This window comes from Cavia porcellus, unplaced genomic scaffold (assembly GCF_034190915.1).
Source record: "Cavia porcellus strain 051 isolate PalLab524CR breed Dunkin Hartley unplaced genomic scaffold, mCavPor4.1 scaffold_2, whole genome shotgun sequence".
Lineage (NCBI taxonomy): Eukaryota > Metazoa > Chordata > Mammalia > Rodentia > Caviidae > Cavia > Cavia porcellus.
This window is the reverse complement of record NW_026947485.1, coordinates 146,314,077-146,458,255: the sequence shown is the minus strand read 5'-3', so window position 1 is coordinate 146,458,255 and position 144,179 is coordinate 146,314,077. Positions and strand designations below refer to the sequence as shown.

Below are 144,179 nucleotides of genomic sequence, written 5' to 3'. Positions count from 1 at the left end.
GATAGTTACCACAGGGATTAATGTTCTGCATCACTCCATTTCCACCTTAGATTACAGTGAGATTATTGAGAACTTTGTTTGCAGGCCTTTAAATGTGGTAGCATAAACTGCACTTCAAAAAGGGGTAGGAAGCAGATCTCTGCTGTCATCATTCATAAAACCAAGGAATCTGCTCGAGCGTATTTGCTCTGCCAAGTACTGTAAATAATGGCATTGAGTTCATAGAATCAATCACTGCAAGTTTTGGACAACTGCTACCTCAGCAATGACTAACACGAGTGACAGGTCAGTGGCAATTACAGAGACAGCAAAGAAATACCTTGGCCTCCCTCAAGGGACACATATTAACTTATGCTTTATTTGATTGGTGTATATGGCTGTTTTCACATTACAGTGGCAGAACTCAGTCATTCCAGTAGAGACCAGACAGCCCACAAAGCTGAAAATATTTACTAAATGCTGTAGTCAGGGTCTATAAGGGAAAGGTTTTAACACAGGACACATAATTTATATGATCATTGAATAATATTCACCCAGAGTCAAATGCAAAAGTGCGAGAGATCTGTCCAAACACTAGAGAGCCCAAAAATCCAAGCTGAGGGCTTGGACCTGTGGCAGTGTCCTGCATGAGTCCAGCTGAAGACCTAGAACCCATGGCCATGTCCCCAACAAGTCCAGCTGGAGACCTAGAGCCTGTGAGCATGTTTCATGCAAGTCTGTATCAGGGATCTGCACCAGGCAGGCCCAAAAGTCAATGGTGGAAGCAAAAAGTCTGTGCCAGCAGGCTGAGGGGTCTGCAGGATCTGCACTGGAGCCAGGAAGCAATGCTAAAGTAAGGACCAGAGCTGCCCCAAAAGAACCACAGCCATCCTCACGACAGCGAGGACCCGAGCACTCTGATGATAACAGCCAAGTTCATGTCAGGAAAGCTAGCATGACAAGCTTCTCCAGGAGAATCAGCAGCACACCATCGTCCCCTCCAGTTCTGCTTTCATGCTGTTGGCAACAATCCTCAGTGGGTCCTCCACACCCAGGACCACGCTCATTCAGCTGGGCATTGCAAGGTGCTCATTAGCTAAACCAGCATACCAAATATTTAGTTCTTTGAAGAAAATGTCTACCAAAAAGGTGATTCTATAATTTCTCTTGGTTAATCTCTTCCTATAGTTTTTGCTGCTTATTCCCAATTTGTCCAGCCAACATTTCCTCCTCTGTCGTTTCCTCCTTGATCTTTACTGCCTACATACTTCAAGCACCTTACTCTGGTTTCCAAAGGAGTCAGCAAGAGATGGGAGGGAGGTGGAAACTCTATTGATCATGGTTCTGATGATATTATCACAGTCCTAAGTTGTTAAGGTTCTGGCATGGTGGCTTGGCATTGTGGTGCACATCTATAAACTTAACTACTCAGGAGGCTGAGACATGAGGGTCGCAAGTTGGAGCCCAGCATGGACAATGTGGCAAAATCCTGTGTCAAAATAAAGTTTCAGAAAGCTCAGTGACAGAGTGCTGGTCTAGCATATGTGAGGCATGAAGTGCCCCCCTCTTCCAGTCCTAGCACACACACACACACACACACACACACACACACACACACACAAGCTGGCATTGGTAAACTTCTCCCATAAGTCATAAATTCTTCTCTCACTAGAGATTTCTTCTCTTTACCCCGTGGTCCTGGAGGTCTCTGGCTATTGTTGGTCACCAATGTCTCTTACAATTCTCCTTGAACATCTTCTATGGGTTCTTTTTGAACAATTCCTTAAATTCTCCTCTATAAACACCATTGGATATGCTCGTTCTCTATCTTAAACCAGTTTTCTTAAAACATATGGTCATTAATTTTATTAACAACCTTACCAATATTTTCCAGTCTAGCATTTTGAGGATTGTGTAGTCAGCTTTTGTTCTGGAAATAACAACTGAAAGGATAAAACGTTTATTTTGACTCATGACTTCAGATTTCAGCTCACGGTTGGCTGGCTCCCATGCTGTGGGCTGTGGCAGGGCAGAACAGCAGAAGAGACTTCTGATTTCCCAGCAGACAGGAGGGAAGCCTGGAAAGCAGGCTGTACCCTACAAGGGTAATCTCCCAGTGACCCACTTCCCCAGCTAGGTCCCAACCTCCAAAAGTTCACTCAGCAAATAACTTTATCAGTGGATTAATCCATTTGATGACTTTAGAGCTCCATGATCCATTAATAAGCCAAAAGCCCATCAACTGAAAATCAAGTCTTCAGTACAAAGATCATTTGGGGGAACATTTTTGGATCCTGAGCATACCAAGGATGCACTAAATTTGCACTGTTATTCTGTTTGTATTTGTCTTCACAAGAAAAAGGCCATTTTTCTTTTTCATTCTGTCCTTTCTATAGGTTGACTCTACTAGACACCATGGTCATGTTGTGAGTTACAGAGTATTTATTCTGTTTATGCTCTATCAATAATTTGTGCAAGACTAAAATTGTGTATTTGTGGTAGATGGTAACCTAACTTATTAACTTTAAAACTATTTTAGTAGGATAATTGTTTTTATATAATTTATCCATTTCATTAAGGCTTATTAGAATAAACTTGCAATATCCTCTGTCCTTTGAGTATCAATAGGTGGTTACAATTTTATAGCATAATAATATTTACTTAACAGTTCTTCAGTTTTTGTTCATTCTTTTGTTTTAGACTTGCCAGGTTTTCTCAGTTTATTAGTGTGTTTTGTTTTATGTTGTACTGGGGATTGAACTCAGGACCTTATAGTTGCCAGGCAGGTGCTAAAGCCACTGAGCTAAATCCCTGGCCTCATATTAGTGTTTTCAAAAACTGACCATTAGTTTCACTTCATCCTACATTTTTATTTTCTATTCCATTACTTTTTATGGCCTTCATGATTTTACATTTTTTACATTCTTTCAGCTTATTCATTTGTCTCTTTATACCATATTAAATTGAAAGCTTAGCTCATTTTTAACCTTCTTTTTCTTTCAATATAAGCATGTCAGAAATTTTCCTTTAAGAATCTTAGCAGCATCTTGAAAAAAAAGTTAAAACAGCTTCATTTAGACCCAATTCATATAATACTGTATATCATTCTTCTATTTAAAGCATATAATTCAATGCTGGGGCATACTATGCATTTTAAGAATTTATAGTGAAAATACATATGATAAAGTTACTATTTTAGTGATTTAAAATGTGTAATTCTGTGGAAATAATTACATGTATAACCAGGAGTGGTGGCCTATGCTTGTAATCCCTTCCTTTGGGAGGCTGAGGCAGGAGGATCATGTAAGTTTGAGGACAGCTTGGGCTACCTACTGAGTTCAAGCCCAGCCTAAACTACTTAGTAATATCCTGTCTCAAAAACAAACCAAAACAATCAAACAAATAAACAAAAACACCCAAAATAATTGATTCATAATATTATGAAACTATTACCATTTACTTCCAAACCTTCCATTTTGGCAAACAGATACTGTCCAACTGTGAGGTAATAAATCTCCATTTCCCTTTTCTCATCCCTGAAAATGGATAATGTGTTTCCATGATTTTGCCTATTCTATTTCACTGTTTTTCTCCATTTTCTTCTACATCCTGGCTTCAAATATTCATAAAAAATACCACCAGATGGCACTCAAAACCTCATAAAAACTTTTCTGTGGTTTTGGGGGGGCTTTTTAAAAAAGATAATCATAGAAAAGTTCCCTTAAATCCAGGAAAAATGGAGCTTTTGCTTGAGATCTGCTCTAGCTTATGTTCCTCTCTCTGCAAGGGTAAGATCCCCAGGCCCAGGGCCACATTCCTCTTGACCAGGAGGATTTCTTTTTTTTTTTTTTTTTTTTTTTTTTATTTAAGGAGAAAAGAAAAGAAAGAAAAAAAAAAAAAAACAGTGAAGGGGTACAAGTTATACAGATTTACAGGACCAGGAGGATTTCTTCTAGGCCTTTCCTGGTCCGCAGGACGTTCATTCCAAGGCCTTTAGCATTCCTTTAGATACTAGGGTCAGTTGTCCTTGGGAGCGACAGGACAAACTTGGAACAAAGAGGGCCCTCTGAGACCAACTCTTTCTGTCTTACTGCTAACTGGATAGATTTCTAAAACACCCAAGAATTCTAAGTACTTTCAGGTGTCTTTGCTTGGGTGGAAATAATTTGTTATCTTGATTCATCCCATAAACCTAGATGTATGGTAGGTAGAACTCCATTTAATTTGGCCTTGCAACTATTACAGACAACACTGTGTGCACTAAACATATGGGTACTATATTTTATGTGTATTTGTTTACTTAAAATTTGTATTTGAAATCTCTGCATTAAAATTGTAAAATTCCAGTAATGAAATTGGCGTTTTATTTATAAGTAGCCACTTGTATTGGCTACTTATCAGGGAGCAAAAGTAACTGATTATACATTTCCTATAATACAACTCGTAAAAAATAATATGACAGGCAGAAGAGGAGCTGGGCAGATCTGGGGTGCCCTCACCGGCCTCTCTGCGTGTCTGGAGGACTCTGGATATCTCCGCCCAGACTGCTGGAGTTCCCCCAGGCTTCCAGGTGCAGTGAAGGAGAGAGGTGGGTTTGAGGCTTCCATATCAGCCTCCCCATTCCGGCTCCACTTGGAGACCTGCTGAGCTGCGGACAGATGGGCGGGCCCACACTATCAGCCTAGCCCAGCCTGTTTAGCTGCCGTGCCTGGCCATAGGTCTGCAGAGGAGGAGCTGGGCAGATCTGGGGTGCCCTCACCGGCCTCTCTGCGTGTCTGGAGGACTCTGGATATCTCCGCCCAGACTGCTGGAGTTCCCCCAGGCTTCCAAGTGCAGTGAAGGAGAGAGGTGGGTTTGAGGCTTCCATATCAGCCTCCCCATTCTGGCTTCACTTGGAGACCTGCTGAGCTCCCGATAGGTGGGCTGGCCCACACTACCAGCCTAGCCCAGCCTGTTTAGCTGCCGCGCCTGGCCATAGGTCTGCAGAGGAGGAGCTGGGAAGATCTGGGGTGCCCTCACCGGCCTCTCTGCGTGTCTGGAGGACTCTGGATATCTCTGCAACCAGGGAGGGTCCACAGGTTCCTGAACCACTGCGGCCTGTGGTGAGTACCCTAACCCGGCTGCGATTGAAGAACTGTGGAGCTTCCAAGGGGCAGGTGGGCGCACAGTGTCCCTGAGGCCCAGCTTGTCTGGAACTGTGGAGTTCTGAGCAGGCAGAGGAGGGCCACTGGTTCTGTAGGCCCAATGGCTTGGGGTAGCGCGGTGCCAGAGTCTCAGTAGCTCCAAACATAGAAGGGGATTTTCAACAGATCCTGAGGAAGCTTTCAAATAACACTTGAAACACAGAAATATAGGAAAATGACAAAACGAAAGACCAAATTACAACCTCAAACCTCCAGCCCATCTCAAGAAACCCTAGGAGCGATGTATATAGAAGAAAATATATCCCATCCACCTCATATATCGGACACAATAGCCACTGAAATTGACAAGCAACTCCAGGAAGCTTTAAAGAAATTCAAACTCGAAATAATCTCCCAGATAAAAGAAGAAATGATAAAAGAAATGAAAGAGATTCTAAATATATCTAAAGAAAACACAGATAAAAAATTGGAGGAACTAAACAAAAAGATAGAATCCCTAGACGAGCAATATAAGAAACAAACAGAATACATAATGCAGATGCACAGAGATATACAGGAAATAAAAAACTCCACTGAAAGTTGTAAAAACCGCCTTAATGAAAGTGAAGATAGAATTTCAGACCTTGAAGACAGGATTGCAGCTAGTGAACAGGAAAGGAAAGTTCTTTTGAAAATAACAAGGAATCAGGAAACAACAATTCAACAACTGCAAGATGATGCAAAGAAGAATAACATAAGAATGATAGGGATTAATGAAAGAGAGGGAGACAACATGAAGGATGTCAGGAGGATATTTAGAGAAGTAATAGCTGAAAATTTCCCAAGCATGAGATCAGAAACTGACATCAGGATCAGTGAAGCATATAGAACTCCAAACAGTCATAACCAAAATAAAACTACACCCAGACATATAATAATCACCATCCCAGAAATCCAACACAAGAATAGATTATTAAAAGCTGTCAGAGAGAAAAGACAGATCACTTATAAAGGAAAACCTATCAGAATCACAGCAGACTTCTCAGCACAAACGATAAAGTCAAGAAGAGCATGGAGTGAAGTATTCCAGATCCTAAAGCAAAATGATTTCCAACCGAGACTGATATATCCTGCAAAACTATCATTCAAAATAGATGGTGCAATACGATACTTCCATGACAAAGAACAGCTGAAGAACTTCATGAACACCAAACCAACCCTGCAAAAAATATTGAAAGACAGTTTAGATACACAAAGGAAAAAAGCACTAAGCAAAGCAAATAATTAAACAGAACAGAAAGATAAAGATGCAACAGCAGAGAGATAACATTCCTACAATTAACCAGCATTTAACAGTAATAACCATTAATGTAAATGGTCTCAATGCACCAATCAAAAGAAACAGACTAGCAGAATGGATCAAGAAACAAAATCCAACCATATGCTGTTTACAGGAAATCCATCTAACCCAGAAGGATACTCACAGACTGAAAGTCAAAGGATGGAAAACAATTCTCCATGCAGCAGGAATCCAAAAAAAGGCAGGAGTAGCCATTCTGTTTGCAGACAACGTGAACTTTAAACCAACAATGACCATAAAGGACAAAGAAGGTCACTACATACTCATAAGGGGAAAACTCCAAGAGGAAGAGATAACTATCTTAAATATATATGCACCAAACTCCAGAGCACCCAGTTATATAAAACAATTATTAACAGAAATGAAAACTCAAATTATCAGTAACACAATTGTAACAGGAGACCTTAATACACCACTGACACCAAGGGACAGATCAACCAGACAGAAAATGAGCAAAGAAATAACAGAACTGAATCACACCTGTGAACAAATGGGTTTGATAGACATATACAGAATGTTCCACCCAACAACATCAGAATACACATTCTTCTCAGCAGTACATGGATCATTTTCTAAAATAGACCATATATTAGCTCACAGAACATATTTAAGCAAATGCAAAAAAGTTGAAATCATCCCTTGCATATTATCGGATCATAGCGCTCTGAAATTAGAAATTAATGACAAAAGATACTGCAAAAATTCCACAAACACATGGAAACTAAATAACACACTCTTGAGTAATCAGTGGGTCACAGAAGAAATTAAAGTAGAAATTAAACAATACCTAAAAGAAAATGAAAATGCAGATACAACTTACCGGAATCTGTGGGATGCAATGAAAGCCGTTCTGAGAGGAAAATTTATTGCACTGAGTTCCCACATCAGGAAAACAGAACGAATACAAATAAATAACTTGATGCTACACCTCAAACAGCTAGAAAAAGAAGAGCAAGTCAAGCCCAAAGCCAAAAGAAGAGAGGAAATTATAAAAATCAGAGCAGAAATCAATGCAATAGAGACTAAGAAAACAATCCAAAGAATCAACGAATCAAAGAGTTGGTTCTTTGAAAGAATAAATAAAATCGATAAGCCCCTAGCCAACCTTATTTTAAAAAGGGAAGAAAAAGCTCAAATTCATGCAATAAGAAATGAAAAAGGAGAAATCACTACAGACCCAATAGAAATACAGAGGATCGTCAACACCTATTTCGAAAACCTCTACTCTCAAAAGTTTGATAACACAGAAGAAATAGACAGATTCTTAGAAGCATATGAAGTACCAAAGCTAGATCAAGAGGATATAAAACTGTTGAATAACCCAATCTCTGCTAATGAACTTGAAAATGTAATTAAGGCCTTACCCACCAAGAAGACCCCAGGCCCAGATGGATTCACTGCAGAATTCTACAAGAAATATAAAGAAGACCTAATGCCGACACTCCTCAAACTATTCAATGAAATTGAAAGGGAAGCAATCCTTCCTAAGTCATTCCTGGAAGCAAATATTACTCTAGTACCAAAACCTGAGAAAGACCCAACTATAAAAGAGAACTATAGACCGATCTCCCTAATGAACACAGATGCAAAAAACCTCAATAAAATATTGGCAAATAGGATCCAGCAAATCATCAAGAAGATTATACACCATGACCAAGTGGGATTCATCCCAGGAATGCAAGGATGGTTCAACATACACAAATCAATAAATGTAATCCACCATATCAATAAAGCCAAAAATAAGAATCACATGATCATCTCTATAGATGCAGAAAAAGCCTTCGATAAGGTCCAACACTTATTCATGATAAGAACTTTACAGAAAATTGGAATAAATGGTCTTTACCTCAATATAATAAAGGCCATTTATGACAAACCAACAGCCAGCATCATACTAAATGGCCAAAAATTGAAAGCCTTTACTTTAAAATCGGGCACAAGACAAGGATGTCCTTTATCACCACTCCTATTTAATATAGTACTGGAAGTACTAGCCAGAGCAATTAGGCAAGAAAGAGAAATAAAAGGGGTAAAGATAGGAAAAGAAGAAGTTAAATTATCATTGTTTGCAGATGACATGATACTCTACATAGAAGACCCCCTAAACTCCATTGAAATACTCTTAGATACAATAAATAAATTCAGTAATGTGGCTGGATACAAAATCAATACTCAGAAATCAATAGCATTCCTGTACACGAACAACAAAATTACAGAGAGGGAAATAAGAGAAACTGGACTATTCACATTAGCAAGCAAAAAAATGAAATATTTAGGAATTACTCTTACGAAAGAAGTGAAAGACTTATACAGTGAAAATTATAATACACTGAAAAAGGAAATTGAAGATGATCTCAGAAAATGGAAAGACATCCCTTGCTCATGAATAGGAAGAACAAACATTGTGAAAATGGCCATTCTCCCAAAACTGTTATACAGATTCAATGCAATCCCAATAGAAATTCCATCAACATACCTTATAGATCTAGAGAAATCACTCCTAAATTTCATCTGGAACCAGAAGAGACCTAGAATCGCAAAGGCAATTCTAAGCAGCAAAGACAAAGCAGGAGGCATCACAATCCCTGACTTGAAGTTATACTACAAAGCAACAGTAGTAAAATCAACATGGTATTGGAATCAAAACAGAGCCGAAGATCAGTGGAATAGATTAGAAGATACAACCACAACTACGAACACACTCAACCACCTTATCTTTGATAAAGGAGCCAAGCAGGTTCACTGGAAGAACGACAGTCTCTTTAATAAATGGTGCTGGAAAAACTGGCTCTCCATTTGCCGAAAACTAAAGCTAGACCCATGTCTATCACCATGTACTAAATTAAAATCTAAATGGGTCAAAGATCTGAATATTAAAACAGAAACACTAAATCTATTGGAAGACAAATTAGGTAGAAACCTTGGAGACATAGGAGTAGGTAAAGAATTCATGAACAGGACTCAAACCGCACGGGAAATACTTCCCAGAATCAATAACTGGGACCACTTCTTATTAAAAAGTTTCTGCATGCCAAAAGAAATCTCCAGCATAGTGAAAAGAAAACCCACAAACTGGGAAAAGATTTTAGTGAACTCTCTCTCAGACAAGGGCCTCTTGTCTAAAACATATAAAGAATTAAAGAAACTCAGACCTCCAAAATTCAAAGATCCAATCCAAAAATGGGCATCTGAGATGAATACGCAATTCTCAGATGAAGAAATGCAAATGGCAAATAAATACATGAAAAAATGCTCATCATCATTGATCATTAGAGAAATGCAAATTAAAACCACACTGAGATACCATCTCACTCCTGAAAGAATGGCCAGGATCAAGAAAACCGACAACAAATGCTGGAGAGGCTGTGGGGAAAAAGGAACTCTCCTGCACTGCTGTTGAGAGTGTAGACTGGCACAGCCTTTGTGGAGATCTGTCTGGAGATTTCTCAAAAAGTTGGGACTGGAAATCCCATTTATTCCAGCTATTCCACTTCTAGGCATATTCCCAGAAGAACTGAAAGCATCATACCACAGTGATATACGTGCACCTATGTTTATAGCAGCACAATTTGTAATCGCCAGATCTTGGAAACAACCCAAGTGTCCATCAACTGAGGAATGGATAAAAAAGTTGTGGTATTTCTATACAATGGAGTATTATTCAGCTATAAAGAAGGATCACATTGAGATATTTATCAATAAATGGGCGCAGCTTGAGACCATACTCATAAGTGAAATAAATCAATCTCACATGTGTGAATACCGAATAGTTTCCCTAATGTAAGTAATGATTCAAATATATAAAAATATGTGGTAATCATGATTCCCCATTAGGTGGCCTTGGAGCCTTATAAAGTTTTCACTCATTAATTAGAAAGGCTTTATTCTGGGCTTCTTGATTTGAAAATATTTGAAGCTAGAGTATATGAAGTTTTATCCAAATATATCAAGGAAAAAGACACTATGGTAACTACTATTAAGTCAGGTTATATGGTGGTGAAGTACTAGGTTGTTGAAACAGTCATGCTGTGACCTCTATTGTTATATTGTTATGTCCTGCTTTATCTCAATCTCCCCCTTATTGTTTTAAAAAAATTATTTAGTCATTTCTTATGTTTGTCTTAATTAAAGAAAAAATTCAAAAAATTAGGATATATAAATAGTAACTCTTTTTGATTTCCTATTAACTTGTTTTGAAGTCCTGTAGTACTCTCACGATCTTGTTTTGACTGATTAGACTCTGTTCCATTCTATATGGTAGTATCAAGTTTGAAGACATAGGCAACTACTTTGAAGACAATAAGATTCACTAAGATACCCATTCTGGTTTGACTATTGTCTTCTTTGGAAGTCCTGTAATGTTTACAATGCCTAAGTTTTATTGGTCTTGTTCTCTACTGTTTTGTCCAACTTTATAATATCTAATGACATAGACAATTCTTTTTAAGGAATTAAGGGACAACGTTGATAACCATTGTTGATAAACTTGTACTCTGTTCTACATCATGTGCTATGTCTATCCTTGGTATTGACTGACAGCTTTGTTTTGCCATATTTGACTGTATTCTTCCCCCCCCCCAAAAAAAGTAATAAGCACTAAGGTGTAATGAAATCCAAAGTGCGTGAATTTTGTTGTAAAAAAGAGAGGGAAAAAAAAAAAGAAAAAGAGCTCTAACGGATATAACAGCAAGTGCGTTTAGGGGTGTTAAATAGCTGACTGTATCAATGTTTTTGGATCATTGAACACAGCTGTTTGCAGTCTACCTGCTTGAATGTCCACCTTGTATTCTTTGATACTGTGATTTGAGGAACTATTTTCAAGATGATAATATGTAATATACTAACAGGTGATTTCTTACTGTTATGTTTTTTTTTGTTTGTTTGTTTTGTTTTGTTTTGTTTTTTTGTAGTTCTGTATTACATGTACCCTTACACTGCTTTGGTTTGTTTTGTGTTTTTCTCTTTTTCCTCTTAAATAAAAAAAAAATAATATGACAGCTATTAAAGCTATCACTGATATTCTGATTGTCCTCTGTTATAGTTTGTGTCTGCATGGCCCCTCGAAGCCTCATGCAGTCATGGGGGAAGGCTTCCAGAATTTGGGGTTGATTCATGGTCCAATGATGGGATTATCAGCACCCTAGAATGGGCAGCCTACACACAACATAGGGAACAGAAAGAGTCTTCTCTCTGTGCCCCTTTGCTCTTGTTGCTTTTGCTGTGTTCCGTAGCCATGAACTGTTGCCCCTGTGCCATGCCACCTTGCCTTGGAGCAAACTGACTATAGGCTGAAACCGCCACAAACTATGAGCTAAATATACACCTTTCTTCCTTAACAAAAGAAAAATAACCAAGGCATCCTCCTAGTAAAGGTAGAACTGTACTTACCTGTCCTTTAGTATTAATATGACAGTGTGGCTAGTTTGGTTTTTTACAACCTCTGGTTTACTATTTATAATGACCTTATTGAAATACAAATCTCACTTTAAAAGTATAGAAATACTTTCAGAAAATACATAAATAAACATCAACTATAATCTGTATAGAATGCTGTCAGGATAAATAGTAACTGTGGTAACTTCAAAGTTGTTTCTATAGTTGCTGTTGGCTGAAAAAAGTTTCTACTGAATTTAAAATTATTTTAGTTACTTTTCCTATGTATTTATTTTCCACTTTTGAAATATGATTGGAAAATAAAAATATATATACTTATTGTATACAATGTGTCTTGATATAGATACACACTGTGAAATAATTATAATCAAGCTAATTATCATGTTGTCTCACATACTTAACTATGTGTGTGTGATGAGAACATTGAAGATTATTCTCTTAATCTCAGATATACAGTACAGCAGTGATGGTGAACCTTTTAGAGTTTTCAGTGATAACAAACACTGGCTGCATCACATGGCATAGGTTCACCACCACAGCACTATAGCATGAACTATGACCTCAATGCTACATATTAGATCCGTAGAGTTTCTTCTTTTTGCCTGATTAGAACATTTTGTCCTTTGATAAACATTTTATTTTCCCTACTTCCAAAAACTGGTAACTTAAAATTTTGAAATTTTTAAATTCCATAGATCATAGAGATTGTACAATATTTGTCTTTAGGTGCCTGGCTCATTTCACTTAGCCTAATACTTCCCAGATCTGTGAATTCTGTTTTGCTATTGAAAATGACAGTATTTCTTTCATTTTTAAGGTTGAAAAATACTACTTTATGCAATATTTATCACATTTTCTTCTTTTATTTTAAAGCAAAAAAATTTCAAAACAAGATAAGCGGATAACAAGATTAATGCGTGTGTACTGTTATCCTTAAATTAGTTACTCAGAGTGCACAATATTGGCATATAATAGTCCAAACAATATTAGCGCAAACCTTTCTTTGCAATGAACTATGGGAAATTAGCAGTATAACTATCTTAACTACCAATCCTTTCTTTCTTTTCTTCATTCCCCCATCCAGTTTCTCTTTCCTTTTGAAACTTCTTCACATTTTACATTATATATTATACATTTTGGATCTTATTCATTCTTCCAGTTTTTCACACTAGGAGACAATATGTTGTTTACACAGGTGCATCTGGTTTATTCACCTGTGATGATGCATTCAACTTGCATCCATTTTACTATAAAAGTATCCAGTTTATCCTTCCTTAGGACTGGGTAGTACTCCATTGTATAAAAGGACCACATCTTTTTTTATCCATCACTCAGTTGATGGGCAATTGGCTTATTTCCAAGATCTAGCAATTACAAATTATGCAGCTATAAACATGGTGCACACATATCATTGTTGTACAATGTTTTTAATTCTTCTGGGAAGATACCCAGTAGGTGAATAACTGGGTCAAATGGAATCTCTAATCCTACCTTGAGAAATCTCCATACTGATTGCCACAGTAGTTGCAACAGGCTACACTCCCACCAGCAGAGTGGAAGGGCTCCTTTCCCCACAATCCTTCCAGAATTTGTTTTTGTAGATTTCTTGATAATAGCCATTCTTTCTGGGATGAGACGAGATCTTAGTGTTGTTCTAATTGGCATCTCTTGAATGACCAGCGATGCTGAACATTTTTTCATATATTTATTTGATGTTTGTATTTCTTCATCTGAGAAGCGTGTATTCATCTCAGATACCAATTTGTGGATTGAGTCTTTAAATTTGGAAGGTCTGATGTTTTTTAGTTCTTTATATGTTTTCAGTAGTAGTCATGTCTGAAGAACATCTGGTAAACACTTTTCTTCACATGGTGGGTTATCTCTTAACTCTGTTGGTGGTTTCTGTTGCTGTGTAAAGGCTTTTTAATAAGATGAGATGCTACTTGTTGATTCTTAGTGATAGTTACTGTGCAATCGGAGATCCTATTCATTCATAAAGACTTTGCCTACACCAATGTCTTCAATTTTACCTATTCTATCTTTCAGTAGTTTTAACATTTGTGTTTTGTTAGATCTTTGATCCATTTCAAATTTAATCTAGTGCACAGTGAAAAATATGGATCCACTTTTAATCTTCAGCATATGCAAAGCCAGTTTTTCCAGCGCCATTTATTGAAGAGTCTACCTCTCGATGTTGGCAGCTTTGTCAAAGATAAGGTGGCTTAGTGTGTCTGGAGTTTTTTCTTCATCTTCTACTCTATTAGATTGATTTTTGCCAGTTTTTATCAGTATAGCTTTATAATATAATTTCAAGACAGGGATTATAATACTTTGCCTTTGCTACCTGGAATTATCTTTGGTGTTCTAGATCTCTTCTAGTTCCAAATGAATTTTAGGTTTGTTTTCTCTGATTCTGTGAGATATAATATTGAAATTTTGATTGGAATTGCATTAAGTCTGTATAACAGTTTTGCAAGTATGGTCATTTTCACTATATTGGTTCTTCTTACCCAAGAGCAAGGGATGTCTTTTCATTTTGATATCCTCTTTAATCTCCTCCTTCAGAGTACTATAGTTTTCAATGTAAAGGTATTTCACATCCTTTGTTAGATTTATTCCTGGACATTTCAGTTTTTTGGATGCATTGTGAAAGGTGTTATTTCCCTAATTTCTCTCTCGGTGAAACTGTTATTCATATACAGGAAGACTATTGACTTTTGAGTGTTGATTTTTGTATCCAATTGAATATGCTTATTAAGTCTAGAAGCTTTTTAGTGGAATTTTTGGGGTTTTCTATGTAGAGTATTAACATCTGCCAATAATAATTTAACTTATTCTATTCCTATTGTTATTCTTTTTATTACTTTTGTCTAATTGCTCTGGCTAAAGTTACCAGGACTATATTGAATTAGAGTGGAGACAGTGGAGATCCTTGTCTTGTTTCTGATTTTAGAGAGAAAGCTTTCAGTTTCTGTCCATTTAGTATGATGTTGGCTTTTGGTTTGTCATAGATGACTTTTATTAGATTGGGATAGAGACCATCTATTCTGATTTTCTGTAGCGTTATCATGAGTGAGTGTAGGACTTTATCAAAAGCTTTTCCTGCATCTATTGAAATGATCACATGATTCTTATCTTTGGCTTGATATGTGTATTGCACTTATTGATTTGTATATGTTGAACCATACCTGCATCCCTGGGACAAATTCCACTTAGTTATAATGTATAATCTTCATGATGATTTGCTGCATTCTGTTTGTCAGCATCTTGTTGAGGATTTTTGTATTTATGTTCAGTAGAGAGATTGGCCTGTAGTTCTCTTTCTTAGTTGCATCCTTCTCTGATTTTGGTATCAGGGTAATGCATGCTCCCAGGAATGAATTTGGGAGTATTCTTTCCCTTTCCATTTCATTAAAGAGTTTGAGAAATAGTGGTGTTAGGTCTCTCTAAATGTCTTGTAGAATTCAGCAGTGAATCTGTCAGGGTCTGGACTTTTCTTTGTTGGTAGGTTTTCAATTACATCTTTGATTGCATTGATTGATAATAGTTCATTTAGGATTTTTATACCTTCTTGATTCAGCTTGGTAATTCATATGTATCTAGGAATCTGTCCATCTCTTCTGCGTTTTCCATCTTATTAGAATTAACATTTTCAAAGTAGGTATAGATGATCTTCTGGATTTCTGCAGTGTGTTGTGATTTCACCCTTTTCATTCCTAATTGTATGGATTTGAGTCTTTTTCCTTCCTTTTTTTTGGATAAGAGTTTGTTGATTTTATTTAATTTTTCAGACAACCAACTCTTGGATTCATTAGTTCTTTTTTTTAGCCTCTACATGTTAATTTCTGTTCTAATTTTCCCAATTCTTTCTTTGTATAAGCTTTTAGCTTAAGTTGTTACTTTGTGCTTGCTATGTTTTCCTGATATGGGCATTTATTGATATAAATGTCCCTTTCAGAATTGTGTCCCTTATGTTCTGTTACGTTGTATCTTCATTATCATTCAATTGTAAAAACTATCTAATTTCTTCTCTAACTTCATCTGTTCTTGTGGTTTCTTTTGCCATTGATTTCCAATTTCATTGCTTTATGGTCTGATCATATGCATGGGATAATTTCAATTCCTTTGCATTTTCTAAGCATGCTCTGTGAGCCAGTATAAATGAGAAAATTCCATAAGCAATTGAGAAGAATGTGTATTCTGATGTTGTGGGGCAGAACACTCTGTAAACATCTACTGAGTCCATTTGCTCAAAAGTTTGTTTCAATTATAATATTTCATTGTTGATTTTTTTGTCTAGTTAGTCTGTCTTTTTGTGACAGTGGACTATTGAGAACTTCCAATATTATTATATTAGTGCTTATTTGATTTTTCATGCCTGTTAATTTGTTTTATATAGTTGGATATACTGGTATTTGTTGCATATATATTTATGATTGATACCTCTTCCTCTTAGAAGGATGTAGTAACCTTCTTTATCTCTCTTAATTGGTCTTTGCTTAAAATTCACTTTGTTTGCAAATAGAATAGCTACCTCTGCTTTTATCTGGGTTCCTATCTCATGGACTATTGTTTTATATCCCTTGACTTTCAGCCTATTACTTTTTTTTAATTTAGTGTGATTCTTGTATATTGCATACTGTTGGGTTTTGCTTCTTGAGCCATTCTGCCAGTGTGTGTCTTTTGACTGGTGAATTGAGAACACTAATATTGATGGTTATAACTGATATGTATTGACTTATCCTTGTCATATTATTCTCTATTGTTGGCTCCTCCTCTTTTTTTCCCTCTCTTTAATTGTTTATCTTGCTTGGTGCATTTCTTCATGGAGTTGTAGTCCTTGTTATCTTGAACATAAAACCAGCACCCCAAAGTATATTATACTTTCTATAATATCCTCTAGAACAGTTGGGGTGCTGGTTTTGTGTTCATGAATTTTTTCAGGTGTTGTCATGGAAGTATCATATTTCTCCATCAGTTTTGCAAGATAGTTTTGTGGAGTACATTAACTGAGCTGAAGGCTGTTTTCATTTAGAACTTGAAATACTTCACTCTAATTTCTCCTTGACTTGAGGGTTTGTGCTGAGAGGTCAGATGTGATTATGATGGGCTTTCCTTTAGGGGTGACTTGCTTCTTTTCCCTAACAGTTTTTAAGATCATATCCTTGTGTTAAATGCGTAGAATCTTGACTATAATACGCCTGGCTGTAGAATTTATTTCATTACGGCTAATTGGTGCTTTCTATGCCTCATTTATCTGTATGTCAATTCCTTTTTCTCTAATGGAGTAGTTTTCTGCCATGGTGTCTGTGAACAGATTTTTAATGTCATTTGTGCTATCTCCTGCTTTTTAACTGACTCCAGTCTTAAGTTATTCCTCTTTACCTCATCATGAAGCTGCTGGATTGATTTCCATGGTCTTTTGCTATTTTTAAGAAATATTTCTTTTCATAATTGCTAACCACAAACCTGTCATCTATATCTGAGATCCTGTCCTCACATTGGCTTAATCTGCTGTAGATACTTTGAGTGGAAATTTTGTTCTCCTGGAGATCTGCTTGAATCTGCCTTATGGATCCCATTGCTTTTATATGCTGAGAATTTGTGGCTTCCATATTTTTCTTAAGCTAGTTTATTTTTTTGTCTGTATCTACGCTAGAGTCACTAAGCATGGAGTCCACTTCATTGTGGGCACCATCTCAGCAGTTATCTTAGAAATTATTTCTGATTTGATTTTTTTCCTGTACCTAATTCGATTTATTTGTTATCATTTCAGAGAAGACAGGTAGGAGGCTTTTGGATTGTTCCACCTCCTTGCTCCAAGTGAACTGGATGTCTGGGGTTGCATTTTGTTTAATACTTCTCATTTTCTTTTCTTTTTAAATTTAATTCTTGGGGTGATGATTGTAAGTTGCCTATGGTGAGTTACTTTATTGATACTATTTAAGAACCTTAGGTAATGACTACTTCTTTGAGGTGTCTTCCGGGTGTAGTTGACTTTTGGGTTTTGAGTTTGTTGGAAGATCTTACCTCTTCAATTTGTTGGAGATGACAACTTACTGCTCATTTGGCCCAGTCCCTTGTTCATTGGCAGCGTGCCACAGTATTTTCTGTTACCCTTAGTCAATATCAGTCTTGAAATATCAGGAAGAACAGCTGCTTGGAATAATTATGTCACTTTAGGCCATATTGGTACTATTAGCACCAAGCACATTCTAGAAAATGACAAAGTGAGCTAACCATTAATTTGTCACTTTTAACCATATGAACTAGATTTGTGATTATATAACTAAATCTAAAACCAGAAAAAGTATAATCAGTATACAAGTCCTTAATATGTCAATTTTGCTCTCAGAGTTTAAAATTTAAAATGAGTTAAGGAGACAATAGAGAAGTAGCAGAGGAAGAAATTAAAAGTAGGGTTGGAGGACAAAAGGGATCACACTAAGTTTGGAAAACTAGTGCAGAAAACTGGAGGGACAGAGAGAAAGAAGAGATTAAAAAAAAGAACAAAACAGGACCACAACCACAAAGAGCCATGTTCACACTCATATACAAACAAGATCAAGCAAGGAAGGAGAGAAAAAAAATACAAAAGCAAACCACCACCATACAACAAATAACAAATAAGAGAGAGGAAAAGAAAGAAAGAACGAAAAAAAGAAAGAAAGAAAGAAAGAAAGAAAGAAAGAAAAGAAAGAAAGAAAGAAAGAAAGAAAGAAAGAAAGAAAGAAAGAAAGAAAGAAAAATTGTCTCTGCCATCACTGGTAGAGACATTGTGGAGACAGAAGTGAACTGTTCCTGCAAGCCAATAGTAGCTTTTTGGTGGGGTAGTGGATAATCTCAGCAAAACTTCATTTTCCTGTTGAGACCAGACTCATGTGGCCTGCAGCTGTCAGTGCATCATCTGTAGGTCTGATGCCATCTGGAAGTCACTATATGGAGCAGGCAGCAGCTCCGAGTTCTGAGCTCAGTTGGCCCCTCACTTAGATGGCTCCTGGCCAACTGCCGTCTCACAAGGGATGACTGAACCCTTAGCACTCACCCCCAGACAGTGCAGTCCTTCATACCTATTGTTCCTCTCCACTGCCCTGTCTCTCTGTGGAGGCTTCTGGGTTCGCCAAAAGTCATCACATATCTGCAGGTTTGAATCACTCCTCTCGCACAGTGAGTCCTGTGTCAGGAAGAAGGCACTGCCAGGTAACTCACTCTTCATAAATGAAGTTTATGTCTTCCCTTTCTCTGTGGGCTTCAGTTCATACTTCAGATTCCTCTAGGGGACGCACTTCCCTCCTTCTGGTCCTCATCACACTGCTGTATTCCAGCATCTGGGTGCCAGCTGCCAGCGAGGCTCTTCTCTGCTGCTTACCGCTCCACCCTTCTGGTACTCCTCCCTTTGCTTTTCCTTCTACTGATGGACTATTACGATGATTCCCCATTTTGACGTGGTGAGTAGTGTTGTGGTGAATGTTGGCGTGCAGCTCCTCTGTCTCATGCTAATTTTGGTTCCTTTAGATATGTATCTTAAGGCAGGACTGCTGCATTACATAATAAATCTATCCTTATTTTAGGATGCTCTAAACTATTTTTCTCAATAGCTGCATTGATTTACACTCTTACCATCATGTAAGAGTACCTTTTTCTCCACGTCTATGCTATCACTTGTTATCTTTTGTCATTTGTATGATAATTATTCTAACAAATGTGAGACCTCTCGATGAGCTATTGATTCTCTGATGTTGGTTCTCTGATGACTAATAATGTTACACATTTTTCATATTCCTGTTATCCATTTATCTTCCTTGGAGAGAAGTCTGTTTGGGACCTGTGGCCAGTTTTAAAAATTGAGTTGTTTTGTTGCAATTGAATTGCTTATATGTTTTGTATATTAAGCCCTTAGGAGATGGATAGCTTGCATAACCTTTCTCTCCCATCCATAGGTTATCTCTTCACTGTGTTGTTTTGTTTTTGTTTTGTGTAAACTTTTTATTTAAATGCAATCTCACTTGCCAGATTTTTCTTTGGTGCCTTGGGCTTTTAAGGCCAAATAACAAAAACCTTCTCAGACCAATATTAAAAAGCTTTTTCAGGTCTCGGATATAGCTCAGCAGCACAAGTGCTTGCTTGCAAAGTGCAAGGTTGTTGGTTCAATCCTCTGCATACCAAAAAAAAAAAAAAAAAACAAAAACAAAAACAAAAAAACACAAAAGCTTTCTTTATTTTCCTTTTTTTTTTCATTTTCTTTTAGTAGTTTCAATTTTAGGTGTTATACCTAAGACTTTATTCTATTTACTTTTTAAAAAGTTTGTATAAGAATTTAATTTTATTCCTTTATGTAAATAGTCTGTCTTACATCATTTATCAAAAAGACTGTATTTATACATTGTATGGGGTTGGAAATTTTATCAAAGATGGACTACACCATACATGCATGGGTAAATGCATCAGTCAGTGTTCACCAAAGAAACATAACACAAGGTAAAAAAAAATACACCAGAATTTACAGATTGGCTTATGATGGCTGCCTGAATACAGAAGAGTGCAAAAAGTCAGCCTGTGAACTGGAGACCTGAAGGATCCAGTCAAAAACCTGGAGCTCCATGGAGTGTCTCACGCAAGTATGGGTCAAGAAGCTGAGTGGTCTGTGCTGGAAGCCAGGAGATGATGCTCCTGGTGAAAGCTCCTTGGAACGAAAGAGAAGCAACCCTTCCTGCTTTGTTCCCTTTTACAGCAATCTGGAGATAATCCCCCTATGGCGGGTCTTTCACACCCAGAATGCTGCTGAGCCAATTTAGTTGGTGTTATTTCCTCAAATTGACACAATCAATCAACCATAACAATATTTCTGGGCTCTGTATTCCATTGGTCTATGCACCTATTTTTGTGTCAGTGTTATGTAGAATAACCATAGCTTTGTAGTATAGTTTAACAGTTGGCTTTTCTCTTGCTTTCAAAATTGCTTGATAGTTAAAAAACTGATTATTTCATGGTAAAGATATCTTTATATTTAGGGTTCTTTGGGATTCATGGATGTTGACATTCATTTCCCTTTCTACATATGGGCAACTTCCTTTTCCTTTCCCTTTTTCCATGATTCTTATATGATGCATATTTTGGTTCACTTGCTGTAGATGTTGTGTTTTTGTCTGTTTGTTCCTCCACCAGTGTAATGTTAGATGCCCTGTATTAAAATCACCAATGCCTTCTTCATTCATTCATTGTTGAAGTTTTCCACTGAATCTTTTCAGTCCATCATTTTTCAGGTTTAGAATGTTCTTTTGATGGTTTCTTGTTAAACTACTCATTATTTTTTTCATGTATTGATTTACTTTGTTATTAGTCTTTGTGTTATTACAGAGCTTCCTTAGACAATCACTTTAACCTTTGTCCATGCAGCTTGTATATATTCATTTTTTGTTTTGTTTTTTTTTTGTCTTTTTCGTTTTTATCGGTACCGGGGACCGAACTCACGACTGCCTGCTTGCAAGGCAGGTGCTTATGCCGCTGAGCTAAATCCCCATTTTTTAGGGTCAGTTACTGACACTTTTTTTGTTTCTTTGCTGGTATCCTGTTAACCTGATTGTTCATGATCCTCGAAGTCTTGTGTTGGTGTCACACATTTAAAGAAACAGGAACTTCTTCCACTCTTTAGAGACTACATAGGCAGGGAAAGCCTTTCAGTAATCTGACTGTCCACACGTTTTGGATGAAGCATGTGGTAGGATCCTCAAACAGGCTGAGCTGGCACTCACATTCACATGGGTTCCAGGGACCAGTTAGGAGCACTCTTGTAAACTGTACAATTAGATGGATTTTAGTATACTCGTACAGAAACAAAACCTTCAACACTAATTTTAGAACACTGTGGTTACCACACAAAAAGTGTTCTGACCCATTAGCACTATGTGACTAGGTTTGATCATTGTAAGATGAGCAAGAAGGAAGTATATAACCTCATAGTAACTTTTTAAATCTAGTGTTCAGTTAAACAGGTCTATGTTATGGGATATTAGCTTATTTTCCTGCCATTGACAAGACATTTGTTACCTTTGACTTAAAGTGAGAGTGGTTTATTTGGCTCATGGTTCCTGTGGGTTCATTCCTTGGCAGGCTGGCTCCATGCCAGAAATAACGTGATGCAAAAGCAGGGCAGAGAAAAGCTGTTTAGCCCACGTCAGCAAGGAAGTAGAGGAAGAGCCAGAGAAAAGAACACACTTTTCCAGGTCACGCCTCCAGTGAGCTGTTCCTCTCACTGGGCCCTTATTCCTAACAGCACATGAACTACTAAACTCACCAATAGATAAATCTATTAGTGAATATAGTACCCTATGATGTAATCACCTTCCACACATGTGAAAATTTGAGGGACCTTTTATATCTAAACCATAATACACAGTGAACGGTGCCATTCAAGAAGTGGGCACCATCACCCTACATTTTGGAGGGAGGATGAAGATAGAACCAAGTCTTCCATAAGTCAAGAGAAATATGTAGGGTGGCCAAGAAATAAAGTTTTTTTCTAAGATTTGGGAGTGGTTTGCAGACACAAAGTAAGTTAGCATAATGTAACTCAGAACCACAGGATTAAAGTCTGTTTAATGAGAAATTATTTATGGGAGGCAAACTTTTAACTGTTTAGTTTTATAATTCTAATATGACTCTGAATACTAATTGGTCTTCTCAAATGAAAAAAATGAGAGCAGGGTTAGTTGGGACATAGTTCAGGGGTAAAAAAGTCCTTGCCTAATATGCATGAAGTTGTGAATTTGATAACCAAAACTGGAGGGTGACCATTAAAGGAAAATGACTCTATCTGAGCTGAGAAAAGGCATAACCACTCACATTAACCAAGCAGAGAGGCCGAGGGAATTCCATCATAAACTTTGTTCTGCTGTGGGATGGGACAGGAACTACTGCTAAACTCTGCTTCCTGAAGGTTTCTCTCTGGAATTCTACTTCAGATTTATTTGGTCTGTGATATGATGAATCCTACATTGATTTACTCCTGCCCCCAGTCATTTATCCTTCAGCTCATATGAAACATAATTTAATCTTTCTTCTTAGTCATCATAATCTTTCTGGTCTGTATTTCTGGTATCACCCTTAAGTATGGTAAAAATATGTAAGATACTGTATTATGACTGTAAGATAAATTCCATTTATTATCAATGCTAGAAGCTTAAATTTTTATTACTCACAGCAAAATCCTATCAAACAATTTCCATGCCTTTTCCCCTCCTTTCTTCTAATCAGTTCTTTGCAAACTTCCAGACATGATAAAATAGTTCTGATTGTGCCACATTCTTATATTAAAAACTTTTGTAGATTTTGGTCTCAGAAAATAATTTAGTCATTTATATTAGTTTTTTACGGTGATCATAATAAAGTACCACAAACTGTGTGATTTAAACAACAAAACTGTATTGTCTTCTAGTCCTGAAGACAGAAGTCTGAGATGAAGTGCTGATCTCTCTGACGGCCCTGGAGGAGAATCTACAGTACTCTTCAATCCGAGTACCTGGCAGCTTTCTGGCAATGTTTGTTATTTCTTGGCTTGTACAAGTATCATCTTCAGCTTCATATGATATTCTCTCCAAGTCTGTGTCCAAATATTCTCTTTCTCTGAGGACACCCGTTATCTAGGATTAGGGCCTCTTCTATTCTAATATATATCATCTTCTCTATGTCAAAACACCCTTATTTCCAAATATGGTCACAGGCTGAGCTGTGGGTATTAAGGATTTCAACACATGTTTTGTGTGGGAAACATTATCATCCTTTAACAACAATCAAGTTTCTCCACAAAATTTTGGACTTTTTTACCTTCTTATCTTGCTACTTTATATTCAAAGTAGTAAAGACAACAAAAGTCCTGTCCTTCTGTAAATCATAACAGCATTTTTGGTCTAAGCATTCCTTATTTTTTTTTTTGACTCATTCAGAAAATTCTATGTATTTTTCAAGTTGAAACTTATGTGATCCATTTCCCATAAAGCTAAACCCAAGGCTCCTACATAGTCTTTATCTATGCTGGGCTCTTGGGATTTGGCATGTCCTAGTTTGTAATTTGTAATTTGCATTTTCCTGCTTGTATGGTCTACAATCCTCCCTCCTTACAGAAAGTATGCATCTATCATTTAATATTCCCACAGTGATTTTCATAGTTCTCTATAACATTTGTTGAACACAAACAATCACAGAAATTATGTTTACAATCTTTGATGTTGTTTTATCATTTACTTTTTTTGAGATGGCAGAAAAAAATCCTATTAATGGATGCTTTTGGCTTTAATATGTTACACAGAAATGAAAAAAATGTTTTCAAAATAACATGTATTTTCCTATTTTTCCTAATCCTAAATCTATAGAACAAATTAGGTAATTTGAAATTATCAATATCATATAAAGAATCTATTGGACAACCCTAAGATTTTTTTTCTACAATATTGTATTTAGAAATTTTAATGACACTGAAAGAAGTTTCATTTCATTCATGTTATAGTTCAATCAATATTTATTAGTCCCATTCTAGGTAACTTAAATAGATTTTTTTTTTTAAAAAGGAGCATATATTCTAGAAAAACAAAAACTGAAAATGCAATACAAGTGTCAAACAAAGGCTGGGAGTATAAGGCAAGAGGACTGCATGTTCAATCCCAGCTCAGCAAATGAGCAAGACCATCTCTGAAAAAAACAGACAACACACTAAGAGTTTTAAGCTGGAATTTATTTCCTTAGAAGCAAAGATGCTTTCCCTACTTTCTATTTAAAAGAACTGAATCATATACATTATATGCTTCTTTTTATATATATACACATATACATATATATATGTTGATAGAAGTATATGATACAATACACATATAAAAGCATATAATGTATATGCTTTTTGCTCTATATATCTATCTGATACTCAAATGTGACATAACTTTAAATAAACACCTATAAAATTTTGGGATTTAGTCATTAAGACTATTTTAAGACACTTGTTCTATACAACCTACTTTAATGGATACAATATCAACATCCTAAACAAAAACTTTACATCAATTTTAGTATTTACTAACTTAAGTATTCAAGGACTTGGTTTGAAGAGTCCAAAAGACTGAAAGTCTGCTTTTCAAGAGTACCATGATCTTCTATCAGTGAAGATGCTTTGGCATTTCTGAATTCTAACAGTTCATGTTCCTTGCTTGATGTCAGCAGCTCATTATCGACTACACCAATAGCTGCATCCTCTATCAAGATATTTGCTTGGTGTGTTCCAACTGGAATTTCGGGCAATCCAATGTAGTCATGATCCGCCACTATAGAACCTTGCAAGAGATAAAGACTATCTGAAAAAAGAAATATGATAAATTTGTTTTTCAGAATTATAAACATCATTTTAAAATTAATGTTACCACACAGTGAGGAACAAAATTAAATATACATATCAAAGAATGAACAAAATGATATATGTGTATATTTGACAGTTCATATATAAAGGATACAGAAGGATGAAGAATCTTAACATTCAAATTTTCCTATCTCCTTGAACTGTCTGCTAGATATTTATGTGTGGATATCAGGAATGCTACAGATCAGTGACGGTGATCCTTTTAGAGACTGAGTGGCAAACTGCAACCCAAAACCCACTTTATTACTTCAAAGTGCCAACCCTGGAATCAAACCTGAATACTGAGGTTTTAGATTAGAAAACAACAACTCACACATTAACATCTTTTGTTTTAAAAGAAAAACACAACAGAGTTTACCACCACTGGTATAGATTAAAAAGAAAACTATAAAATTATATTTTTGATGATATGTCCCTAATATGCTTCTATAAAATATTTCTTGGTGAATTAAATTCAGCAAAGATACTTTAATAGAATTGTTACTTTCTTAAGTTTACAACTTTGGATATTTCTCTAATCTTTATTGAATCCACAGTAGGAAGGTAATATGAAACTTACAATACAAACTCATAAACTAGATGAGGAGTTTCTAGGATCAGGTTCATGTGATAGGGATATGTACGGAGGTAAGCTTCAATGAAGCAGCTTAAAAGGCTTAGATTATTTAAGTCTAATTTGATACCAAAATTCTTAGGAACTTCTAAGGGCTACCTGATTTACCCTAAAACACTGACTGGGAACCCTTGCCTTTCTTCTAGCAGAAGAAAGAGTGTTTAAAATGATAGTCAAATGAATAGTAAAGGCAGCAGTATATTCTAATATAAAGAACAATATACAGAAAAGGATTTTTCCTTAGATGATAATTTAATTCACTGCCAAAAGGAACTCTTCTACCACCGTTTATTAACTTTCTAACCATTGCCTTTTCTTTCCAGACTTTCTCATACAACATTACTAGACACTCTTGAATATTTTAATAGCTTTAAGCGTTCTCAAACTTTCAAGTACAAGAAACAGCAAACAGAAGATGAAATGGTCATTTAGATCAGGGACTGATGAAAGTTTCTCAGAGCAGATAAATTTGCTACTGTACCCAGGAAATGATCCCACTCAACTGATCCCTACTCATCCTTTGACGTGAGCCTGTTTCCACCTCAGAAGTTCATGACGTTAAGAACTTTCAATTTACAAACTTCAATATATCATAAAAATCTATGCTTTCTATTAACAGGTGTCTTTAGTGGGCCTGGGCCACTTAGTTTGTCTATTTAGTTCTCCACTAGGCAAAATGTGGCCTGTATTTTATTTTAAAAGGTTTTCCACATTGAACCTCTTCAACTATTATGAGTGTAAATGCAGAGATTAGAGTGAAAAATGACATTAAAAAGATATATCATTTATAATAAAACTAAGCTATAAAAGCAAAAAAAACCAAAGTGGAATAAAAGCATAGATAGTTTAAGGAGGTAAAAAATGATTTCTGAATGTCTCTGTGGGGTGAAATGCTGGAAAAGGGAAACTTGACAAATAAAATACAAATCATACAAACCATAAAAAGTATGATCCACAACAGGGAAAAGGAAGAAAAATGATCAATGAAATCAGAACACTCAGAGTGCATTACTAGGGGTTCACCGTCAAAATCTGTTTTAATTTACTGTTAAAATTGGAGAAAGCCAGATGAGAAAATTTAAAAAAGCAAAGTATGATAAAAGTGCTACTGATAAACTTTCCAACAGCCATGGGGAAATGCATAAGTCAAAGCCTGTACACTGCTACAAAGTTACCGCTATAGAAGATATACTGATTTAAGAAATTTCCAAAAACACCTTCAGAGAGCTCTGATGGAGGAGGTTTCCTGCTCCCTCAATTTTTTTTTATATAGAGGAACAGAATTGGTCTGTTTTAGAAAAAATATGTCTACTAAATATTTATCAGTTCAGAAAAGGTATGTGTAAATGATAAGCTCTTAGGAGTTACCTGATTCTTAGAAATGCATTCAGAGACTCTGAGCTGAAGTGTACATCTTATGCTGGATTTAAGAAAAAAACTGGAGTTTTTACCAGTATCACTATTAGTAAGTGGAAAGTTTCTATACTTATACAGTATAAGTATTATACATATTTTTTTCTTCTAAGTGATAACATTTAAGTGTTAAAATTCTAACTTACAGACGGTATTTATAATAAAACTGTAGAAAACAAAGATTATACTCAGTAAGTTCTACACAAATCACTTTATACACAATGGAAAACTACTCTGAAGAAGTCAAAAGCCTGTTTATAGACGAAAATATTTTTTCATTTATTCACATTGGTCAAATACAGTTCAACTGCTGTGGTCTAAATCCACCGGAATCAACATAAATGCTTTTGACTTTGATAAAGATTATCAAAAGAAAAAGGAACTATTGTACTATATATAGATGAAATAATGTTTTGAATATAATGAATTATATAAAATATAATATGAAAATTATTTTTACCCAATTCTTTTTTAAAATATACTAATACAAAGTTTTAAATGGTGTGTTAAATAGTTTTTGCCTTAGCTATTTATTGGATAACACTGCTGTAGAACAATCCTTAGTTAAGTATATATCAAAGAACATGAAGTTTTTACTCCCAAAACAAAGAGATAAACAACCATATTAGAAAACTTTTCTACTAAGTTACATAACACAACAGACCTAAGTATTTTTCTTTTCTTATTCAATTAAACTATGGTTATGCTATCTAATAAAAATATTATTTCAATTTTGGATAGATTGAATAATTAAATTTTCACTGTGTTTGAGGCATTTTCAAGTTGTTTCAAAGAGATGTTACCAGTAATTTTGACAGATTTTTTTTCTTGGGTAGTTTTAAGGAATAAAAAAAAAAAAAAATCCAGTTTTTGAATTTCCCTACAGAGAAAAGCACATTAAAAGTCTCACAAAAATCTGAATGATTTATCTCTTCAAATAGAAAGACACAAGGTTTCATACTACTTAATTTTCTTATCCTGAAGTGATTAAATTAACCCTACACATGGTCTGATAATCTTCAGATTTTCAAGTATGTTGTCATTATAATACATCTTTTCTTATGATAAAATAACTACAGTTTCATTGTCCTTATAATCACTAATATTATCAAGAGAGAACTTGATTGACTCCTGGAGACTGTCACTAAAATGTCAAAGGACACCATTCTCTGAGTGAACTATGTTAATAATAATGTGGAGATCAAAGGCTTAATGTCATAGAGATTAAGCTTTGCTTTGTTTCATGAACATAGATCATAAATGTAGTTGAATAATGGGCTTTCAAGTATGTCCACATATGAATCTCTTGTATCTCTCTAACCTGCTAATAAACAGCGGTACACAACAAAACAATAAAATTAATGATAGCATTAAGGTTGATAGTAAGCTGATCTTAAAAGAGGGATTATCATAGGATATCTGAGCAGTTCTAAGGATAAGGGTCATCAAATGTAGAAGAAGGAGGCAGAAGAGGAGGTGGAGCCTTTGTTGGCTTTGAAGATGGAGGAAAGGGTCACAAACCAAGAAATGGAGGCAGCCTCCAGAAGTTAGAAAAATGAATTCTCTCACAGAGTCTAGAGAAAGGAACACAAATCTATCGATGGCTCAGTCATACTCCAGTGACACCTATAATACATCTGTGTTGTTTCAAGCTACTACACTCATTATGGCAACAACAGTAAATATCTACAGTAATGAAAATTATTTCATAAATGGCTTTCAACAAGGGAAGAAGAGACTATAACTTCTGTGTGAGGCAGATCCAAATCTGTAACAAACTCAGGAATATAAAACTACTCAAAATATATGTTTATAGAATACTGGGTCAATAACATAATTTTTCCTTCAAAAGAGAACATTATGACTATAGAGATACAATAGTATGTTTAGATTTTGGTTAAAATAATTAGCCTGAAAAAGTACTTGGCACTGAACTAGAACAGATAATAAATAGGCCTGCTTAAAGTAGCAATGACAAATATTGTAGGCCTAGTATTTATTAAACATGTTCTCTCTACATTAGGTCAATTAAAGTTGTACAATTTTTCAAAGATACTATTTGTACAAACTCAGCTAAAGGACTCTTTAAAATCAGTTTGTCAGGTTAATATTTTCAGGAAAATACATGATTCTGAGGAAGATGATAGTGGAAATTACCTATATTATGAATTTCTGCAAATGGGAGAACTATAATCCCCCCCCACACACACATCAGACAGTAATCAAGAATCACTTCCTAGGATGGCTAGATCATCACTTCCTTTAACTAACAAGAAAAATTCACCCATCAATTTCAGATTCCTTATGTGTACACCAGTAGTAACACTGCAATTTTCTTACATTTTTGGAGGAAACATCTGCAGAAAATCAAGCATCAAGCAAAAATTATACTGTGTCTGTTTAGAAACTTTTGTTCTCAATTTGGTTCTGAAATGTTCAGAAGCAGCAAAATATTTGATCTCTTTTCAAGAAAGTCTTTGAAGAGCAAACTACATTTTAAATGTAAACTTTGTATTAAGGAAGGGATGTCAAAATTTTAAAAGGAACCAAGCCCCAAATGACAAAGATTAAGGAGAAAAGCTTTCAAAAGAAAGAATAATGTGTACCTGTATAAAAATAATTTTTATTATTTGCTACTTAGCTGGCAGAGGGGAGAGATTTATCAAGGTAGCTCAGAACTGAGAAGAGGCACAAAGAATGAAAGCACTGATCTTCTAAAAAAGGGAATGAAGGTACTTGTGAGTTTCAGAATTAGAACACAAAGATTAGATTACTGACTTGCGCAGTTGGCTCTGTCACTAGAAAAAAAGGCACTAAGAGCTTTTAACACTGGAGCTGTGGCTCAGATCAAAAACAGAGTAGTGTTATTACTGGGCTATGCTAAGGGCTTCATATCTCAAAACGGTGTAAGTATAGGTTATTTGCTGTTGTTATTCACTGAAGCATGTTAAATAACTTGTTTGCTGTTTAAAATGTTATTGTGTCACACATCAGATGTTACTTACAGTCCAAAACTATCAATATTTTACCTTGCATAGAAAGTACCAATTAATAGTCTCTTAGTTAACCTACCTCAGAGAAGGTGTAAGGGCAGATGTATGAGGACAAAGTAAAACAATTTTGATAATGGGACTTAATCTGCAAGTTGTGGCAAAAATGACATGTAATCAGACTATGAAAGACAAGACTAGAGAGATCAGGATATCTTCACCGTTAAGAACTAGTAGTATTTTGGACACATGTAACCTCATCTAGAATGCTGTCATGTCTTACAGTACTTACAGGATTCTGAAGACACCACTCTCTGCACACTCAACTACCCCCATCTGCGACAGAACTACGAAGCAGCATTAACCACTCATGACATGTTTGAGCTCCCTTGTTTATTTTGTAAGTAAATTTCTGACAATGTTTCTGATACTAATGTTGGTATCTGACATCACAGTTGCTGTGTTTCCACCCTAAAATGAGGAACAGTGTGACTCACAGGATGTTGTGAAAGCAAAACTAGAAATAATGTAATGTTTCTTTCTGTGATACAAGTTCGGTGTTGTTCCTGTCAATAATGAAAAGCACATTAGAAATCAAAATAAAATCTCCCCACTCCAGAAGACATATTCTAATAAAACATAGATTTAAAATTATATCAAATTTTATAAAAATGGTAAGGGGAAAGAAGACCTAGGACCTATAAAAAGAAGGAAGACTTTATTATTTTCAATTTCTCTCCTAAAATAAAGCATAAAGAAGTGCCACACACTTACCCTGCTCACTGGATTCCCTGACGTAGGGTTTCAGGTGGGACATCTTGATAGGTCTCTTAAGCCTAGTCCCCGTATTGTCTCTCAGGACAGCACACCCACTTTCCGTAATGTAGTCAATGACACAAGGACCAATCCATTCTGACTGGAACCGACCATCTTTCCACCGATTCTTCCTCTGTCTTAAAACTTCATGACCCACTTTTAAATGAAATGGATTTGATTGCTTTGATTTCTTCTTAACAATGATCTTGCTTTTATGTAGTCCATTCAAATTGTTCTCTATCTGCGAGCATAAAAAAAGTAAAAAGATGAACATTTACTTCTGAAAGTGACAAAATGGTTATTTCCTGAGCTGCTATAAAAAGGTAGCCAGGACTCTGTATTTTTTGCTTTGTTTTGTTTGCTTGTTTTTTCTTTTGTGGTGCCAGCGACTGGACTCATGACCTTGTCCTGCCAGCAGGTGCTCTGCCATTGAGCTGTATCCCTGGCGATCCCTTAATTCTTAAAGTAACATTTCAAAGTCAGTAACACTACCCCTACTTTACATAGATGGGAAACTACCAAAGGTTTAGTAATTTCCCAAAGTGAAAATCCTGGAAATGGCAAGACCAGAACTCAGCTTTCTTGTTTCTAAAATTCATGCTTTTTCATTACTGTCTCTCATAGCTAGTGAGCAAAGACAAGCAAAACTTGACAGACAAAACATTTTGGTTTAAGGGTATATCAAAATAAATATTACTGCATAGAATTTTATAGTTTTTCTATTACACAGCATCACCTGGCCCACTGAAGTTGTCTTTGTCTCCACTATTTTATCAGCTTCTTTAATTGCATCTAGAATCCTGGCAAGCACGCTTGTGTTGTCAGCATCCACTTCATGGAGAGTATCTGAAGTCTTTGGTATATAAGGATTTCGATTAAACATCTGAAAATATGGTGTATTTTTAGCAGGCTCCTATTTTAAGAAAAATAAACATCAAATCTGTAATAAAGTATTTTTTTAGAGAAGAAATAGTCATAACCTAGCAGTACAAAGTTCGTAGAAAAGCGCATACCGAGTGAGTGGCGTTGAACGCAAAGGACACAGCGGGTAAGTGCTCATCCCAGTTGTCGGGGTGGTCAGCACAATGCTTGGAGAGAAACGCTTTGATGGTTCTAGGTGTACTCTCCGTTGGATTAACAGTTCCAGAAGCGTGAGAAATTACAATCTCTTTTGTACCAAACAATCCAAACAGATCAACATTGATCTGAAAAAGAGACAAAACAAACTCTTTTTTTTTTTTTTTTGTTTTGAAACAGGCTTTTATTATGTTATTCAGATGTGGCCTTGATTTCAAAAGCTTTCTGTCTCAGCCACTCAAGTGTTGGGATTACAGGTATACACCAACAAACTTGGCTCCAAAGGACTTTTTAAAGTTTGTATTTTTCTCCTGATTTAAAAAGTGTCTTCAAAAGAATCTGAGGTTTGCCCTCTTCACTGATCTTAGCCATTTTAAATACAAATGTACACATTTAGTTTAAAACTAGTTACTACTGTAACTTTTACAACTTACTTTACAAAAGGTTAAGTTTCAATCTGCAGTGCTACAAGTATCACATGATTATGTACTTGCAGAGTATTGGATATTCTCATTTTTTATTATAGAAACAAAAACTAATGTTAACCTGCAATACTTTTATTACTACTAAGTTTGAACATTTTATCTGTTTAGAATTTTTCTTCCTTTTGAAAATTGCCTGATTTATAGAAATACATGTTAAGACTCATGCATGCATAGAACCTATAAACAGTTTATGAGAACTGATCTTATGACACATGATGAAATGAACAAATGCTCTGAATAAAAAGGCATACTACAGTACCCAGTGCTGATCCCGGAGTGTCACGATGTGAAATCCAGCAATACTATTATTCTTTGTTCAGAGTGATTTTAGCCTGTTTGGTTTGTTTAATCTCAACATAAATGAAGATACAGATAACTGCATGTATGTTTAAGTGTATAGGATTGATAACCATATTACTACGTTTTTGTTGCATAGTTGAAAAGAACTGTTTGCAGTCTCGCTGTTTGAATGCCCACTTTATATGTTCCACTTTTGTATCTTGAACAACTATTGGTAAGAGAACAATATGTAAATATCAACCAGTGATTTCTTACTGTTTATTTTTTCTTTGAAAGTATGTATCATTTCTACCCATTTTCTTTTTAGTCTTTCTTTAAATAAAATTTTAAAAATTGCCTGATTTTGCTTTTGATTATTTTTATTAATTTCTTTGAATTTTTAATAAAGACATCAGCCCTTTCCCAAGGAGGTTTACCTTTATGTTTCTTTGTGTATTTGTTGTCCTGTATATTTTGGTTATTTTACCAAATACAAGTTCCTAACTTTTACCAAGCCAAGTTTGACATTTTTCCATTGAAATGTACACTACTATTTCTAAACTCAGAATGTGTTCTCTATTTCTAGAAATTAAAACAAAAAATTACTCATATACATTTTGTTTCAATTAAAAGCACAGACATTCTTTAATCTACTTGAAACGTTTTGATATACATTTCATTCTAAAATTGTACTACAGAAAATAATTACAAATGTCACTTGTTGATCTATTATATAACCTTTCCCTACTTCACTCATTGGTGATGTCACTTTTGTCATTTTAACCAGTTAAAAAGCTCTGCCAATATTCCCAGTTAACATCAGTTATACACCATGAAACACACTAGCTTGATGTAGTTCATGGTATCAGCAGATCAAGTCTGATACTATATCTTTACAGAACTGTTTTGATTTTCCCCAGTAAGTGCTATAATAACAAAAAGCAATTGCTACATTTAAAAAAAGCACTGCAAGAAGAAGTAAGACTGACTAGCAATTTCTAACACACCCCCAAGGTCTAAGAAGTAGTGGTCCACAAGGACACATAACCTGTGAGCAAGAAACCAGTTATTCTAGAACTAAATAAAAACAGTTTTCCTTAAACTTATAACTTCTATATAATGTGGAGAGGGGAGCCACTGAAGAGTGAACCTAGAGCTACATCCCCGTCCCAAGAAACGGACTTTTAAATGGCTATAACTTGGCTAGAATATAAATGTTCATTAAGTTGTTTGGATGTATGTGTGCAGAAAACTGCACAGAGATCTGAGATTGATAGCCTCTGAAAACCTGATCACAAGGTTTCACGGCTCCCTGGACTCTGGCTCCCACTGACGGTTTAAAACATTTTCTGACTGATGAAGGTAGCTCATTAGGCCTCAAAGTTTATATAAGTAGTGTGGTCTATGCTAAATAATTTTTAGTCTGAGGGTCTAGACATATGTGAATACATATGTGAACCAGCCTCAGTAGAAATCCTAGCCTAGTGTGGTGGTGGTGCATGCCTGTGATCCCAGCTTTCTAGGAGGCTGAGGCAGGAGGACTGCAAGTTGAAAGCTAGCCTGGGCAACTTGGTAAGATTGTGTTTCAAGGTTAACCTTTTTTTACAAAAGGCCTAGGATAGAATTATTTGTGCCTGATTTCTCCTAGACTTCTTCCCATATACTATTCCTTTTCGAAGTGTCTGTGTGGGGGGCACTGGTGGTTGGACGTGGGTTTTCACAGAGCTACATCCTTGGCTCTTTTTATTTATTTTAATTTTGAGACTGGGTTTTGCTAAGTTGCTGAGGCTATGACTTTCGTTTGCGTTCTTTCACTGAATAAATTTCAGCCATAGATTTCACTACATGCTGCGCATTCCTCGTAAGTCACAGACTCTAGGGATAGTTTTACATCTTATGTAGTCTTATGTACTTAATAAATAAAACTAAATATTTCTTCTGGATTGAGACATCAAAGGTAGTGTAAATCAGGAAAGTCTGTCTTAGCTATGATAATGATTATTTGGTACTTATAATATTCCACATCTGTGTGTGTGTGTGTGTGTGTGTGAAATAGGTTTTGATGTGCTATCCACGCTGGTCTTGAATTTATGGGCACTGATCCTCTAACCTCAGCCTCCTGAACAACTAGGACCACAGGCATGTACCACCACAACTAGCTTAATTACAAAATTTAAAAACAGGTCATAAGTCTAATAGTTATATGTCTTTTCTAGACTTTTCATTATATTCTTGGCTGTTTTTAAGATTAATTTGGAAAAAGACCAAGGAAAGGGGGAAAAAAAACACCTTTCAATCAATACTGAGCCTTCTCATTCATGAACATGATCTTTACATTTACTCAAATTTCTCCTTTATCTGCTTACTATAAAATTTTTTAAGTTAGAAATAAGCAAAGACTGTGGTCCAGCTTCTTATTTGAGTTTGAGGAGACCACAACACAGGTTTACAATTACTTTAGTGGCACAATAAATACTAAAATCCTGATCTCTTAACTTCTAGTCTAACTACTTTTGCAGTGTATGACATACATACCTCTGTGTCATAGCAATTTATCTGAATACATTAAGCACCCTACAACACACACAGCACTGTGTAATGGACACTGAAAGAGTAACATACACTCGAGACATAAGCAAGTTCCCTTACCTGTTGAATGAATTCATCTCTGTGGTCCATTATTAGTTTTTGAGGAGGTCCATATAAGAAAAATACATTGGCAATAGCTTTAGAAATTTCTGATGCTGAAACATCACATAGAGGCAAAATCATAACCCATTTTGTGAATAAATCTGTCAAAATTATAGCATAAACATGTCTTCTGATGCTTGTATGAAAAGGTCCCATCAGATCCACAGTAACTATACTCCATGAATTTTCTACCTTGAGAAGGTGCTGTTTAGGTGCTAGAATAACTGTATTTTTTGCCACTTGGCAATGCTGACAAGAATATACCTATAAAGAGGCACACAATAAACAAAATATATATAAAAGTTAATATATTCAACATAAATCAGAGTTTTTAAATGGTTAATAGGTAGTTTGTGTTTTAAAGGAGAAATTTTTGGACTAAAAACAGACTACTGAATTAAATCTTAAATTAACATGCAAATATTAGTTGCTCTTTCTATTACATGACCAGCTTTTGAAAGCTTCTTCAAATGGAACATAATTCATGAGTCACATGAAATTTTATTTTTTTATTGACAAATAAAAATTGTACCATGTAAAATATGTGAATATGCAATGATTTTTATATGTAGAAAATATTTTTCTCAAATTATCACTATAAAGAAATTCATTCATTCACCTATACCAGTATTTATTGAAATATAAAGTAGTTAATATTTATAGATACCAAAAATTTTTGTCCTTAAAAAAGATGTACAGAAAGCTAACTTCTGAAAAAAAAATTTAAAACCATATTAATATATTATTGTCAGTTACTTTTGATCGAAATGCTCATTTTCCAACTTAAACTTACTAGATTTAATCACAAATAACCTCTGATTATTTAAAAAATCATATCCATTCTCAAGAATAGACCGATTTTACTGAATGTCTGTAAAGAATACATGGCAGGTCCATAACATGATTTTTTCACATTCTGTATTTGTATTTCTGCCATGTCTGATGGTTTCTTCCTGAAGCTGGTATAGGTGCGAAAGCTAAGAGTACACACAGGCCTGGTTATTACATACACATCCTCCTACAGAAAATCTCCTGCGTGGCATTAAAGCGGTAATGATTTGATTAAAGGATTTTCAGCACCAATCCAATTCTACCTACACAAAGGAGTTCATTAATGAAAATCTAGTTCTATATTATTATCAAAATGTATTTTTAAATGTCTAAAAGCTGCTTTACTTCTAGTTCAAATTATACTTCAGTGATTTTTAAAAAATTATGAAAGAAATAAAACTCCTTTTAAGTGTCTTTTGTACAAAAACTATACACAAAGTACATAAGGAGAGGTAAAAGAGTAAAATCTGGAGTGATAAAGAATTTTGTACATTTACTAAAAAGACATAGTCAAAATATTCTGTATACATAAGCCATACCCACTGTTTGACATCATTGGTCACAGAAGTCCAATAGTAGTTAGATTCCACTAGAGTGAGTGTTCTCGAAATGCCGTGATGAGCGCCAGTGTCATTTTCATGGCATTCTCTTAGGACTTTTTTTTTCTCCTCTTCTGAAACAATTACCAAACGATTTTGTTTTCTGTCTTTCCCAACATAAAACAGCTTTTTTTCTGGAAGAAGTGATATCAAAAAAAGAAGTTTAATTTATGTCTATCTATATATATCCATACATGGTATTAAGATAATAGTTTTACCTTCAAACTCTAAGTGTCTTTCTTTTTACAACCCTTTTCTATTTAAAACAGAACATGTACTTGTAAGGATGTTACTGTACATCTGAAAGGTTTTCAGTTGTTACACTAGGTATGGAGGTACACTAGCTGTTATAATTTTGGAGCTATCAATACAAACAGAACGAGCTTGTTCACCAGAATATGTGGTAACTATGGGAGTGTGAGATTATCTATGGCAGTATTAATAGTTCATCATAAGTATAATTTTAGAGGCAAACACCTCTTCTAGCTTTTTCTCGATATGAGTAGAAAGTAGATATGGAACAGTGGGAGTAACTGTATCCTCAAGGTTGTTTTGGTTTTGCCATATTGGGGGTTGAATTCAGGATTTTCACAATGAGTTGTATTTCCAGCCTTTTTCTTTCTTTTTCTTTTTTTTTAAATTTTGAGACAGTCTCAGTTAGTAAGTTGCATCTGGTACAACTTTTGTTTTACGTAGGAAGAGGCTGGAGCTGGAAAGCAACCAACGGAAGTAAAAATAAAACCAACACATCATTTCACTAGCCTGGATCAGGCAGCAAGTCAAACTCTGGAATATAGTGAAGCCCATGCTAACTCAAACATTCCTTATTTAAACTAGAAAGTAAGCACTTTGAAGACAGGAACCCTATCTATGCCTAAAATGTGAATGGCAAACAAGAGGAACTCAGTGAACACTTTTTCACATAAATGATTAAATAAATGAATGAAAGAAACCTCTCTTGAGTCTCAGAGGTTAAGGGTTTACAAAGTTCTTAGGCATAAGGAGTTACTGGGAGTGGGGTACCCAGGGAGACATGTATAGGCATTTAGTATGTTACATTTTTTTCCCACTTTGGGGAAAAGCTAATAGGGAAAACTATCAGTTGCACTAACATTCACTCAGGTATCTGGTGACTGTCCTTGTTGCTTATTTTATCCAAACTTCTCCTCTTTGAAGGAGAAAAGCTACCATGAACTTTAAGATAAACATTGCCCTGCCTTTCAAATATTTATTCTTTCCAGGGAATTTGGGATTAACATTTAATGGCAGTGGGAGAAGGGATCACAGAAATGGAGACAGTCCATTGCTTCCATTTGTGATCTCTGTCAACATTTTCATATGTAGCATCTAACAAGTTCCTCAATGACAGTGGCATCAGCTCTTTAAAGTATTGTATATACCACAGCAGGAACCATTAGAGGGCAAAAGCAGAAGTTAATTTAGGTCAACCTTTACTGTTTTTCACAGCACTTCTATAATTCAATAGGCCTTTTTCAGGCCTATTAGCTTTCAGTTAGCTTCAGTGTGATTTCTACTTTGCTTTTGAGTGTCATCATCAGTTTAACTGATGATCATTTAACATCAGTTACTACAGAAATTTTTAAGATTCTACGCAGAACACATGTAGAAAAGAAGCTATAGATTATACTCAAGATTTGGATATCAATTTCACCTTTGAAGACAAATTTTTTTGCCGCTCTTCTTATGCCACTCCTCTCACTTGGCAGTGTAGTTGCATGATATTCACCAGTTCTTTTATAATACGCAATCTGTTTAAGATGAAGGTCACCATTTTTTCCACTACGGACCATCGTTAACCTAGGCAAAGGATATTTAAAGATATTACTTGAATGATAAGTTAAATCAGTTGCTATTTCAGTTCAGGTTTCAGTCACATTTCTGCTTCTGTACGAACTGAGCCTTCCCAGAATATCTGTGAGAGATAACTGCGGTACAGAAATGAAAGCGATGTATTTGAACTAAAAGAGTCAAATGTTATTTTTGAGATATTGAAAATTTTCTATATACTAGGACAAAAAGAAATGAATACACTTCAAAAGGTTTGCTTAAAGTCTCTCACTGCCATCAATGGAAATGTTACTTACATAGTCTGGACCTGTTATGTGATATTTAAGCAGGAAATATAATTTTATGTTACTTCTAAATATTCATGTTTATTGTAAACTGTAAAATATTGTTCCAATCGTGTTATATTTTGTAAATGTTCAAATAACCCTACCCACCAGAGCTCATATTTTTCTCAACTACATGTAAATTAATTTTTCTTGAACAAAAATGAATTTTGATACTGATTAAGATAATAAACTTGATATTATGTGCATTTTACTACAATTTGAAAAAAATGAAAAGAAAGATTGCTTTGCTTTCAAGAAGTGAATAATCAAAAAAGTTTAAGTGCAAGGGAATAGCTTATAGAGAGACTACAGCAAACAGAGAGAAATTTAAATGGGCAGTATGAAGTTCCTGAGACCAGTAAGGGATACAATTCAATTCACACACACACATACAGCATCTTACTGAGCTACCAATTTAAGCCTCTGACAGATTACAGTCTGTGTACAGTCCAAATACATAAAACCTGTAATATTTCAAAAACAAAAACAAAAAACACATTAATTTGAGAGTAAAATTCTGACTTTTGAATTATGCTATTTTTAATCTCTGAAACACGGGCCAGTACCATTTTCTGTAACATTAAAGACTGGGAAATCAATACCCCACGTACTACTTGTAATTTGCTTCATTCTTCCATACAAATTTAACAAATATAATGCCCTAAACTCCACATGCATACAAAAAATAACGCCTTTAACTTTATATGAATACACATGAAGCCGAACAGAATAAATTCATTTTGGGGGATGTTTATCTCTTTTTTTAAACTTTTTAGTACACGATTTAGTACTTTGTCGTACATGACTGCGTTCACTGTGGGGAATTGGTACACGTACATGGTACACTTTAATGCTTTTGTCTTCCTTCTTTCACCCCCTTTTTATTTTTCCAGCATCGGACTGTTATATATAAGACATTATAAAATTATCAGGTATAGAGATTGAAAACAGGACTAATGGGTGAAAGAATATTTAAAAAAAGAAAACAGGTAAGACAACTGTCGTTTCCTTTTTAAAAAGTATTTCTCTACTTAGGCTTCAGACATGCTTATGATTTCCTTTGAGATAAAATGTGTATTTTTCCCCTTAAAACTTCCTGACAACCTTCTCCTCCTGAGCTCGAGGGTCGCCCCGCCACACAGGTGACTTTAACCTGGGGTAAAAATCTCAAGTTAAAATGACAACTATGTTAAGGTCAAGGTCCCGAATTCTCCAACTCCACTTCTGAGTTCACTCCAACGCCGGGGAGTCACAAACTACCTCGCCCGGGGTGAGGCATCTCCTAAGCATTTTGCCGGCGTGTTAAGTAGTCGCTCGTTTCAGGCGAGGTCCAGCTGCTTTCAGCATCTCGGGAAGAGGCCAGCGAGCCGAACTCGCCACGGCGCCGCCTCCGGCACGGACCCCTCCCCAGCCCTGCCCGCGGGAACTCGCAGCGCCCGGGCCCCACGCCCCAACGGCGCCGGCGCCAATTCCCCGCGGACTCAGGCTCCCTCACGCCGTGAGAAGGGAACGGCTTTCAAATCAACGTTAGGTTACGACTCACTTAAAAAAAAAAAAGAAGTACGTATGACAAAGCACGGCAGAACGACCACTCACCGAAGTGGTCCTAAACGCAAACGACACGACTTAAGGCTCTTCTCGCGATTTATTTTGCGCCGCCGGAAGCGGAGCAGCAAAGAAGAGGGCGGGCCTTTGGGCTCTTACCGGAAGTTGTTCCGCCCGGGGGAGTTTCCTTGTAAGACCCTTCGCAAACTGGGAAGAGGCGTGTCCGAGGCACATGAGGTGTGCGAGTGCTTGAGGTAGTGCACAGCTGTGGCCCTTAAGCTGCTGCCGGCGGGGGAAGACCCGTATCTGCGCCTGCACCTGAAGCCTTTTCTCCCGCACCTCGCCCCTGCCCCGAGAATTAGAGGGGAGAAACCAAGACCTGGATGGGCTTGGCCCTTTCCTACACTTCGAGTGACAACCCCAGCCGTGCCAGGTGAGGGCCCCGAGATCGGTGGAGACCCAGAACCTGATCGCCAGAGGGCTGCTTGGCCTTTGCTTTCTTTCCGTCAGTGCCCTGCCGATCCTAGATGCGCAGTGCACGTGCCTGCCAGGAGCAAGTGCTGGAGAGGTGACAACGCGGGCGCGGAGGAGTGACACTACCGCCTTGAGAGCCCTTTCGCGGCTTGATTTCTCTTCCTCCTCCGCTACTGCTTCCTTTTTTTTTTTTTCTTTAAAAACACCAGACGTTGTAGTTCTGTCAAAAGGTAGTCGCAGAGCTCCTCCTAGCTGCGTTCCCCTCCATCAAAGTGAGCAGCATTGAGTTTGGGTACTGCTATTCCTAGAGGGGCTACTTTAATTTTTCATTCCTTAGTCTTTGTCCCTGTGCTTGTCGTCGCTTCCATACCTACAGAACAAAAAGCCTTGTGCATTGTTGGAGCTTTGCGTAGTGCGCTGCCGGAGGCTGCAGGTCACTGCCGCACCTGAGGGACTGGAGCCAGTTCCTCCAGGCGTGCGGCTGATGACCTTTGGACCTCTTACACAAGGCTCTGGACCACTCCTTGGAAGTTTACTACTCCTGGAGTCCTGTGGGTAATATAGTCTTTCCATTGCGTGCTGGAAAGGCTTAGTTGAAAAAGTAGCAAGCATGGCTGACTTTGGCACCCAGCAAGCTCCCTAGTCCTACACTGTACAGGGTTTTATTGGGTTGTTATAAATTCAGTGAAGTAGTTTTGTTTCGGACAGATGAAATAAGATAGCTGAGAGTAATGAGCTATGCCAAGTGGTTCATGTATATTCTCATTCCTGAACAATTCTATGAGGTCTTTAGATTATCCCCACTTTACAGAGGTTATGAGAATTGAGGGTTGGAGAGGTCAGATAACTCACCCAAGTAAATTTTGGCTACCAGTAAACGAATCAGACAGGTTTCACTACAAAATTAATATTCTGGTGGCTGGTGTTCTTCCAAGATTACAATTAATTCCCTACGGTTTTCTGTGGCTACATCACTCATGCATTTGGTCTTGTTTTTGTTTTGTGTATGCCCCTACTTTGACAAGTGACCAGCAGGATCTCTGTCTTCACGGAGCTTCAGTATTGTGATGCACAATTAAGTAGTTAAGAACCCCAGATGCTATTCTTACTACAACACAGTTACACAATCAAACCTTGTTATTTAAGTTTTAAAACCACATACTTGCCAATGGTTGTAAAGGTATTAAACTGAACCATTGATAGAACATTTATTGATAGCCCAGTTAAGTCCTGGGAATACACAGATGAGGTCCTTATTCTGCAGAAGCTCCCATCTGTATCTGCATACAGACAATGTTAAAAGAACCCTTGACTAATTTTCTTGGTGGAAATGGTATTGTTATGTAGGAAGAGGTAGTTATTTTGGAGAAGTGTTCAAGATGAAATGTGTTGATGCCTACAACTTTCAAATGGTCAGCAAATATGTGTGTAGAACATATATAAATAGTCAATTTGACAAAATATTGGCTGTTGTTTAGGCAGGCATGTGGGTGTTTTGTGAAATATTCTTTCAAGTTCTCTAAATATTTGACATTTTTCACTAACAAAAAAGAAAACCTCCAGCCGTGATGGATTGAAATAATTGTACATCTAAGGGCATCGAGGAGGGGCAAGAGTTTTGATGTGTATTTGGGGCCTGACTAGAGGCATGATAATGGTCAAGAAAGCATTCATTGAAACCTTCAGGTTGATTATTAAAGGGAGAATGGGAACTTAGAAGAGCAGCGATTTCCAGGCAGAAGGAAATCCATATTCAGCAGAAAGGTATTGCATAACTATTTGAAGAGGAGGAAAAAACACCAATGTGGTGAAGGTTCTGTGGTACCTGGGTTTGTTTTTCTTAAGTATATAATCTGATAAGTGATGTTTAGTTTGCTTATGCCAACCCAAAGAAGCCTTTGTAATCCTTCTTCTTATGTAGCTTAGCATTAGCATCCTGGAATTTAGCCACTATTGATAGCATTGTTTCTGCTGGGAAATCAGGACAACTGGCTGCGTGTCCATTGTCAAGTTAAGCAGCAGGAACTGGAGCACCCATGTCTTCTGATTTTGGGAGCAGAGATCTACCACTAGTTCACAGTTGGCTTTTGAGGGAAGCTGTGGAAAGGGCAGTGACAATGGTTTGGAAAATTCTAAAATTCAAATTAGGGAACTTAGGTATTTATCCAGAGTGTTATTTTGAGAACCATGTAGCACTGGCTAAGCCCACTTAAGGTATAAAGAGAAGACATTAGTGTTCTTGTAAGTCTCAAACAGTGTGGTAAAACTGGGAAAGATGTAATGGGAATTCCTATAAGTAGCAGTAGGAAAGAGGAGTTTCTGTGTTTATTAGATAGAAGGTAAGTAGTTACATTCTAATCAGGTCTAAATCTGTGTTTGTTCATTGCCAGTTAAAGTGAGAAATCTCTGTCTTCATTATAACAACAGTTAGCATAACACGTAAACAGCTAACCTTTCTTAGTCCTTTATATGTGCTAGTTGTGATGGAATCTATGTTGTTGTTTCATCTTCATAACTATAATATTTATAATTCCATTTTACAGATGATGGCTAGAGAGGTTCAGTAATTTGGTTAAGGACACACAGCTGAGCAAATGTCAGAACAATCATTCAAATTTAGTTTTGTCAAAGTCTTGTAGATCAGTTGTTCTCAAAATTTTAATTCCAAGTCAAGCAGCATCAGCATCACCTTGGAACTTTTAGGCCTCTATTGGCCTCCACTCCCAGACCTTTTAGTTCAGTGTTTTAACAAGCCCTGCAGGTTATTCTAAGGTATACTGGAATTTGAGAACAATAATACATATTTCTTTTAGTGAGGAAACCTTACTAGAATGTTACTCATTTTAAATTCAGAAATCAAGATTAAGTGATGCTTGTCTTTTGCACAGATATAGGAAGATTCTCAAACCTGGCTGCACCATTAAAGTATAGATTCTCTAGTTAAAAATTGCTGCTTAGGAAAATTTGCCATAGACCTAGTAATTTGAGCTTCACAAATGGACTAGATAATAGTAATGCAACCAGTCCAATTTGGGATGGCTTCTATGGAAGGAACCTTAAAACTAAAGATTCAATTTTGATATTTGAATAGTGTGTACATCTGTAAGGCCATTTTGCAATTTATGACTAAACATTGATCAAAATGCTGAATAATGTGGAAATGTTACATGCATAAATCATTATTTGGTTCAATTATCTAAAAAATTATTTAAAATATCATAGATATCGTAGAATGCTCATTAAATGTTATTTTGTACTAGATATATATAATACTATCTATCTTATCTATATATATATATATATGCGTGTGTATGTATATATATATACATATATATATATATGTATATATATATCTCCCTTGGGTAAGAGGAAAAAAGGTATACTTAGCTGTGCCTTGAATGAGAGAAAAACACTTATTCTATAGTTTTCCAAGAATTTAACTATTGGTAGTAATGTAATAAAATTTATGACACCCTGATTTTTTTGCTCTTAAGTGAATGTTAGATGTCCTTTGGTTTAAACAGATAGAGTTGACATTTATAGATCTTATTGACTGATCATTGATTGATTTTTGTGAAGTTCAAATTAGACTTTGAGTTTCAAGTGTTCATTAATAATGAAATGGACCTTCAGCTGTACCCTTAAAGCCTCTATACAATGATGAAAATAGCTTTAATAACTAGAATTACAGGCTTGTGGTGCATGCCTAGGAGGTTGAGGCAAAAGGACCACAAGTTTGAGACCAGCCTGGACAACTATTGATTTCAGAATTTAAAGTGGGAGAGGGTCCTGCAGATGCAGTGTAGTATGAAGACTGTGGGTTCAATCCACAATACTGCATATTACAAACAAACGCAAAAGTAAGAAGCCAACCCTAATCCCAGTGTATAACTTAAATGCTTCTTAACTTTTTTCACATTGTCATAGATAGAAATTGTAGTATTTGTACTATATCCTAGAAAGACTAAAGAGAGTGCTAATGTTGACAGCTGACCAGGAGATTGCAAGTTGTTTTGCTGTCTTAATAGCTGAGACAATTTCTGGGGTGTATTCATAACTCATGCATGGTGAGGCAACGTGTTTGGAAGTTGTGCGTTAGCAAATTGAATACTTATTGAATAACAATATTTAATAAATATTCATTGCCCTGAAGTTTACATTTTGGGCATGAAATGTAAATAATCCGAACTGTTAAGTAAGGTTAAGTTTATGGGTGACCAAAGGTCAAAATGAACCATAAAGAGAAAACCTGAGTAATATTAAGGCAAGTTTTGTGGTTATTTATCGGGTACTTGAGATATGCTGGATACCAAGAGATGCTTCATCTGTTTTAGCTCCTTTTTTTTGGTCTTTTATTGCTGGATGTACTCAGATTTCTTATAATAACATTCTAACACTAGTGAATATGCGTTTGCCTTCTATTCACTTCCGAAGTTCTACCTCCATTCCTGTTTTGGGTAGTGCATGAGTCTGTAAATGTGGCTGCTTTGGAATTACCTGGGAATCCTTAAAAATATCTGAGACTCCTCTCAAATGTTCCGATTTAATTGGAATAGAGCATGACCTAGAAATGGATTCACAAGCATATTTAATGTAGTCTTATATTTAATACTTGCAACAGATTAGAGAAGGTACAATTTACAGATGAGGAAACCGAGACCCAGGGAAATTATTCAAGGTTGTACAGTTATTGGACTCAAAATTCCAACCCAAATATTTTTCTTCTGAATCTGTCCTCTTAACCACTAATCGGTTCAGCCCTGTTATAGTATCTGTATGTATCTCTCATATATTGAAATGGAGTAACAGAAATAAAGCCTTCCTTAAACCTTTGGTTCTTTGGAGGCTCAGTTGTTCTTACTGTCTTTGTAACAAGTTTTCCAAGCTGAAATTGTTCCCGGTGCTCTCCATGCATCTCTGCCTTCCTCTGCCATCATTTTCTGTTGTGCTGCTCTTTGCTTAGCTGCTGTTCCCCAGCCTCCTTACTTTTTCCTGAGTATAGCAAATATGCCAAACACACTTCTGCTTTTTGACCTTTAAGTTTTTTATGTTTCTTACTTGCAATGCTCTTAGAACCTCATGGGTGACTTCTTAATTGAATTTAAATTCCTGCTTAATGGTCTTACTAACAAAATCTTCCTAACGCATTTATTTGTTGATTTGTCTATTGCCTTTCTTCAAGTGGGTGACAAAGACAGATCTAAGCTTACACTCAAATGAAGATATATAGCTATGTTCTTTAAACACCTTAAAGAATGAAACTGAGTTTGAGTTAAGTTCATTCATATTTAGGGGAAAAAATCTGTGAGGTACACATTTCTTTGTATTCCATAGGTTGTAGATGAGCTTAGCTTCTACTCACACATGTATGGTTTGCTAAAGAATTTAAACTTGTTACAAGTTTAAGAGCTGTTGTTGGAATAAAACCTTATTTTCATTCTAACCTTTGGTACTGTTGACTTACATATGAAGTTACATTCCCAAAAAATTATTATTATTTTTGGTAATAGGTATTGAATCCCAGTGTTCTTTTAAATTTTTTGTATTGAAATTGTCTAAGTCACTGAGTAACTAGGTTGGGCTTAAACTTGTGATTCTCCTGCCTTAGACTCCTAAAATGATTGGATTACAAATGTACTTCTCCAGGCCTGGCAAAAATTGTTTTCGAGCTGAGTTAGTATAATTTCACATAATGCCAATTGTGAATGGTTTAGGGTCTACCGTGTACAGTACTTTATCTGTATTTTTTTATATTCAGATACTTCTGAAATATGAGGGACTTAACTATTAATGTAATTTGTAAAAACACTTGAATATTCTCAATTTGTTAGATACTTTTGAACTTAACATAATATTGATTATTTTGTTATTTTGTGTTTTATCAAACTTCTGCAATGCATTTAAGCATTTTAATGTTTTTTTCTTAATTTTGTGAAATAAAATGTGTTTCTATTTTGATGGTATTTGTGCTGACTTTGTGTCATTTAAAATTATTTTTACATGTATATTTTTGAAGTACACTGTCCAAGTTAATTTTTTTTATTGCATTTTAGGTACAAAGATAGCTGTATCAACTCAGGGAAACAATAGTCTCTCTGTATTTTAAGCATATCAACAATGAAGCACTGATATCTGAGAACAAAGGAGCCTTTGCCAACTATCATCACAGTTTCCAGTGATTGTATAAGCAAAAACAAAACACAGCAGATACACATGTGCCAACTAGTCTAAGAGAATCCCTTCTTCGGATGCTTCTTATGCAGAAGCGGTTTTAATATAGATTATTTAAATTTTTTCTGTACCAAATGAAATAAAAATGAGTGAAGGCCCCAGATTCTTTGTTGGACCCGAAGATACAGAAATAAATCCTGGAAGTTACCGACATTTCTTCCACCACGCAGATGAAGAGGAAGAGGAAGAGGATGAGTCTGTAAGTTCTTTGTTTGGTGGGAGATGAGGGCAGTGTAGGATTTTTTACTGATCACTGTTAATGGGGAAGTAATACTGGACTTTTAAATTAATATTTTTCATTTATAAATTCGTTAACTTTTTATATTGAAAAAAGTGTATTTTCTATGAGTTATGTTTTTGAGTTGATGGCAAATCAAGAAATACTACAATACTACTATAAGTATAATTAGGGGTGAGATTTCTGAGTTTAATGGTACCTGTTTTAATTTCCTTCAGTGAAATGTATAGTGTACCAGCGTTCAGTACAGTAGTGGCTAAGAGAAATAAATATCAGCTGTAAAAAGCTTTTTGTGTATAAAGTTGTAACAAGTGCATCAAGATAAAGAAATAGAAAAATCATTTTGAAGTTATTAGAGAAGGGGGACCACTTAACAAATTCATTGTTTAATGCCAGTCAAAGTGCTAGTTAAGTGAGATACACTGCTCTTAACAGTTCAGAAGTCCACAAAATGAGTGGCTAGAAGGAGAGCCTAACTCAAGTTTCTATATGCGTGTGTTATATTTTTTTTCTGATGTATTAGAATATTATACCCATACTGGATTTTAGGAATGATACCCATTTATCATGTTCTGCTACAGTTTCATCAGTCCTACATTATTCTTACTCATTGCTTTCTTTTTATATTTATGTATGTAATTTCACTCTAAGCAACATTGTTTATATACACATATAAATACATATGTAATTCCACTGTGTGTGTGTGTGTGTGTGTGTGTGTGTGTGTGTATATATATATATATATATATATATATATATGAAATACAAATTAGACTGTCACTGTTTAAAAACTTCAATACAGTAGGCTTTGGTACTCCTAAACAGGTAATGATTTTCAAGTTTTTCTCTTACCATTCAAAACTTTCTTCATATGAAATATAAGTAAGTCCAGTAAGTAAAACGTAAGAGAAAGCAGGGCTAATTGGCTCCCACAGGCTAGAAAGCACTGTTGACGCGGCCTTTCCTGGGCTTACCCTTTTCCTCTGCTGTTTTGAGCAGTGTCAGTCCCACTGGTAGATCAAATCCAGTTGTCTTACACTTAAAGGCTTTATATCTCTTTCAAATCTACCCCTAGATATCTCCTATCCTTTCAAGCCTTTATGTTTCAGTAATATCCAAGTTTTTATTTGCATGTATTTATTCCATGCTGTTCTACACGATTTTGCTCTTGTGTGTGCTTCTTGATTTCTCCAACATACTTTTATTTTGGAGTAGCTGGTGAATTATGCTTTAATCTTCAAATCATGCTCGGACTTCATGTTTTTGACTCTTTCCACTCTTCTTGCTTTTTTCCCCCGCAGAGAAATTTGATCACTTTTGCCTCAATACTATGTCAGTACCTTGATGTATGTTACATCTGTCCCATTTTATAGTGTATTATTACTGTAGTCTCTGTTATACTCAAAGTACTTTGTTAACAGCTACTTTCGTATATCCTGTCTTCAGCAGTTAATATAGTTCTTGGGATATTGATGATAAGCTGGGTTTGCATAAATTTTCATTTGTCACTTTCAGAGAGCTTTGATTCATTTCACCTATAGCTTCATACAATGACTTATTCCAGATGTTCTTCTGTTACAATTTTAAAGTGAATTTCTGTTTTGTTAAGCATTACATCTAACATAATAACATAGATTTGTTTTAAAAATTATTTTTGGGCTTCTAAGTTTTTATCTAATAAGAAAATTTTGTTGGGTCTTCAAATACAGATTTGTTTATTCATATTTTAAATGTGAATGTTTCTTGTTCATTTTAGCCATGAATAGATATTACATAAGTCTGTAATAGAACAACAGAATATTTTAGTTTGCCTTCTTTTTTTAAGATTAGAGCAATGTGAAATGATTAGAATGAGCTACACCAAGTCTTTTTGATGAGGAATAAATTGAATGTAAAATTTCATGCACAGAAGAGATAAAGGCAGCAGATCCTGGGAAGGTTACAGTTTATAATCAAATCTAATACTGATTTGAAGGCTAAATTTCATGAGTTAAAAGAAGCAATGTAGAAATGCAGTTCTAGGCATAAAGAACCACTTAACTCCAGGGCTATCCAATTTTATTCTTTCATAAAATTAAATTCTTAGAGAAAGTTTAATACACTTTTGAACCTAGATTATGTCATCATATGAAATATATAAAATCATGTAAAAGAGAGGAAATGACAAACTGAATACCACTTTATACAGTTGATAAATCTCTAGACACCTGAATGCTAGAATTCTAGAGTGAATCTTGAGTAGTTTTATAAACCCATGAAGTACTGATTGTTACTGTTTCTGTATTCTGCCTTCTTAGTTTAGACTGATTCATGACATTTGAGCCATAAGTAGGAATGATTGTGAAGACTGGAGTATCAAAAATCTTGATATCTGTTAGCAATAGAGCTTTCTTTAAAATTTCCATTGAATTTATCATTTGTGACCATATTGTAGCTCAGTAGATAAAAATACTGTACTGGAATACCTCGTAGCTTTGTAGTTGGAACTTCATCTTATTTTAGGCGAGATTTTTTTGGACTGGGTCTCCTATGTAGCCCAGGCTGGCCTTGAACTCCTGGCAATCCTTCTGCCTCTGCCTCCTGACTGCTGGGATTGCAGGAATGCACCACCATACCTGGTTTCAAATAAATTTCTTTATCTTGGTTCCATTGACCTTTTGGATTAGGTGCATTTTGGTACTTATTTCTCCTTTCTGCTCTGAGGAAGGTATATGAATGCTAGCAGCAATAAAAGAAGGGATTTTTGTTTTTTTTAAGTCTTAAGTTTGAAAACTGTGAAAAGGTTCTGAAAGTGATTATCTAAAATTTCTCCCCCCTTTGGTAGAAAATTTATTTTGTTTAAAAATTTTTATTATAACTTTTATGATTAAAAATATTTTTTTTTTGAATCAGGGATCAAACTCGACCTTGTGCTTGCCAGGCAAGTGCTTGTACCACTAAGCTAAATCCCCAGCCCCTATGGTTAAAATTTTTGAAATGCTTTTGTTGGTTGAAGTGTCACTTTTATTGATTTATTACATGCCTCATCTTCTTCTGAAATGAAATTAAGATAGCTGTATTTTACAATTCATATTAAGTTAATCTGATTTTTTATTTTGTTTCTGTTTTAGCCTCCAGAAAGGCAGATTGTAGTTGGAATATGTTCCATGGCAAAGAAATCTAAATCCAAGCCAATGAAGGAAATTCTGGAACGGATCTCTTTATTTAAATATATCACAGTAGTAGTATTTGAAGAGGAAGTTATATTGAATGAACCAGTGGAAAATTGGCCCTTATGTGATTGTCTTATTTCTTTCCATTCTAAAGGTATTAAAGAAGGGGGAATGTCCTTTCTCTTTTGATTAAAAATTATTACATAATTAATTATAGAATGTTGAATAAAATAAAAATAGGGGGGAATGTCCTTTCTCTTTTTTGATTAAAAATTATTACATAATTAATTATAGAATGTTGAATAATACAGAAATAAAATTAAACTAACCCACTCATAGAAAAGTGGTGTTAATATCTTGATATATTTCTTTCCAGCTTTCTTCTGTATTTTTTTAAATTTAGTGTCATAGCATTTGTGTAAGTATACATTTAACTTTTTTTAGTGTTTTATCAAGAGGGGTTTTAATCTCTCTCATTCTTCAATAACATCATTTTTAATGTAGCTTAGTATATTATTGGGTAGTTGTACCATAACATATTTAACTAATATCTGAACATTTGGATGATTTTCAGTATTTAATACTAAAATTAAGGTTGTAATCAGCTCTTTGAATGTTTGCATTTAAGTTTCACAGGATAAATCGTGGAATAATTGCATATTTTAAGCCCTATATTTTTGCCACTTGGAAAATGATCTTAGTCTTATTATACCAGTATTTATACTTCATTTCTTAAGAACTTAATATTTAAAATTTTAGATCTTTCTAGCTTTTATTAATCAGTATACTAAGTATTATTTAATGATAAGTTCCACTAATCAGTTACTGATCAGTGTTATGTCTGAAAACTTGTAACCTAAAAATCTATGAGTTAAGTGAGTTTCCCACTAAGAACTATAATTTTCCATTGTAAATTATTCACATGATATTTAATCATTACTAAAATCTGTAGTCTGAGCTGTTAAAGTCCCACTTCAACAGGAGGAAGAGGAAGCGTGCTTGAGACTTTGTGCTCCTCTACTATAAGTTAAGTTTCATTATTAAATGAGGAATCAAAGCTCTGATCTTTGCTGACACTCCTTATTTCAGATAACTTTAAAACTTGCTTATATTGAGGGTAAGATATTGTTCCCTTACAGTCACGTGATTTTTTTGATAGAATCATGTATTTGCCTCTAAAAGCTGAGTGCTACGTCCAAGCCACGTCTCATATACTATTTCCTGATAAAGAAAATGTTTCTCTGTAACATCAGGAAAAAAGAGAAAATTGACTATAGCTGTTTTCTACTTGTTAAATTCTGTTAGGAGGCTTGAGGGGTCGGGAATGTAGCTCAATGGTATAAGCACCTACCAGGCAAGGGTGAGGTCCAGAGTTTAATTCCTGGTCCCCCACCCCCATGAGGCTTGAAATCAGAGATATTGAGACGTCTTTTCAAGAGTGAAATTCTAAGAGTCCTCATAGTACTTTGAAGAATATGAAATTTGTAGCTGATTCTTAGTAGAGAGTCTCTGCTTAAATTGTGAAAACTAAGGAATTTAGGAATAAATCTTGAGCTTTGTTTTTAAATTTTGGTACATGCTAATGCTTTCTCTTTAATTTTCTTCTAATGCTGCAAAAATATAGTATCTTTACTAATATATTTAATATTCATTAGTTAAATTCTAAAGTTGTATATGCTTGCTATTTTTATGCTTTTCTATAAAAAAGATATTTATTAAAACATTGTCACTTAAGGAATAACAGGTAGCATTTATTGAGCACTTACTATAGCAGGTACTATACTGACATAATTTTTATTTAATATCTTAAATATCCTTCTAGGTAAGACTGGTATGCTAACTCACAGTTAGGATCATAAGTTTAGCATTGTTAAATAAGTTTGCCTAAAGTTACATTCATAGCTAGTGAAAGATGGAGTCAGGTTGTGAACTACTTTATACTTTTGAATGCTAGGCTGGTCTCAAACCCCTGGCCCGAGCAGTCTTCCTGTCTTTGCATCCTGAGTGCCAGGACTGACTATAGATAGGCATGCACCTCCAGGCTGGCTCTGCTGCCTCTCTCACTAGTGTGTGTTGATGGATACTACTGGAGACTTTACCATCACTATCAAGAGTTAAATATGAACATTAAAGTTCAGAGCAGAGTGTGACAGTAGACTCCTGGAATTACCGCATTCTGCAAGGCTGAGTTGAGGATTTCAAGTTCAAGCTCCACCTGGGCAACTTACAGACTTAGGGAGATCCTGTTTCAAAATAGAAAACTGAAAAAAAATACTGAGATGGCGCTTTGTGGAGAAGCCTTGAATTTAGTCCCCAATATCAATCAATAGATAATTCTTTAAATTTTTTATGCCTCTTCTTAGCATATATGCCATTTGTTGTGTTTACATTTTAACTAGGACAATGAAAGTCTAGCAATTTTAAGAAATTAATTTTGTTGTCTAACAGTGACCTAGCAGCAGCATGAATGAGCTCATTTATACTTTGAGCTTGTGTGTTGCATGTGAGTTAACTTTTGTATTGGCTTTTTGAAGCATACGTAAGTTCTTTAAATATCAAATCATTTGTATGTATAGACATGAAAATATCAAATGAAGAAGTTACCTATGCAGTGTATTTTTAAAATCATTAAGTGATTGTGATGTAGTCTGCTATTTATGTATAGATTTTTCTTTGTATATAAGGATATCAAAGGACTTTGAATAGTCATACATCAAATAACATGTCGGTGCTCTAATTTGGTTATAACCACTGACTTGGTGTGCCCTATCAACTACCTTAACTAGGAAAAAATGAGATTTAATACTAGACAATAAATCAGAGTCTGTATATTCTATACATTTTATAGAAGGCAGTGTGTACATAACAGTTATTTTTTGGGCAGTGGCAACACTTGAAGTTGCTAAAGTTATAGATGCCAATTTATTTTGAGACGGTACAGACTATGTTAATAATATGTGTTCTTAGGATTTCCACTGGACAAAGCAGTTGCCTATGCAAAACTCAGGAATCCATTTGTAATCAATGACTTGAATATGCAGTATCGCATACAAGACAGGTAAGTGGTAAAGTTGGCTAAATTAAGGGAATGAAAATTAACATTTATTTAGTATGTAGTACTATAAACACAATGAATGCTAAGATGTATAAAGTTTTAAAAATATTTTATTCTGTGTATCAGCATTCATTGAACAAATCAAAATAGTATATTTCTGAAAGAAATTTTAAGCATATATTTATGTATTTTATTTAATTGATGTTTCACTGATACCCACCCGGACAATTTCACCAGCATTTTATTTTTTGTGTAACCAGGGGATTATATATGAAAATATTTTATAAAGTAAGGACCCTATAATTTTCTGTTTTTCTATTTTTGGTTTTTTCTTTTCTATCAGACAGTAGCTTTACTACTCTCTAAACATTTAAAACAGTTTTCTTAGGTTTGCACAAGTACATACTTATATATATATTACAAGTATATGCATATATAAGATCCTTGTTCTAAGAACTTTGAACAGTTAAATCATAAAGCTGATCCATATGGTAGCTACCATATTTTTGTATAGTAAGCAATGCATATATAAAGTCAGACTTTATCAACTAGAAATAGCATTCTCTTAATGTCCTGTATATATTTCACCATAATAAATGCAGTTCCCAAAATTATTGGCAACAATTCAGCCTCTTAGCAATATATTTAAATATTATTTGAGCCCAAGAATTTTAATGGTCAGGTTATATTCTATGAGTGGGCCATATCAACTTTAACCATTTTTTTAGCATTTACATTCTTGCTTTAAAAATTGGCATTTTGATATGCTACATAAATATTCAATTTCTGCTGTCATTGATGAGCATTTCCTTAGAAAATATTTTCAGTATTTGAAATGATGTTTATTTTTTTAATGCTCAATGGCATTAATAGTAGTAGACAATATTAGATTAACAGAACAGTAATATATTTTACAAAATACAATAATACACTCATGTGAAATTGAGCATTAAAACAATAGGTCTATTTTTTTTTCTCTTTAGGAGAGAAGTATATAGTATTCTTCAAGCTGAAGGTATTTTACTTCCTCGTTACGCAATTTTGAACCGAGATCCAAATAACCCCAAAGGTAAAAAGAAGAGATTTTAAACAAGTTACCTTTTGTACTTGACTTACTTTTGGCTACTTCTCTGCAATTATTAAGTAAAAGAAATTTAAAGAATTCATAGTATTTAACTTAGTATTTTTTAAGGATTAAAATAGCAAGCATTATATTCAATTAAAGTATGTTGTTATGAGGTAAAAGGTTAACTGGTAATTTAGGATTATTTATCCTAATTTTCTTTGGTCTGCATTTGACATATGTCTGAGAATCCCAAAAGAGAATTTTCAGATTGCCTAGTAAATTTGCACTGATTAAGAAAGAGCAAGTGACTCATCTGTGATATGCTGTCATGCCAAGGTTAGATATCTGAGAACTGGAAAATCTGAAATAATAGTGTTAATGTATGAAAGCACCTGCTATTCCTTTTCCTCTGTTTATCTACAAAGTAGTGTGTAAGCTATTCGTGGGGCAGGAAATAGAAGATATAAATGGAACAGGAAGTTGCTGTGCTGAAGTGTGCTTTCATCCATTTCAAAAGCACTAATTGCTAATGTAGATTTGCAAAGAGAAATGTGCTACTGCTGCTGATTACTGTACTGTGATATTAATCTTTGGAGGACTGAAGAAAAACAAGATTTTAACCCTAGATGCAAATTAGAATCCTGAGGGAGGTTTTAAAAAAAGGTCTATGCTAAACTCCCTAGCCCCCAAGATTCTATGTCAGTAATTTTCCAGAAGCTTCCAATGTGGGTGCTTATAACTTGCAGTCAGTCACAGTTGAGAATTCTTGGTGTAAAAAAGGTTTATTTATTTTTTCCCTCCCTCATGAATATTATTAAAGGAAGGTAAATTTACTTTTACTAGGAAAGCTTAAAAATAGTTTTGGGGGAAAGCAGAGTATATTGTATTTTTTAGTTCAGAAAACTGTACTCTAGATAATATAATACAATATATAATTTTTCCTGCTATTTGACTTGCAGAATGCAATCTGATTGAAGGGGAAGATCACGTAGAAGTGAATGGGGAAGTTTTCCAAAAGCCATTTGTAGAAAAGCCAGTCAGTGCAGAAGACCACAATGTTTACATTTATTATCCAACTTCTGCTGGAGGTGGAAGTCAAAGGCTTTTTAGAAAGGTGAACCTTTGTAATTTTGTATATAGTGTTCCTCATTGTTATGTATGTTTTATTAAAAAGATAATACAGATTTTATAGAAAGTAATCAAACATTTCATAAAATTATGATTAAATATTGAACTCCTTGAAATGTTTTGTTTAGAGGTAAATTCATAAAATTGATGTCAAATTGTGTTAGAAAAGCAAGCTGTCATGCTGATTATTTAATTTTATTATGCAATATTCCTGTCTGCAAAGTACCAAGATTTTACACAGTTGTTCCTTTTATCTTTCATTTATATTTCTGTAGAACTAGAAGTTCAGTTACTAGTAAGCAGTTTTAGAAAAAGTTCTAGGAAAATAAAAGAATTCATAGAAAAGGTAAAAAGCAATACCAATAACTTTTACTTATATGAATATATGTTTAAGATAAATGAAATGTAAGTATAATGATAGCATATTATTTTTGAATTGACAAATACAAAAAAAAAATACTGAAGTAATTAGGAATAAATGCAGTCCCCTAAAATTATTGGCAAGAATTCAGCCTCTTAGCAATATAATTTAGCAGTGTATCAGAATTGAAAGTACATCTACATAATCATGAATATGGTGGGTGGGGAGAGAAAGAGGAATAAAAATTTAAAATGTGTTGAATATGTACTTTCTAAAGTGAATGTAAACTTAATGTATTGCAAACATGTACTAATAAAATAAAATATTAAAAAACACAATAATATAGCATTTAAATATCCATTATAGTTCCAAAATTAGAGCTTAACAATGTCAAGTACAGACAAGAATGTAGAATATCTGGCATTCTTACATATTGCTGGGGAAACTAAATTGTTAAAATAGTTTCTAAAAGATTTTGGCAATAGTTTTGAAAGTAAACACGAGCCACTTAGTAATTCCTTATAAACACAATTGTGTACATATGGTATGGTAACACTTAAAAAATATTTAGAGCAACATCATTTTAATAACCAAAGCTTAGAAAACAACCTAACATTGGAAAATAAATGCACACTTGTGTATTTAGACAGTAAAAAATGCTGTAGTAGAAAAAATGAACATGTCCCAGCATGGCTAAATCTTAGAGGCAATTCTTTGTGTTCACTGTTTTTTTATGCCGTCTAACTTTTGTATAATTTACAGACAGCACAAAATAATATGGTACCAAATACATAATGGGCATTGTTAAATATGGATTAATCAATTATTTGAAAATTTCTAAAATGGGAATAGATGGTAAATAAGAGTTGTATTATTAAAATGAGGAAAATAATTTGGCTTTTATTTTTATGGACATTTTTTCTTTTCAGATTGGCAGTAGAAGTAGTGTGTATTCCCCAGAAAGCAATGTACGAAAAACAGGTTCATATATATATGAAGAGTTTATGCCCACAGATGGTACTGATGTTAAGGTACGATTGGAAGTGTATTTTTAAATTTTAAATATTACAGTGGTACTGGTGTTCATAGAATGGATTAAAATACAGATGCTCCTAACTTACAAATCAGGGTTACATGATGATGATCAATTCTTTGAAAGTTGCAAATGCCATACATCCAAAAATCAGTTGCAGCACTTACCATGCTGAGAACAGTAGATGAGTAGCATGGTGTACCTTAGGATATCATGTTCACCATTGCTTGGCTGCCTGGAAGCTGTAACTCACTGACACTGCTGTGCATCATGAGAGAGTGTCAGGCCACACAGCATCACAGGCTCAGGAAAAGACAAAAATTCAAAGTCTGATTTCTAAATGTCTATATTTCTGTATTGTCTTTGTACCACCATAAACCAAGTGGGAAAAAGCCACAAGTTTATGTAGATATAATTTTGGATTTTGAGCTTAGCAGTAGTCTCAGAAAAAGATACTCCTTAGCTTCTGGTAACTTCTGTTCTGGATCTCTTTTTGTTTAGGGATTCTTAATGTTTCATTCCATGAACTCCTTTGGCAAGTGGAAGCTTATGAACCCTTTTAAAAATTAATGTTCTTGAATACTTAAACAGATGTGAAAGCAGACACAGTGGGACATGCCTGTCATCCCAGGACTCGGAGGCTAGGGAAGGGTATATGCATTTATATATTCATTTAAAAAGGATAAAGACACAGCTCACTGCCGAGATCCTAGTTCCAATCCTCAGTATTTCAAAAAAATGAATAAATAAGTGGATAAAAAATGAGGAAAGAAACAATTTTTATTGGAGTATAGTTATTAAAATATGTAAAACTGAAATTTTTTGATGTAATAATACATGTACAATTCTAAGAGTCTAATAACCACCAGTTTCCAAATCACTATTGTAAAGATATTTTGAGATCTGTGACATCCAGAGCATGGTATAAAAAAACCAGGAATCCAACCGGTAGCAAATGAGATCTTAATTGCTCACCTTGTCATTTCTCTCAGACTGTTCTTTCTAACGTGTACATTTTACCATGAACCAAACCTTTTCTTAAAAATTATCTTATGGATTCTCACTTCACCACAAGATGAGAAGCAGATTCATAAGCCTGGCAAAAAAGATATTTCAGTCCTCTGTCTTACAAATCTCTTGTATTCTGGAATGAACTGTATCAAATAACCTTCCCTTACCGAATCAGGTTTCATCTCTTTATTTTTATGTTCATTAAGTCTGCTTAGTAGAATCCCTTTCCTTCTCTTGTCTAAATTTGTATTCATTCCTTCACTCCTTTTAAATCTTTCTTAGGAGGGACAGATTTTCCTTCTCTAATGTTTTATAGCGATTTCTGTCTCTCTTTTGTTAAAACAATTTGGACAATATCATGGTTGGAATAATAGTTTTCTGTAGAAAATGAAACCTCACCTTACCAATTTTGCCATATATGATGAGTAAGTAATTATATTCCAATATGTTGAAATTTTTGGCATGTAAAGTAAAGACAGGTCTTTCTAATGCTGTAGTCTGAACTATTCTTACTGATTTCTTTCTTGGAATTTATTATTCATGGTTTTATATTTGCTCTGTATACTTAACATTCATGGAAGGTTTATACAGTGGGTCCAGATTATGCTCATGCTGAAGCTCGGAAATCGCCAGCACTTGATGGCAAGGTAGAGCGAGACAGTGAAGGCAAAGAAGTCAGATACCCTGTTATTCTCAATGCGCGAGAGAAGTTAATCGCTTGGAAAGTCTGCCTTGCTTTTAAGGTAAGATGTTCTACAAGCCATCTGGCTCTTGTAAAAGGAATTTTAACTTACTTTGTTGAGTAAGAAACATTATTTGGGCTTAAAATTAGAGAAGTTAAGCTGAGAACATAATTAGTACATCTGAACCGTTCATCGTTAATGTATTGTACAGTGTAGTCTTTCTGTACTATATGAACGGAAATTGTATCCATTTATTCAGAAATTTAAAGCATACAGAATATTGTGGCCAACCATTGTTTAGGGTATTGCTTACCCTACTTTTAAAAGTCAGTTGTATTATTCATTTGGAATGCTAGCCTCTAGTAAGCTTTAGGGGATTCTTATAAATTATTTGATTATGCAAAGGTTCCAAAACTTATATGACTTAAAATTACTTTAAACTAATGCATGATGATTTGAACATAAAATGCAAAGCATAAGAAAATTCTTGGAATTTAAATAGGAAATTTATACCTTTCAGTGGTTTTCTTTTATATAAATTTATTTCTAGTACTTACTCATATATATTTCCCGGTTTTATTTATTTTTTGTTTATTTTATTTTTTGTCTTTTTGAGACAGAGTCTCACTATGCAGTTCAGACTGGCCTTGGGTTCACTTTGTAGCCCAGGCTGGTCTCAAATTTACAACAATACTCTTGCCCAGCCTCCCAGTTGCTGGGATTACAGGTGTGCACCACCACATCTGGTTGGCCAGGTTTTAGAAGATTTACTGAGATAATTAAACACTTCCTCTAGAATTTTTTCTTTTGGGGAATAGGGATTAAGATGACCTAATTTCTATTAACGTAAATTTTATTCATCAAAACCCTTAAGACTGTTTCTTTTTTAAGTGTTAATCAAAGATATTTTGATATATGTCTTTATGTTGCTTTTCTAATCCTCTGTGAATTATTACTCTATGTATGTTTCATGACCAGGAGCTTAAATAATTGTGCAGAATACATAGTATATCCTCAGAATATTGCTGTTTCTTTATTTACTTATTTATTTAATTTCTTACCAAGAAGTAAACCAACATATACCAGTAAACTTCTAGTCATTTATAGAGTATTTGTTTCAATAAGACTAGAAAACTGAATTATAATAATTTAAATGTTAAAGCATATAACTTGTTTTAAATAGCAAACAGTTTGTGGCTTTGATTTATTACGGGCAAATGGACAGTCCTATGTCTGTGATGTCAATGGCTTCAGTTTTGTGAAGAATTCCATGAAGTATTATGATGATTGTGCAAAAATACTTGGGTAAGTATTTATTAACTTTTCTCTTTTGCCTACTAGTGATTCAGAAATCAAATACTTGTTAATATTAGATGAATAGGTTTTTTAAAAAAAAATTCTAGATTAAAACTCAGTGTTCATAAAATATATTTTCAAAGATGGCCAGATCCTGAACTATATTCAAAGGTATCAATGGTAGATTTATTTATGACTATTATCAATGAAGGCCTAGACTTTAATTTCATAGATTTAGAAGTGATTAATCAAAACATCCCTCAAGGTTTTACTTTGTAACAATAATTGAAAGATTTCATTGTCTTATTTGCTTATACAAAATTTAGCATATATGAAATAAATGCTCTAGTAAAATAGATATTTGAAATTCAGCATTTTTTTGCATTTTTGCAATTCTTTCTACGATACTAGATGTTTGAAGATGTTTTCATAAAATTACAAATGAATCTAAAAACTTACTGCACATAGACATAGTACTTTTGTATTCTTTGATCTATTTCCTTAATACTTTGAGAAGATTGGCAAAGCAAAAACTATTTTTTAAATTTCCAAGTATATGTGGCAAAGCCATAGGAAACTTAATACTTTAAAATGTTTAATAATAGGGGCATTTTTATTGCATGTGTGCAAAATTTGTATACTTATCCTTAAAATGAAATTGGGTATTTTTCATTAAATTTTAGCACAAGTATAAAGTACCAAAACCTGATATTACTTATGTGTGTTTACATTGTTCTGCTTATTAGTATAGAACTGATTTGTTAAAAATACGCCTGATTTAGCACAGTGGCACAAGCACTTGCCTGACAAGTGCAAGGTCCAGAGTTTGATCCCTATTCCAAAAAATAAAGCATGAGAATGAGATTTTAGAGGTTCAGTGAATAATATAAAAGTAATGATCAATATTCTCACAGAAAAGAATCTTGAATTCTAGAATGTATGCAATTAGAAATGATAGTGATATATTTAATTCCAATATTGATTTATATTTTAAAACTAAAACACATAAATTTCAAATTTGTGGCATTTTCTTAATGCTCTTTTACAACAATTTAGAAGTAGTAATCTGTTTTTTCTTGATCAGAATTGATTCTTTGGGTTAATTTTATATATTCACTAATGTGCCTTATGATTGTTTATTATCCTGTCCCAGCTCTATCTTTAAAGGAACTTTTTACTTTTTGTTTTGTTTTGTTTTTTGTCTCGAAGAAACATTGTAATGCGAGAGCTTGCTCCACAATTTCATATCCCTTGGTCAATACCCTTAGAAGCTGAAGATATTCCAATTGTACCAACTACATCTGGAACTATGTACGTTTGAATTCTTTTCATCAGCAAACTTTTGAGCTTTCCTGTCAGTTAATTGTATTGTAAGAAAAAATAAATTTTTAATGACCACAAGGACTGTATGATATATATTTTCATATAATTTGGTCTGACTATGAATGAGTAGATTATATGCTTTTACAAAGGTCCACTAGACTAAAAATCTCTGATGTTTTTATAAACAGAATCCTGGAACATCCTAAGTATATTACTTAAATGTTCATAGTGGTCATACAACTTCAGCTCTGTTCAACGTATATCTTGAGGTAAAATAATTAGATCAATATTGCTAAAGTGTTTCTTAACATTTCACTAAGAAAGATTACTTATTGAAAATTCAGGTGTTCACAGTTGAGAGATTTATGTTAATGTGTTAAATATCCTGAAAAGTCAGATGGGAGGAAAAACCATTTTGTTTTTAAGTCAGCGTTTCTCATACTTCTTCACAATTTTTTTCAGATAACTTTTATTAATGTGTTGCTGGATTCTGTTCAGCAGCTCACACTTAACAGTCAGTTAGACCTTAATTTGAGCATGCTTCTAAAATAGTTTTATCTTCCAGTAAGTGGAGTTTTAAATACTTGTTCTTAAACAGGCAAAATTTGGCAAATGTGTAAATATTATAGCCATCAGGAAGAGCTTTATTGTGCTTTGATTTAAAGAAATCACAGTCTATACTTGTCAAATGCTGTAGGGCAGATATTCAGAGATCAGATTCCACATACTTTTCTCCAAGAGTCAACACTGGAATCTCTTGAGATGAGGTGTATTATATTTTATTATCATCCCTTCCTCTAGCTCTTAAATTATTCATAAGGTTTAATTTCATATAGTTAAGACTAGCTTACTTTAAGTACTGTTCTTCATGGGGAAGAACTTGAAAAGGTAAAAGAGGACCTTAAATCAATGACTGGTATTAAACTGCATTACATAGCACAAATCCTTATTAAACATTTGAAAACTTTTTTGTTCTTAATTTCAGGATGGAACTTAGATGTGTCATAGCTGTCATACGCCATGGCGATAGAACACCAAAACAAAAAATGAAAATGGAAGTGAGGCACCAAAAGTATGTCTCAAGAAGGATAATTTAACTCTAATGATATAAATTCAAGTTCTGATGCATATTATGTTCTTCGGATTAATATATCATATAGAAAACTTTTACATGCTAAATATTTGGAATTAATATTTAAAACATTGAATACATATTTATTAAAAATATGCTGCATCTGGAAATTAATATGTTAACATCCATAAATACCTGGCTTTCACTTATTGTTGTAAAGATATTCTCGAATCTTGGTCTATCATTCTCTTACATCGAATTCTGAGAATTAACCTCTCAACCTTCTAGAAGAAAGTCAATAGAAAGCTATTTCTATTCAATGCTTGATGGTGAAATTTGAAAACCTAAGTCATTGAGTATGTGTTGACAAGGTATTTGTTAATTTGTATATACTTCAGAGAATATGCCACAGCATCACAAAAAATTATGTATTTAATTTCCACCATGGGAAAACTTTGGAAAAGTAACATGGTGACAGATTGTCATGATTTAAGAAGGTAGTAGGTTTCATAGTAAATGGGGAGGAGCAAAACCAAAAACAGTGGAGTGCAGCTATAGTTGCAGATACAGGGAGACTGAGGCAGAGGCTCACTTGAGTCAGGGAACTGAGGGCCAGCCTGGGCAATCTAGGACCCCATCTCCAGGACAGCAGAAAGTGGAGGAGGGACGTGGTCCACTGCAGGCAAAGAGAACGCATAATGCGTGAAAGTCATGGTGTTCAGTTTTTATGCTGTACCTCACTTCATTAGCTTAAATATATGATGGGCCTATTAATTATTGTAAGTGTAACGGTGCTCTATTTTCTTTTATTAGATTTTTTGATCTTTTTGAAAAATGTGACGGCTACAAATCAGGGAAGTTAAAACTTAAAAAGCCAAAGCAATTACAGGCAAGTGCGTTTAGTTTCTTGTCATATTTAAACTTTTTAATGGTAAAATGACATAAAAATTCAGTTTTTAACTATCTTGTATAGGAAGTGCTTGATATTGCCCGACAACTTCTTATGGAACTAGGACAAAACAATGATTCCGAAATTGAGGAAAACAAGTCCAAACTTGAACAACTTAAGACTGTATTAGAGATGTGAGTAACTTTTGAAGCTCTTAATTTTGATACTTCTCTGTTTTTTATGACTTTCACTCTAATATATTGTATTAGTGCATATTAGTTTTATAGAATACTGGGTTTCAGTGGGGTGTGTTGTACATGTCCTCTCTTGATCATGTCTATCCTGCCGATCCCTCCTTTGCATGCTGCTCCCAGCCCCCTTATTTTCTTCCTTTTGTCTAATCATAGTCTGCCTTCAATTTTATCTTTATTTTTTTCATAGTTTTCAGATTCCACTTATTAGAGAAAACATGCAGAATTGTTTTTCTGAGTCTTACTTCTTTCAACATGATGTCTAGTTCTCTTTTGTTGCAGATGATATACTTTTCTTAATGGCTGAAAAATACTGCTATATATGCGTTGTTTCTGTAGTTATTTTTTGGTTTTGTTTGTTTTTTTCATTGGTGGATAGTAGAATGGCTACCATGTAGAGCACTGTGACTTGTGCTATCATCAGTGTGGATATGAAGGGATCTTTCTAGTGTACTCACTTTCTTTCTTTGGGTGTACACCAAAGAGTAGTGGAAGAGCTGGATCAGGTGGTAGTTCTGTGTTTAGTTTTTGAGGCATCTCTATCCATAGTGGGTATGCTAATTTCATATTTATTACCATTGTAGAAAGGTTCCTTTTCCCTTGCATCCTCCCTAGTGCTTTGTATTTATTTATTTCTCTTATCTTTTCTTTCTGACAGTAGCCATTCTGATTAGGGTGAGATGGAATATCAGTGTAGTTTTGGTTTGCATTTCCCTAATGACTGGATATGTTAAGCATATTTTCATATAATTACTGGTCATTTGTACCCTGAAACTGTGTTCAGTTTATTTGTGTGTCCCTCTCTTTTTTCAGTATTAAGTATTTTCAGATTTCTGTACATTTTAAGTATTAATTGTTGGATGAGTAGCTGATAAAAGAGTTTCTCCTATTTTGTATTCGCTATGCTGATTGATTCTACTTTTTTATTAAGTTTAATGATACATTTTAAAAATACATAACGATCATTTTCATAATAGAGACTTTGTACATGTACGTGACTTTCCTTAATTACCTTCTTTTTTTCCATTACCTTATCTTCCCTTCTATTACTTCCTCTCCTTATTTACAAAAATTTGTGTCCATTTTCCATCTTTTCTATTTTTGTTTTCTTCCTTTCTTCATTTCACCTTCCCTCCTGCTTAGTTCCCCTTTCCCAGTTGAGCATTTTCTTCCTGTTTCATAATATCTAGCATACATTGTAGCCCTTATTTGCATTTTTGGTTTCTTGTGCCAGAGAAACAATGTGATATTTACATGTGTGTTCAGTTCATTTCACTTAAGGGTTTGATCTTTTTAGGTTTTTTTTTTTGTTTTTTTCTTTTTTATCGGTACCGGGGATCGAACTCACGACTGCCTGCTTGCAAGGCAGGCGCTTATGCCGCTGAGCTAAATCTCCAGCCCCTGTTTGATCTTAAGGTCCATCCCTTTACCTTGCAATGCCTCCACTTTGTCCTTGTTTGTGGCTGTGTAATATTCCATTGTATTTAAAAAATACATCTTTATTTATTCATCAGTTGGTGGGCATTTGGGCTGTTTCCAAGATTTAGCTATTAGAAACTGTGCTGCTATAAACATAGATATGCGTACGTTGCTCTGGTATGATGTCTTTAAGTCTTGCAGGAAGATACCAAGAAGGGGATTAACTGGGTCAAATCGCACATCTAATCCTAGTTTGTTGAGGAATCTTCACATTGATTACATCAATTCTTATTCCTACCAGTAGTGGAGAAGGGTTCCTTTTTCCTCACAGCCCATCCAGCATTTGTTATTGGTTGACTTCTTGATGGTAGCCATTCTTTCTGGAGTGAGATGGAATCTCAGTTTGTTCTAATTTGCATCTCTTGAATGACTAGTTATGTTGACTATTTTTTCACATATTATTTGCCATTTGTACTTCTTCATTTGAGAAGTGTCTCTTCATTTCAGAAACCCATTTTTGGACTGACATTTGGGAAGTCTGATTTTTTTTGAATCGCTTATATATTCTAGATGTTAGTTCCTTGGCTCAGGAACAGCTGTCAAAAGTTTTTTGCACTCAGTAGGTTGTGTCTTCACTGTGTTGGTGGTTTCCCTTGCTGTGTAAAAGCTTTTTAATAAGATGAGATTCCAGTTATTGTTTCTTTGTAATATTTCCCTTGCGGTCTGGGTTTTGTTGTTAAAAGTCTTTACCTACACCTATGTCTTCAAAATTTCTACCTATTTTATCTTCCAGTATATTTAGTGTTTCTGTTTTAATATTTAGATCTTTGATCCATTTTGATTTTAGTTCAGTGAGAGACATGGGTCTTTGGCATGTGGAAAGCCAGTTTTCCAGCCCCATTTATTTAAATAGTCTTTCTTCCAGTGAGGGGTTTGGCCCCTTTGTTGAAGATAAGTTGGCTGAATGTGTTTGTGTCTGCATCTTCTAATCTGCTCCACTGGTTCCTGTTTTGTTTTTTTGCCAGTACCATGTTGTGTTGTTTTGTTTTGTTTTGTTTTTATCACAATAGCTTGCTGGATACAAAATCATCACGTAGTAATCAATAGCATGCCTGTTTACAAATAACAAACTCATTGAGAGAAAATTTAGGGAAACCACACTTTTTATAATAGCATCCAAAAAATGAAATACATAAGAATCAATATAACAAAAAAAGCAAAAAATCTTTACACTGAAAAATATGGTATGCTAAAAAAAGAAGTTCAAAGAGGATATTAGAAAATGGAAAAATATCCCTTGTTCTTGGGTAAGAAGAACCCACATAGTCTTTCCACATAATTTCACATAGTGAAAATAGTGATTTCCACATAGTGAAAATTACCGTACTTCCCAAATTGTTATACAGATTTAATGCAATTCTAATCAAAATACCAACAGCATACAGCTAGAGAAGAATCTTAAAATTCATTTGAATGTTTTTCTAGGCTGTGAAGTTTTTAAATTTGATGTAGTCCCATTTTTGATTGTTATTACTAATTTGTGTTTTTGGAGTCTTGTGGAAGTCGTAGCCTGTGTCTATAATATCAGGTGTTTTCCTGTTTCCTCCTAGCAGTTTTAGAGTTCACATCACATCATATCCAGGGGTGGCGAGCCTACGCACACATTCCACAGCGGGCACACGATACAACTCTCCCCAGCATCACCCAGCACCCGACCGTTCAGCTTTCATTGCGATGTTGGCACTTTGCAATACATAAGGGTGTTTGGGGTTTCAGTTCGGGCGCTTGGTCTCTAAAAGGGTCACTGTCGCTGTCTTATTACTAGGCCTTTGACCCGTTAGTTTTTGTTTTTGTTTTTATATAGAACATACCATGAATCTACATGTCATTTTCCCACAAGAACCATGATATTTCTCTCTATATCATTCCAGTTTTAGTACATATACTGCCAAAGCAGGCACCTTTGATCCATTTTGGTGCAGAATAAGAGAAGAATGTGGTTTAAATTGTCTGTGTATGGATACCCAGTTTTCCCTGCAGCATTTGTTAGAATCTGTCTTCTCTCTCATATATATTTTGTTCTCTTTGTCAAGAATCAGATAACTATAGTTGTGTTGCTTTATTTCCATACCCTCTATTTTATTCCACTGGTGACATGTCTGATTTGTTTGTTTTTGTGAGTACCATGTTATTTCATTATTAAATTTTGTACTATAATTTGAAATCAGGTTTTATGATGGCTCTAACATTGCTCTTTGCTGAGAATTGCTTTTGAGTTTTCATGTGAATTTTGGGATGAGGAATGTCATCAGGGAATCTGTAGATTGCTTTCAGTAGCATGACCATTTTATAGTATTGATTCTCTCCTTCCATATACATGGGGGTATCTCCAATTTCTGCTCTTCAATTTTTTTAATATGATGATATTTATTTATGTATTTACTTTTGTATATGCCGGAATCAAACTCAGGACTTTGCGCTTGCCAGGCAAGTGCTGTGCTGCTGAGCTATGTTTCAGGACCTTCAATTTCTTTATTCAGTGTTTATGATTTTCTTTGTCTTTCACCTTTTTGATTGGATTGATTGCTTAGTTTATTGTTGCTTGAAGTTATTGTGAATAGAATTGTTCTGTTCATTTCTTTCTCAGCTAGTTGATGTGCAGAATAACTATTGATTTATTAATATTGTTTTTCTAATATTTGGTTATTTTCTAATTCCCATTTGTTTATCTACTTTACTTTTTCTTTGTGTAGGATTCCTTTAAATATTTTCCTCTATGTTGGCTGTCATACATTTCTTTAGTATATGCTTATCTTGGAAAGTGTGTCTCTTTTAATTTTGAAGATTAACTTTTTGAATATTGCAGTTTAGGATTTGCTATATATCATTCCATCTCTTCCTGGTTTTTAGAGTTTGTGCAGAGAAATCTGCAATTATTCTGGTGGCTTTCCCTTTATAACTGACTTGATAATTCTCCCTTTGTTCTTTCTCTTGGCATTTTAGCTATAGTATATTGCAAGGGTATGCATTCTGGCCATGCTACTTGTGCCTGGATTGGTCTTTTAACTGTGTCCCATAGTTTTTCAGCTTTTTGGTTTCCTGATTTTTCTTTGTTGTTGTTTGAGTATGATAATGAATCAGTCATGAAATTCTGTTTTCTCCTTAATCCTGTGTTTTTGAAAACTTCCAGTGAAGCTTTCATTGAATTCTTTTATTTAACTTCTTGAGGTTTATTTTTCAAGATTTTTGTTTGATTTTCTTCAGAATCTGTTTGTAGAATTTCTCCTTATCCTGCAGTCTTCCTCACTTTATTTCAGTGTTTATTTGTATCTTCTTTGAAATCATTGATCATTTAAAATTTTTTGAAATTCTGAATTCTTTATGCAGTCTTTTCCCCATTTTGATATCTTTGCATTCAGTTACTGACTAGTTGTGGATCTTTGGAAGAATCATGTTCCCTTAGTTCTTCATACTCATTGTGTTTCAAATGTTGAGGTTTATGCTCAACACTGGGATATGCGGGAATAGATAGGTCTTCCACTCTTCCATGTGAGGGTCTTCTTAGTGACCAGCCTTTTTTGAGGGCTCACTTTACAGTACCATTCAGACAAGATAAACTGCAGTAGCAACAGTCTGAAGTTAAACCAGAGAATAAAATACACCGAAAACCATTTATGAGCACAGCTATACCACTATTAACAATAGCAAAGAAAGTGGCAATACTAATGTATAGACAACTGAAAGGCTAAAAATTAGTAGACATTCTAAGAAATAAAGATACAGCAATAATTAAAATGGAGTGGTAAGGGAATTGAATGAAATTGATTAAAAAACAAGATGAGAAAGAGAAAAAGAAAAGAGTGAGAGATAAAAAAATAACAGCTAAAAAGTAAAAATATAGACACAAATATGAGTAACAGAAAAGAAAAAGCCAACTAGAAAAAAGAAAAACAAAAATGGAGGAGAAATGAAAAAGGCTAGAAAATCAGTGAAAGAAAAAGAAAAGTGAATCCCAAAGCTCTCCACACTGGCGTGTTTGGACAGTGGAGTTTCTTTCCAGGACCTGGAATTCAACAGTTTTGGGGTTGGGGTCTGAGTCACACCTGAGGCCCCCTGTGTACGCTCCACATGAGCTTCACTGTCTCGTCTTCTGTGAGTGCTGAGTCTTCCCGCCTTTCCAAGGGCAGCACCAGTTGGGGTGTGTTGTTCCCTCAGCGCTGCAGGCCCCCCGGAGGTTCTGGATGGGTGCACGTTCCTGCCTGTGCTCTGGGAGCGTCAGTTGTCCTCAGTCGAGCTGTGTAGTTGTGGCCCCTCAGCGTGCATGAGGGAAGGGATGTGGCAAATGTGGTAGACAAATCCATGGAAACGTTGTAGGGTGGGGAGCACAGAAAGGGCACCACATTCTGTGTTGGAGTAGGGAGCAAGAGGAAGCAGGTAATCTCCTGGGTGGGCTTAGTTCAGGCCACTTCAGATCCAGCCCATGCGGACCACTGCCTGTGCAGAGCCTGGCTCCTGGCTGCTCGGCACGGGGCTCCCACTGCCCCGTGGGAGACTTTTTAGAAAATCTGTGTTCACTCCACAACCCTCTGGTGGATTTACACTTCTGTGGATTTGCCTTCAGGTTTGCCTTATATGTGAGGAGTCACGTCCATGTGCCTCAGCCCCCAAAACCCCCTGCTTTGTACTTGTCTCCCTGTTGCCTTTCCATTTCTCATTTTTAGCTTGCTTTTTTGTCACTTCCATCTTGAATTTTGGGACATTTCCTCTTCCCTTCCTCAGAATATAATTTCTCCTTTCTAACTCTTGACTCTTCTTGATACCTGGTACGGTTCAAGGAATTCCCCTAAAGATGAGGTGGGATCTCTTGAGTCTTGTCACAGAAGAAAATTTCAGGACACATCTGTGGGAGATGTAAAATGGTATTATTAAGCAGGATGAAAGGGAAACCTGCCTGCTTAGAGGTAATAGATGATGCACCTTTAAGAAAAAGGTCTACTACTATCTGGGTTCAGAATGTGTGTGTGTGTGTGTGTGTGTGTGTGTGTGTGTGTGTCTGTATGTCTGTCTGTCTGTCTGTCTGTGTTTTCAGGTATCCTTTAAGAGGAGTAGTCCAAGGTGTTTTGCCTAAAACATTCTTTGAACCCTTTGAATCTATTTCTTTATCCTTTTGTTACATTTCTGCCTATAACTGTCAACTAAGCTAATTTGTGTACTTACATTATTAACCTAATTTACATTATTAAAGTTTAATGGGACTGGAAGAATAAAACAAGCCTAGGAAGCATAAGCAAACATAGGGCAAAAAAATCGTAACTTGTATTGGAGTCTGAGTTGCTGTTTCCTTAAAAGTACGATTTTAAAATTACGATTTTCCTTGTGTCCTTTTTACTTATTTCTTTTGCTTCATTACTGCTCCCAGATGTGCATGAAGGTTACTTCTATGCTTCCACCTTACCTTGGGAGCCTAATTTCCCATTTTAATTTCTTTTAGTTTGATCAGTCTCCTTATAGTCTTGTATATTTAATGATATAAAATACCTATATTTATATTTTTGCATATTTCTGTGCCTTTTCATCTCTTTGGAACTGTCTTCCTTACAGAAAAGATCTGTATTTATTATTTTACAGTGGGTTAGACTGGCTATCTGTGGTTCAGATTTTGTGAGAATTAGTTTTTTTTCCACATAGATTTAGTGTTTCTTTAAGAGGTTATATCAACAGTTAATATTGTCTATTCTGTTTGCCATTTTATTTTTCAGGTATGGTCATTTTTCTGGAATAAATCGTAAGGTCCAATTGACTTACCTCCCACATGGGTGTCCTAAAACCTCTAGTGAAGAGGAAGGTATGTTATTCATAATGTTTATTGTGAATATAGTGACATGTATATATAGTGACTTTCTATACCATGTTGCTTATTTTTGGGCCATCTTCTAATTAGTAATTTAGGGACTGGCATGCTGAATTAAAAATTGAATATACAATGTATATCTAAAATGAATTAGTAATATTTCCTCCACTCAGTAAACCTAAATGAGCATTTAAACAAGGTTGGTATGCTGTGAGCAGTCAACAGAAAAGTCCACAGATTCATGTACTTTTTAAAAGAAAAAGCAGGATTGGAGCAGTCATTTAATGGAGAAATGGCAGATGGCAAATACAATTATAATAATACTAATAATACAGGTCAAATATCCCTTACCTGAAACATTTGAGATCTGAGGTTTTTCAAATTGTAGACTTCTTTAGAGTTTGAAATGTTCTCCTGTGCAAATTAAGATATCTTAGGGATAAGACCCACTTCTAAACCCAAAACTCATTTATTCATATACATATGTGTTTGTATATATGTATGTATGTGCCTTGTGTGTAGTCTGAAAAATCTTAATAAAATATTTTAAATAATTTTATATGTGAGACAGAGTTCTGTGGTGTGGAATTTTCCACTTGTTGCATCATGTCAGGGATCAAAAAGCATTAGAATTTGAAGTATTTCGATTGCAGAATTTCAGATTAGGCTTGCTCAACCTAAATAATCTTTCTTGTTTGTCATACTAACAAAGAGCTTTTTCTTCATTTCTTTAAATGGTAATAAAAAGTTTGTTATGAATACACTGTGACAGGATTTTATGTGCTGGTAGAAGTGTAAATTGATACAACTTTTTAAACAGTGATTTGGCAATCTGTATTAAAAACTTCAAAAAGATGTTGCGCTGCTTTTCCTTAAATCTAGGTACTTGTAGTAATTGATCCCAATTAAATAATCAGTGTTCAGAGAAAGATCAGCCTATAGGAATATTCATAGTGGCATTATTTATTGTAACAAAAATTGAAGTAGCGATTATCTTAAAATCAAATACATGTTTGGATTTGTTAATCTTCATGCATTTATTTTAACATTTGACCTGTTGCTTTTGTCACATTTTGTGATTATAAACGATACAGATTAATTTTCTATATCCATGTGTTTATAATGAAAAACTTCTTGCAAACAAATAAAGTAACAATATAAGTTACCTGTATTCTCGTTTCCTTGTGAGCCTGCATGGTAAAGCATAAACTGCTGCTAACAGATCCCCAGAGGAAGCAAAATTCTTTATCCCTTTTTATGAATCGTTACTAATGATTATACTTAATGTTTATAAATTTCCTTTGTTTCTACACTTCATCACAGAAGTTAAGGCCATGATAAAGGGCTGGTCAAAATTAAGTGCAGAAACTCATTCACTTAATGCTGTTTCCCTCGTGTGTGAGCAAATTAAATGTGAAATTACAAAGACTGCACAATTCAAAAACTACTCTCCACTACATTTCATTGTTTGCTAAAATTTGAATTAGGATACATTTTAGGCTTATATTTCTTCCTAAAAATCATGCAAATCACGGATTCCCAGTCGTAAAACACACATTGCACCTAGTGCATTTGCTTTTATGTGACAGCACTATAAAAAGCACTTGGTGTAAACACAGATTAGTTCTGGACCCTGGTGTCAAGGAAATCATGATCTATCAGACATAGCATGACTATGCATTGGATGAGTCATTCCTTGTAAGAGTAGAGAAAGCAGACACAGTACTTCTGCTGACAGTTGGGTGCCTTCTAAGCAGGAAAGATATTCTGAATTTTAGGAAGATTTTCCTAAGTAGACCAAAAGGTATTCCTGGTGAGTGCAGCAGCTTGCAAAGATAGGCGCATTTAGGGAATAAAATAATTTACTTTTGAGATTCCACGGCAAAAGAGGGCACAGATGAAAAAAATTAAGGTTGAGGCATGTCTGTTGAAAGAAACATACCTAACATTTGTTTTACTTACTTATGCCTATTTTAGACAGCCGAAGAGAAGAGCCATCCTTACTGTTGGTTCTAAAGTGGGGAGGAGAGTTAACTCCTGCAGGCAGGGTCCAGGCTGAAGAACTTGGAAGAGCTTTCAGGTGTATGTATCCTGGAGGTCAAGGTAAATCTGAGAATTTCTTAATTTTGGTTAAATTTATGCATTTTATTTTCAAATCTTCAGTATTTTTTGATGCTAGTAAATAAAGGAATACAGTGAAATAAAAATATAGCTTAAGTGATTCGAAGATTTATTTTCAGGAGATTATGCAGGATTTCCTGGTTGTGGTTTACTTCGATTGCATAGCACCTACCGACATGACCTTAAAATATATGCCTCTGATGAGGGGCGAGTCCAGATGACTGCAGCTGCTTTTGCAAAGGTATCAATAAGTGATTTTCTAAGTTACTAGAATTTTTATGTAATGTAGTAGTTTAAAAATTTTACTGAATCAATATTTAAAAATTCCAGATTTGGAACTTCTAAACTGTCAACCAGCAATGATAAACTGTAGATTATATATTATGAAATTTAGCATAAACCAAAATTATGGTACCTTGTGTTATTTTACATTTGATTTTTAAACTGTTGGCTTTGTTTAGGGGCTACTGGCTCTGGAAGGAGAGCTTACACCCATTCTCGTTCAAATGGTGAAAAGTGCGAATATGAATGGTCTTTTGGATAGTGATAATGACTCTTTGAGCAGTTGTCAACAACGTGTAAAAGCTAGACTTCATGAAATTCTTCAGAAAGACAGAGATTTTACTGCTGAAGATTATGAGAAGGTTGGTCTTAGCATACTTTTATATTGTGAAATATTACATGCAGAAAAATGCATAAAACCTAAATGTTGAGCTTGTTGTATTTTAAAACGAATACTTTTTGAATCACCAAAGAGAGAAATAGAACATGGAACAACTCTGACCCTGTCTCTCCCTCTCTTCACAATGGCAACCCATTTCTATCTCCTAGAAATAACTATGATCCTTTTTCTATAACCTTCCCATATCTAGAATATCATAGTTCTTTCAATTAGTGTACATATGTAACCAGTGTACTCAAGATTTTTGACAACTTATTTCACAGTTTATTTTAATGGGCAGTAATTAGACATGTTCTATACAACATGATATTTTTAAATATCATGGCATGGCTAAAATGAACAAATTAGTGTGTACCGCCTCAAATCTTGTCATTTCTTTGTGATGAGAACACTTCAAAACTATTCTTTTAAGAATTTTCAAGAATAAAATGAAGTTCTATAAATTATAGTCCCTACATCATGACCATTTTCCTTTTTTAAATTCTCACCCCTTTTTGAATTTAGAGATCTGTTCAATGTCTTTCTCCTTGTGTTACTTCCAATTTTTACTTCATTTCTAGCTTGCTACATTTGGTCTGCTTTGGTTAGCCATCATTATTCTTACCTCAGTTTCATGTTTTTTCAGCAAAGTAATTTTAGAACATCATTACATTACTGACAGCCCTCTATTTGATGGTCAAACACACCTTTTACTGTACCGATGAGAGGAATGGAGTTGCTGAGTAGTTCTGAAACCTTGCAAAACTCAGCAAAAGCTTGTTCTTGATGTTTCTGATCTATTATCTCCTGACCTTCTGGAAGCTGAGACAGATCTCTAGATAAAGGAGCTTGGGCCTCAGAATTCCCTCACAGTACCTACCAGCAACATATTTTCAGCAAAAGCTGGAAGTTCTTTTCTGTGACAGACTAAGGCTTCAGCACTGGCATGGAGTTTCCTAAATCGCTGGTCAGAATCCTCAAATTGCTACTGCTTTTCTTCAAACTGTGCATCTGATTCATTCATTCTGAATCTCATTTTGTGGACAGCTTTGGCAGCCCTGTTCAGTGTTTCTGTTCCGCTTAAAGCCTGGGTATTGTCTGTTCCTGGAAATGCCCAAGTTTCCAACAACTGCCATCGAGATCCTATAGTATAGTTGAGTATTTTACTGTTTTTTGAAGATACCTTTCAGGAGCTGCAGTTTGATTTTCAACAAATTCAGTTGATGAATCTTTTTTACCTACTTTGACCGTGGTCATGCCTGGTATACTTTCTACTGAAGCTGAGTTGTAATCCTATCTTTTTATTTATTTATTTTTTTTTAATATTAAAGGAGTCTTATACTCTTGTCTCCAAGTGTTTCTCCTATTCTTAGTTTCAACTCTTTCATTTAGATCTTTGATTATTTTGAGTTGATTTTGTGTAAGATGACAGGTAGTTGTCTAGTTTCATTCCTCTGTATGTAGATATCCAGATTGCCATTCATTAAAGAAGCTATCTTTTCTCCAATTTATGTTTTTGGCACCTTTGTTGAAAATCAATTGCCTATATATTTATTTCAGGGTTCTCTGTTCTTTCCACTGGTTTACATGTTAGTTTTTATACCAGTACCTTGTTATCTTGATTACTCTTACTCTGTATAATATCTAGAGATCTGGTATCATGATGCTTTTAGCTTCATTCATTTTACTCAAAATTGTTTGATTTTTTTGGTATCTTACATGCTCCCATATGAATTTGATTGGGTTTTTCTGTTTCTGTGGAAGATGCATGCTATTGGTATTTTGACAAGAATTCTGTTGAATACATAAATTTTTGCATAGTACGAACATTTTTAGCAATGTTAATTCTTTCAATCCATGAGCATGGAAAGTCTTTCCACTTTTTTGTTATTAAGTGTGTTTCATCAATATTTTCCTTCATTGTGCAGTTAACTTTCCTGTTTAAATTTATTCTTAGCTATCATTACTATATTATTACTATAACATTAATATATTATTGTTATTGTAGTTATTGGCAGTGAGATTGATTTCTTGATTTTTTTTCTGAGCAGGTTTTAATTTTAGTTGTATAAAAATACTATTAATTTTTGTACATTCAGTCTTTGTTCTGCAACCTTAATGAATTTATCAGTTCTAATAGTTTTCAGTAGAATCATGAGATTTTTCTATTCATAAAATCTTGTCATCTACAAATCAAGTATAATTTGATTTCTTTTTCTATGCGAGTTTTTTTTTTTTTCTCTTGCTTAATAGCTCTGGCTAAGACCTCCTGTTCTATGTTGAGTAAGAATTGTAAAAGTAAATATCTTTGTCTTGTTCTACTTACTACAGAAAATGCTTTCAGCTTTTCCCTGTGTAGAATTATATTGTCTGTGGGTTTGTCTTATGTAGACTTCATAATGTTGGAATGCTATTCTTTTATACTTATTGCTGTAAAACATGAAGGATGTTAATTTTATTAAATGTTTTTTCTGCGTCTATTAAGCTGATTGTTTGATTTTTAGCCTTCATTCTATTAGTGTGATATATTATGTCTTATTGATTATTTTGAGCTATCATTGCATCTGTACATAAATCAGGGTATAATCTTTTTGGTGTGTTATTGGATTTAGTTTGCTTATATTTCGTATAGGATATTTTGCATCTCTTCATTTGGGATACTGACTTACAGGTTTCTTTTATTTTTGTGTCTATACTTGGTTTAGATGGGGTAATGGTAATTTAGGGCAATGGTGGTTTTGTTGAATGAGTTTGGAAGAATTCCCTCCATTGCAATTTTTTGAAATAGTTTGAGAAGAATGAACATTAGAATAGTCTTCACATTCAGCTAATCTCTATTTTGTTTGTTCTAGTTTTTAAATATTCTCTACTATATTTTTTAATTTCACATTTTGAATTCTTCAACTATAAGATTTATGTTTATCTTTTTAAAACTATATTTCTAAATGGTGTGGTGGCACACTCCAGTAATCTGTCACTCGGGAAGCTGAGGCAGGTGGACTGTTGCAAGTTCGAGACCAGCCTAGGCTACAATGTGAACTCAAGGCCAGCCTGAACTGCATATGAGACCCTGTCTCAAAAAAGACCAAAAAAAAAAAAAAAAAAAAAACCCTATTTTTTCACTGAATTTCTCTTTCTTAAGGGTTGTTTTCCTAATTTCACTAAATTATCTGTATTCTCTTGTATCTCATTTAGTTTCCTTAGAATAGTCATTTGTAGCTCTTTTTCAGGCATTTTATTAATCTTTTATTCTCTTGAGTCTGTTGGCAGTGAGTTGTTGTGTTCCTTGGAGACAGGATATTACCTTGCTATTTCATACTTCTTGTATCCCAACGTTGGTATTTACACATATGGCACATCTCTTGTGTCCATCAGTTTTATCCCATGTTTTTTGTAGTAAAAGACTTTCTCCTGCAGAGATATCTTGTGCCATCAGTTTGATATGGCTCTAGTTCCAGTTAGGTGCAGTGATGTAGCTCCATATAACTTCTTTAGCTGCAATTGATCAATTTAGGTACAGTGCATGCAGAAATGTGTCAAGGAGCCTGTCAGTCTCTGTGGGTCATACAGGGATGGAACTGGTCTGGCGGGTTGGCTGTGTGGCTCAGTGTATGCAGTCCTCACAGGGTCCCAAGTGCACGCTGGAGGAAGTATGTAGCAGTGAGGGTGGGACACGGGTAGATTATATGTCAGAATGATCCTACTGGGGATAGAAGCAGTCTGCAGTGGTGTGCACGCCTTTGTTAGCTCTCTAAATCCTACATTATTTCTCAAATAACCAGTGATGTTGAATATTTTCCCATACATTTATTCACCATTTATTCATCAGAGAAGTGTATATTCATCTCATGCCCACTTTTGGATTGGGTCTTTGAATTTGGGGGGCTTGATCTTTTTCATTTTTTAATACGTTCTAAATAGAAGTCCTTTGTCTGACGGACAGTTGGCTAAAATTTTTTTCCTACTCTGCTGGTGATTTCCTTTCATGTGCAAAATAAAATGAGATCCCAGTTTCATCTCAGTCCATCATCAAAAAAATCAACCAATAACCATATGCTGGCGGGGCTGTGGGGAAAAAAGAACCATTCTACACTGTTGGTGGGAGTGTGGATTGGTGCAACCAGTGTGGAAATAAGTGTGGAGATTCCTCAAAAAAACTGGGATTAGAGGTCCCATTTGACCCAGCTATTCCTCTGCCAGATATTTTCCCAGAAAAATTTAAAATATCATACCACAGTGATACATGTGCACATATGTTTATAGCAACACAATTTGTAATAGCTAAATCTTAGAAACAACCTAAGTGCCCATCAGCCAAGGAATGGATAAAAAAGGATGCATCTCCAGACCATACTCATAAATGAAATTAATCAAACCCATATGTGTAAAAACTTACATTTCTCATTAATGTGAGAAAGTGAACAAAGTAAATAGGATCCCAAATGTACAGTAAGTACTGCAGTTTGGGAAGAAACTGTTCAAAAGAGAAGACAATCTATGATAGGGAAACGGGGAGAGGAAGAATAAGAATAATATATATATATATATATATATATATATATACACACATACAAGATAGTTAAAATACTTATACAGCTAGCTTCTATTTGTATAAGAATAATATATATATATATACACATACAAGATAGTTAAAATACTTATACAGCTAGCTTCTATTTGTTCCCTATAAAGAATGTTTTGTGCTAATATCTAGATAAGATATCGCGCCTATATTCTATACTCTGAATAACTACTGCAAAGACAACAATACACAGCTTATCAAGTGTTATAATTGCCCTACTAACCTGTTTTGAAACTCGGTTTCACGATTTTGGTTATCCTTTGTTTCTCTAAAAAAAAAACTACATGCAAGCTGCAGGATTCTATAGCAGCAAAAATTTCAAGTGACCTTGAAGCTATTGAGAGATTCCTGTTTACCTTTGCACATCAATAGGAGCATTTTTCTATTTCCGAGGAGACCAGACTGTGACAACAGAGTAGTGAGTGAAACTTGTGGTATTTTATTCTCACCTTTGCAGAACCAACTTCAGTCTTCCTGTTCCACAGCTTCTCTGTTTGGTCTGTGTTATACTCCAGGGCGCTTCCCAAATATTCTAGGCAAGCTGCAGCTGTTTATTCTGTGTTATGTCTTTTGTAGGATGAAAGCACTCACCTGCACTCTCTGTAGCTATTTTGCTGGAAGTCTGACTTACAGTTTCAATTACTTTTTATTATTTTCTTTAATTTCAAGGCTGAAAATAGTATGAAAAATAGTATAATAATTCTATTAGTATAAGTCTGCTAGTGGTGAATTCTTGGGGTAATATTTTCACTGATGTGAAATTTTAGGATGATGCTTGACAGTCACTATCTTGAAGTCAGCTGGTAGTCTTGTTACACCTTTGCAAATAAGTTTTAGTAGCTCTTGCCTTGAAACATTTTATTTATATTTTTCATTCATAGCGGTTTTCGGTTGTATGTCTAGATGTAAATCATCCTTGTTCCCACTAGTGGTTCTGGCCACTAACTCTATGTGCTAGACCATTGTTCTGCCACTGACCTGCATCCCGAGCCCCTGTATATAGATTTATGTTTTGCTAACAGTTTACTAGGATTCCTTGATCTTTGGTTTAATATTTGTCATTGGTTTTGAAAAGGTTTTTTCATATATTGTATGTCTTACTTTCTTCTGAGTTGTCTCCAAATGTATGTTTGTTGGAGCTTATTACTTTGTCTTTTCTTACCCATAATTTGTATTTTGTTTTTGGTCTCTGTGCTTTATTCCAGATACGATATCCTAATCTATATTTTAATTTACCAAACTTTTTTCTAGTTTCATTAATATGCTTTATAATCAACTCCTATTTTTTTATTCTAGAATTTTTATTTGCTTTTAAAAATAATTGTCAATCTTTGATTTTCAGTTTTCTTTTCTTTTCTTTTATTTTATTTATTTTTTTTTGTCTTTTTTTTCATTTTTACCAGTACCAGGGATCGAACTCACGACCGCCTGCTTGCAAGGCAGGTGCTTATGCCGCTGAGCTAAATCCCCAGCCCCTTCAGTTTTCTTTTACCTTCTTGAGCGTAAAATACCTTATTTTTTATTTTTTGTTGGAAAATCTAGTGTCTGAGTCTCTCTCATTCTGTTACTGTTGTCTGAATATTGCTGGACCTTTATATCTTACTTCCTTATGTGTCTGAATATCACTAGTTGTAGGTGGGTATTTTATTTGTTTATGGAAATATATTGAGCTTAAGATGATTTTATCTTCCGGCATTTTGGTTTGTTTCTGTCGATGTCCGCTCCCGGCCGGCAGGAAGGACACACGACAAAGTCTGGCAGTGGACAACCTTTTCTTTTATTTTTCTTCTCCGTACAGCCTGCCCTGGGATCGCTCCCAGCCGAAGCCTCCTTTGGTCCGCTCCCCGCGGCTCCTTCTGGGCTTCTACTTCCCGGCTTCTTCTTCCCCCCCAGGGGTGGCACCAGTATATATACAGATACAGTGTCCAATCATGTTAAAGTGAGCAAGGCAAGCTGATTGGCTAACATCATCAGTTGCCAGGCAGACTATATTGTTGAGCGGGTTGCTTACGCGGTAAGCAGGAAACTAACGTGCTCGATGGGAGGGGTAATCTACCTCAGGCTTTACTCTTTACTACAGGCCTCACGTCCGCCAAGTGAGGCGACTGGGCTCGGGGCTGCGGCTCCCAACATCTCCCCCTTTTTTATTTTATTTATTTTTTTTTTTTATAAATGTGCGCATCGTAGCCCTTCCTGGACTGGGTGCAGAGGCTTATGCCCTATGCGTAGGCCCACCGTAGGTCCTTGGCTTAGACCCTGGTCGGCCGTCCCATGGTCTGCCAAGGCCCTGAGGCCCTCGTCCTTTTTCTAGGGCCAGGCACAAACTGGACGGAACCTGGATGCACACAAGCTTGCACTCATTTCCTCTCCGTAAAGAAATCCCCTCGGAGAGAAATTTAGACCTGGGCAGCATCTAACAGTCCAGCGGCTTACGTGCAGGATGGGGTAGGGCCTGGCTTAGGTTGAGTCGCACCGGGGGAGTACGCTCTTTCCCGTCATTGACTCTCCTACCCAGCTATGTCATAATTTTTTAGAGGAGGAGTGTGGGAAGCTCACCACCCCTAGACTCGGTCGTAGGCTAGGCGAGCGAGTCATGCATATGCCTGAGGATCTTCTTGTCCATTTCGGGCTACCGCTATTTTTATTCATCTTGTTGGTTGGTCTGTGATGGATCTCCGGTAGGGCAGGTCTGATCTTCAATCGAGGGCTTTGTCGCCCGTGTCAGTCTCTCCGGTACCCACAGTGGTTCTCGTCCCGATTCCTGTGGGAAAACACAAACCGTGCCTCGGTTCCAGCTGACCACTGGATCCGGGCCCATCCATTGTCCTGTCAGGACATCTTTCCACTTCACCCACCCTTTATGGTTGGGGGAAGGGTTGCAGTGCTCCACGGCTGGGGAGCAATTATCATTATTTAAATTTAAAAAATTGTGTGTGAATAGTGCCATGGATAATCGTGCCTTTGGGGCCAGGCCTTGGCCTACTCCCCCTTTTTGTTTTTGTAAAATTTCTTTGAGGCTTCTATGAGCCCTCTCAATGATTCCTTGACCTTGGGGATTGTATGGGATACCATGTTTTAATTGAACCTCCATCATTTTGCAGAACTCATTGAAGGCTTTGCCTATATAGGCTGGTCCATTATCAGTTTTTAATATTTTTGGTTTGCCCCATGCGGCCCAAGCCGCCAGGCAATGATTGATCACATTAGACACTTTTTCACCTGTTTCTGCTGTTGCAAAAATGACGTGAGAACAGGTGTCTGTGGAAACATGAACATATTTAAGAGTCCCAAACTCCTGTATATGTGTGATGTCCATCTGCCAAACATCACCAGGGATCAAACCTCGAGGGTTTACTCCCATCGGTATGGCAGGTTTGTATGTGGCACAGGAGTCACATAGTCGCACGATATCTCGTGCATCTGGTCTGGAAACATGGAAATGGTTTGCTAGTGTCCTGGCATTGACATGAAACTTATCATGGAAGGCACGGGCTCGCTCGATTGGTGTTAGTAAGGTAAAAATCCATAACGGGCGAGTGGCAGTATCAGCAGCCGCATTCCCCTGTGCCATAGGCCCTGGCAGGGATGTATGTGCTCTTATGTGGGTGGTGAAGACCTTATGGTGTCTGTTCTGAAGCAATGTCTGGATAGACAGGAACAGCCCAGCCACTGTGGAAGTGGATCTAATTAAACCGGCAGTCTCAAGCACTTGCATAGCATTGACCACATACCTAGAATCGGAGACAATATTAATGGCTTCTGAGAACCGTTCAAGAATCATTTTAACGATCTGCAGTTCCACCACCTGAGGCTGATCAGGTTCAAATTGTATGGTAACCGGGGGCTTGCCTAGGATCACATAGGCGCCTATCCCCGTCTTGGAGCCATCTGTGTATATTGTAGTTGCTGGGACTAATGGCTCAGAGGCAGTAACCTTTGGAAAAATTATAGGGTGCTGAGTGACAAATGACAAGATAGGGTCTTTAGGGTATTGATTGTTTATATCCCCATGGAAAACACATCTCAGAATGGCCCATGTATCTATGCAGGCAGCCAGGGTCTTGATCTGGCTGGCGGTATAGGGTACTCGGATGGCTTGTGGTCCTGAGCCAAAATGTTGGACAGCTCTATCATGCGCTTCAAGGGCCAATGAAGCGACCTCCTCCGGGTAATGCTCTATGACTTTTGCAGGTGAGACCTTAGGGTGTATCCACAGTAATGGTCCTTTCTGCCAAATCACCGCTGTGGGCTGTAGACTAGTCTGTAGCAAACAGACATCAAAGGGTCGCCCTGGTTCAATTCTGTGTAAGGTAGCCCCACCTAAGGCTTTTTCCACTCTCTGTAAGGCAGCTCTTGCCTCAGGAGTGAGCCTCCTGTGGGAGGCTATATCTGGGTCTCCCTTTAGAAGGTCGAACAGGGGTTTGAGATCTGAATTTGGTATATGTAAATATGGCCTAATCCAATTAATGTCTCCCAATAGCTTTTGCATGTCATTTAGGGTCCTAACGCCATCCGTCCTAATGGTGACCTTCTGTATAAGTCTGGAGGCGACACTGAGGTCCACACCTGCTGACCCAGGGGTGGCCCTTGTTGAAGGCTGCCATCCTGAGCTGTCCTGTCTCTGGGGCGGGGGCCCGCCTGTGAGGGGGGCCCCCTCTGGCCGTTTTTTGGCTCTCTAGCATCTCGTCCACAAATACGGTTGCCCTGAGCATCAAAGACCGACCTACACTCCTCAGCTTTGTGTGATCCCCTCTTGCATCGCCCACAAACATATGGTTCTTCATTCCTAGGGCGAGGCCTAGCATCTGTATTGTTTGGGCAATGACGTTTAATGTGTCCTGGCTCCCCGCAGGCAAAACACCCTTTAGCCTTACATTCCCCTTCTAACCCGCGAGGTCCCCTCTGCTGTACAGCCGCGGCCAGGAGAGCAGCCACCCCCGAGTTGGAGAGCGGCCCCCCTATCTCTCTGCATATCCTAATCCAGGCGTTGAGGTCCTTGTTCTTATGAGGAGCTATCGCTGCCTTGCACTCCTTTGTACATTGCTCAAAAATCAGCTGCCTTACCAGCGGTCGAGCCACTCCCGGATCAGAAAATATCTTATCGGCAGCATCTTGCATTCGGGCCACAAAGTCAACAAATGGCTCTGTGGTACCCTGAATTATTTTTGAAAGACACAAGGAGGCTGTTCCGGCACCACTTACCTGCTTCCAGGCGCGGAGCCCTATGGCATTGATTTGTTCATAGACAGCGCCGGGGAACTGAGTCTGATCATCAGCGTGCCGACCTTCTCCCATAAGCATTTCCTTGTTCCACCCCCGGTTTCCCCGATTGGCGTTTCTCTCAGCCTGCTCTGCAGAGAACTCTGCGTACCAGGCTCGCCAATCCAGGTAACTGCCCAAGGGCAGACACACCTTTGCCAGCTGAATCCAGTCCGCGGGGGTGAGGGGCCCAGAAGACAGGTTCTCCAGCATGGCAATGGTGTAAGGCGCAGTCGGCCCAAAGGTTGCATTTTTAAGTTCTCTAATCTGCTTTATCTCAAAAGGCTCCCATGCATTGCGTCCCTGGCCCATAGCTACTTGTACAGGAAATATCCCGTAGGGGCCACTATCTATCCCAGGTGGTGGATGTACCTCATGAGACAAACGTCCCCCCTGCCAAAGCCGCCTGTAAAAATACCGACCCGCCGGCGGCGGAGCATAGGACGGCGGCCGTGATTGGGCGGAAAATGGGGGCCCGTGCATCACTTCCTGTTCTGGCGAAGGGGAAGGGAGCTCCCGGGCGGCCGCCTCGTGGCGAGGGATCGCTTCCGGGAACAGCCCCCAAGGTAAAGAACCCTGCGACTCCTTATCGAGCGACTTAGGCTCCTGACAGCTGGTCTCTTTGGCCTCCTTGCCATTCAACTTTCCCTCGTCCTCGGAGTCAGACGACTCCGAGGCTAGAGCCCCGTCCTTCTCCTTAGCATCTTTGTTCCCCTTGACGGGCCCCTCTCGGGAGCTCCCCGACTGGGCCTGCTCAAATACCCTGCGTACTTTTGTAAGCTCTTGAGAGCTTTCTCCACAACCACCCTCGCTCTTAATGTTACTACCTAGCATGTTTCCCATCTTTTAATATGTTACTCACCGCGTGAGGCCCAAGGAATCCGCCACTTACGCGTGAGCCTGAGGGGAGTCTAAAAGCCCTGTAGGTGCGCGCCACCCAGAGCCCAGGCTTATCCCCAACTCACCTGTCTCGCAGCTCTGTACTGGAGCGTTGTCCGCTGTCACGTCTCGGGGGTGATCAGTCCCCGTACGGGCCACCAAATGTCGATGTCCGCTCCCGGCCGGCAGGAGGACACACGACAAAGTCTGGCAGTGGACAACCTTTTCTTTTATTTTTCTTCTCCGTACAGCCTGCCCTGGGATCGCTCCCAGCCGAAGCCTCCTTTGGTCCGCTCCCCGTGGCTCCTTCTGGGCTTCTACTTCCGGGCTTCTTCTTCCCCCCCAGGGGTGGCACCAGTATATATACAGATACAGTGTCCAATCATGTTAAAGTGAGCAAGGCAAGCTGATTGGCTAACATCATCAGTTGCCAGGCAGACTATATTGTTGAGCGGGTTGCTTACGCGGTAAGCAGGAAACTAACGTGCTCGATGGGAGGGGTAATCTACCTCAGGCTTTACTCTTTACTACAGGCCTCACGTCCGCCAAGTGAGGCGACCGGGCTCGGGGCTGCGGCTCCCAACATGTTTCTGCTGTGGCTGTGAACCTAGTAGTCTACGATTGCCTTAAATCGGTTTTAAAAACAGATCTTTTGAGGTCTACTAATTGAGTGTAACCCAGTCTGCAGTTTGGTGGTGGGTTGATTTGCTTCCGATTCGTCCTCAAGTGTTTCAACCCTGGTTGTAAGATCTTAGCAGAGTTCCACTTGTAGTGAAACTTGAGCACCAATTTTTCATTCTAGCCCAATATGATTATTAAAACTACCCTTCTTCTCTTTATAACCAAGAAGTGTATTCAGGACAAAAACATTCTCTCTGTGTAGGTCATTCATCTAGTTTTGCTATCCTAAACTTATCTCTTGGGTTCCATTAAAACCAGGATTCGGAAATTCTTTCCCCAGGGTTTTTACTTACGTTCAGCAGTTAGAATGTTCCAAGCTACCTAGTCTACCATAACCAGAAATGGAGTTCCACTTACATTTTTTATTTTTGTAGGAACTTCCTTCATGTGGTAAATAACTTGCTAAGCTAAGTGTCAAAACTGGAACTTGCAACTGTATTACATATTGCTGGCTTTTGTTGAATAGAGAAAGAACTTATTTCAGTGGTGTCATAGCTTAGTGGTTAAGAACATGAGTTCTACAGTCAGACTACTTGCATTTGAATCCTATTCTTTCATGTATTAGTCATTTGATCCTAAGCGAGTTGCTTACACTCAGATCTAGATATCTCATCTGGAAAAAGGTGATAATAACAGAGGTTTAGTATTGCACTAAAATATATGTCAGGTGGTTAAAACCACATCTTGCACTAAATTGCACTAAATATATGTCAGGTGGTTAAAACCACATCTTCATGTTACAAGTCTGTTACCACTGCCAGATTTTCTTTATGGGTAATCAAATCTACTGGTAGCTAAACTTCATTACTTCCATAACATGAATTCTGATGCTTTTACCTTCTCCTTGATCTTATTACCATATTATAAATGTCATTTTAATTTATGGAATGGAATAACTTTGGAAAATTTCATATGTTCTTTTGGATAGCTAGTCATAACCAGTTATAAAATAAGTACTTTATTCCTTTGTAGCTTACTCCATCTGGAAGCATTTCTCTTATCAAATCAATGCATTTAATTAAAAATCCTGTGAAGACCTGTGACAAAGTATATTCTTTGATTCAGAATTTGACTTCTCAAATCAGACATCGAATGGAAGATCCAAAATCATCAGGTAAAAAATGCTTTTTATAGCATAAAATAAATAAATGTCAATGTGAGTTTAAGAAATCAAACTTCTATGAAGATCAACATACAGTGTGAATTAGTATGTATGCAGCAAAGGAATAATAGCTCAGTTATGGTGCTTTTATCCATGATAATATGAAAACAATGGAACATTTTCATTTGATTAGTTATTTAGTATTATTAGATAGTTACACAGTGCATGGGTAGCATAAGAAGGAGGATCAAATGATGTTCAGAGTTCTGGCTCCGAGATTAGCTTGGTTAACACCTGGGCAACTTTGGTATCCTAAGTTCTTTTTACTAATGCACTCGTATAATTTGAACAGTTTTTAATTTCCAAGGTTCCTTTCTGCTAAAGGCACTCTTCCTTTTTTTTTTTTTTTAATTATAGAAATGTAGTAAAACTAACAGTAAAGTCTAAAACATAGAACTGGTCTTTAAAAATATAGTTTTCAACCCAAATTTTTATGCCGTTTTATTTAAGACTAAAAAATACTTGATTGCTAATGGCAAATGCCTATCGTAATACTTTCTAGCTTTTTATAGTTTTACTTCTATAACCTTTAAAGTTTCTGATACTCTGATTTTAAAATATATTCTTAATCAGATTTTTAAGCTGAATGTACTACAATTTTTATGTTGTTTTAGATATTCAGCTTTACCATAGCGAAACCTTAGAGCTTATGCTGCGTAGATGGTCCAAGTTGGAGAAAGACTTTAAAACAAAGAATGGAAGATACGATATTAGTAAGATTCCTGACATATATGACTGTATAAAATATGATGTCCAGCATAATGGTTCTTTGAAATTAGAAGACACAATGGAACTATATAGGCTTTCAAAGGCATTAGCAGATATTGTTATCCCTCAGGTAACTAATTCTTAAGAAACAATTTCTTATAAAGTTTTAAAAGTATATATTTTAGAAATGTCTAGAGCCGGTTTTCATGACTAGAAAACTTTTAAGTTAAGTAACTACAATTTATATTATAATTCTTGTATTTCGCTTATATTAACCACATCTGATTTCCTAACATTTTGATTTTAAGGTCTTTTTAAAAATAATTTTATTATCAGAGCAGTTTTAGGTCGATAACAAGAAAGAATGGAGGTGTAAAGATCTCCCATATACCCTCTGCCCCTACACATGCACAATCCTCTCTGCATATTATCAGCATCTTCACCAAAGTAGAAGTAACTGACAAACCTTCATTGACATATCAGTGTCACAAGAGGTCCATAGTTTACATTAGGATTCTGACATATTTACAACATGTACCCATCATTACGTATTATACAAAGTAATTTTACTGTCCGAAGAATATAGTAACTTTTTAAAATTTAAGAATTTGTACTCTTTAAGAATAATAATATGATAATAAAGAATACAACTGAAGACAGTATAGAAAAAAATCACTTGGGGCTGAAGATTTAGCTCATTGGCATAAGTGCCTGACTGGCAAGCACAAGGTCATGAGTTTGATACCACAAACAAACAAACAAACAAACAAAAAATCACTTAAGAAGTACTTATTGGGTACCTACTATGCATGTACCAGCTTTCTTTTTGAAATTCTGTGGGGAATGAGAAGAAAAGGTAGCTGCAGCCCAAAATAAGTATCTTTTCTTTGTGAGTTGTAGATGTAGCTTAATAATATTTATTTTGCATACATGAGACATTAGATTAAATCCCCAGCACACATACACACACAAAAAAGACATAAAAAGAAAGAAGAATTGCAAGTCTTTTTACTTGATATGGAAATATTTGAAAATAATATTTAGAGGTCAAGTTGTGCGTCAGTCTTTTGGGGGACCTTGGGTCTTTTCATTATAGGACAATACAAGTGAAAGTATAATCATAACTCAAATAATTGAAAGGTAGTCAAGCAGAGAACCAGTTTCATGACAAAGGAATATGTGATAAGGCCCATTGATATCAAGGATATGTTACAAGAGAAAAGCTCCAGGTGCCATTTTAGGATCTTTTCCCCACTTAGTTACTAACAGTGATTTGGATGTTATAAAGTGGAGGCTGGAGTGGATCAGGTGCTCCAAATGTGAGATTAAAAGGCGGGAAAAGTGAGATACATGAAAAGGATGAATGTCAATAGAAGTTCAAACAATCCCTCTTAAAAATATCCATATGTAAAAATGGTTAATATAATGCCAATGTGAGAGTCCATATCAACATGTTCCTTAAGCACAAAGGGACAATATATTCACTTGGTCAGATATGTAAGCTGGACAGTTTCTCATACTATAAAGCAGTGATTTAAAGCATAAATCCTGTTTAAAAGTGAGTAAAAATATCTTGATTATCAAGAATATGCCTTTCAGGATTACTTTAAGAAATATGAATGTAGAAGACAAGATTCATTCTCTGACAATTTCTTTTGTTTACCATTTCACTTTCAGAACTAAAAATGTGTTGTTAGCTTAAAACAGTTACAGCTGAAGGTGGTGGTGCCTGTAATGCCAACTTTTGGGGAAGCTGAGGCAGGAAGATTGCAAGTTAGAGACCAGCCTAGGCAATTTAATGAGACCTTCTTTCAAAATGAAATGTAAATAAGGTGCCAGTAAGCACCTTATTGGTAGGTGCTTGCCTTGCATGAGTGAGGCCCTGGCTTCAATCCCAGCACCATACGCAAAAACATTTTGTTATACTTATTGTTATAGTTTTTCTTCTTACTGTTTGAAATGAAAAAGACAAATTTTATTCTTAAAAATTTTAATTTTCAAAGTATAAGGTTTTATTTTATAATATAGGATACTTGGAGATTACCATTAAAATCAATACAAAATTTTACAGGCTTCAGTTTTTTGGTTTTTTTTAAAACTGTGTGATAAAAAAAAAGATCATCTCAATCTAGCACTGACTTGATTATGACTAAATAAGTAAATTTACTGAATTAGCATTGATCTTTGTTATAAAGTTCAAGATAGAAAACTTACTCAAACTTTCCTACGAAGATTATTGATATTCTGAGTTTACTTTGAAAGTGTGATTTGTTTCTTTGATTTTGAATTGCTTTGATATTAGCCTTAAATTGATGCATTTATGTTTAATGAGGATTATTTAAAGGTACATCTTTTAACAATTAGCTTTAAATATACAACCTTTTAAAATATTTATGGCGTATATTTGTGTTTTTCAAGATAATCTTTGATACATCTAAATATATTACCTACTTAGTGACTAAATATAGAAATACTTTTTCTAATTGTTAGCAAAATCACACCCAAGTCATTATGTAGTTTGATTTCATTCCTAAATGAAATTTTGCTACTAAATGCATAGAACATGTTATATTTGAGAATGAAAAAATTGTTTTAGAGTTGACTGCACCATGTTCATTATGTTTAATTATTCATAATGAATTGCTAAAGCATCATAACTAAAAAAAGCACTAAAGATTACTATGATTATCTAGGATTTGAGCTATCATTTGTGTTTTTAAAGTAATTCTGCAAGCTGAGCTGTTCTCAGTATCCATTACAGTAATTATCTGCTAAAATCTGTTTAGATTTTCACAATAATCTTAGAATTTATTGATAATACCTCTAAAATTGGTTTTTTGAGACATAAATTATTTTTGCTATCTTGGTTTTCTTAAGAAAAACGATACCCAAGCCTCCAGGAAACAGTCCTATTTTGAATGAATTCTTAGCCTTAAAACCAGGAGACTTTTATATGCGTTAGTGGAGTTAAATTGAGGAGAAGAAAACTTGGACTTATCGCCCTAATTTTTTGGTTAGACAGTATTTTCATAGCAGATTCTTTTTTTCTTTTTTACATAGAATGTAGTTTAGTTAAATAGTTACTTGCTTTAGCTTTCATAAGTCCAAACATTGAATAAAATGCAGGTATTGTCAACCACTGAAAAAAGTAACTAAAAGTATAACTATTTATAGTAGTAATTTATCATGAAAACATTATTTAAAATGGAAGAAGTATAATTTTATATGTGATATGGTCTCACAGATGAAGAGTAAACTGAGATTTGATGATTCAGGAAAATATATAAATTTTTAGTTTATTTAGAGAAAATGAATGCAAACTAACAAAATGTCACTGCCTGTGTAAGAAAAATGTGTCTATATCGTGGCATATTTCATGCCTCTAAAAAGATGTTTCTTCTCTTAAATGAATCAGTTTGTATTTATGTTAAACGAACTAAAATTTGAAGGTGATTTCTTAGTTAGCTGTTAGATTATGAAATGTGGAGGAGTCTTCATAATAGCATTTTCCATGTAAAGTCCAAAGACACTGTCTTAGAAATCACTGTAGAAAGCCTTTAAACAGCCTCATCTGGTATCTTAACCATTTCTATTTGTGATAGAAATATTGCAACTACATATGAGAACATAGGTTTCTAAAAATTACTCTGTTCTAAAGAATGGTGATAGATGAGCAAAAAATGTGTTTCACTTAAAAAGTAATATATCTTTGTTATAAAACTAAAATATATGTGCATTAAGAAAAAGCTCAATAACAGGCTAGGGATATAGCTCAGTAGCACAGCACCTGCCCGGCAAGCACAAGGTCCTGAGTTCAATTTCCAGTACCAAAAACAGGAAAAAAACTTACTATCACATTATCAGCTAAAAACATGTCAGTGTTTTGGAATATTCTCAACCCTCTGACTTTAAATTCATGTACATAGTCATACACGTAACAAATTATTTATAAAAATGGAATCAGGAAAAACCATACTGTTTTACAACCTGATTTTTATTCCCCTTCATTTAACATTGGACACTTTTTCTATGTAAAGCTATGTGTAAATATATTTAACTAGTTTCTTGTACATGAAAACCTGGATTCTTTCCATTTCTTCCATTCTTGAAATATCTTTCCATGCACTTCACCCTATTTCTGTAGCTGTAGAACATTTTAACTGTTTTTTACCTAGACCAACAGTGTATGAAAATGCTTATTTCCTCATGGCTTGCTAAAACAAATTAAAAAAATTTCCCCTAATGACTTTTTAGTTTCAACAGTTTTGTTCTGTGTACGTGTGTGTGTGTGTGTGTGTGTGTGTGTGTGTGTATATATATATATATATATATATGTATATATATGTATACATGCACAATTATGTACATATCCCCTTCCTATACCTAGCTCACTGTCGTATATGGGCAACAATACAGACTGAATTTGGAAATAAAATAAAAGCTTTAAGGTAAATGAACCCAAGAGATTCAGTTTTCATGGGTACTCCATTCGTAATCAATCACATTATCCTTACTGGGCAATTTTGAGATCTGCTGTCTGTACAGATACTTTGCCATCTGAATCCCTTTAGAGGAAATAGTTTTTAAATTAAGGTATCCCAGAATGAATTTGGAAAGAGAGGGTGTATTTCTTCCCTCTTTTATGTTCTCCTTTCTTTGTACTTATTTCCCCTATTTTTTCCTTTTTCCCTTCTTACACTCTCCAATCCCACAGATTTTTTCTTTTCTAATATACAGTCATTTTCTAATCTACATTTTGAACCATAATTTTCATTGCAATTCATAATTACATTTTTCTACTTCACATTACATCAATCGATTTTAATTCTACTTAATTCATGATTATAGACATCATAAATTGGTTAATTTCAAGGCATTTTTTCTCACCACCACTTAAACATTAAGAATATTGCCCAGAACTTTTTAAAGAATGTGCTTCAATATTGGAATAGACAAAAAGTCATTTTTGGGTTTTTTTGTTTTTGTTTTTTCTTTTTTTGTGGTGCTGGGAATCAAACCCAGGCCTTCTGTGTGCTAGGCAGACACTTTACCACTGAGTCATATCTCCTGCTTCCAAAAATCTCATGGTCTTAATTTATATTTCCTTCATATTTATTGCATTTTGTCTATGTTGTAGTTACTCTCACCTTAATCCATGTTTTAGGATTACTTTAAACATTTTACACCTCCTGATTAAGCTGAATACTGATGCAAAAGATCACATTAATACATTCATTCTCTTTCTTTAGAAGTTATTTGCTTTTTTAAATTCTACCACAGAATCCTTCCAATTATATTTATAATTTGAAAATAGTGTATTTGCAGTTACAAAACAGGCAAACTGAGTTGTCTAGTGTACAGTTATTTATATCTCACTAGAGTTCCTTAATTCAGGAGTGTATTTGTAGAGCCCTTTGTTATTATACCCTTTTTCTAACACTATGTATTTTCTGCTCAGGAATATGGTATAACTAAGGCTGAAAAACTGGAGATTGCCAAAGGCTACTGTACTCCTCTAGTTAGAAAAATTCGCTCAGACCTGCAGAGAACACAAGATGATGACACTGTAAATAAACTCCATCCTGTGTAAGAGACTGTACTAGTTGTTTAAGTCCATAGGCATCTGTTTTGCATACTTCAAATCTAAAGTATTTTTTAATGTTTTTGTATAGAAATCAGGAGCATATGACTTGATATTTTGTGGAAATAGGATTATCTAGATATTCCTATTAAGTAAATTCCAGCCAAAGCTGCTTTTGGCATCAATTTGGAGCAAAACAGAGGTGAATGGGGAAGAGGGAATGTGTGTCATCATTTCATGGGGTCATCACTGTGTTTTTTTGAGTATCTCTAGGTCTATAACCTCTGTCACTGCTACTGGAGTAGCTAAAATAACCTCTTTAGAGTTAACTTGAGTAATACTAAGTTTATTACCGTTTGACTAATCTCAGAGGACCTAGTTAGTTCCAGCTAGCATCATGTTAGAAAAATAGCTATCAAAATACAATATCTCCTCATTTATGAAAGTTACTCCTCAATTTTGGAGTTATTGGTTGGAAGAATATCAGGTTTATTTATTAGGGAATTTTATTTCTAGGAAGATTAAATTCTATTTTATAGAATAATTTCTATACTTAAGTTTTTATTACATGGTTATAATACTGTATGCTTCTAATTTTAGGTATTCCAGAGGTGTTTTGTCTCCTGAACGTCATGTTCGTACCAGATTATATTTTACCAGTGAAAGTCATGTACATTCTTTACTATCTATTCTTCGCTATGGTGCCTTATGCGATGTGAGTAAACTAACAAATGTTTTTTGAATTTGTTAATCAAATCAGTAACCCATTTTTACTATGAAACTTCTGTAACTCTTCATCAATTTTTATGATGTACTATCACTTTCCGAGCATTTATTATAATATATCAGGTCTTTTGCTAGATTTTGGGACCAAAGATGTTCCTTCTTAAGGTTCATGTGACCAACCAAACAGGGATTTCAGGTGATATTATAGATGACTAGCAATGTGAAGAAAGAGAGGCTGATGAACCTGAGAGATGAGCATTTCAGCAGGAAGGGTCAGAATTGACAGGATTTAGTATTCTGTTAGACATTGTGCCTCCTACCTTCCATCACATAATGATGTATCAAGATGTGTAGCTTAAAACAGCCACAGCTCCTTTATTTCTGTTTTCCAAGTTTAGAGGATTGACTAGGATCAATTAGGCAGTTTTGGTAGAGTCTCATGGAGTTGTAGTCATGGCTGGGACTCAGTCACTTCAAAGGTGTTCTCACATGTTTAGTGCTTGATACTTACCAAATGGGACCTGAGGGGTTGTTGAGTACAATAACAACATCTGGCCTCTTTGTGTGACTTGCTTTCTCAAAATGCAGTTAGGGTAGCAAGGTGCAAGTGTATGGCGTTTCACATATATCATATCTGATCATAAGTATCCCTCAAGTGGAGCAGTTTTCATTGAGGCAATTACAGAATTCCATCCAGGTTCGACACCAAAAGAAATAACCCATATGGCTAGATGTGTGCATCGAGTCTCACTGTTACATTACAAGAATATATTGGATTCAATGTATGTAACAGCCATTTTTGCAAAATACAGTCCACTGTAGTAAGAAAAATAGATGTGTTTTATTTTTTAAGAAATTTTTACAGTAAAAGACACATTGCCATTAACCCCTGTGAAATGTTCCCCATGTGGAACACACTTATCCCATCGTTCTTGCCCCTTTCTGAAGTGGTTCTGGAAGTCCTTTTCATAGTGTCTTCAGTTGCACTGTTGTGGCTGACTCAGTGTCCTGCACTGAGTTGAAGGGTTTGCCTTGCATGGTCATTTTGACTTTGGCGAAAATCCAGAGGTCACAGTGTGCTTGATCAGGTGAATAAGGTGGGTGAGTTCCCCCCATAGCATTTTTACGAGCTTGCCTTTCTGCTGGATGGCACTGGGCAGCAGCAGTCACCAGAGTTTCCATCGTATCTCATAAAGGTGCTCATGGGAGAAGACTTCCAGAACTGCTTCAGAAATTGGTAAAAACATGGAATAAGTGTATTCAAAGCAAATGGCAGTATTTAGGGAATTGATGACAATGTGACTTTACTTATTTTTTAAAATTTAAATAGTCACTATTTTTAAATGACCCTTTGTCTACTCATTGTCCATAGTTATTTATAGTCTTCTCATGTGCAAAATTGATTTAATTTCTGCTCCACTCCCTCCAGGTATATCTTGTTATAGCATAAACCTGAATTCTGGGATCTCATCTATATCAGCCACCTCTATAAACTCACAAAAAATTAAGAATTTTCCTTTATTTTCCAGTATGTATTGGTGTATACATTTAAGTATATCTGTATCCAAAGTGATTTTTTTAAAAAGTAATTTTTTTTCTATATAATTTTTAAATAAAAGACAACAGTGATTTGTGATGCTTTCTGTTTCCTAACCTTTTTTATCTTATTGGGTCTTAAAAATAATCATTTGCAAAGTTACCCTAAAGCTATTTTGGTGTTCTAGTCTTATCAAAATTTTGAAAGCATACATTCATTCTTGTTTTGGTTTCTACTTTGTCACATTAAAGAATGGCAAAGTAACATTCATGTGGATTAGTAAAGCTGTAATAAAAGAATAGTGAATGAAAAAAATGACCCTTGGTTAGCAAAGCAAAAATTTACATATATCCAGTAGTACTCATGAAATTGTTTCAAGGGGAAAGAGATAAATCTTTCACATGTATATATAGTGGTGCCTTGGTTCAAGAACTTGATTCTTTCCATGATTCTGATTGCAAACCAAGTTGAACAAGAACTGAATCAAATTTGGCAGTTGTGTTCCATGGTGATAGGGCTGGGGATTTAGCTCAGCAGAATAAGCGCCTGCCTGCCAAGTGTGAGGTCATGAGTTTGATCCCCATTACTCCTCCCCACCAAAAAAACAAAACAAAACAAACCAAACAAACAAACAAAAAAAACGTTCCATGGTGATTTTATGGAGAAATTTGATTCAGCTCTCATCTAGTTCAGTTTGCCATCAAAATCTTAGAGAGAATTGAGTTCATGAACTAAGGTACCTCTGAAGATAGAAATAGCATGAGGAATATAGGAACTGCAAAGAAAACATGGTTAGAGCCTAGTTGTGAGAGATGAATAAAGTCACAGGTAAAGTTAGACAGTGCTTTGTATCCTGAATGGTTGGAAAGCTGTTGAAAGGTTTTAAGTAGGGAAGGCAGTGACTTTTGGTGCTGTGCGGACAGTATGTAGGCAAGTGTGCATATGAGGAAACCAAGGTGAAAACTATTGCAGTGATCTAAAAAACAGGTAAGTATAAACTACAGTAGTGACAGAGCTACAAGTTGTTTGGCAATGTTAAATGTAAGTTTTATTTCTAAAACAAAAACTAAGCAATTATATTTTTCAAAAGAATTTGTGCTCCCTGGAAAAAATCATGGTACCTATGATGTGCTGTTTTCTGATTTAACTTTTTAAATTTTTTTTGCACTATTATCCATTATCTGAACCCTTACTATAATTGTAAGAATTTTAAGCATTATACTTAAAACCTCTTTCAGTTTTCTGGAATTCTTGATGGTTTAGAATGAACTGTACAAAATCTCTCTGTAATATTAAAAAAAAGCTTAGCTCAGGAAATCAGATTGTACATTAGGTTTCAAGGAATGTATAGACCTTAATTTAAAGAAAAAAGATTGTTTTGTGGCTTCTTATTAATTTTGTTCACAAAGATACTATTAAATATTGCTTAATGTTACCTATTTATTGAAACATATCTGGCAAAATCTTTAGCTCTGATGCAGAAATTAGATGGTCTTCTTAATTGAGTAGTATCACAAAATCTAACTTATCTGTTAACCTAATGAAAACTTTTAGAATTCAGTGTCATCATTTTCAGGAATTTGTATGTGGTGAAATTCAGTAATATAATACTAATGTGTTTTCCTTTATCAGTTTTGAAAAACACAAGTTTTTGAAAATTCTTTGCACACATGACCTCATCAACACACACATATATACACAGATACACTTTTTACTCTAGAGCATTGAATAGATAGGAGTATATAATATCTATGAAGAAAGGAAACATACTGAATTTTAAAACTGTACATAAGGGCATGTGGTATTACTATAGTATTATTTTAGAACAAGCCACATCCTACACTGAAATTCAAAATAAGTTTTTTATTATACATAAAAAATTGAATTCTATCATATAATTAAGATATTTGTAACATATATACAATGAATGAAAATTACCTGAGATGTACATAAGTTTTATATAGACTGTTGATTATTACCTATAGACTATAATTTGAATAGTTTTACCATTTTGAGTGGGATTTTCTTCTTTGAACACTTTGTAGTCCATGTTCCTTAAGATCTGTTAAGTTATCACATTGCATGCTTGCTTGTGTAAAGAAATGTGATTCTCTAAATGAAGATGGTGAATGATGAAGGGGATGGCTAAGAGGAACAGAATTTCCATATGCCACCTTCTGGTGATTTCTTGGTTTCACTGCATTGTGAGTGTCTTAGTCACTTTCTTATTGCTGGGACCGCAGCCATGCTTAAAGGAGGAGAGATTTATCTTTTTCAGATTTTCAATCCAGTGGCAGGAAGGGTCTGGTGGAGGAAAGCTGCTCATCTCTTGGGGACCAGAAAGCAGAGAGGGAAGGGTGGAGCTGCAGAGGGAGAAAGCCTTCCACATCATGTACCTGGTGATCTATCTACAACTGGGAAGGCCCCTGCCCTCTTCAGCAGCAAGTCAGCCCTAACACTTGTGTAATCCAGTCAACTTCCAAATGCATGAGACTCTCGGTCCTTTTAGATCTAAACCATAGCAGTAAATAAGGGATATTTACTGAAAGGCTTTGTCACATACATGGGCCGTATGATAGAACCGGGAAAAGCACTGCCCTTACCAGTTGGTGTCCTGTATTATAACATACCAAATGCTTTTGCACTTAGAAGATTAAAACTGTTCCTTACCCTTAGAATTCAGTAACAGATAATGTATTCCAAGAAACTTTCAATTTTTATTTTCTATAAACTGTTTTGTAAAAAGCTACCTACTAGGGGGCTGGGGATTTAGCTCAGTGGCATAAGCGCCTGCCTTGCAAGCAGGCAGTCGTGAGTTCAATCCCCGGTACAAATAAAAAGGAAAAAGACAAAAAAAAAAAAAAAAAAAAAGCTACCCACTGGGGCTTCCAATACTACTGGCAAAAGACTTTTAACATTTATTTAAACAAGCTTAAGAAACTTGAGACTTTTAAATGAAGCCATTTGGAAAAAGTTGTGCATCTTAGTGTGTGCATCACCCATCATATGTGTGTGATAACTCTCAAGATTGAGCAAGCCACTATGACAAGAATGAAGTGATTTGAGAAACACAGCATGAGAAGAAACTTACCGTATACCTTTTATTCAGGAATCAAAGGATGAACAGTGGAAACGAGCTGTGGACTATCTGAACATTGTCAGTGAACTCAACTACATGACTCAGATTGTTATTATGCTTTACGAAGACCCTAACAAGGTAAGCAGACTCTGGGTTTGTCTGTACTGCCAGATGTAAATAAATGGCTTGAATTTAGTTACTGTGAAAATATTCCTTCATATATTTTAGGACCTTTCCTCAGAAGAACGCTTTCATGTTGAATTACATTTCAGTCCAGGAGCCAAAGGTTGTGAAGAAGATAAAAATTTACCATCTGGCTATGGATACAGACCAGCTTCCAGAGAGGTAATGCAGCTGGAACTTATAGTACCTGGACACTACGGTTTTAGAGTTTCATAAGTTTGCTCTAAATATTTACTATTAGTTATTGTAAATAATTCTTAATTAAGTGGAAAAATGGCTTAAACTTTTTAAAATATGATTTGAGAAGATAGTATTTTTATACATAGAATTTTATCTTTATTAGACTGCATTTTAAACCCAGTAAATTATAATGTTTACATCTGAATTTTTTTTAGCACTACTCTACATTAAACATTGTGGTAAACACTTGGCATTTTAATCTTCACTGTATTAAGAATTAAATGCTACCTAGAAACATGTATATAAGATTGGCATTACTTTTTCCTTAAATATTTATTAAAATTTGTTACTTGGAGATCATCTGGTCATCAAATTTTCTTTGTAGGAATGTTTTCAATTATGTGTTCTGTTTCTTCAGCTGATACACTATGCAGATTTCCTGCGTCTTTTTATATCCATTTTGATTAGTTGGGCTTTTGAATTTTAACTTAATTTTCAAATTTAGGGTATATAGTTATTCAGTATCCTTATGTTGTCCTTTCCTTGTCCGTAATGGTGATGGCACACATGCCACAGCAGGCTGTTTGTATCACTGAAATCTCTAAAAGGTTCGCCATGACCAGTCTATAAGATCTGTAATGATGTTCTTTTTTTTTGTAATGCTAACTTCTTAATGCATCATTCCTAATTGAGTTTTGGCAAGGATTTATGATTTCTTAATCTTTTAGAAAGCTAATAATTTCTCTTGTGAATTCTTTATATTGTACATTTGTACTTTTATTAACCTCTGATGTTAAATTTTCTGTATCCTTCTACTTCTCTTGGATTTATTTTGTTAACCAACTCTAATGTATTTGACTACCCTTTAGGCCCTAAATTTAAAGGTTTTTTTCCTAATAACTGCATTTGGAGCTGTCGAGCACAGTATCTCTTTAGTATACCTATAGTGTCTCAGCTGCATCAGATAATTATATTTTATCATTCATTGGCAATGTGTTAATTTTTGTTTTTCTTTGATTCATGACTTCAGGGATTTATGTTTAATTTCAAACGTGGAAACTACTAGTGAGCTTTTGTTAACAGTTTTTAGTTTAATTTCTCTTCTGTTAAAGGATATATTTGGTGTGATTTTTGTCTTGGCTATATTTAGAAAGTGTTGATCTGTGTATACTTAATTTTTTTTTTTTTTTTTGTCTTTTTCGTTTTTACCGGTACCGGGGATCGAACTCACGACTGCCTGCTTGCAAGGCAGGCACTTATGCCGCTGAGCTAATTCCCCAGCTCCCTATACTTAATTTTTTACAAATGTCAGATGTATATCCAAGTATTATCCTTTGTTCAGTTCCAGTCAGCCTGGAAAGTTTATTAATAATGTTCAGTCTTTTATATCCTTAAAAGATTTATTTGGTCTGATTTCTGTTTATTAGCTACTTAAAAGGGTATGAAAAGATGTCCCACCAAGATTATTGTCTCTTTTTCCTTATAATGTTCAGAATTTTTACACCATGTTTTTAGGCTATGCATACAAATTGAATTGTTTAGTCCTTCTTTTGTCTTTCTTCATCATGAAAAGTCATTGTTTATGCCTAAAAAAAATTTCTTACCTTGTGACTACAATGTACAAGGTGCAATGTACCTTGTATTTATAGCCATAATACTTTTATCATTTTCTTTTTGTGTCTTTTCTTTTTCATTTCATTCTTGACCTTTTGTATCCTTCTATATATTATTTTAAAGCATCATTTGTATCCTTCTTTATATTATTTTTAAGCATTGAATGAGTATTTTTTAACTTGAATTTTTAATAATTTTTAATCAACTTGGCCTTTGATTTGTCATGTTTAGCTTAATATAATTACTGATATATTTAAATTAAATGTACCTAAATGCATTTGCTTTGTAATTTTTAATCTCTTGTATTCTTTTACTCTTTTTTTTTGTCTTTTTCCTTTTTATCGGTACCGGGGATCGAACTCACGACTGCCTGCTTGCACGGCAGGTGCTTATGCTGCTGAGCTAAATTCCTAGCCCCATACTCTTAAAACCTTTACGTCCTGGAAGAGCCTTTCACTGTTACATGATTGTCTTCATTTTCAGCAGTTTAACTTTGATGTCTGGGTTAATAGTGTTTCTTATACATAACTGCAGCAATATCTTGCATTGCTTTCTGGAATATTTGCAGTAATTATCTCTTTAAGTAATTAACTCTTTGTCTTTTCTTCTCCTTCTGGTACCTAACTGTATTAGATTTATCATACATCTCAAGCCTTTTGGCCATGTATTTCTTACATTCTCTCTCTCTCTCTATATATATTTTTTCTATTTTTCAGGCACAGATTTTCTTTTTACCTCTCTTCCAATCCACTAGTCCATCTTTTTTTTTCAGTTTGCTCTTAAACTCAGTCATTGAACTCTTAATTTTAGTACTGACTAAATAGGGTTTAGCTAATGCTTCATAGCTCTAGAATTGCTGTTTGATTCATTTTATAATTTTTGGCTCTTAACTAAAATTCTTAGTCTGGCTGTTAATTACTATGTGAGCATATATGTATTATGGTTATTATAAAATTTATAACAAGTTACATTTTCTGAGTTGATTTCTTTTTCTTTTTTTCCTCCTTGGTTTTTGATCTCTTATTTTCTGTTATTCCAGGCTACTGTTAATATAATGCTGGATACCGAATATTAAAAGTTGAGGGAAAATTTGAGCCTACAGTTATGCTATATTGTTCATCCAGTAGAAATCTAGAAATTCATTTTTGCTTCTAAGCAAAAGAAGAACAGCAGAGCTAGCACTCCCAAACCATCTTCAGTAGTATTTGGGATGATTCAGAATGGGAAAAAGCTGGTATATTTTTACATTACCCTTATTACTAAGAAGTGGCCAGGAAGTATTGGGCTGTATCACTCAAACACATCTGGTATTCATCAGCATTCATCCTTCTTAGCTATCATGAGCTTCTGTGTAATTAGAAACTCAAATGTTTTTAATTATATTGTTTCAAATCATACTTTGATTTATCATCCTAAAGAGTCTCAATTTATTGCTAGTACTTTTTTTTTTTTACTTTGGCATAAACCTTTCTCAGATTCTCCTTGGAAGCACAGATACAGAATAGTCTGAATGACTGTTTTCAGCATGAGGATAGTATTGACATACCAACTTTGATGCACAAGATAGAGTTTACTGAGTTATATTCAGTGTCTGCTAATGTGGTAGCACTTGGTTCTCTTACAGAATCTTAACCAAGGAGGGATAAATGGTATTTCTTCTATATCTCTGTCCATTTACTTTCTTTCTTTCTGGATCTACACATTTGTTATATGTCTTCTTTAAAGAGTGTATACTTGTGTTATATTTTTATCCATCCTCAGAATCTTTGACATTTACAGATTTTTACATTTTATATATTTATGTCACATTATTATATTATTTTAAAATATATAATATGCATGTATTAATGTATGATAATATTATATATCAATTTTTACTTCTTTGGAGTTTATTGTATCATCTTAAACCATTCTGCAGTTTTTATTGTCCTACCTGTTTTGCATTTCTTTTTCTTTCATTCTTGCCTTCTTTGATGTTATTTTCTCCCTCAAGTAGAATATCTGATAAGTTTACATCATTTTACTATTTTCTAATGATTGTTCTAGAACTAGGAACTAGTCACATGAATCTCTGACTTTTAAAAGATCAATAAAACTTTTACTTCTTACTGGACAATATAAACATCTTAGAAGATTCCAATTTGTTTTACTTCATTCTTGTGTCCTCTTTTATATTATTGACGCCTACATTTTGATTGTATATACTGTATTTTAGAGAGCAAATTTAAAATTCCACAAGTCATTGTTACTGTTTATAGTCAGTTTGAATTTAGACTTGGAGTATTGTATCAGAATGTTTTAGAATATTGATTCTAGGAAACAACCAAAATGCCCATCAACTGCAGAGTGGGTGAAAAAACTGGTATTTTTATACAGTGGAATACTACTCAGCTATAAAAGGGTGACCTTGAGGTCTTTATAGGTAAATGAAGACAACTTGAGAATATTCTCATTAGTGAAATAAACAAGAATCACATTAGTAAATATCACATTGTCTCTCTAGTGTAAAAATAAAAACTGACAAAATAATGGGATCCAAAAAGTATAGTAGATATTGTGAAAGTGAAAGGGAAGGAAAGTGCTCTAAAGGATACAATGGTATGTAGTGTGTGTAGATGACCATATTACTGAATTTCTATTGGAACATTGAACAGAATAATTTGCACTGTCAGTGTTTGAGTGTCTAGCCACTATTTCTGCTTTGATTTTGTGACTTTGGCAACTGTTTTTTAAGATGACAATGGGTAATGTATCAACTAGTGATTTTATGTTGTTAATTATTTTTGAATTTGGTATTGTTCTACCTTTTTTTTCTGTTTTTCTATTTTCCTTAATTTTCTTTTCTTTATTTGAAAAAAAAAAGAACAAGGGCCTGGGGATTTAGCTCAGCGGCATAAGCGCCTGCCTTACAAGCAGGCAGTCGTTGAGTTCGATCCCTGGTACCAATAAAAAAGAAAAAGACAAAAAAAAAAAAAAGAACAATATGCAATATAATAACCATTGTTAAATTTCTTTCATTCTGTTTTGAAAACCTATATTGTTACTGTTTTTGGATTTGCTGTTGTTTATCTCTTTTGCTTTCTGTTTTTCTTTAAAAATAAAAAAAGTATATTGATTATAGAGTAGTGGCCAATTATAATGTATATTCATATTTTCGTAAAGTAAATATATATGTCACAGCATGTCTTCCAAATCAGTTTAGATCGGCTGTATTTCTATATTTAGTATTCACAGTGTTCTTTATTGTTTCTCTCATATTTTCACCTGGCATTATTTTCCTACTTTGTTACTTTAATACACTGAAATCTGCCTTTTGGGGGGATATGCTTTGTGTGATGATGGAGTCTAGCTTTGTGTGCATGTTTCCCCCTGTATGGGTAACTAGTTCTAAGATGAAATATTAAAGAAATTGATCATTTCCCTACAGCGTGCAGTACTGTTGGTCGGTTATGGTAGGTTAGTTTCTTAACACATTCTGTCACTCCATTGCCTCTCTTTTTTGTCTGCTCTGCCCTGCCCTGGCCCACCCCACCCCACCCTCTTCTTCTTCCCATCACTTCCTGTTTCTCTCCTCTGTCTCTGTGTTTCTCCCCGTCTTTTCAATATTACAGTCAATTTTTGTACCTGTATAATGTTAAATTTCTACCACAGAAGTATTCCAGTTTGTTTTTCAAGGTTACCTTGAATGTTTCTTAATTTTTCAATGTACATTTTATAATCATCTTGTGAGCGTCCAAAAATAAATTTTTGGAATTTTGATTAGTATTTTATTGACTCTGCAAGCTGATCTTTAAAAAAATACTTTTGTAATATCATATCCTGTACAGGATTTCATATGTTTCTGAATTTATTTAACTATACTTTATATCTCTTTGACAAAATTATGGGTTTTTTAATGTTGTAGATCTTTGGTAGATGAATTTATAGGTCTTTTTATTTTTTTGATGCTATCATAATGTTTATTTAATTCCATTTTGTTTGTCACTACCATATTGAATCTTAATTCATTTTTAAAGGTATTATAACTAGCAAATTTGTCATTGCTGGCATTCATTCTAATAATTAACCCATAGATTTCTTTTTTATCTGTGATCATACTATTTGTGAATGGTGATGAATGTTGAGTAAAATGAATAGATATGTTCTTTCTCTGTTTTAGTATAAACTGTCATGATTGCTTAAAGTTTTGCATATTCCCTCTCATTAAGAAGTTCCATCAGACTCTATCTAGCTCTTAGTTTGACAAAGGTTTTTATATATTGTGCTTGGATTTTTTGGCTTACATTATAAGATTCGTCAATATAATTATATGTAGTTTTAGTCTGTCCATTCTTACTGCTTAAAATATGTGTTTTAGTGTATAATTTCAGCCAAATTTATCTGTTCTGTTATAGATGGATATTTATATAAAACTCTTCAATTTTGTATACCTTCTATACTGTGAGATTCTTATGATGTGTTTCTTATTCGTGTGTTTATTAGTAGAGTGTCTGGCACGAGGCAAACAGTTGGTATAACATTTAATGGGTAACATTGTTTTCTATACATTAATCATATGTATTGAAAATACTTGAAATAGAATTTAAATATTATAAAATTATATATTCAAATGCTGTTGTTCTTCATGATTGGTCTGGTAACACTACCATATGATAAATTTAATTTCTAGTTTCCTTAGTGGCATTTATTAGTACATTTGAAATTTAACTAAACACTATTTTTTATGTTTCTCTATTATCTTTTTACTGTTAACTTCTCTACAGACTCTGTGTTTTTCGAAATCAGAAACTTGAACATCGCCTTAACAGGAACTGATGTAACACGAGGCTGTTATAAGAGTTCAGTTGATATTAATTCATTTTAGAAAACAAGCATATATATTACAGTAACTATATAATTGGTATTGAATTTGTTAATCAGAAATTTTTAAATCTGAATTTTAAATATATTGCTTTTTTGCACGCAGAGTGAAGGCAGGAGATCTTTTAAAAGTGATAATGATGACGAACCACATACTTCTAAAAGAGATGAGGTTGATCGAGCTGTTATACTGTTTAAACCATTGGTATCAGAGCCAATTCATATACACAGGAAGTCTCCACTTCCACGATCTAGGAAGATGGCTACGAATGAAGTAAGTGTGTGTCTCAGAGCATGTTTTTCATAAGGTAAACTAACAGTAATAAAACTGAAAAGAAAATACAGCTTTAATTATAGAGCTTGGGAACCTACCAACTTTTTGTCAACTTTGTCTATTTTTTAACAGATTTCAAAAGATATGTAAAAATATAAAGGCTGTTGAGGTAACAAAGATTAGTTTTAGGATTTGGAGCTTTATGTATAGCTATAACAAAATTGAATATAAGGCTTAAGAATGTGATAAATTAATTCTTTTCTTTTTGGTCATTGCCACATAAGACAATTCTTTAGAGAACTTTTTAAAAGGTTTAATTTAATAGATGAGGAATAATTTTTATTGACAGGCATTACCAGAGATACTTTTTTTTGTGGGTTGTTTTTTTTTTTTTTTTTGTCTTTTTTCATTTTTATCGGTACCAGGGATCGAACTCACGACTGCCTGCTTGCAAGGCAGGTGCTTATGCCGCTGAGCTAAATCCCCAGCCCCCAGAGATACTTTTCATAATAACCTACTTAGTGCCATTGTAGATTAAGATATTAATTCCAAATAATATCTGGTGTGATGGCACATGCCTGTGTTCTCAAGCTGCTTGGGAGGCTGAGTCAGGAGGGTCACAAGTTCAGGGATATCCTAGACAACTTGCCGAGACCCTGTCTCAAAAAAGTAGAACAGGGAGGGGTATTGGGAATGTACTATGATAGTACTGTAGTGTTTGCCTGTGCAAGGGCCTAGATCAATTCTCAGTGCAACAAAAAATAAATTAAAATTTCACATTGTCAGCATAACTGCAAAAAGCTCAGTAAGGATTGACAGTTCGATGATGTAGTTGAAAATTTTTCTTTTGTACTAAAGTCTATAATTAAATAGATTAGATTAATTAAACTCACTGATAGAATAATATTAAATAATTACTAAAGTAACACTTAAAAGGAATGTCAAGCAGTTAAAATGAAGTTTGTTAAGTAAATTTTTAATACCTATGTACACTTTAAACTTTTACTTTGAATTACCTCAAAGCATTGATTGAGGTCAGCGCTTGTAAATCTTTTCTAAATGCTGTATAAAAATGTAAAAGAAATTAAACTTAAGGTAGAACCATAAACCTTTAAGTTATAAACATATATCGTTGACATGTTCATACTCCAGATCTAAATAATGAGATATAACATTAGTAGTTAGTAAGAATATACACAAAAAATTGTGCTCATTTCTACAACCCCAGACAACGTCTTTTATAATTTTAAATTTGACTGTTACATGTAACAAAAATATCTATCAATATCTACCAATAAAATACTTTCATGGAAACTGTATACTTACTAGGGTTACTTACTTAGGACATGGTGTTTTCAGTTATTTTTTTTTTTAAAGGTGGTTAATAAAAGATGCAAACATAGTAGAATTTGGAATTATCTGTTCAATTGTACCTTAATTGAAAAATAAGAAATCTAGGATTATGTTCAGATATCCTGAATTTCAGAAAACTGGCAGATGACTTAAAAACACCATGTAGTTTATTAAAAAAACAAAAAACACCATTTGTGTGAGGCAGTGATTTTGATGGGTTCAAGTGGCAGTCTATAATCTGTGAATAGTGTCACTACAAAACCCTTTCTTGTGCCTTTCAAAAACTTGTATAACACTGAGCCAGCAAAATGTGTAAATCTGTATATATTGCTTCTCATCTGTATTTGTAAACCCTTTATCGTTTACTACCCGAGTTAATTCTTAAAACACAAAACAATTTTAAAATTGTTTTTCATGAATTCTTAAAAGAGTTGCTTTCAAGAGGTATTTCGATGCCATGCTAAACTTTTACTTCCATAAGGTAAATTATTCAAGTAAAACCTTGAAGATTTTTTTCCAGCATTCACCATCTCCGTGGATATCAGAAGTTTATACTTTCAAAAGACACAAAAAGAAAGACTGTTCTCTTCATTTTGTGCAAGTAGATCTCATTCTGTCCTCATTGTCTGAAATATGAACTTGCAAACATGTAAAATGAAAATGTTTGCTGCATGTTTTGCCTTCTGCCCTTGATAAATAATCTGTGGAGGGAGTAAACAAAATGATATCTTGCAAGTATAAATAAGTACAATTTGAATCAAGTACAATTTGAATCCACTTTATAATCTTATTTTTAGTGTGTATTTTATGTACATTGAAATTTCTTTAATCTTTTATATAGTACTTTAGTGTTTATATTGAAAAGTTCACCCAAAACTCAAATCTCTTTAATATTTCAAATTAAGCAGAATACTTTTATATTTAAATAGTTGCCAAAAGAACATTAAAATCTCTTTTTAGTTTTAAGAAGTAACAATTTAAGCTGTATAAGTATTTTAGATCTTTACTTAGCAATGTGTTTCTATAGTTGTTGTCACATTAAATTTATGTGATTCCTATCAGATATTCAAATGTTGGCTCCCAAATTAGTTTAATAGTTCTTTTAAAAATTGATAAGCAAATGAGAACAAACTGTATTTTTTTTTCTTTCTGATCATTTGGCTCTGTTGTATCTAACTTTGCATGCTCTGCTTTTTTTTTTTTTTTTTTTTGCCCCCTTTCTCACTTCCAGGAAGAGAGCCCCCTGAGTGTGTCTAGCCCAGAGGGTACTGGTACCTGGCTGCATTATACCAGTGGTGTGGGTACTGGGCGTCGAAGACGCAGATCAGGGGAACAAATCACTTCTTCCCCTGTCTCCCCCAAATCATTGGCTTTCACATCCAGTATTTTTGGCTCATGGCAACAGGTTTTTAAACTTTACTTCATTAAACATTTTTCTTCTCCCCATTCAGAGCAACAAACAGCTGTCTTTGAGGACATCTAATCCCTTGTGTTTCACATCAGAGTAAATCCTTCTGTTTTTGAGTTCATTGAAAAATGTTTATGATATCTGATGATATTTGAGAGAAAGAAACCACTTACATTGTATGTATTTAGCATTTTTACTGGGCAGGTTTTAAATATCCAGGATTTAAAAAATAAATATTATTCTCCTGGAACTTCTGCTCGCTAATAAAATTTATGAAAAAAGAAGTAAATTTTTCTTTGACTTTAGTTGTCTTTTAAAACTTTTAGAGACAAAACTATGTTATTAAATGGTAAGAAAATTTACTAATTTTCACCTATAATTGAGAAACTTGATTCCATTTGGAATTTGCTGACAATGTAAACATTTTAAAAATACTAAAATTTATGTGACTCAGTGTTATTCATCAAGATGGATCTAATGTGGACCATTTTCTCCCTCATTCCTTTATCTGGAAGTATCGGACAAGAGGGGCCAAGGGCATGTATGCCATCAACTGTATAGTTCAAAATGAAACGACTTCAGAAGGACTTTCTGTGATGACATTTCAAAACTGAAAATACTCTGGTTTTTATTACAATGGAGGATCTGCTGTAGCACATGACTTTTCTGATAACTTCAGCAATTTCCTTTTGGAAATATAATGTACTTGATTATAAGAAAAGGGATTATGGTATCCATTAAGGCTGTGACTATTTAAAGGTTACTCTGATAAAGCCCATGCATGGATCAATAATTGTATGGTGACCTCAGCAGTCTGTCTGTCTTTTCTTTTGTTTGTGGTTGTTTTTTTCCCCCTTGAAATACAGGAGCTGTTTAAGACTGGGTATTTTGCTTCTTTAAAGAGAGAGTGAAATTATATCAGTCTAAATTGTTTCTTTTCATCTGTCTCATTTCATACATGATGTTTCATTCTGAATGCCTGCTTCGCACCACTCATTGCAAGGACCTTTTATGAGATGGACTCCCTTCAGAAGGGATCTTGCATGACTCTCAGATTTTATGTATTTCTACTAATATTTACCATACAGCTTATTAACCTTGTCTGTCTGGAACAGGCTGCATATGGACTTCTAACTGTATTTTAAAACCCTTTGTTTCATTTATTTTGCTTTCCTTGTGCAGGTTGTATCTGAAAATGCTAATTACCTTCGAACCCCAAGAACTCTTGTGGAACAGAAGCAGAACCCTACTGTAGGTATGTGGTGTAAGGGACACTGTTTCACACCCTATTAAACTCAACACTGTGCAAACATGTAAAGCTCTTCAGTGAGAAAAACATGACCAAATGCTATGCGTTAGTCTGTAATTAATGCATACTAATTCAGGATTGTTAAGTTACACAACTCAAAATACACAATTAGGTTTTGATAGTGTAAGAAGTAGCATTTAATTTTGTCATGTAATCTTTTGTCCACTGTGATGACCAATTCACTTGGCAATGCTAATTTTTAAATTTATACTTTATAAGTTAAGATGCAAACTTTATTTACCCAGTTGATACATTTCTAAAGATCTGATTGCATACATTAAGAACCTTTTCTTTTTCTGGTTATTAAAAAAATTTAAGGTGTTTCTATCTAGTTACTGTCTAGTTATGTTAATTTTTCTTTTGAGCAGTTTTTAAGAAAAACCAGGGCAAAACTAATGTACAGGGACAGATTTACTCTTTTTTTGAATTAAAGACCATGATTGTTTCTTTGCCAACACTCAGAGCCATATTGGAAAACATTTTTCTAAATTCGTTAGTTTTAAGCTAATGTATGATGAACTCTAGGAGGTAATGCCATTATTTTCCATGAATAATTGTCTAAATAGGTTTAATAAAAACAAAATAGATTTCACTGTAAATTTAAACTCTGTAACCTGAAGTCTTTATACTACGATATGAATTCTGATGATGCCTTCATATTTAAAGAACTCTTTAAAGGAAATTTATATATTATTACTTCTTATTGAATTGCATAGTATGTTTGATAAAAATCCATTTAATTTTTCCCCAAGAAAGTTTTGCCTGAATGTAAAGACTTTTCCTTCAGATTAAGCATAAATTTACATTGGCTGTGTTTTAATGCTGATGATGTGTTTTATCAGGGACTTTATGTCTTAAGTCATTTGTTAAATTTTAGAAGTCAAACTTGGATTAGGCCTGAGTGACTAAAGAAGAATTATTTTGCCTGGTGTCACAAGTACATAAGCTTTGATGTACTTTATTTCGTAAGATGATGGCATTTCTTGGGGGCATCAGAAAAGATTCTTCATGTATAGGCCTACATTCACAAATACTGATTTAGGGGCCAGGACTGTGGCTCGGCGGGAGAGCACAGGCCCTGCATGTGTGACACCCTGGGTTCAATTCCTGGCATGGCAAAAAAAAAAAGGATAAATGAATTTAAAAGTATTGACTTAATGTAACTGAATTTTTACTAGGGAAGGTTTTTTTTTTCCTATAGCCTACTCTTGCACATTAATTGTCAGATTCTGTTCTCTTCCTGAATTAGTTTTTATGATAGTGCGTTTAATGCTTTTAGGGTATGTATGTCTAATTAATGCATAGGCATATTTTTCCTCAAAGATAACATTTATGCACTATTAAATTAGCCCATTTGTACATACAAATGGTGGTGGTTATTGGAGCATTGTATTAAAATTGATATCACTAGGACATTACAAGCATATTGTGAGCCTATTGAAGGCACTGCCAAGGGCTGCGTATGTGTGGTAAGAGCCATGTTAACTGCATGCTGCATGAATTCCCAATGTGAATGGAAGAACACCCGTTGTTGTATGTATTTTCTCTAACTCCCATCAGGGTCTCACTGTGCGGGCCTGTTTAGCACCTCAGTGCTCGGGGGTTCTTCAAGTGCACCTAACCTACAGGATTATGCTCGTACTCATCGTAAAAAGCTGACCTCTTCTGGCTGCATAGATGGTATGTGCACACATGCACACACAGAATCACACCAACACCCATGCACACACCCATGAGCAGTAGTTCTCAAAAACAAGTTGAAGGCCACTGACTGAATCAAGTGGAATCCTAGCATCTTTTACCTAAACTGTCGGTGCTCTCTGGTATCTACAGTGTGGATCCATGTTTCATCAATTCATTACAGTTAGACTTACTTCAGCACTAAATGGTTGGTTGAAATGGAAAATTTAGACCTGAATTATGTGTGTTCTTCTCTGAGGAAATTAAGAATACATGTGATAAAGAGTAAATTTTCTTTGATCTTTTAAACTTTGTTCATTGTTGACCTTTATTTTACTTAGCAGTTTTAAGCTGAAGTGAATAGAATGTTTAATAATACAGGATATATCTTGGCAATATTTTTATAAAAATATAGAATGAGACTACTTTAGGATTCCTGGCTGTAGGAGATCCTATCACTGTTAGTGCATTTTAAGTTTTGATATTTTGATATTCAGAATGCGTTGGTGGTCTGTCCTTGTGCAAATAAGAGAGATGATTTCAGATCTTTCAGGATCAGCATTATTGAAAACATTTGCTCATATGTCCACAGATTTACTTTAGTCAGTAAAACATGGATTTAGCAAAATAGCCAGCTCATCCTGCTTGTCCTTCCTTTGTATATTTCATTAAACATTTTGCCTCTTGTCATCAAGCCAGTTTACTGCTTTAACCAGTATTTGGCTTATTACCTTCTCTCATTGTCCTTTCTGCATGCCACCTAATTCTAACCTTCTCATATATTTGTTTTTCCCTCTTTTTTTAAGTGTTCTTCTTTTGATAGCTGTTACGAATTTCAGGTACCTGTTTTTCTCTTTCTCAGACGCCACACGCGGTTCTGCTGTTAAAAGGTTTTCTATCTCATTTGCTCGACACCCAACCAATGGTACGTTTTGCTTTTATTTTAAAAGATACTCCCTGCTTCATCCCCTTTTAATTTTTCTTTGATTTCAAAATATGGGGCACACAGTATCATTCATTTCTTTATCCTTAATTTCAATTGGCATACAATTCCAATTTATTTACTCAAGTTATTGATACTGTCTAGCTCCCTTTTTAGTTATAATTTACACAGTAATTTAACATTGCTCATCAAGCTTTTAAATGACCACAATGATGATGAGTTTTAATCCTAAATTAATACCTGAAAATTCTAACTTTTTAAGTGATCAGTTGATACATATTTTTTTAAATTCAACAATTATTATTCTTTAATTTGTTCTTAATAATTTTAATGTTTTTTTCCCGCTTTCTTTTCTGATCACATGGTTGTTTAATTGAGATATGTTTACAAAAATATAAACTGACCCATGTTAAATAGTGAAATGAAAAGTGTCTTGAAAAGTTCTTGGAAACCAGGTGATACAGATTTCACTGTGTAGCATTATTTACCCCTGATTCTCTGTCTAAGCAAAACTTGATTTGGTGTGGAACACTCTGAAAGTTGTCCAGTACTCACTTTGTCCTGATGTAGCAATATGATTTGCCGTTACCAAGCAACCTGTTCCCTTCGGTACCACTGCTTTTTCTCAGAATTTGGAGATTCCTCATGGGAAGAAGACTCATGTTAACATTTAGAAACTTAATTCGGGGCTGGGGATTTAGCTCAGCGGCATAAGCGCCTTCCTTGCAAGCAGACAGTCATGAGTTCGATCCCTGGTACCGATAAAAACGAAAAAGACAAAAAAAAAAAAATCTTAGAAACTTAATTCAGTTACATTTTGCAGAAAAATATTGTGATGCTTATTTATAAGCTGAATTGTTGCAGTATTTCAGCTTCTTGTTTTAAAGTTTCATCTCATGGGACAACAGAATATTTACTGATCATTTTAAAATACTTTAGGACCAAATAATTTTTTTAAAAAACTTGTGAGTTTTTGCTTTTATTTGGCATAAAGCTCCTTTTTTTTAACTCTTATTTTTGGGTATAAACTCTAAAAATACTCAAACATTTGTGAAGCATAAGGATTCAACACAAGTTTATGGTCATTCCCCCTTCAGAGCCTTTAAAAGTACATCTAGATAATAGTACACTAATATTTCTTAAAGGTGGAATAAGCAGATCTCATCTTCACCAAGTGAAAATTTAAAGCTTAATGTGCTTTCCGTCCATTGTAGCTCTTTAAAGGCTACTTTTTGAAGAAAAGATGCTCATTTGATACGGCTGCAGTTTCTAAAGCTATCGTATGAATAAGAACCTCTTAGAAGAAAAACAGAAGTCACAAAGACTACAGAAGTCACAAAATTCTAAGAAGAGATGATGCAGGTTTAAGACTATAGTTTTTGTACCAAATGCTTATGTGTTTAAAGCCAGTGTTGCAGGTTTTACCTAGGAGAGCTCTTTTTACTGAAGATAAAAAGTAATAGTGAAACAGAGTTTGATTAATTTAACTGAAAATATCATAATTATATATTCATCTGATTTAGGCTTTTTAAGAAAGTGTGGCTTTTCCACACATTCTACAGTTTAATGCACATAAAATACATTCCTTTCAGTTGTAGAAATAATTTCTTTTAGGCTTTTGAGATTTGCTTTTTTCTTTTTTTATGCTGTGTTGTCTTATCTGTCCTATCCACTGTCACTTGACTCTTCCTTTCACTTTTTATTCTCCCTAACTTTCATGTGATTCCCATCTTTCACACATGTCATGGACTTAGCCTTCCTTCCTCTTTAGTTCAAGGAGCATGGTGAAACAAGTGTCTTCTGACAGTGCTTTACCTTACTTTCTGGGCCTCTGTGCAGAACGCCTCCACCTCTCTAGGTGCTGGTCCATTTCCTCTGTGGAATTTCTAGGCTCCAGTGGTATGTGTTCATAGCTTCTCGACATGTCAGCAGGCTGGCTTTTGAAATGGCTGCGCTAACCCTTTCGTTGTACGTTAAAAGAAAACTTCCTAGATAAATGGGGAATTGTGGTCCCGAGGAACAGGATTCTGCTATCATTTGCTTGTTACTAAGTCTAGCAGGCAAATGAAAGAAAATAACTGTTCCAAAAGGCCTGTAAACATCCTGAGGAAAGGAGGCAAAAACACATGCTGTTTAGTGTCATGCAAAGAAAGGGTTTGCGCCTATTTGCATGAATCTTGTAGTTTAAAAATACTGTAACAGTTGTGCAAGCCTAATTTCTTTAGTGCTTAGATATTGTAGCTGCTATTATGGTATTATAGTTTTCTTTTTCTTTTTAAGTATGTGTAATGGTCTTTCGTGTTTTGGTTTGTACCTGAAAGTCAAGCATAACAATTTTCTAAGGTCTTTGGTTATTTTCGTAAGAAGATTAGATTCCCTTTTAATTAGTGAAACTTTCCATTCCACCTGATTATTCCAGCAATTTTCAGGTCAATATTTCCTCCCAAATTTTAAGTAAAAGAGCCCAAAATTTAAAAATGAGTGCATGCCTACTGTAGTAAATAATCTACTTTGCAGTCTAAATTCAATTTAACTTTTGAATTAATGTATTGGATATTGTAAATTTAAGTATTGAATATATTTCTTTTGAGGAGAATCAATTTAAGTTATTGGCAAATTAGATATAGGAAGACCTGCTATTTTAACAGTATATGAAAGCAATTTTAAAAGCCATTTGGTTGAATATATTTTCAATAAATAGACAATTTTCTTTTCTTCTAAAGGCAGTTACCTGTATCATATTTGTTTAAAAGAAATGACTGTGTGTTTAAGCGCTTTTGTTTCACTGATATTAACACATAGCTGCATGATTGTTTCATGAAATTTTTGTATTTTGTGACATTGTTAAATACGAACATATTTGTAATTTGTAATGCTTTTACTTGGCCTAACTTTACTCAGCCAGTGAGTTCCAATAATAGAATCATTGATGTTAATTCAGTAAAGGTAGGTGAAATATATTTCAGAATTTTAATCCCAGCAGAAGTGAAGGTATGTTTCTTTAGGATCACATCAGAGAGTAGTGCTGGAAAAGTATAAAATGCCTAGAAAGGTATAAAATCACACTTCACAAATAATTACATAATTGTTTTCTAACAAATTACCTTTAGTATTCTGATATCAGGGACACATAATAGCATCAGTTTATTCATCTGTTAAATATACCTGACTTTAAAAAACAAAAACTAAAAATTTTTCTGTTTTTTCCCTAGGTTTCCTTCTTTAAATCTTATTTTTAGATTTTACCAATATAGACAGAAATTGTGTGCATGCTATACTATGTGATTATATTTAAAAAGCAATCTTTGTGACATCTTGTTTCAGTTCCGTATTGCATAGCATCTGGTGTCATGACTTGAGAGATCTTGTATGTTTGCATGTGATAGATTGAAAAGACCTTAACTTTCAGTTCAAAACAGTTCTTCCTTTTTTAATTATTTATTTTTAAAATATCCAACTGTACTGTTTCACTTTTTTTTGTTTTTCTCTTACAGGCTTTGAACTGTATTCTATGGTGCCGTCTATTTGTCCTCTAGAAACCCTTCACAATGCCCTATCTTTAAAGCAGGTGGATGAATTTCTGGCTTCCATTGCTTTTCCATCAAGTGAAGTTCCATGGAAGACCCCTGAAATTCGTAGGAAATTTTACCTTTATCATTATTACTTAATGTTTAATTCAGTAAATATTATGTAAATAGAACAACAATTCAAAAAATGTAAACTCAAGTAGTAATGAATAGAATTTTAGGAGAAAAAGAGTGTAAAAAGACATTAATAATAATTCTTTGATGAATGTGCAGTATACCACTTTCCCTGATTCTTCTCCCAAAATCTTTTTCTTACAAAAGGGAAAGGCTAGTCACTAGGCATGGTGGCACACACCTGTAATCCCAAGCTGAAGCAGGAGGAGTGCTGTGAGTTCAAGGCCAGCCTGAACTACATAGCAACTTTGTCTCCAGAAAAAATGGAAAGTCTTAAGACCCATCAATAGAAGCCTACAGTGTAATATGGTCATAAGTGTTTTAAAAACTGTATTTGCTGAAAATCTGACATTCCTATTATATATCGTTTCATAGCCTTTTAAAATAATTTACAAAGTGTCTATCCCCTTACCATTTTTGGTAAGTGTCAGAAGGAACTCTTAATTTGAGAGCAAATTTTTAAATTCTGTATTTCTAAAGATATTCTAAAGTAGTTAGTTCACATGTATGATGGAAAGAAGTTCTAAAGAGAACTCAGTATAACCCAGATTTTGTCAAACCTCTCTTTTTCCCAGAAAATTGTTGGTAACACATTAAAAATTATGTGATTTACTATTCTGAGGGACATCATTTTTCAGGAGTGCTCAGGACTACCTCCTTAGGTAGTAGCTAGTAGTTGTCATTGTCAGCCGCATATAACAGCATCCCTCAGCATGTTGGATTTTCCAGTTTAAGCAACAGTTTTCAGGGAGAGCGCTGTGCTTAGTGATAAGAATATGGCATCCAGGTTATACCTTCAAAAAGTGACAGACTTTATTTGTGTATCATTCTCTATGTCCTGAGGGGCTGCAAATATATTTTTTCAAAGAATAAAGTGTAGTGTCAGGAATTCTTGGAATGAATGCCAGTTTCATGTCTCGCTGTTATTCTCTTTCTTTATATAACTCTAGGATATTATTGCTACTGTATCCTGTTCTAATACTGCCCTTGCGTCTCTGGAATACCTTTCCCTTTTATTCCATGTCTGGTAGTTAAGACCAGTTTTTAATCATTAATAGTAATGGAGAGGTATGATGTGTATATTTTAAAATACTTCATTTTATAAATGACTTTTAGAAGAAAATTTTAATTTCATACCTTTCATAGGAATATGTCTTGATTCTGAGCTTGACAATACTTCAAATGAAATAATAGTCAAAGTCAGAAAATTGAAAATTCTCTTTTTAAATAAGTATAATCTAATAGAATAGACCATGCTGCTCCCTCAGAATAGATACTCTTAGGAAATTCTAGTTTACTCATTTCCCCTTGTGTGTATTTGATGTTGCTTTCCTGAGGTGGGGATTTGAAATTTTAGAGTCTAAAGGAAGATTCTAAAAGGAATAAAGACTTGCAGTAGATAGCAATGCCATTTAATTTTAGAAGATTTATAGTGAATGACTTAAAGCAGCAGTAAGGACATCTGCTTCTTTTAAAGGAAATTTTAGTGGAATATGTACCAAGAAAACCTTTTTTATTTAATTATATATGTTCATAATACATAATCACATTCATTTTGAGAAATTGGTAGACCTATACTTTGTTTTGGTCATTTTCCATATTTGTGCTCTGTCTCTCTACCTTTATCTCTTTTGTTCCCCTTCTCTATGCCAGATAAGTATCTCTTTGATTTCTACTATTTCTCCTTCTTTTAATCTTTGTATTTTTGAGTTTCTCATGTAAGAGAAATCATGTGATAATTTCCTATCTGTATTTTATTTCACTTCACATTTTGGTTCCAAGTTCTGTCCGTTTTCCTACAAATGGCTTTAGTTTATTTTTCTTCATGGCTGAATAATGCTCAATTTGTAAATATATCACTTATATTTTTTCTGTTAGCCTGCTGTTGGACATCTGGACTGGTTCCATGGTTTGACAGTTGTGAATTGCATTGCCTTAAACTCAGGTGTATACATGTATCTCTACAATATGATGTCTTTAACTTGTGAGGCAGATACCCACAAGAGGTGTACGTGGGTCAAATGGAATTTCTGTTTTTAGTTTCCTGAGGACTCTCTACACTGTGTTCTCCTTACTCTTATACTAGTTTGCATTTCCACCAACAATGCAGGATTCCTTTCTCCACACATTCTTCTTGCTAGTGTGGTGTGTGTGTGTGTGTGTGTGTGTGTGTGTGTGTGTGTGTGAGAGAGAGAGAGATAGGTGTTCTTACTGGATTAAGATAGAATCTTAGGGTTGTTATATTTCCTTAATAGCTAAAGATATTGAGTGTATTTTCAGATTCTTCTTGGCCATTTATGCTTCTTTTTTTTTGAGCGTCTCTTCGTTTCATTTCTCTCATATTTTTATTGGCTCATTTGTCTTTTGGGCATCTTGCTTGTTTTGTTGTGTTTGTTTTTGAGACAGAGCCTAGCAGTGTAGTGTAGCCTGGCCTTGGCTTGCCGTGTAGCTTGGGTTGGTCTTGAATTTGCGGCAGTGCTCCTGCCTCGGCCTCTGACGTGCTATGATTGCTGTTGTGTGCCACCCTGCCTGGCAATTAGTCCTCTATCCTAAAAGTAGATATCAAACAATTTTCCCACTCTGAAGATTGTGTCTACTTAGTTTATTTTGCTGCAAAAAGCTTTTTAATCTCATATTGATTTTAATTTAATATAATCTTATTTTTCATTTGTTGGTGTTATTTCTTGTGCTTTTGGAGTTCTTTTAAAGTTTATTCTATGGTACTGTCATTTCAGGGCAACAGCTTTTTGTGTTTAGTTCACTAGATTTCTTTGCCACTTTTTCCATTTAGTTCCTCTCTGTAACATCAGTACAATTATCCCTTTAACTCTTAAAATGTCAAGGTATTGATTATTAAAAGAACTATATGAGAAAGTAAGCTATTTAAGGCAGTTCATTGAATCGTAAAAGCTTTTGAGATAATCTAGTTCATTGTTCTTTAAGCTGTCTTCCCCAGAGCCTTTGGAAATCCATGAGGAAGAAAAGGATAGAGACTGGTGAGGGCTTGTGTTCCCCCCAGAATATCTGCTATAGTCCATTTTATTTAAGATTTCATTTGAGAAAAGTTCACTGTGGCGGGGGAGGGGACATAAAGATAATCAACTAATGTGTAGTTAAATAACACTAAAATCCAGGTCGTCTAAGATTTTAGGTTTTTTTCATTCTTTTTGAATATTAAAGAACATTCTGTGCCGGTTGCAAAAGAAGTATCTGAATTTTACATTTTGTAATGTAACTTCATAAAGTATATTAATATTGCTTACATTTAATTCTATGAGTTGCTAAGCAAGTAGCTTCATATACCTGGAAATAAATTGATTTTGTGGTTTTGTAAAAAGAGAAAAGACATTGTTAATCCTCTGGTGTTCAAGGAGAATTTTTACTCCCCTAGGAAATTCATACAACTCATAAAATTTTATCATAACTAAAAGTTAAGTTACAATGGGTCAGTGACTATCAGATTTAAGGAAAAGGAATAGAAATATTAACTAAGATTGTTAGTGATGGAAGTTAAAGAAAAATATGCAAGCAGAAAGAATTAAGAAAGTGTTTCATAGGATGCTTTAGGAACTTCTTTTTGTCACTGGTAACCTTTTTTGTTAGTGACTGCTTTGACCTGTGGCAGAAAGCTTGTATTCTTTCAGTGTAGGTATCAACCCCTGAAGGCACATTTTACCATCTCTGGACCACATCTTGATTTTCAAAAGCACTCTGGATATCGCTGTAGGGATCTCCCCCAAATCGCACGATTGCCACCCTGGCTTTATAGCCCTTTGCCTCCTTTGTTTAGAACACAGAAGCTCACCCCAGTGAGCTCACCCCAGCCTGTCCTTCCCCTGAGACTCCATAATTAAGAATTACTCTTTTCCTTTTTGCATCTTTCAGCTTCCCCACCTCCATTTGGAGGTGGAGCTGTGGGAGGAGAAATAGCTTTAAAGATCCCTCCCTTTCATAATGGTAAACCTGAGCAGGGTCAAAAATGCATCTGACGTGTGTCTCCATTTGTGGTATAGTTAGTTTATTATTAAATATGATAGTTTCATAAACTGTTCTGTTTGTCGATGAATCATCCCTGACTCTCCTATTCTTATTAAGACTGATTCTCTATACCATCAGTTCTCTCCATCTATTTCTTATTGGCGGGGAGGTTAAAATTAAGCCTGTTTCTCTGTTCTTGTCAGCATTCTTCTGGTGTATATTGTTAAAATGCTTATGACATACAATATCAACAAACTACCATTTGGGTAGAACATGAGAGAACTACCTTTTTTAAAGATAGATGGCTTTGCTAAATTTGTTGACCTTGCCTTGTCTGATTTCTACTATTGTTACACAGATTTTAAGAGTTTACTGTATTATGCCATAAGAAATGCTCTGTAATGTTAACATACAGTTGGCTGGAAATTATTAAATTAACATTGTTTGTTTGTTTGTTTTAGACTCACGTTCCAGTCCAGTAATGAGAAGAAAAGTGTCTTTGAATACTTACACACCTACAAAGATCCTCCCAACACCACCAGCTACCTTAAAGGGCACGAAAGCAAGCAACAAACCAGGTTAGGGATGTGTCTGAGTTTGTGGATTCTGCACAGCAGTTAGAAAAGTGATAATAATTTACTTTTAAATGTGAAATCTGTTTCTCAGTATGATTATTGCACTTTCTAGTACTTTAAAAAAAAAAAAAATGACCCTAAGAGCTCAAGATGTATTATTGTAGCCTGTTTGTATGCATTTTAGTGTCTGTTGTTTTCCCCTCCCTTCTTTGTTTTATCAGTTGTTTCCCCTCCTCCTTCCATTTATATATCACAACTATATCAATTTAGTTTACTAAAATATATTTTGTACTCAAACTTTTCCTTGAACTGGTTTATGGAGCCTATTCTTTTCCTGTTCTTTGAGCCTAAGGCATCTTTCTGTATCCACTTTTTTTTTTTTACGACCTAAAGTAATTTTTATTTCTCCATTCTTGGTCTGATTACCTGACTGCCAAATGCAGCTATGTTTTATCGTTATTTTTCTATTTTAACTTCTTGGCACATTTGATTATGGTGTCACTATTTCTGAATTACTCTCTTACCTTGACTTCCAAGATACTATCCTGTCTTGTTCTTTTCCCCATTTCTCCGATTCTATTTCCTTATTTGATGATCCTTGAACTTTTTACTTTCCTATCCCAGATAGGGACATTCTAACTATTCTCATTTTCTCTTACCTTACATTTCTTTCCTCAGAGAATTCCATATATCTTTAATGCTTTTACTGGAATCTCAGTGCAAGTATCTTCATTCTCTTCTGCCTTTCTTTGCTGTCAGCATATTCTTTTAATTAAGCATTTGTGCTTGGGAATCAGTCAACAAGGCCTACATTAAAATCTGAGCTGTGCTCCTTATTAGCTATTTGACTTTGGGTCAGTTACTTAACTTCACTAATCCCTACTCCCATGTTTATAAAATCAGTGCAGTAAGACCTCCCCTATAGAGTTGTCAGAGATTAATGCAATAACTTATATAAAGTCCTCGGCACACAGTGTAAAATTCACTAAATCATGGCTTTTATTGTTTGACTGTAGCCAAACTTTCCTGTCTAAATAAATCTCCCTAGCACTCATGCCATATTTTTCTTCTAAAATTCTTGGTTCATTATTGTTCTTCTAGATCTAACCAAACCACATCCATTGATGTTTTTTGGTTATCAAAACAAAAACTTCTGTGATACTCTTTACTACTTATTTGTTCTAATATACCTGATTACAGTCGGCTTACCAGGCATTATAAATCAGGGTCAATAAGTAGTTTAAATCTCATACATTCTAATTGATCACTATATGATGCTATGAAATTAAAAATACTGAATATTAAATGTAACTTCTGATGCATTCCATATATAACACATGACTAACATTTGTGTAGTTCCTTTTACTATAGAAGTTAATACCATTTTTATGTCCATTACTGATAAGCAAGCATTAGAAAGGTTGTGATTTGTCCCAATTCACATAGTAGTTGTAGACCTAGGATTTGAATGTTTTTTGAATCATAGTACATTGTTGTTCTCTTTATATTAAACATAATATATCACTTCTTCATAAAAAATTTTAAGTAATACAGTGAATGAGGGATTTTGTGTATTATATTTGATTTTTCAAATGTTAAGCCAACCTTGCATTCCTGAAATGATCCCTACTTGGTAGTGATGTATGATATACACAAACATCCCAAAATTGCCCCCAAAATAAACTAGATTCAGTTCAGTTTCAACGCTTTTTTTGTATCTGCATCTGTAATGGAAGTTGATCTGTAGTTTTTTAATTCGGTCCTTTTCGAGTTTCATTATCAGGGTTATGTTGTCTTCATAAAATGATTTGTGAATACTTCCTCCTGTTGTATTTTCTGAATACAATTTTGTAGATTGTGATTTCTTCCTTAAATGTTCAGTAAAACTGTTTCCTCTTTTGGACAGTTTTAGTAACCTGTATGTTTCAAGACTTGGTTCTTTTTGTCTAAGTTGTCAATTTTGTTGCTTCTTTATGATCATTTTAACGAGTGTAGTAATAACCTCTGTTATTTTTGATAATACTTTATGTTTTGTACTTGGTCAGTCTTAACAGATATTTATTGATTTTGTTGGCCTTTTCAAAATACTACCCTTATTATTGAGAACCTTTTTTTTTGGTCTGTTTTAAATTTAAATAATTTTTGATCTTTTAATTTTCTGTCTGTTTACTTCAAGTTTATTCTGAACCTCTGCTTACCGTTTTTAGGTCATTGATAATTAGATCTTTCTTCTCTTATTATATATACATTTAAAACTGTAAGTTTTTCCCTAATAATTTTTTATTACAATTAGAAAGCATACACTGTGTCAGTGTTTTAAATGTGAGACTCATTTTAGGACTTAACATTTGGATTAACTTAACTTATTACAAATACAGTTAAAAATTGGCATTCTGTAGTGGATCATTTTATTATTCATTATATGAAGACTGTTAGTAATGTTCACATCTTCATTTTTGACTGTATATAGGAACAGGAAGGCAGACTGGATAATTTATCAAGTATATTAAGAGCAATATCCACTAATAACTGCAAAATTATCAAGTTTTTCTTTTAATTTGGTAAATTTTGCCTTAATGTGTTTTGGAGGTCTGTTACTAAGTATGTAAATATGTGATTGTTTAGCTCATTCTAATATCTTGATTTATTGTCTTGAAATTTCTGTCTTTGATTTCTACTACTACTTTGCCTTAAAGTTTATTTTAAGACATGATAATTAACTTTTTTAGATTAACTAGACAGTACTGTCTGGATAACCAGACAGTAATGTCTGTATATTTAAAGTGTATTTTGGTAGACAGTTTATATTTGACATTTTAAATAGTCCTTCTATCATCTGCTTTATACTTATAATGCATATAGGCCTTTAGCATTTAATGTAATTATTGATGTCTTTTATTTTGTTGTATTTTCTATTTATTCATTGTAGTTATTTTTCCTTTATTCTTTTCTGCTTGATTTGTGTTCAATATTTTTTAGAATTTCATTTTAATTTATCTTTTGGCTTTCTGCCATATCAGTGGTACCTCCAGTCAGAAACTTCATTTGCTCTGCAATTTTGGAAAAGATGGCCACATTGATGTTTGTCTGGTAAAGATGGCCGCTGTGGTGTTTGTCATCCAATGCAGAGTCTGCAAACAAAACCAAAATTTTGCCAAATGCTTCTTTGCATCTGTGAACCAAACTATCACTCACTGTATTTTTACATTATTCTTTTATTTGTTGTTCTAAACATACAGTTTAACATTTAATTATGTATCCCCTTAGAAAGTTTGTTAGCTATTTAAGTTCGTTTACGTTCTTCTCTACCCTTTACATATAGCATACCCATGTGGGTATGAGACTTCCACATATATTATAAATACTCTACTACAGTAATGTGGTATTTTCCTTAAATAGTCCCATTTATTTTAAAGAAATTGAGACGAGAAAAAAGCTTGTATTTATCTACCTGTTTGCCATTTTTGATACTTCCCTTTCCTTTCCTCCTTGAAGTCTGTGTTTCTATCTGGTTTCATTTGCCTTCAGCCTGAAGCTCATTAGCATTTGTTATACACCAAGCCTGCTGGCATTGTGTTCTGTTCAATTTGTTCACTCTGAAAATGTCTTTATTCTGAGTTTTTTCAAGGTGATTTTGTTGGATAGAGAATTCCAAGTAAAGTTTCTTCTTTCATCACTTTATAGATACTGTTCTGTTGTCTTCCGGTTCCCATTGATACCAATGTAAAGTATTTGGCAATCTGAATGTTCTTATTTAGGCAGTTTTCTCTTTTAATCTACATGCTTTCAATGTTTTTATTGTTGGTTTTTAGCAGTTTATTGAATGATCTTTCTTTTTCATATTTTCATTCTTTTGTTTCATTTTGTTGTGTGATAATCTAATTAATATTTCTTTTACCTGTTTTGTTCATTTTGCTGTTACGCCCAGTCAGTTCTTATTTCAGATATTCCATCTGTTCTTTAACTTGAAATATTCTATTTGATTTTTTTTTCAAAGACTTCTACATTTTCATTCATTGTAACCATATTTTCGTCAATCCTAAAATAATAACTCGCCTTAGGATTAATCTCTGTCATTTTGTCCATTCTTGAAAAGGAAGCAGTTTTATTGTCTCTTAGTACATTGAGTAGTTTTAGATTATATCCTAGATATTATGAATAATAAATTGTAGAAACTTTGGATTCTGTGGCTCAGTTATGTTCTTCCCGAGAATGTTGGCTGTTTGCTTTTAAAGCAGAGTTAATGGTAGCTGAACTCCAATTGCAGAACTGTGTCCTTGAAGCAGGGAACAGCTCAGATTTCAGTTCCTTTCTCATAGCCTTTTCTGTGCCGCTTGGATAGTGTATGATAAGGTTGACTGACTAAATCACAGTCTCTCCCTTCCTAGGATTTTCTGCCTCACTTTTTGTCCCCCGTGTTTCTTGTCTGCCCCAAATCTTATTATATGATTTTTCGTGCTAGGAAAAGTGGCTTTAGTATTGGAATTTTAGCCATTTTACAAGGTGCAGAATGGAGCCTGTTATCAAGCTAAAAGTTATTAAAAGAAATCCCATGTTATTCTTTTCTTACATATTTTGATTCTTCAGTAACTGTGACTTTTTTCATCCTTTAGTGTGTTTAGGTAATTGTTCTTTGTATCTTGTATGGTGTATTCTTGTTTTGTGCAGAATTTTGACTTGACAGGAATGTACGCATCATAGTAAAAGGAATATAACTCCACCTAAAAAGACTTTTGTAATGCACAAGGCCTTGATGTTGGTTCAGATATGGAAGAATGAGTCTTAAATCAAGAATGCTTCTAGTTTTCTAACCTTCTAACTTTTTAGATAGTGATGAGAGGGAAGATATAAGAGAAAATAGATGTTTGTTTACACAGAAAATGAAGAAGTTGGGTTTATTTCCTGTTAGATGTCTATAGAGTTCCAGTAAGCAACTGAATATATATATATATATCTTAAGCTTAGGGAAAAGACCAAGGCCACAGGTATAACTTGCAAAGCCATTTGTGTAATGAATAGTAGTAGTTTAAAATTATGGAAACCATTTTTCTAGGAAGATTATAGAGGAAAATGAGAGATTTATTTTGTGAATACAACTGATTGTCATCATTTTTCTATATTTGTGTTGAATTCTAAGAAGTAAAAAGTGGTATATTAAATGTTTATAATGCTCAATTTACGTCACAGTTTTAACAGGAACTATTCTGCCACTCATCAGTATTATTTGATTTGAGATTGAGATTTGATTTGAGATTGCTTGTGTAAATCTAAGCAAGTTTTTCTTTTTCTGCATAGCTACCAGTGGACCTTCTAATACATCTAATACCTCATCTCGAAAAAAGAGTATCTCTAGCAAAACAGAAGAATATAAAAAAAACACTGGGAAAAAGAAATAATAAAACCTTCTTAGCAGAAATTGGAACTTTGTTCAGTAGAAAAAGACATAAGGTTGGCTGAACACTGTCAAAGCAAGTAATGTATGTTTCTCCTTAGACCTCCCTGTGTTCATTTAAAAATCCTTTTAAATCTATACAATTGTTTATATTCAGGTAAGGAACTTTGTCGTGATCCGAAAATGTTTAAAATAACCTTACTGCATTTTGTGAGTACCAAAATTTGTGATAAAAGTCTGTTCATTGTGAGTATGAAAAACATTTTGCTGGCCTGTACCAAAGTTCAGAATCTGATGATGTGGCCTCTGTATACTCTTGTATTTTCATGAGACTGCATCTTAGCTGTAAGAACCTTTATTTTATGTTGAAATTTGACTGGCAAGATTACATTTGGGAACGTTTTTAAAAGTATGTTTCCAAAAAAATCTCACTGACCACTTACATTAGAACATTTTTCTTAATCGCTACAATAACTTACATGCTGCAGTATCTAATAACTGGAGGATCAACACATGCATTATATTTTCAGTCTGTGCTTTGAATTTTTTATTGTATGTTACTTAAAATATTGCACATACACTTGGGAGAACTATATCCTTATGTACATAAAATTGTATATTAATTTGTAGAAGATATTTTCTTTATATATTTCCTTACCACAGGAGGTGCTTTGTTCAAGAAGTTTTTGCTTTAAATATGACTGGAAAGGTACCTTTGGAGTTTCTTTCTAAGAGATACAGCTAACAAGTTTATATATTATTGCATTTATTTTCAGAGTTGTTTTTGGATCCAGGGAATTCTGCTGAGAAACAAATTGTCAATGTTAAGCTGAATTCTGTTACATTAGTAGTACATTTTATCATTTATATTCTTATGTCTAATATATCACTTGATCTCATGGAGAAAGCTTAAAGAATGAGCATTTGAAGTAACTGGTCTTTTTGAATGATTAGATTTTGAATGGAAATTGAGATTATAATATTGTGAATCATCTGTGATGTAAAAAATCATTATCCTTGGTGCTTTTTTTCCCCCCAATGCACAAATAATTGTGAACCATTTGAAATTAAACTATACACCAAGCAGTGCAGCATACCAAGAATTCCATGCATTGTAATTCCATGCATTGATAAATTGCTAACACTTTAGCTTGAAGCTTATGTTTTAAAAAAGCTACTAGAACTTCATTATATAAATAACGATTATTATAATTCTTCAAAGAAGCTCTTCTAAGGTTAAATCAACATATATAAACTGACTTTTAGAAAATAAGCGTATTACATTTTAGTGGTTTTAAAGGTACCAGATGCAGGGGCTGGGAATTTAGCTCAGCGACATAAGCACCTGCCTTGCAAGCAGGCAGTCGTGAGTTCGATCCCCGGTACTGATAAAAAGGAAAAAGACCAAAAAAAAAAAAAAAAAAAAAAAAAAAGGTACCAGATGCAAAAGTCACAAGTATGTACGATTAAATTCATATATTTCACATGAATGTATATTATATGAAGATATGCCTTGTAAATATTGAATGTACCTGTCTTCTGTGTGTGAAAACATACTTAATATGCTCGTTATGGGGGTTAAGAAAACTACTCATTTTTTAAAGTGGGTCTGAATAAAATATCTTCTTTCCAGGGTCAGTGATTTAAATGGAAAATTATTTTTATTTCTGTTCTTTACCTCTTTCCATTTAGCATCAAACTAGAAAGCTAGTCAAAGTATCTTCACATATTACCAAATGCCCGGGAAGGAGTGGAGGGGCAGAGTTGCACCTAGTTAAGAATCACTGCCCTAAAGCACATGATGATGAGAAGAGGAAGAAGAGGGAAATGTCATCAGAATCAGTGTTCTGGTCCTAGGAGACAGAGTAACTAACAATGTGCTGCCCACTACACTTCAGTTCTATTATCCATGTGTCTTCCTTTCTCATCACTGGGACAGAGTGCTGGATACTCACACCTTGTGCAGACTTGGTACCTATACATAATACATCTTAGTTCTTTCTTTGTCTCCTCGCCCCTTTTTCTCTCAGTCCCCTTGCCTTTTGTAAAAAATTTACCTTCCTATTTCTTATTATATTTAATTTTGCTCTTTACGTATATTTTGGGTTGCTCATATAGGAGAAACCATGTGGTATTTAAGCTTGTATGCCTGATTTATTTCATTTAATAGTATGGTCTCAAAGATGAAACCCACGACTTAAAGGAAAAGAGGTTTATTTTGGCTTACAGCTTTTAGAAGGTTCAGTCCATTGGCCAGCTCCAAGGCAGGGTAAGAATGGTGCAAGGGCCTAGGCCAAGGAAAACTGCTGTCATTGAGGCAGCCAGGAAGCAGAGTATAAAGGGAAGAACTAGAGAGGGAGAGGCACCCTTCCAGGTCATGCCCCAGTGACCCCTTCTACCCAGGCTCCACCTCCTAACTGCAGTTAGCTATGAATGCATCAGTAGACTAAACCTGGTGAGTACAGTGCCCCCAGGATCCAGTCACCTTCCAGATGTGTGAAGCTTTTGGAGGACACCAATATCTAAGCATTGTGTTTACGGTAGTTTGTCCCATTTGTAGCTTCTTAATTATAATTTTGGTTTAAATATTTAATTCAAATTCTGTTGAACTATATAAATTTAATGTAATCCAAATCCAAATCCCAACAACATTCCTCGCATAACTAGAAAAAAATCTTAAATTCATATGGAACCAGAAGAGACTGGAATAACAAAAAGTAATTCAGGGCAACAAGAACAAAGAAGGAGACATCACAATCTGGATTTTGAATTATGATACAAAGCTACAGTGAGTAGGAAAAAAGCAGTACAGTATTGGATTAAAAGCAGACAGTATGGGTGAATGGTACAGATGCAAAACAACCTAAGACACATGGTGGAGGAAAGATAGCCTCTAACAAGTGGTGCTGGGAAAATGGTTATACATGCACAAGATTGAATCTAGTCCCATATCTCTAAGCATTACTAAAATAAAATCAAGATAGATCAAAGATCCAAATATTAAAATGAAAACACTTAATTTGCTGGACAATAAAAAAGGTAAAACTTAAATACATAGGCAAGCACTTTCTGAACAGAGTCCAACAGCACAAGAAATAACATCAAGGATCAACAAAGTAGATTTTGTCAAGTTAGAAAGCTACACAGCATAGGAAACTTAAAGGAATGAAGAGACAACCTACAAAAAAACCTACTCAGACAGGGGACTAATATCTAGAATAATTTACAAACTCAGAAACACTAGATTCCACTAGATAGAAGACAGTCACAAATAGGCAACTAAAATGAACGGATACTTCTCAGAAGTACAAGTTGTTAATGAATGCGGTGCTAGCTCAGGAAATGAACTTAAATCATTCCATGATTCTGGGGAAAATGGCTGCTACTGTGTGTGTCACCTGACGGAGAATTTGCTAATGGAAGCAAAATTTTGTTGAACACTTTTGTTCACAAGTATTTGTGAACCGAAGCATTACTGCACTTGAAAATATCAACACTTCTGACCGTTAGAGAAATGCAAACTAAAACAACTCTGAAATTCATTCTTACTCCAGAAAGAATAACTGTCATAGGCGGCTGGGGATTTAGCTCAGCAGCATAAGCACCTGCCTTGCAAGCCTGTGGTCGTGAGTTTGATCCCTGGTACCGGTAAAATACAAAAAAAAAAGAATAACTCATCAAGAAATCAAATGCAAGGAAACTTACTCCATTGTTGGTGAGAGAGCACACTAGTATAACAACGTGGAAATCAGTATGGAGATTTCCTACAGAAATTCTATTCCACTCAGCTAACTACCTTCTAGATGTCTTCCTGCATGAGTTAAAGACATCATTTACAGTGATGCATGTCTACCCATGTTTATAGCGGGACAACTCATGATACCTAAATCTTGGAGTTGGCTAATATGTCCATAGGTGAATGGGTAAAAAATGGCATTTATACACACTTGGGTACTAACCTGCCATAAAGAAGGATGAATTTGAGTCATTTGTAGGAAAGTGAACATACTTTGGGAAAATAGGTGAAACCAGACACACAAGCTTAATATTGCATAAATATTGCATCTGAGAAAAAGTATAGAAAGATAATTCAGAGATAGATTTTCTGCAAATGAACAGTATCAAGAGATGAAGGGATGAGGAGAGAGGGGAACAACAAGTAAGTAAAATTAAGATGTGTTTTGTGTATTTACCAACTCCCTATGAGAAATGTCATCAATACTACAAACATGCTAGTAAAAAAGGATAAAATTATATAGAGATGCAGTGAAAAATAAAAAGTCCAAATGGTATATTTCTCCATTTCCTGATCACAGTTTTAACTTTTTGTATGAATTTGCCTTGCTTATTCTTGTATTTACCTGTAAACACAAATATTTTATCTTTATATCTTTGTATTTCTGGGATTCAAGCCTACAGTGTTGCACATGCTAGGGAAACACTTTATCACCAAACTATGCGCCCAGTGCTGAGCTTACAATTTAAAGTACTGTATTTTGAGTTACAGTGAGAAAATCATTCCATTTTATCTTCTTTATCTTTTTTGTTTCCTGTTCCCTATTTCTTGTAAGATAGCCTTTTTCTGGAGAATGTCTACTTTTTCCTTTCCATTTCTTTTCTCACTTTAGTTTATGTTGCCTTTTTTCTGTTGTTTTAACACGATGTTTCTGATCACCTATATCTGTATGCATTTTTCATTTCATTAAATCTTCAAGGCATCACAGTGTAGTTGCAGTTTTCATGGAGTTACTGGTTTCCTTTTTTCTGTTGAGTGATTTTTCTCTACTATTATTTCTCCCGTTTCTTTCCTTCTAGACGTGGGGATGTTTTTGTATGAAACTGTGCTTGTCAGCATTTTTTCACTGTGACATTATACTTTAGGAAAACAACTTAAAGGAGGAAAGATTTATTTGGGCTCTTGAGGGTTCAGTCCACTCACTTGCTTCCAGGCACTAAAGGTGAGACAGGGTAGGACAGCAGAGGAGGGTGGGAGAAGGATGCTGCTCACTTCCCAGCAGCCAGGGAGCCTGGAGACCAGAATGAGCCCGCGAGGGGAAGCTGAGGGCACAGGCACACCCTTCAGTGACCTGCTTCCCCATGCAGGCCCCACCACCTGGCAGCCCGTGCCCCCACAACCTCCATGGATTCCTCTCTGCTTAGAGCACTCACCGTCTGATAACTTTCTGCAAACCCATGTGGTGGCCACTAACCCTTTACCACCATGAGCCTTTTAGGGGACATTTTAGATCTCAGTCATAGCCCTGGACAAGATTATTCTCAATTATTTCTTTAAGTGCACTGAGTTTCTAGACTTATCTTTAAATGCAGTAAGTTTCACATGAATTCAAATTGTGGAGTTTTGTAGCATTTGGAATGAAAGCTGGCTTTCCTGAGTTACCATAAAATTCCTCAAGACAAGATTGTGGATCCAAGTAAGCAATTGTAGCCTTCTATTTTCTCCCTGACCAACAGAGAATAGCGGCTGCAAGACTACTCACCTTTAGAGACTTCCCTCTCCCTCATCTACAGACCGTCTTGTAAATGGGGCAAGTCTGTATGGGCGTGGGCCACATGATAATGGAGCTGAAAAGTCCTGTCACTAAGGGATTAGCTCAGGGCATTACTAGCATGTGTGTGACAGTGTTGGACCAAACAAATACACCAAACTGGCCATCGTTAATAAACAACTACGTTACTGGCTTATGAATTACTGTACTATACTTTTCATTGTATGAGGTGTGATTAAAAATATGGTGACTAAGTTTTAATTTTTTTACAGTAATTTACCATTAATCTCCCTCTAAATATTCACTGTTGCTTTGAGCACACATTCCACCATTCTTGTTGCTTTCTGAAGCAGTTCTGGAAATCCTCTTTCATGAGTGTCTTCAGTTGTACCATCTTGGTTAATTCAGCATCCTGAATCAATTTAAAATATTTACCTTTCATGGTCATTTTAACTTTGGGGAAAAGCCAGAAGACAGAGTACCAGATCTCTTGAGCAAGGAGGGTACAGACCCACTACAATTGTTTTTTATTTGACAAAAATTGCCATAAACATTTGACCAATGAGGAAATACTGTTGGAAATTTTATTACAGTAAAAGACACTTTGTCATGAGTTCCTCTTGTATTGTCTGCATTTTATTGAATGCACTTGTCCCATAATTCCTGACAGTGCATCTTTTGCTGTAATAAAGTTTTTTTTAATTTAAACATTCACTGTTAAGTTGTGATCACCTCACAAAGCATACTCCAGTTTTTTCCACAATAAAACATTTGCTGCCAACAGTATACTGTGTCACAGCAGCAGCCTCATACATGGCGTGTTTATTGTGACTTGTTACTGCATGGAGACACCACACTGAGTGATTGATACCACCTCGGTTTGTAGAACTGCACTCTGTGATGTGCATAAAGTGATGAAATCCCGTAACAATGCATTTGTTGAATGTAACCCTGTTGTTAGGTCGTGTGTGTCTGTATTTCCTCTTTTGATTTTTTGCCTTTCCCCCTACTCTGTAGTATGAGACAGTGTCCAGGCAATCCCCTCCTGTTGGCTGTCATCCCATTTCCATTGTTACAAATAAGCAACTGATTTCCCCACTTCAGGTTATGCCAGGTGTTTTGAAGCCTATGCGTGTAATCACTTTGAAATATGGAGAACTTGGCATCCTCTCCAAGCATCTTCCTATTTGACCTTTTCTGCATTTGGCAGCTCTGTTTCACGTATCTTGACAGAGGTCAAAGTGTCTTCTAGTTTTGTTGAAGATAGTTTGTTTGATATTTGCAGATAATTTTGCACTGAAAATTATTTCTCCATTTTCAAACATCCACCCCTTTTGTTGTTTTGTTCTGTTGTTTGATAAGAAGAAAGAAAAAGAATTAGAGGGAAGACAAAAGCAGAAGTCTAGTGCTAGGGCTCTCAACTTCCTCATCACAGTTACATGTCTTAAGTGAGATCCGTGATAGTCCTGTCTATATGGTGTCAGAAGCAAATAAAAGCTATTTGATAAATTGCAAAGTAAAGAACAAATCTTGTTTTATTTGTGCTCTTTTGTTGTAGTAGAGTTGTATGTAGTCCAAATGTCAGCCAAGCCTCTGTTTTTAGTGGCTTTTCAGCATTTTTGTAGCCAAGGATATTCCAGAGAGCTCCCAGTACTCTTATGGATGCTTGTGTTGTCAAGGGAACAGCCTGCTTAGTAACAATCTGACAGATGCCCCTCCCCCTCAAGAGATCAGGTCATTCTAACATCTTTCCCTTAAAAAAAAATAAAAAGCTTTAAAATAAAAAATCTTAGCCCTTCTCAAAGCAATGTTTAGGGGAGGAAAAAACACTTAACAAAATAAAATTAGGCATGTACTCCCACCTACCCATTTCATATCATGTGTAGTATTAAAGACATCATCGTATAACCCTGTGGAATAATGGATGTACTGAAGAAATGTCCATTGTAAAGCATTTTTAAAGATGTAACGAAAAAAGCAAGAGGGTTTTTGTCATTGCATGCATGATACTTCAGGAGTACTTAGTATATGGAAGGATGGATTTTTTAAGGACAGGAGCAGGTATGGCTTCTGAAAGTGTTTTTGCTGTTTTTAAAAATCATAATGTTTTTCTTAACCTAGTCGATGTGAATAGAAAGTTCAGTGATAAAAGTGGGTGTCTGGATTAAAAGAGGGAAAAAATTGAGAAAAGAGAAAAAGAGGGAAGGGTAAGACAATAACAAAACAGACTCAGAAAAGCATCATTGATACAAAGAAAGAAAGTGGAAGGCAAATAACTAAGGCTGTCTCTTCACTGTGCACAGAAATGCTCATCTGTCCTCTAACGTCCACACTCGAAATTCATGACATAAAATGAGACCAGCATCTCAGGTGTCACCGTAAGTTTGTCTTATGAATTCTTCATTGATCATCCAGAGAGCTTTTTGAAATTTCCATCATTGTACTGAATGGACACTCATCTTTGACAATGCAATGTATGCTTATATAACTTCATACTGAGCCCCTCAGTGTGAAGATTTCCTCTGTATTGTGCCAAAGCCTCTTCTGGAAAGAGCATAGTGCTCAGCTCTAATGAACAGAACAAGGAATTGGAGAAAGTTTTCATCTCAGCCATATCACTAAATCTGGGAGACCCTAGGGCACTTCATATTTTGGTGGATCTCAGCTTCCTTTTCTGTGATCCCCAGGTTTGCCTGGGGTCCAGTCATCTCAAAATCTATACACTGGCTTTTCAATTTCCCTTCTTCAGAATTCTAGAACTTTGTCCATTCTTTCTGCTACCACTATCTTTCATCATAGTTAACAGTGACTGCTGAACACTTAAGTAGAAAGCGTAACTAAAAAAGCTCAATAGTTTGGATTCCCTAATCATGAAGAAATGTTGAACACCCTGAAATGGAGGCAAAAAAAGAAAAAAAAAATGGATTGGTCACTTCACAAATTTGATCACTGGTAACATTTTCATATTGGATAAAAGCAAGGTCTTTTAACCTTGAGATTCAGAATAAATTAGAGGAATATTTTAAAAATTCAAACTCAAGTAACTTTTTTGCACTGAGAAATCTGCATTTTTGTGTTTTGCAGAATTGTAATATTTAAGAAAATATGTCTAAGTGTGGTTATACCAGATTAGGCACCAGAAGGTTTAATGGGGCATTGTACACTTAATTAGAGCTTCACAAGTGGTATTATAATAGAAAGTTCTTCCACCAGCAGGCATTTGTAATTCACACATGAAGTTATACCTTTCTGGAATCCTGCCAACTTTTAGATAATGACATTAAACTACCTGAATCAGAAGATGGTTTCCTTGACTCACTGTTGTATTACTAGAAAGCTGATTGCCAAAAATACACAAAATATGTTCCACCTTTTCTATGTCTGTTTTCAAGTTTGAAGTCTAATGCATGATAAAACTTTTTGAATTAAAACTTGCCTGATATTTGATTCTGAGTTCATTCTTCTCAAATGAAAGATGAGCTATTCTGTATTTCTTTGATTATATAGTTTATCTTCCGTTGATCCTTTATTTAAAAAAAATAAATGAAACCATAGAGTAAATGCTGAAAGTCATTAGAATATCAGAAAGTAACATAAATTATTAAGTTATATTTTCAGAACTTCATAAGTTTTATCTGAAAAAAAGCACAATTGAAAAGGTAAGCCTTTATAATTCACAGGTTAAAACAACTGAAGTTCCAGTCAAATAACTCAGCTTCTGTTGTTTCATTGATATGCAGACATACTATTTTCAGCTTCATAGTAAATTATTTTGCTGAGTTCTATAGAGAGCACTGGGAGGTTAGCAAAACCTGTAGAATTATTCTTACTTGAAATAAGGAAGTTTGTACCCACAGAGTTTGCCAGAAGAAACACAGTAAGTCAGTGACAATGCTAGGAAAGGAATCCAGAAGTTTCAACCGCTCTGCGTCTGTGTCGGCAGAATCAGCTCTCAGTGGTTAGCTCTCTCACAGAGTTACCACTTTATGTTTTACTTCCTTACCTTGCTGTGGTTATAGTCCATAGGCTTTGTAATTCATGGTGTGTTGCAGTCAGGGGTTGCAGAGAGAACTATTACATACAGGACACAGATTTTATATTATTATTTTATGATGGTCACTCAGTTAAACACAGGAAAGTACAGGAAATTTGTCCACAACACTAAAGACAGAATATTCAGCCAAGGGCCTGGATCCCACAGCAATGTCCTGCATGAATTCAGCTGAAGACCTAGAGCCCATGACAATGCCTCCCATGAGTCCAACTGGAGGTCTAGAGCCCATGACATTGATTCATGCAAGTCTATTTCATGGATTTGCACTGGGAAGGCCCAAAGGTCAACAGTGGAAAATAGTCAGTCTATGCCACACTGGAGCCAAGAAGCAATGCTCAAATTAAGGACCAGGGCTCCCTTGAAAAGTACCACAGTCATCCTCAGTGACAATGAGGTCGAAGCTTCTCCAACAATGAGAACAATTGAGTATGTGTCATGAAGCCTGCGTGACAAGCTTCTCCGCAAGATTAAACAGCACACATCTTCCCCTCCAGAGCCAGAGAGCGATGCTCAACATAAGGACCAAAGCTCCCCCAACGTGAAGTACAGCCATTCTCAGCAACAAGGTCCTCCAGTGATAATGGCCAAGTTCATATCAGCGAAGCTATCAATGACAAGCTCCTCCAGGACAACCAGTGGCTCCACAGGAGACCCCATAACACCCCACTCACTGTTCCTGTTCATGTCTCCTTTTATACTGGCAACTTTCCTCAGGTGGGCCATCTACATGCAGCATCATGCTGATTTAATCCAGCTGGTGCTAAATTGACCACCAGTTTTTAATTCATAACATAGTTCAAAGATTAAAATACTTTTTTCAATCTAAATGTATTTTAGTGCTCAGAAATTACAATAGCTTGACTGGGCTCAAAGACTCTATTCAAGAAATATAGGTCAGTTTTTTTTTTTTTTTAATTCATCTTACATCTCAATTCTGACCATAGTGTGGTTAAGGGAATAGGACTGAATTAGAATCTAGAAATCCCATTTGTTTTGTTCATATCCTTTCCTGGTACCAGATAACCCTGACAAATCACCTACCTTCCTTTAATCCCAGGTGCCTCATTGGTGAAATTTGGAATATTATATGCTTTTCTTGCCTTGCCAATTTTGCTCCAATTTTTTTGAGAGTGTGTGAAAGAAACAACGGTAAGATGATACATGAATGATTCCTTGGTGAACTACAAGCACTATTCTTTCTTCAATACCACAGGCTAAATCAAAGAAGAAAGTGAAATACCATTATGAAATTTTAGCCTTAGCTATTTTTAGAATTTATTTGCTCCAATGATACAAGTTGACCTTTAGTAAAAATTTCCCCATAAAAGCAATTCAAGGGTAGAAGTTTACAATAAGCTTAGTATCTCTTTCTGAAGTGCAAAGGTGCATCAGTTAAAACAAGGGGAAATTCCAAGGCTCTATGAATGACTGTAAAACCCAGGACAACTATAATTTATTAATTGGCAAGTTGTTTGCAGACTCTGTTTGGCTCTTGAATTCCAAGTTTTCTTACCAATTAAAGGCATTTTTTGGAAAACAATTCTCTCTCTGTCTCTGTCTGTCTGTCTGTCTGTCTGTCTGACTCTCTCTCTCTCCCTCTGTCTCTCTCTTTCTGTGTGTGTGTGTGTGTGTGTGTGTATGTGTTATTCAGCCAAGAGCTAAATGAATACACTAAATATGTACAAGTGAAGTTTTCAAAACCATTTTTGTCTTTTAAGCAGTAGCATTCATAGAAGATTCATACAGCCAAGACTGTGATCTAATGCCCAAAATGAATACCATTTAAAGATCTGACAGAAATGTACTACAGTAGACGTTATAGCATTTTTTTCTGTTTTACTCTAGTGGGAACAAAGAGCAGAATTTGTCAAATTAACATGCATCTGAGTGACGGATTGTATTTATCTCCTCAGTAATCTTTTTGCAATAAGGAAATGTACATGACCCTTATCTATTTCTACCCAGTCTGTCTAGCTTTTGAATTCCTTTACTGTATACTCTAAGATACGAAATTTGGATCAATACGAGTAGATGGATGGAAGTGAATAAAAAGGAGAAAAAGAAAAAATTGAATTGTCAGAAAATTAACATAAAGCAGATATTTCCCTCTCCATTTTGCAAGATAACTTGTTTTCAGATCTATATGAAGACACTCCAGCAAATTATTGGCACACATGTAGTCTTTTAAGAACATTCTGTATTTGATATCTGTCAAGTCATTGAATTATGGTGTTGACAATTCTTCCTCTAGTTGAAAAGCATCTTTATCAAATGATCTTTCTGCACCAGAATATTTTGGTGCTGTTTTGCTTACTAAATAGAAAGTGGACTTACTGTGTTCAGTCTTTTTATAAACAAATGTTTATGGTTCCTTAAACTGACTTGAGAAATGAATTTCCATCAAACGCATATTTTTGATACTGACTTGTACTACTTGCCTCAAAAATTTAGAAATGGTTCTTTCAAAACGTGTAGTGAAACAAGTAATTTTTACTTAGAACTGATAAAAAATTATATAGTTGTTTTTGTTCTTTCAAGACCACTTTTGGCTCTCAGTTTTGCTAACTTTTATCTGAAATACTGTCTGCCCATATGTAATGTTGGTAGTACCCAGGCCATTTGAATAGACCTAGGAATTAACAGCAATTACTTAGATCAACAATCAGTGAAATCTAGAAAATAGACTAGATTAAACAAGGTTTCAGAAAGCTCCAATGGATGAGTACTCACAGCCTTTAAAACTCATAAATACGAATTGTCCAGTGCAGTTTTATTTAGAGACAAGGTCTCACCATATAGTTCAGATCAGCCTTGAATACACTATGCAGACCAAATTGGCCTTGAACTCAACGTGATCTTCCTGCCTCAGCCTCCGAAGGACTGGGATCACAGGTGTGTATGTGCCAGCACACCCAGCCCCAGTGCAGAATTTAACAGGTAATATTCATTCCAAATGTATTTGAGCATATTTTCTCAGCAGGTGTTCTTTTGGGAAAAAATAAAATTCTGAAAATTGAGATCAGCATGAACTCAATTAGGGTAGGTACAGAAAACCTCGACTACTTTTTAAATCCACTAGTTTACAATCTGGATTAGATTCTGAGAGCATTATGGAAGAAACTCTGATATTTATTAGCTATCACGAACACCTTTTTGAGATTCAACTTCCTCAGCTATAAAATGAGAATAACAATATTTACTTCATGGAGCATGCCTGTAATTCCAGAACTTGGGAGACTGAGGCAGGAGAATATCTGTGAATTTGAGGCCAGCTGGGACTATGCAGTGAGCTCAAGGTGAGCCTGACCTGGGTAGCAAGACCCTGTCTCAAAAAACAAAGAAAAAACTTCAAACACATGAAAGAATTTTAAAAAGAAACAAAACAACTAAGCGAACGTGTCCCATAACTTGTATTTTAATTTTGAAAATACAAACCAGTTTGGAAACAATGCACACAGCATCAAGAGCTGTTCTTACTAAGCATATTTGCCCTAATTGTTTTTTTTAATGTGCTGACATTAGATGACTGACCTCTAGTATTAGATTAACTATGGTGTGTTTTAGTCACCTTTTCATTTTACTCAACAAAAAAATTCAAAATACTAATTTTAAGGAGGAAGAGGAGAAGTTTATTTTAGCTCTTAGTTTTTGGAGGATTCAGTCCGTGGTTGCTGGGCTCCAAGGTATAAACAGCATGGTAAAAGGGTTTAGATAAACTGCTAAGCTACGGCAGCCAGGAAGCAGAGAATGAAAGAGGAGCTGTATACGTGGATATAACTTTCCATGTTACAACCCCAGTGGCCAACCTCCAACCAGGCCTCACCTTTTTAACAGCATATTTGCTTATGAACTCATCAGCAGATTAATGTACAGTGCCTTTATAATCCAATCAACCTTTCAAAAATCCTACCAGTGAACATATTCTGCATATTTGAAAAAGCAGATGTGCTGCCAGGAGAACAATAACAGGGTCCCCCGGACCATGTCTGCAGTGTCATCTGAGTGTCTGGATGACTGAGCCTGGAGAAAAACGTTTCTAAGTGTCCTGAATGAGCAGGGAGCCCTGGCGCTATCTTCTTAAAGCAAAAACTCTTCCCAATGAGTTTACCCTTTTACACCCCTGAGCCTGTGCAGGGTATCATCCTGCCAATTCCTAAGACACCTTCAAGGAATTTTCCTACAACAAAGTGTTTTCCCTCATGTTAATCATTTCAGCAGCCATGTTCTCTATGGTCCCAGCTTTGTAAGCATGGTCTTTTCGTGAACCTCTCAACATTTTGCATCATTTGAATACATTCATTTCTCCTGATTATTACTATAAATCTGACTAAAACCCAGCTACACTAATGCCACAGCCCAGACATTGGATAATTTGAAATTTCTTCTGATAGATCAATTAGTCCACTATCTTTTAATTCACCCTCACAGGAAGTCGTAAGACATGGATGAAATGTAGACAAATTGTTTGTCAGGCTGAAACACACACAGCTTCATTCCAGTTTCTAATTCCATAGTCCCCCCACCTTAATTTCATCAGCCTGTCTTTTCCTGTCCCCATGATCCAGTCACCTTTAAGAAATCTACCTCCGACCATACAAGGCATGGGGGACATTTCTGATCTAACCATAGCGTAGCGTTATGGCCCAGTCTCTCTACTTTCAAGAATAATACTGAGTTCTTTAGAGGAAATAAATGTTTATCTCCTCATGTGGCAGAAGAGCAAGAGAGAAGACGTCCCTAAAACCCTGTTTTGTAGTAACATTGATGAAATCGATGAGTTGGCTGATGAAATCTCTTCGAATGAAGTTGTTTTGTGTTAAACTGTATTCTTCCTTCCCAATTTATGTGTTGAAATCCTAACTCCCAGCACCTCCGCATGGTACAGTGTTTAGGGAAGGGGCCTTTGCACAGGTAATTAAAGTGGTGTGAGGTCCCATGCGTAGACTCTTATCCACATGACTGATTTCTTATCAGAAGAGGAGATTCAGGCATCAACACACAGACCGAGGGGTACAGCAAGATTATCTGAAAGAGTTGGAGAGATGCCTTAGAAGAAATCAAGTTTGCTATCAACTTGATCTTGGACTTCTCTCTGCCAAGATTTTGAGAAATAAATTTCTGTCATTTAGTCTACCGAGTCTCGTATTTTGTTAGGAGACCAAGAATATACAGTAATTGAATATTTAATTCTGTACTTTTAAATGGTCCCTACTCTGAAGTGACATTCTGGAACTGAACATTATTGCGAGGTGAAGACAAGGGAAATAGATCTGAATGACGCTTCTGTGTGCTTATACTCAGTTCATGTTTCAGGTGAAGCTGCCCTTTCATTACCTAATAAAAGCTCTGTAGCTTACTCAGAAGTACGTTTCTGAAATTGAAAATCTTGAATTGCCTTACGTTAGGAAAATAGTAAAATACAGTTTCTCAACTTAAGGTCAGAAAATAGCCCTCAAGGTCTGATGGGACATTGAACTTGCAACTCATACATCCAACACCAGATGGCAGTGCAGCTATCCAAGGCGAGCTGGGAAGGCAGGTTGCTGAGCTAGGCTGACTCTCAGAAATGCAGAGTAAATTTAAAATCTCTATGTGCATAATTTTATATTATTTCACAGTAACATATGTAAAATAAAAGTTTAAGTAAAACGTATCTGTTTTGATTATATTAGTTGCTTTCTTTCACTGCTTATGCAAAGCCTGGCTCCATGGTTTACTTTCTAAATAATCATGAACATTTTACAAACCTGTTTTGTTACATGCAAAATAGTTACATGCACTTGGCAAAAAATTTTTAAGCTTCTACTATCTATGCAACATGTATTCTAGAATCTGAGAATGTAGCACTTTAAAAATGATAGATATCCTCACCATTGTGAAGCTTACATTTTACTCACTAAAATCTAGTGAATAACCAGAGAAACTCTAGCATTTAAAATCAAATGCAGGTTGTATACCAGTATGTTAAAGTGACATTCTTTGTCTCAGTTGTCATTGAATTCCCAAAGGCTCTGAACAAAACGATAGGTTCAAAATATTTCTCCATTTTGTAGCAAGGTCTTCCATAGGGCACAAATGTACTATTTGCAAAGGGGATGGTCAAAAAGTGCAAATCTCAGCTCATTGCATAACTCAAACATGTGGAGGAATATAGATAGACTGAAGGAGGGATTGTTTTTAAAGAGGGTTTATTTAGAGAAAGTTGTTGGAAGACTGTGTCTCCTCACCACAGTGAAAAGTGGGTAATGTTCTTTTCCAGCCAATGAGAAAGGGACTCGAGGAGAGGCACTGGGAGGACTTGACATGAGTTTCCTGGAGTTGAAACACAGAAAGGCTGGGTGAGAGGCTGTGCCTATGTATGCGATAGGTGACAGCGTTGACAGAAGACAGTTGCACTGGAAGCAAAGCCCGTGTCTGCTGTTGACTGGCCAGAACGCGCCAGCAGTTCTTACGGACCAGATGTGAACACCAAGAAAGCTGGGACTCCCTGGAAGGAAAATGGGGTTTACCCTTAAAGGAGCTGACCTCATCAGTGCACAGGACACGTGGGAAGAACACTGATGAGCAGTCACTGTGAGGCTGAGGGCCTCCGCAGCAGTGTCTCTGAGGACTCCATCAAAGACAGAATGTGCGCTGGAAACCGTCACCCCGGGGGGGCCTGGAGGTAGATCTGCACCGCTTTACTTCACCCAACTCCAGCTCCGAAGTGAGGACACAGGAAGCTGTGAGGGAGGCAGGACGGAGGCGAAGGGCTGCCTGTCCCCTCCCCCCATGCAGAGTGCAGCCCATGGCAGGCTGCGGTCCAGCAGGCCAACAGCACGAACTCTGAGGTAGCTGGGAACATTGTGTCACTGCGCTGAATATTTTAGTTACAAAAATGAGAACATTATTGTGCTTAGCCAGGATTAGAAGATTTATACTACTGATTAGAGGATTTATGTTTTTGATGTACAAAACAGGGAGGGAAACTTCGTGGAGAGGAGGTGGGGAGGAAGGGGGAGGGGAGCAGGAGGCAGAAGAGTATAAACCATCATATATATGAATAAATGAATGTATTTATTATGTATCCAACCATACATTAGCAAAAGACTTAAAAATTGTTATGGACTCTGCATGAGATCTCATCTGGGGATAGAAAATATGTACCCCTTCTGATAAAGTGAAAATAGATTTATCGTACACAAAGGGCTTAGCATAGTACACAAATAATTCTGACTTTATCATTGTTCTTTTTGGCCATTCCAATGGGTTATGAATCATGCAGATTTTATCGTGGGGACTGAATGAAGGTTGTCAAGGACGCCAAAAGCACTATACTGTGAAGACTGAATGAAGCATAACTCACACTGCTCTTTAGGTGTGGGCTGGGCTTGGCGATCTAGGATTGAACGAGAGAGAAATATCTTGTGCTTGAAAGTGTGATTCAGATTTTCCAGTCTTCAGGTCATAGTCCTGCAGGTTAACTTGGTAAGGCAGGTGTCGTGTGATTAAGGAAACAAAGTCAGGGGCACCAGAGGATAAGTGTGCATGGAATAGACACATGTGTAAATGAGGGTGCAGGATGAGGGAGGCTGGGTTACTTCCAGGACGGTGGCGGTGAACCAGTACCACACACCAAAGCAGAAGTCTTGAGAAACATTTGTTTCCTGCAAGACTGTGAGATGTTTTCACCAAGAATGTCAACCCTTTCAGTAAATGCGATGTTTCTCAAAGTGTTCTGCCCATCCTTCCAGATGTTATCAGTAATACAGTGGCAAGGGCTGGGAATTTATCTCAACAGCATAAGCACCTGCCTGCAAGCGTGAGGTTGTGAGTTCAACCCCCGTACCAAATAAATAAATAAATAAATAAATGGTACTACAGTGACAAAATAAAATATTTCATGAGTCAAACTTGGGAAATGCGGCTCACCACTGTGACTTGAGTCTTTGAAACTGCAAAGGTTAATTGAGATAGATCCAGCATATTGACTGACAGGAGGTGAGAACACTTCTTGTCTTAGCATGTTAACATCCATCTGACCAGTGTTCTCTGTAACACTTTTCTGCAAAATGTAAGATGAAGGCATTGCTTCCAGAAAGGCTCTGTACAAAGAAGCAGCATGTAAATAAGGCGCTGCAGGGATTTCCTGAAGCCATGAACCTCTAAATTCAAAAGCAGGGTTGCAAGGGTCCAGCAGCATCCATGGAGAAGAGTAACTTCCAAAGAGTCAAAAAATGAACGAGCATCACAATAGGTGAAAGATGGAGACGGAGGAAAGGGGGCAACAGAGGAATTCAGAGTGTCATTCTGTGTAAAATAAGATGCAAAAATAATACTTAGTGGTCCCACAGTGACACAGCACTGAAGCAAGATACAAGTACTTTAATCTACAACTTAGTGGTAGTGAATTTTACTTACTTAGCTGTAACTTTAGCACTTACTATGTGTCAAGCGCTAAATATTCATTATGTGATCACAACTATTAATTCATCAGATCTTCCGCATAATCTTAAGACAGTACAATCCTCCCTTTCCACAGATGAAGGAGCTAATGCTCAAAGATGTTTATTAACTTACCAATGGGATAGGATTCAGGTTAAGATTATCTGCTTCCAGGACCATGCTCTGCTCTATGCTGCCTTTGCAAAACCATAGAGTAGAACACAAAGGATGACATCACTTAATGATAGGGGATGATCCTGTATCATTAAATATTTCAAACTCCTGTATGAAGGGACCCCCCCCACCCACACACACAGAATTCTAGGTCCTCTGAAATAGAGAAAATATCTTCATCTTGACCAAAATCAACATTAATGTTTGTTCTTGTAACTTCTTGATATGACCTTTTCTATGCCTCAAATGGAACTCGGTAAAATAACTTTAAGTATAAAACATTTTACCTCAGCAATGTTGCCTGAGGGAAAGACTTACATTTTCATGAAAAA

The 144,179-nt window shown here is 35.3% G+C and overlaps 2 protein-coding genes and 1 pseudogene across 25 annotated transcripts; 1 reads left to right on the top strand and 2 right to left on the bottom strand.

The window, feature by feature from the left end:
* Nucleotides 1-24,562: 24,562 nt before the first annotated feature.
* On the bottom strand, nt 24,563-41,012 carry Gin1 (gypsy retrotransposon integrase 1). Of its 4 annotated transcripts, none has more exons than XM_063245515.1 (8): nt 40,889-41,012; nt 38,722-38,867; nt 36,990-37,183; nt 35,578-35,883; nt 32,101-32,292; nt 31,824-32,000; nt 31,046-31,328; nt 24,563-25,193 (listed from the first exon to the last, which is right to left on the bottom strand). In XM_063245515.1, the coding sequence occupies exons 2-8, from the start codon at nt 38,858-38,860 to the stop codon at nt 24,919-24,921; spliced, it is 1,566 nt and encodes a 521-aa protein (XP_063101585.1). In that variant the 5' UTR covers nt 38,861-38,867; nt 40,889-41,012; the 3' UTR covers nt 24,563-24,918. The 4 variants fall into 4 exon arrangements, with proteins under 4 accessions (XP_063101585.1, XP_013000984.2, XP_013000985.2 ...); XM_013145530.3 differs by lacking the exon at nt 40,889-41,012 and adding an exon at nt 40,781-40,875; XM_013145531.3 differs by lacking the exon at nt 40,889-41,012 and adding an exon at nt 40,445-40,755.
* Nucleotides 40,983-127,326, top strand: Ppip5k2 (diphosphoinositol pentakisphosphate kinase 2). Of its 21 annotated transcripts, XM_063245513.1 has the most exons (32): nt 40,983-41,162; nt 47,257-47,633; nt 50,783-50,978; nt 53,792-53,882; nt 54,863-54,948; nt 55,905-56,059; nt 57,364-57,465; nt 59,060-59,221; nt 60,345-60,466; nt 61,667-61,768; nt 62,766-62,852; nt 63,666-63,741; nt 63,826-63,935; nt 71,171-71,256; nt 73,240-73,365; nt 73,503-73,624; nt 73,845-74,027; nt 86,418-86,559; nt 87,222-87,445; nt 92,774-92,901; nt 93,497-93,611; nt 98,269-98,376; nt 98,467-98,583; nt 105,182-105,349; nt 107,934-108,107; nt 109,293-109,365; nt 110,980-111,099; nt 111,962-112,024; nt 113,882-113,941; nt 115,537-115,677; nt 120,183-120,299; nt 125,592-127,326. In XM_063245513.1, exons 2-32 carry the CDS (start codon nt 47,520-47,522, stop codon nt 125,690-125,692), a joined length of 3,771 nt encoding a protein of 1,256 aa, XP_063101583.1. In that variant the 5' UTR covers nt 40,983-41,162; nt 47,257-47,519; the 3' UTR covers nt 125,693-127,326. The 21 variants fall into 21 exon arrangements, 16 of the variants coding, with proteins under 16 accessions (XP_063101583.1, XP_063101570.1, XP_063101568.1 ...); XM_063245500.1 differs by lacking the exon at nt 113,882-113,941 and having other exon boundaries at nt 73,506-73,624; XM_063245498.1 differs by lacking the exon at nt 113,882-113,941.
* Nucleotides 74,622-79,610, bottom strand: LOC106026156 (sorting nexin-2-like; annotated as a pseudogene).
* Nucleotides 127,327-144,179: the final 16,853 nt, after the last annotated feature.

Bases quoted from the DNA above. Each gene is read 5' to 3' on its own strand.
- Ppip5k2 (XM_063245513.1), top strand. From the start codon at position 47,520: ATGAGTGAAGGCCCCAGATTCTTTGTTGGACCCGAAGATACAGAAATA. The intron at 109,366-110,979 runs GTATGTGGTGTA...AACTCCCATCAG, and splicing joins GAAGCAGAACCCTACTGTAG to GGTCTCACTGTGCGGGCCTG. The intron at 120,300-125,591 runs GTTAGGGATGTG...TTTTCTGCATAG, and splicing joins GAAAGCAAGCAACAAACCAG to CTACCAGTGGACCTTCTAAT.
- Gin1 (XM_063245515.1), bottom strand. From the start codon at position 38,860: ATGGTCCGTAGTGGAAAAAATGGTGACCTTCATCTTAAACAGATTGCG. The intron at 32,001-32,100 runs GTATGCGCTTTT...TTCTTAAAATAG, and splicing joins CGTTCAACGCCACTCACTCG to GAGCCTGCTAAAAATACACC. The intron at 31,329-31,823 runs GTGATGCTGTGT...TTATGCTCGCAG, and splicing joins AGACAACTTCAGTGGGCCAG to ATAGAGAACAATTTGAATGG.